Below are 141799 nucleotides of genomic sequence, written 5' to 3' on the forward strand. Positions count from 1 at the left end.
GTTCAATGCCACCTCCTCTGTGACACCTCCCCCAGTGCCCCGGGCAGGGAGAGCTGCTCCCTTCCCCGAACCCCACATTCCCCTGAACCCCACCGTCCCTCCCTGCTAGCAGATTACTTAAATGCATCCTGCTTTTCTGCTCCTGGGTCTGCCACCCTCAGTGGACTGCCAGCACTCACTGCCAAGGCCGGTGTGTTCCGATGCGTTCCTCACCGTCATGACCCTCTCCTGCTGCAGCCCCTGTCAGCAAATGCTTGTTGAATCACTGGCCATGAGCAAGGAGGGGCCTGTGAGGAAGGTCAGGGTGACCATGGCTGGCACAGGTCTCAGGGAGCAGAGGGAAGGAAAGCCACTGAGGTCAAGAGAAGAAGTGCCCGGGAAACACAGCTGTGACGGTCCCGGGTCACCTGGCCCGATCTCGACAGCGGGCACACCGCCCTCTGGGAGCAGGAGGGGGAGGCGAGTGAGGAGGGGCCCGCCGCAGCAGACAGAGGTGGCACCACTGTACTGAGTGCCTGCTGGGGCCGGCACTCAGTACAGTGCCGGCTTGTAAAACCTTGCTGAATTTCCACCCCGTCCTGGGGGAGCTGGGTGTCAGCACCCCATCTCCAGCTGGGAGGAGAGTAGCACGCCCAAGCACGCAGAGTGTACACCACAGGGGTACCACCTGCTCCAGGTGCAGGCCTGAGACTCCCAGCAACCTCAGGAGCTGGTTCCTTTTATCCCCATTTTATAGACAAAGCAACTGAGGCACAGAGAGGTTAGGAAGAGCAGGGCTGGGCCTGAGCCGGGTCTGTGGACCTCAGAGCCCACACTCCCCACTGCCACCCCACTGCCTGGGATGCAGGCTGAGCCTGTCTTACTTTTTGGCACCCACGTGTGGCGGATTAAAGGAGAGAACAGCCGCGAAGCCGGCAGTTACTAAACCAGAGCTATTCCAGGCCTCGGCGCCCCCTCTCCTTGTACTCCCATCTGCACGCCTCGCCAATCTCCCGGCAGCACCCGGCGTGGCACAGGGCTTGGGCCAGCGCAGGTCTGAGGTCAAGGAGCTGCCCCTCGCGCCCCCCAAGTCCCAGAGGGCCAGGACCCGCTCCACAGTTAGATCCTGATGGTCAGCCTTGGGGCAGGGACCCTGACTTCTCCTTCTTTTCTGCCCCATTGCACTGAGCTCAGGACCCCACGCACAGCGGCAACTCAGCGAGCACTTGTGAGGTTCTCAAGTGGACCGACGGTGCTCCTCTCCCTGCTCAGCCGCTCGGGTCTCTGAGCAGAGCTCAGCTGACTGACAGGGTGCCGTCCAGCAGAGCTGCTGACAGAACCTGTTACAACTGGACTCAGCCTCAGCAGGCTGTGACTGGGCCGGGGGCCAGGCCTGCCAGGCCTGAATGTCCTAGGTGGGCCATCTCAGGAGGCCCCGTGAGCGCAGGGACAGTGGGCTGGGGAGGAGGACAGGCTGTCCCAGCCCCGCCCAGACCCGGCGTTTTGGGGTGTGAGACTCAGAGTCTGGAGCCAGCCCCTGAGCTGAAGGGGCTTCTCGGGCCTGCAGCGCAGCCCCTCATCCTCAAGCCACTTCCGCCTCTGTGCGCTTGTCCCCACCGCCCCTTGGCCTGAAGCATCTCCTCCCTGGGGAAAATCCCTCTCCCTTCCAGAGTTGGTTTTCGGGGCTCACCCACCGGAGGCCCCCCGTGACTCTCCGGGCTGGGCACGGAGCCCCTCCTTCCACCCCACCACGTCCTGTCCTCTCTTTTATCACACCACTTTTCACATCCAGTTGAAACAACTGGGTTCAAGTGTTCTTCTGCGATAGACTGTGAGCTCACTGAGGGCAGGGTCTGTGGCTTCTCCATCTTTGTGTCCCCATTCCCGGGGCCTGGCACTCAGTGCTGCTGAATAAACATCTTTGAACTGAACTACATTATGTGAGACCGAAAACGTCTTTATAGTGGCTCAGGTTGGCCACCAACGGTGTCTCAGTCAGTATCCACGGGGCCCCATCCAACTGCACTCAGTCCGCACCCGTGACGGAACGGCGGGGGGGCAGGGCCTGGGCACGCGGGGTTGTGCCTGGGCACAGGGTTTCCGGCAGCCTTGCGGTCCAGCCAGAAGCTTCTCCGGGTTCCTGGGACCCAGCACAGCCTGAGGACACTGAGCCTGCCTTCCCCCCAACCTCAAGAGACTGTAGATCAAGGTCAGTTTTTGGTTATTTTAATAGTAAAAACCAAGACATTCATATAAATAAGACCGCTGTGTAAAATAGGATTCACCCTTCTACTAAAACCCTTCTCCCCACACTCAAAAAGAATATAGAAAACCCAGCAGAGATAAGAAGTACAAATCAGCATGCGGTCCCTGATGAGAAGTAAGTGGCAGGCCAGGTTTCCCTGCTGAAACAGGCCTCACGGCGAGGGCACCCCTGGCTCAGGCGTCTCACCGGAGGTCAGTGACACTTCGAGAAACGGCGCAGTCGCAGTTCCTGCACCCTCAGCCACTGGTTACCAACTGCACGGGTGAGGCAAGGTAACAGGTTCACGCGGCCTGGCGGCTGGGGAGCGGGGAGGGGACGGAGGGGGACAGGCTGCTCGGTCCTCACGTCAAAGCCCGGGGCTGTGAAGCTGTCGGCCCAACGAGATGCAGTGGCTTGTTCAGCCCGGGGTCAGGCCGGGAAAGGGGCTTCTGGGGCGGGGTGGGGGTCACCACTTCTCCGGAGGACAAGGAGAGAAGCGCCAGCGACCCCCGAGGAGAGACTCCCTCTCGAGGCCATCTGCATATGGCCTGTACAGCCGAGGACAGCGGACGCCTGCCTGCAGTGCTGTGGGTGGGAGCGAGGGGGCTCCCGGGCTCTGAGGGGTGAGCAGCCACTCGGAGAGGCGGGGCTGGCGTGTCCCAGTGCGAGAAGTTCCATCTCCCCCGCTCCTTCTACCCTGTCACATCTCCCCACCCCTCCCCTGCCACCCCCTCACACCCTGGGACTCAGCGTGAGATGGCTGCGAGCCTGGGGACAGAGATGTCAACAAATTCACACACCGGGCGCGGCTCAGGAAACGGTACACAGGACAAGAGAAAAGACCCCGGCTTTCCTTTGGAAAGTCAGGACCTGCCTGGGGCTGCTCCCCATCCCAGAGGAACAGCAGGAAAAGGCCTGCGGGGGACGGGGGCAGGGGCGGGGGACAGTGTCAGGAGCACTTCCAGACACACACAGCCAGGGTCCCCCCGAAGTACAGGTAGAGTAGGTTCTTCACCTCATGCGTGATCTCAAAGCCGAAGCCTTCGCCGATCACCACGTGCCAGGAGGAGCCGAACTTCTTGTCCATGGTCTCTTTGATCATCTTGGCGGCGCTCTGGAACCAAGAGGGTGCTCGTCAGAGAGGGAGAGAGTGGGCATGAGTCAACACCTCTCCGGAAAGCAGAAGTCTTGGCAAGGGAGAGGCCTGTTGCCTGATATTGCTGCTCTGCTTACGGAACCTTCGGACAGGGTTTCCGCACGGGCCCCCTCCTGCCAGGGGCTGTCGTTACACAGGGACGGAAACCCAGACACTATCTCATCAGTCAGAAGACACTGGCGAGGTGGCAGAGCGGGCATCGGGCCTGACACAGGGCCCCAGGCTGGAGCTCGGGCTCTGCCCTTAGTGCCCGCGTCCAGTGCCAGGGCCACAGGGCTGTTCTCAGCACAGAATGAACAAGCCCCCGGAGAGCACACTGCAGACTGCACGGATTACCATCGTCACCACGAGGTGTCAGGCTTGCCCTCAGGGAGCAGAAAGGCTTTTCCCCGATGGGTGTGGTGGGCTCTGGGACAGAAGCTGGCCCGGCTCCCTCCTTCCCGCACTCGCTCTTTCGAGAAGAGGTCTGGGCGTGGGGCGAGGCCCAGCCTCTGCGGGGTGAGCCCCCGTGCTCAGGCACTTGCTGTGCACTGGCAGCGCCCTCACCGTGCCGGGCAGCTCACCCACACCATCTCAGCACGTGTCTCCTCACGACCGCCCAGCGCGGAGGCAGCGTCCTTACCCCTGGCCATAGACTAGGCCACTGGGTGATAAGAAATGGCCTGTGCAAGGTTCAAGAGCTAGGAGGGGCTGGAGATGCGATGTGCACTTGGGCCTCCCCGGCCCGAAGCCTGGGTCCTCACTAGCCAGGGTCTGCCTCACCCAAGCTGCCATGACACTGACTTCTTTCTCGCTCACCACCAGACTGATGAATGACATCCCTGTGTCGATGCCGATTTGTCGTTATCGCCGGCACCTAGAACGGTGCCTGGCACAGGGATGTGTTTAACATCTTTTTTGCATGGATGAATGGATACATGAACGAATGCGTGGGCGGGCCTCTGTTCTCCACTGGGATGGAGCCAAGGGGAAAGGTACCCTATTCAGCAGCCCACCTGAGACTGGGAACATGGGCAGGGGCGTCACGGAAAGCCCTCTGGCTCTTCTCCCTCTAGGGCTGGGCGTGAGCATCGATCAGTGCCGGAGACAGCACCGGTGTCTCCCCTCACCGGCCTTCCCCACGGTCCGAATGCTTCCAAGGAAGGCTCTAGCCTGGTCCCAGCAGGACTCTCTGGAGCTGGCTGTGGGGACTGGGGCCACAGGGGTCACCAGAGACACGAGGGGCCGCCTGCACGGATGGCAATACCTCGTTGTTGTTGGAGAATTTCTCACAGGCCGTGACACACAGCTCCATGGTCTCCACTCGCATCTCCTCTGGCATGTCCGAGTGCTGGAGACAAGGCAGGGGACAAACAGAGAGAGCCTCAGCCTGTGACCTGCCTTCTGGGCTGGCCTCTGTCCCAAGCGTAAGGCGCGGACACCGGGGAGCTGCCCCGGCACAGCCCCGGGCAGAGCCCAGAGAGATGACCTATCTCCTGACGGAATCAAGCTAAGCCTTGCGAGCTCTTACGCCCCGGGCCCCTGTGCGACCAACGTGTTACAGCGACAGACACGGGATGAAGGCTGGCCCAGGCAGGAGCCTGCCGGCCACGGGAACGGTGTACCAGTAGCCTCAGAGCACAGCTGACTCGCCCAGAAGCCTGAAGAGGTGGTGTGGCCCCTCTGAGGGCTCCTGCTTTTCTTCCTGCCCCTCTGGGTGCTCCTTCTCGGGCCACTTTGCTGGATGTCTCGCCTCCTCTGGGCTTCGTCTCCACCCTCGCCTCTTCTCCAGCTATCTGCTCTCTAGGGACCCCACCCTGCTCCATGGATTTATACACCTTCTATGCGGGGAGGGTTCCCACACGTTCGTCCTTAGCTTTAACTTCTTTTTTGGGCTCCGGATTCCCATGTCCAACTGCCTACTTGACAACCTCAGATGTCTGAAAGGTAACTCTTGATTTTTCCCACAAACCTATTCCTCCGTCTTCCCTCTCTTGGTAATCGACACAGTTTTCTCTCCCACGCTCAGGACAAAATAAACCCTAGCAGTCACCCTTGGCCTGCTTTCCCTCGTACCCAGCATCCAATGCGCCAGTGAATTCTACTGCTCTACCTTCAAGATCTGTCCAGAACCCTACCATGTCTTGCCACCTCTACTCTGTGACCTGGACTCGGCCACCCTCATCTCTCTGGGCCTCTGCAATAGCATCCTGACTGGTCTCCCCACTTCCACCCTGGTTCCCCCAAATCCATTCTCCTTCCAACAGCTAGAGTGACCTTTTAGAAATACTGAACGTAAAACCGATCACCGTACTCCCACTCCTCTGCTTAAAGCTCTTTACTGTTCCCCTTTGAACTCAGGAGAGAATCCACATTTCTCACCGTGGCCCCCAGGTCTCTGAGGCCTGGCCCTGCTGTCACGCTGACACTCACGTCCTGCCACCCCCTCAGCACCCTGTTCCAGCCACGCTGGCCTTCTTTCTGTTCCTCCCAAATGCTGAGCTTACTCAGGCTTTCTGTGCCTGCTGCTTCCCCTGCTTGGGGAGTGTTCTCCCCCAGACTTTCACAAGGCTTGCTCCCTAACTTTATTCAGGTCTCTGCTCAGAGAAACCTCTCTAGAAGCCATCCTCTATTCTCCAGCCCCTTATACCTGCTTTATTCTTCTTCATAGCACTCATTACCTGAAATTATGTTCTTTAAACCTTTCTTTCATGTGGGCCAGGCCTTTGCCTTGTTCACTCCTATATCCACAGTGCCTAGAACAGTGCCCGATATATAGTAGGTGGCCTAAATAAATAATTGTCGAATGAATGAATGAATGAAAGAATGAATCACTGTTGACCCCTCGGTCTCTAGGTCTGGCCAGCAGAGCCCTTCTTAACTTCCTCCCACTGCTATTCTGCAGGGGACAAGCTCCCCCTGCCTCTCTCTAAGGTTCTGTGGGGCCTGCCTCCCTCCTCCGGGGCTTACCCTGACCAGAGGGAAGGTCTGCAGTCGTTTATAATCAGCCTCATCTTTCTTCCCTTCTGTTTCTCCCATGATCCTTCCTCTGTGACCAGGAGGAGAGAGTGGGGCTTTCAGGAGGTGCTGGGACTGGTAATTAAGACACACCCAGGAGATTCAGGAAGCAGGCCCAGCCAGCTTGGTGGGAGCAGAAAATGCCTTTCCCCAAGGGGTGCTGTAGAAAACAGGAAAAACCAGGAGAAACGAGTTGGCTTGAAAACCATACATCGCAAATTAGAAATGTCTCAGTAACAATCTGACACCTCCCCATCTCAACTCCTCTGCATCCTTTTCCAAATGGCCAGCAAGTCTGCAGACGGGAGGATGAGTCAACACGAGATGCTGGGACCCAGTTAAGAACACGTTGGTACGATGCTGCAAGCCCACACTGTCATCATCAAGACAAATACTGACTGCGGGCCAGGCCGAGGGTGGAGCCTTGAGCTCGCAATTAACGAACGTAGCTTCTCTGCATGCCCACTATGTACGCAGTCCTTGCTCCCCAGCAGACGTGGTTAGGAAGTGAGATGTCAGGTCACGTTCAACAGTCCTGGGTTTATGGGCAAACAAGTGCCTCCTTCCGCAGGTCCCTGCTCTGTGGGAGGAATGGGACCAGCAATGCTCTGTGCCCTCCCTGGCACGCCTGGCAGCCCAGCTCTTCTCATCCACTCCCTCAGGCCACCTGTCTGGCTGGCCCAGGAGTTGGGAGGCTTAGGCATCAGTACTGGTCCTACCGCTCACTAGCTGCATGGCCTTGGACCTCAGATGCCTCATCAGTAACACGAAGGTAGTCCAATCTATCTCAAGGGGCTGTTATGAGAATCAAATGAGACAGTGTACGCCAGGCACATGGTAGGCATTCAGTGAATTGTCCTTCCCTCCCTCTGGCTCCTGGGGCAATCACACAAGGATATGACTGAAAAGTTATAAAGCCTAATACACATGTATAGATTTTTTTTTCTTTCCAAATCTAGTTATGGAAAAACAGATGGGGCTTTTTCTAAAGAGACGGGCCTGGATCCTAAAGGACTGGAAGCAGTGCCGGAAATTCTGGTATTTCTCTTTATCCTGTAATTCAAAGAACTTTTAACCTCAGAAGTACTACTAATACAAATAAATACAAACTGCCATGTCGTTAAGCCCTTTGTAACCATCCTTCTTGGACAAATACAGCCAAATAATGTTATTCCAGCACGTCTCACGTTTCCAAATAAATATGCTTTCAGTGCACGGCCACCGAACCCTGAAGACGCCTAGCGTAGTGACTAACGGGCAGGTAACGACGAGTGACGTCTCTTGGCTTTCCTGTGGGCCAGACACTGTTCTAAGCGTTCCACGTGTATTTACTCAGCCTCATGCCACCAACGACCCCACGATATTAGGGCCTGCACGAATGCAGGGTCACTCAGCTACTGAGCGGCAAAGCTGGGGTTTGATCTGGGCACGGTCACCCCAACCCCTCCTCACAAGGCCTCCACACGGCAACGACACGTAGCGGGCGCCCACACGCCTGACCTCTAGGGCGTGACCACTAGCACGGCTCCTATGAGCCCAGCAGTGAGAGGAACGTTTGATCTTCCCTTTCAGTGTCTACTGGTCCAATGCTAACTTGACCCTTGTTTGGCCAAGCCTTGAGCTTTCCGTGCACTTTTTCTGGGCTGTGCTCTCAATCTTACCCCACCCTCTGATGCTGCAGAAGTCCTCAGCGCCACTCTGTGTGGTCGGCTCCCTTGAGCGAGGCTGGAAGCCTGGCACCGACCCCACGCCCCACAGCATTGGGTATGTTCTGAGTTCCCAGCGGATGGACAACTCCTCTTACCTCATCATCTGGGCATTTGTACCACTCAGATATTAGCAGTTTCTGTTTGTCTCTACATATAAGCCTGCAAATTACCAAGTACAATCTCATTGTCCTCTCTGCTGAAGTTTCTTATTCCACAAAAGCCAGTGAATCATTTCGTCCTTTCTCATTAATGTTAGGGTCCCATTGCACCCTGTCCCCCTAGCTGTCTTCGGTAAAGGCCATTTTACTGCCTCCTCCTCCACATCATCAAGGGGTGACAGAAGGTGCAGGCCACACTGATGAAAAAAGAACAAGGGCTTTAAGCTTCCACCGCCTCCTGAGGTTTTCAAGTGGGAACAACTTACAATGCTGAAGCAGCTGCTTAGGCCCCTTCCACCTGAATATGTCAACTCAATTCAATTCATCCTCTGGGCTAAAAAGCACTAGCGTGGAGGGGAGCTCGGAGGCAATTGTGCCTACGTCTGCCCTCTGGGAGGTCAGGGTCTGTGACCGCTGCTTGGACTCTGCTTCAACACATGGAATCCTGATGAAACAAGACTTCAGAGGTATTACCAAAGGCCATTCTTCAGGAACAAAGTGGAAAAGCCACTGGGACAGTTTTTTTTAGGGGGGACATCACCTTGTAGAGAAGAGAAAGTACAGGATCACGAGGCGGAATATTAAGGCTGGAATACTAGCTCTATAACTGAAATCAATTCAGCCCTCTTCCTTGCTTTGCAGCCTTGGGCAAGTAATTTAACCTCCTGAGTCTTGGTTTCCTCCGTGAAATGGGATAATCCCGCCTTCTCATTCTCAGAGAGCAGTGGAGAGCAGCAAGGAGATGCACGTGCGCGCTGTGAAATCGCAGGGCTCTCTGCACTCAGCATCGCACTGCTCTTACAGAAACCACGGAATCAGCCAGCACTTCGTCAATAGCATTCAACCGCATTGATTCAGGATCACGATTGCAAATACTTTTCCTACCCACTGCACGTACTCCTGCGGATCCAAAAGGAATGAGACTCACAGAATGAAAAGGAACAGTTATAGATGATGTGTTTCCAAATCCAGAGAGGTAGGAGAATTTTTTATGATGCTGTATCGTTATAGTACAGCTACAGTCCTTCAGCCACGATTTTAAAACCCTGCTGATAGAATGCAACCGAAAATAGCAGAACTAGAGGTTTTAATAACCTTATAAATCTTCCATGCAAATGAGTGTGTGCCTGACAGGATCAGGCCAGGAAGAAGTTGCGTCAGGTCTAAAAGAGAGCCCTTTAATAATGTAAGTGTGCCCCTGGCCAGGGCACTTGAATCTGCTGGGTACCAGAGCTCGACCGTCCCGGGGCCTGTCCTGGCGCACAGAGCCAGTGGCAGCCTTCCTCCCACTCTGCCCTTTATTCTCCTCCTTACCCAAGGGCCCCTCTGGAGCTTTACACAGCCTCGCCCGTGTCTGATGCGAGGCTTCTCCTAGGCAACAGGAGGCAGAGGCAGGGCTCTCCATCTCATCCTCTTGTCAAAGCCTGTGCCCCTTGTTCTTCTGTGGCAATGACCTCAGTCACTACTTATTATTTTGCTTTTGAAGTGTTTGGGAAGAATCCTTAAGAGGGTTAGGGGATGTGGGAAGGAGGAAGGAAAAATGAATGAATTCTGGGAAATAAGGCCAAAAGTGTCAGCCAGCACCCCGACCCCCACCCCAAGCCACTCAGCGCCTGGAACACACTTGGCTCGTGGACCACGGCTCGCCACCCCTTACCACCTTCCGGCATCCGAGAGGTGGGAGGACACGCTTGGAGCACGGCATCGTGCTCCACAGGCAGGTCTGACTTCACACCTCGGTCTGTCTCGGATAAGTGTTTACATCTCTAGGCCTTGGTTTTCTCATCTGGAAACTGGGCCTAAGAATAGACTCTGCCTCACAGTAAATGTCAGCTCTTGCTACTGGTGTGGAAGGAAGGGGAAGTGCAATGCCCTTCTTCATATCCCAGCCAACTAAACAGCTAAATGCTAGGCCAAACAAACCAACACTCACCGAGTTCCCCACCCCGGTGCTGTTAGTACTGAAGCAGGAAGGAGTCACAAGGAAATTTGGTAAACACAGTTGGGCCGGGGGCTGTGGTGTGGTGACACTGCGCTTTCACACTTACTGCCTCATTTCATCCCATAACAACCTGTGGGGGCAGCACCCGCTCCCAGTTCTCAGACAAAGACACTGGGGCTCAGAGAGGTTTGGGGGCTGGCCTGTGGGCACACAGCCAGCAACGACAGAGCCAGGATCGGAGCCCACGTCTATTCTTCTGACGCTACCTTCTGTGCTTGCTTTCCTGTCACAAGCAAGTAGGAAACAAGACAGTAACACAAATAATGTCAGTCCTCGGCAGCCACTGGTCCAGCCCCCTGTCCAGGCAGGCCTCCTACTTCCAGCCGTATGGGGGCTACACACACACTCGGCACCTTGGTTATCCTCCTGCCTTTCCCTGACACGTCTGCCCTCTGCCTTCTGGCCAACAAAGGGCAAAGCTCGTAAGGTGAGGAGAAAGGAACCTAAGGACTTGAGGGCATTCGTCTAAGATGTCAGTGGTGAAGTCAGGAAACAACACAGAAGATCTGGATTTCACAGTTTAAAATGCATCTGGGACTTCCCTGGTGCTGCACTGGTTAAGAATCTGCCTGCCAACGCAGGGAACATGGGTTCGATCCCTGGTCCGGGAAGATCCCACATGCCGCGGAGCAACTAAGCCCGCGTGCCACAACTACTGAAGCCCGCGCGCCTAGAGCCCGTGCTCCGCAACAAGAGAAGCCACAGCAATGAGAAGCCCGTGCACCACCAGAAAGAGTAGCCCCCGCTCGCCGCAACTAGAGAAAGCCTGCGCAGCAACAAAGACCTAACGCAGCCAAAAATAAATAAATAAATAAATGAATAAATTTATTTAAAAAAATGCATCATCTACTATAAAAGAAAGTTTTAAGAGTAAGAAAGAGATGATCGCAGGAGAAAGAACAGTCCTTCTCAAGAAAAGAGTTACCTTTCATGCACACAAAGGCTTTTTTTTCTCACATCACCCTTATTTTTTCTCATTTCACTGAGGTCCAGTGAAAACTTCTGATGTGTCTTAAACCAGGGGGAGGGAAGGAAAGAAAGAGGGAGCGAGGGAGAGAGAAAGATGGGGAGGTAGAGAGCAAGACATTTTCTTTGTGTATAAGATGATGCAATAAACGACACTGACTCATGTGGTACACCCTCATGGACACACCCAAATCCAAACATTTTTGTCAGGATACAAAGTACAACAAAAAGCCATAACTATCACAGACATCAGCTCCACAGGAGAACAGATGCTTACTACAGACAGCAGATTACACAGTCTCCCACCCCCCACTTTCCCACCTACCCCCTCCTTTCCCACTCAAGAGAACAGATTTGAACGTAAGGGACTAAGAACGACGTTATCACAGAAATGAATTGGAGTTAGCCCTGATTTACTTTTTGAAAAAAATCAGTCACAATCGCTAACTACTGGTGACAATCTCACAAGCAGTCACGACTCAGCAGTGCATCGTGAGTCCAGACAACCACCTGGGGCTGAAGGACTTGCTCTGTCCTCCTGAGCACCAAGTCCAATGTCTGACACATGGCAGAAGCCCAACAAATATCTAAACTGTAACTAAATTATATTTCATTTGCCCCCTGGGAAGGGAGAGGACCTATCAAATCCATTCAATAACATTTATTAAGCACTGACCTTGAGCAAGACGACAGGATGGGTGTTCATTTACTCCCCCTAAGAACTCTGTCAGACGGGCACTATTATCCCTGCTTCTCTGATGAACACTCAGGCTGAGAAAAGCAAAGTGACTTTCCACCCGGCTAATAAACGGAGGAGCTAGGATTCAATCAGCTATATATGACTTCAGGATTAAGCTTTTTCAACGACTCTGCTATAAAGAAGAGACAGTCTCTGCTTTCAAGGAGCATACAATCCAATATGACAGAGCAACACACATACACAAGGAATTAACTATGGTTCATGGCAGAAAGCAGTAAGTGTCACAAGCCGGGTGCAGAGATAGAGGAAATAGGAGAATTCTGGAGTGGGCAGAGGACAGCGAGAAAAGCTTGGTGGTAGGGGCAGCATTTGAGTCAGACCTTAAAAGGTGAGTGGGAATCCTGATGGGGGGGGCAAGGTGAGCAAGACCTTCCAGGCAGAGAGATGAACAAACACAGTGACGTCAAAGCAGAAAGCTCAAAGCATTTTCTGGGAAAGTCCAACAGTCCAATTTGGCCTGAGGACAGAACTTGGCAAGGGAGAGAAGAGAAAGTAGGCTGGGAAAAAAGACTGGGGTCAGGTTGTGGACATATAGCAGGGCCCTAAGACCCAGGCTTAAGAAGTATGGATATTTTTAGTGGAGAAAGAGAAGCCCTTTGGAAGTGTCTTGGGGGCTGGTGACATGGTTGTGTTTTGGGGCAATTATTCTGGTGGGCTGGGTTAACAGGAGAGACTGGAGGTAGGAACACCAGTTAGGAAGCTACAGCAATGGCCCGGGTGACGGGCATTAAAAACTTGAACCAGGATGGTGGCTTTAGGCATAGAGTGTGAGACCCTTGAGAGTGTGAGAATCAAAGGCAGAATCAAAGACTTGACACTGCCTAAGTGGGATGGGCATGGCAGAGTGACGGAGGATGCCCCAGGAGGATGGTGATGCCACTGAGACAGACAGGGGAAGTCGGGTAGAACTGATGGATAGATAAAGATGCGGGCTGGTCTGATTTTTGAACTCCTGAGTTTAAGCTGTTGGAGAGATACACAAATGGAGGTGTCTCATCAGGAGCAGGGAATCATGGAATCATGAATTATCAGGGGCAGGCCATCAAGCCCAAGTGCCACATCAATATATCAATCTCTATTCCAACCCCCACTCCCAAAGTCTCCCTAACCATGGAAGCCCAGGAGAAAGATCAGAGCTAGAGATGTGGATTTGTAGGAGAAACGGAGAAATGACAGCTGACCATAAGGGAGCTGGTGACACTTCTCAGACGGGGAAAATGTGCGGAAATAAGAGACAAAGGAAGGAAGTTCATATTATCCTCAGAATCCCCAAAGGAGATGTGCTGCAGTATCCTAATTCTGTATATACTCAGACTGGACTCCAGAGAGATTAGGTAACTTGCTAGGGTCCTGTAATTGGGGATCCAAATTAGGTTTGCCAAGTCCTTTTCACTACACCCGAAACTTCCCAAAAGGACCACATCGTCAGGGAAGCCTACAGTTGGGTCAAAGAATCACATCCTAGAACGTCAGCGTCAAAGAGACCTTAGAGATCATTCAACCTAACTTCCCGTTTACAAATAGGGACACTGAGGCCCAAAAGGGAAATGACCAGCCTCGAGTCCCAGCACGTCGTCAACTGCCCAAGTCAAGCGCTCTGGGTGGAGGCGATGGCGACCACCCGCCCACCCGCGGGAGGACGGGGTTACCCTGCGAAGGATGTGGGATCAAGGCGCAAGGAGGAGTTGGGTTAGGGAGGACGTGGGATCGTGAAGCTGGAGGGGACCTCGGGAGGGTAGGGAGGAGCGGCCTGCAGAGTCGCGACGGCGAAACTGTCTCGACAGAACTCGCAGGTCCCCGAAGCGGTGGTGGAGGGAAATGGGGGTTGGGAGGACCTGGAACTGGGGACCAACAGGCAGGAGGCTGAGGTGGGGCCTCCGCGGTGGGCGAGGCCCCGCCCGCCCCGCAATGCCTCCCGGCCCCCCTTCGCGCCGGCCCTCCCCGCCCGGCTGCCCACCGCTCCCCCGGGCCTCACCTGCTCCCGCGGGGGCCGGAGCCAGGGCCTCAGCGAGCACACCCCCGCCAGGGTTGTCAAGGAGGGAAACAAGAGTGTGTTAGCAACAGCAAGGAAGTCTTGCCCCCCTCACCGGACGTTGACAGAAATTTTACTTCTTATTGGTGAATAAAAACGTCAATCAATGTTGAAGGGCCCACAACGTAGAGATTTGTACGGAAAGGGGCGTGGCTTAGAGGTTGGGGAGGTGGGGCTTCACTTATAGTTGTCTTAAGTGGGCCTGAGGAGCCGGGCACCTTAAGAAGTTCTCGTTTTAGAGAAACTTTGAAAAGCAGTATTGCCTGGGGAGTTTCTTTTAGTCATTCGAAATAACAAATGCAATTTGTCGGTGTCGTGACCCTAAGATGCTACTTTATTGGGATCTCAAAAGCCTAATATTAAGTAGCATTATGTAGGGCTTTTACAATGAGTATCGCACCTGGTTCTCACCACAATGGGATGTGGTTACGAATACTATTCGAATAGTATTCGTAACCACATCCAACTGAACTAAGGTTCAGAGAGGTTAAGTAGCTTGGAAAAGGAAAAAATCAAGGTTAAGTTCCTGGAGAAGGAACCCAGGGGCTCTCGCACAGCAGCACACCCTCATATAGTTGACTAGTCCTAGCCCGTGGGAGACATTGTACCATCTGACCTAAAGATACCATTGTCCAGAGCCTGCCTTTTCTTTCCCTTAGGAGAAATTAATCTGAACATATGAGTACAACTAGGGAGAAGGGAAAGGGGGGAGGGGAGAAGAACCTGCAGATTCAATTATTTGATTGGTGGATCAAAGGGTCAGTGGGGTGCTCCATATTTTAACCATTTACCCTATCATGATGGGTACTTTGGGTGGAACCCCACTTCACATCCATTGGCATTTACTGGGAACTCAGCCCTGGCCAGGTGCTGATGATTCAGAGGGGAGTAAGATGAGGACCTTGGTCCCAGAGAAGGCACAGTCCGGTGTGGGGAAAGTCATGTCAACAAATAGAGAGTAATTCATTCTACCTGTGCTCCGGTAGAGGTGTGGGCAAGGTGCTGGTTCTCTCCAAGGAGGGAGGAACTAACTCTCAGAAGAGGTGGTGCTTGAGTTGGCTGAGTCTAAGATGACCAGCGGCTAGGAGGGTACACACAGTTCACTGGGGAACTGCTGGTGGCTCCATGAGGCCTGGGTAGATGATGAACGTGGTGCAAGTGGGAAGGGGGATGGTGAAGACAGTGGAGGTGAAGATGCAGAGGGAAGTAGGGTTTTGAATGCCAGGTTCAGAGATGTGAGGTGAGAGTGGGGGAAAGTAGCTGCTGGAGGGTTTTAAGTAGGGCAGAAACATGGGCAGATTTGGGTTATGGAAAGATCACTTGGATGGAGAAGATGGTAGACTGGATTTGGAATGGGTAGGTGAAGGCAGGCACAGCAGGTTTAGTTTTGAGTCTTGGAAGCTTGAGGTGCGCCAGGCCTTTGCCAATTCCCAACTTGCCTCCCTGGTGTGTTCTGAGGGTCCACGGGACATCTGACTCAGCCTCCAGATTTCCTCAATCCTCTTTGCCGAGTTTCTCCAAGAGATGGAAGGTGGCCTTTGAGGGGGATGAAGCTCTTGCTTCCGCCTCTGATCCAAACTTCTCCCAAAAGGGGTCCACATTTGCTGTCTTCTCTTTCTCACCTCCCATTCATTCTTCAGCCCACTGCAATCTGGCTTCCACTCCCACGACACCACCAAAATTCCCTCTTCCATGGTTACCAGTGACCTCCTGAAGAGCAGAATCCAATAGACCCTTTTAGTCTTTATCTTAGTGGACCCATCCCCCTGCTGGCATAAATCTGTCGACTACAACCATCTACGTGAAATTCTCCACCCCAAAGATAGTGCCTGCAGAACTCTTTACAATGCAGATTCCAAGACCCCACAGCATCAGAATAGTGAAGGGCAGTAATCTGTATTTTTCACAAGCACCCCTGGTGCACACTCACAACTGAGAATCACTGCTCTATCCTAACACCTGGGGCACCTCATTCTCCTGGGTCTCCTAAAAACTCTCTTCCTTTCTGGCTCCTTCTTCCTTTGATCTCTGTGCCCACCTTGACCCTCCTCTTATCAATGGTCTCAAATTCCTTCCTACCCTAGGTCACCTCCTCATCAGCAGGAGTTTCCCTTAGTCATGCTGCCTAGAGTATTTACAGGAATTGAGGGTTGGGTGTGAATTTTGGAAAACCTCTCTGGTGATTCCAAACACTCTTCCAGGGAGTTATGCCACCCCACACACATCTTGTTGAGAATTGCTACCTTAAGGACTGCCCTTTGGGGATCTCATCCACTCCCACGGTTCCATTGTCAATGTCCTTGTAGATTCTGATGGCTCCTGTGTTTCTCTCTCCAGATTAGGCCTCTCACTGGAGCTACAGGCCTAAATATCCAAATGCCCACTGGCCATCTTCACCAGAATGTCCCACAAACCCTTCAAACTCAGTGTCCCAAAGTGAATCCATCTTCCTCCAACTTGCTCTCTTGCATCCCCGTCTCAGTAAATGGCACCACTACCACCTGCAGTTGCCTCCATCAGAAATCAGGGAATCTTGTCCTTCCCTCTTCCCCCTACCATCACCCACCTCAAATCAATCACAAGCCTGCTGATTCTAACTGCTATGTCCTGATTACAGCCCCTTCTGGCCATCTTCATGGCACTCCTCATGTGCACAGCGCCATGATCCCACCTGTATTATTGCAATACCTTCCTAATAGGACTACCTGACCACAGTCTTGCCCTTCTCTAATTCACCCTCTAATCCACAGTCAATGTGATACTTCTAAAACCCAAATTTCACCACTGCATTCCTCTCTTTAACAACTGCTTCCCTCCCTCCACAGTTCCCCAGCAACTACCAAGTGACATCCAGATGCCACGACCTGGCATTCAAGCCCATGGCGTGGCCCGTGGGCATCTCCATCTCCTTCTTGCCTCTCCTTCCCCTGTGCTTTACGCTCCAGCCACTCCAGCTCTCACGGCTCTCCACACACTCCACACTGTTCCTCACCTCCCTGCATTTGCTCACACATCCTCTCTGCCCACATTCTTCCTCTGCCCGTCCCTCCTTTTTGGCTATAGGAGCCCATACTCTTTTGGTCTTAGCTTGCACACGTTGGGATTCCACCACTTGCAACCAGAAAAGTCCTTTGTACTCCCATCTCATCTGGTGCATGTTCCTGCCATTGCTCTTCTCCACTGTTTTGCACTTGAGTTTAATTCTCCGTCTTCCCCTGTGAGCTCCTTGAGAGCAAGGACTTTGTCTTATTCATGTCTGCATCTCTGTGTTTCACACAGGATCCAGCAGAGAGTAGGTGCTTTGTAAATGTTTCATGAATAACTATATGAATAAATGAATGGGGTGGGCTTCCCTGGTGGCGCAGTGGTTGAGAATCTGCCTGCCAATGCAGGGCACACGGGTTCGAGCCCTGGTCCAGGAAGATCCCACATGCCGCGGAGCAGCTGGGCCCGTGAGCCACAACTACTGAGCCTGCGCGACTGGAGCCTGTGCTCCGCAACAAGAGAGGCCGCGATAGTGAGAGGCCCGCGCACTGCGATGAAGAGTGGCCCCCGCTTGCCACAACTAGAGAAAGCCCTCGCACAGAAACGAAGACCCAACACAGCCAAAAATAAATTAAAAAAAAAAAAATGAATGGGGTGGATAGGATCCTACCGTACTTCTTCAGACTCAGCTCTTGTCGATCCCCAAGATTCAGCCTACATTCTAGCTACACCTCTTCATGCACTGCTCCTGCTGTTTAGAACGGTTAATGGTGGACACCCTGGAATCAGTTAGCAACTGCATCAGCTGCAAATAACAGATATTGGAAGGATAGTGACCTAAAATGACATAAATTTATTATCTTACAGTTCTGGAGTCAGAAGTCTGAAATGGGTCTCAGCAGGCTAAAATCAAGGTATCCCCAGGCCTGCGTTCCTTCCTGAGGCTCTAAGGAAGGCTATTTCTTTCCCTTTTTCCGTTTCTAAAAACTTCCTGCCGTCCTCTGACACTGACTCTTCAGCCTCTTTCATATCTAAGGACCCTTGTGATTACCTTGGGCCCAATCAGATAATCCTAGTTAATCTCTTTATCTCATGGTCATCTGATTAGCAACATTAATTCCATCTGCAACCTTATTTCCCTTTGCCATGTGACAACATATTCACAAGTCCTGGGGATCAGGAAGTAGACATCTTTGGTAGGGGGAGGAGGGCATTATTTTACTTACTATAGTCAGTATGGGTAAAATTTTCACATGTAATTGAAAAGAATGTCTATTCTGTAGTTGCTCTGTTAGGTCAAGTTTGTTTATCATTTTGTTCAGATGTTCTATACTCATGCTGAATTGTTTTTCTTCTGCTAGCCCTATACGTTATTGAGATAGGTGTGTTCAAATATCCCACTACAATTACAGACTTGTCAACTTTTCCTTTGTTTCTATCAATTTTTACTTTATATAATTACGCTGTGTTAATACACACATACAAATTTATAATTGTTATATCTTCCTAAGAGACTGACTCTTTATCATCATGAAGTGTGCCTTTTATCTCTAGCAGTGATTCTTGTCTTAAAGTCTACTTTGAACTAAGTATAGCTACACCAACCTTCTTTGAATTAGTGTTGGCATGGTATATATTTTTCTACCCTTTTAATTTCAACCTTTCTATAGACTTATTTTAAAGTCCAGTTCGACAATATTAATATTTTCATTGGAATATTTATCTTTTAATATTTAATGTAATTACCCACTGACATTAAATTTAGGTTTAAATCAATCACCTCACTATTTTCTACTTATCCCTCCCTTTCTGGGTTCCTTTTTTTCCCCTTTTTTGGCCTTCTTTGGATTTTTATTATTCTATTTCTTTCTCCTGTAGTAACTGGTTAGTTACATATTCTTTTACAGTCTTTTTAGTGACTACCCTAGGAAAATTCAATATCGATCCTAGACTTGTTAAACTCTAATGTAAAATTAATACTTTTACTACTTCCAGGACCCTGCAAGGACATTAGAATACTTTAATTGCCTTTACCTCTTCCCACTTTTTAATTCTGTTGCTACCATGAATGTCAAAACTCACAGACATAATTTTTTTCCAATCAGTATTAAGTTAGATTTAGCCACATAGTCACCCTTTCCTTTGTTCTTCATTGGAATTTCCATACTTCCTTTCAGGACCTTTTCCCCTTCTCCCTAAAGAATTTCCTTTAGTCTGTCCTTTAAGAGAAGCTCTGTTGGTAACAAAAAACTTTGGTAATAACTATTCTGTTTTTCCTTTGTCTGAAAACATCTTTATGTCATCCTCATTTTTGAAGGGTCTTCAATAAATATAGAATTCTAGGGTGGCAGTTATTTCCTTTCAGCACTTTGAAGATGTCATTTTATTGTCTTCCTTTTTCCATTCCTTCTATTGAGAAGTTACCGGTTGTTCTGGTCATCCATCCTTGGAAGGTAATGCATCTTTTCTGTCTGAGACCATTTAAGAATTTTTCTTTGTCTTTGATTTGCAGCTGTTTCACTATCAAAGTCCTAGTTATGGTTTTCTTTGCATTGCTCATTCTTGAAGTTCCCTGAGACTCTTGAATCTCTGGCTTAATGTCTTTCAATGGTTTTTGGAAAATTCTCAGACATTGTCTATTCAAATATTATTTCTGCCCTATTTGCTCTCTCCATTTCTGGGGCTCCTTACATGTTAGATTTTTTCATTATGTCCCATATTAATCTTTTTTAAAAAATATCTTTATTGGAGTATAATTGCTTTACAATGTTGTGTTAGTTTCTGATGTAAAACAAAGTGACTCAGCTATATGTATACATATATCCCCTCCCTCTTGAGCCTCCCTCCCACCCTCCCACCCGTCTAGGTTGTCACAAAGCATCGAGCTGAGCTCCCTGTGCTATGCGGCTGCTTCCCACTAGCCATCCATTTTACATTTGGTAGTGTATATATGTCAATGCTACTCTCACTTCGTCTCAGCTTCCCCTTCCCCCCCATGTCCTCAAGTCCATTCTCTACGTCTGCATCTTTATTCCTGCCCTGCCACTAGGTTCATCAGTACCTTTTTTTTAGATTCCATATATATGCATTAGCATAAGGTATTTGTTTTTCTCTTTCTGACTTACTTCACTCTGTATGACAGACTCTAAGTCCATCCACCTCATTACAAATAACTCAATTTCGTTCCTTTTTATGGCTGTGTAATATTCCATTGTATCTATGTGCCACATCTTCTTTATCCATTCATCTATTGATGGACACTTAGGTTGCTTCCATGTCCTGGCTATTGTAAATAGTGCTGCAGTGAACATTGTGGTACATGTCTCTTTTCGAATTATGGTTTTCTCAGGGTATATGCCCAGTAGTGGGATTGCTGGGTCATATGATAGTTCTAGTTTTAGTTTTTTAAGGACCCTCCATACAGTTCTCCATAGTGGCTGTAACAATTTACATTCCCACCAACAGTGCAGGAGGGTTCCCTTTTCTCCACACCCTCTCCAGCATTTATTTTTTCTAGATTTTTTGATGATGGCCATTCTGATGGTGAGAGGTGATACCTCATTGAGGTTTTGGTTTGCATTTCTCTAATGATTAGTGATGTTGAGCATCTTTTCATGTGTTTGTTGGCAATCTGTATGTCTTCTTTGGAAAAATGTCTATTTAGGTCTTCCGCCCATTTTTGAATTCGGTTTTTTGGTTTTTGATACTGAGTTGCATGAGCTGCTTGTATATTTTGGAGATTAATCCTTTGTCAGTTGCTTCGTTTGCAAATACTTTCTCCCATTCTGAGGGTTGTCTTTTTGTCTTGTTTATGGTTTCCTTTGCTGTGCAAAAGCTTTTAAGTTTCACTAGGTCCCATTTGTTTATTTTTGTTTTTATTTCCATTATGCCAGGAGGTGGGTCAAAAAGGATCTTGCTGTGTGTGATTTATGTCATAGAATGTTCTGCCTATGTTTTCCTCTAAGAATTTTATAGTGTCTAGCCTTACATTTACTTTTTAAAAAAAGATTTAATTTTATTTATTTTTGGCTGCGTTGAGTCTTCGTTGCTGCACGCGGGCTTTCTGTATTTGCGGAGGGCAGGGGCTACTCTTCGTTGCGGTGAGCGGGCTTCTCCTTGCGGTGGCTTCTCTTTGTTGCGGAGCACGGGCTGTAGGCACATGGGCTCAGTAGTTGTGGCGCACGGGCTCAGTTGCTCCACGGCATGTAGGATCTTCCCAGACCAGGGATCGAACCCGTGTCCCCTGCACTGGCAGGCATATTCTTTTCTTTTTTTTTTTTTTTTTTAATTTTATTTATTTATTTATTTATTTGGCTCTGTTGGGTTTTCGTTGCTGTGCACGGGCTTTCTCTAGTTGTGGTGAGCGGGGGCTACTCTTCCTTGCGGTGCGCAGGCTTCTCATTGCGGTGGCTTCTCTTGTTGCGGAGCCTGGGCTCTAGGCGTGCGGGCCTCAGTAGTTGTGGCACGCAGGCTCAGTAGTTGTGGCTCGCGGGCTCTAGAGCGCAGGCTCAGTAGTTGTGGTGCATGGGCTTAGTTGCTCCGTGGCATGTGGGATCTTCCCGGACCGGGGCTTGAACCCATGTCCCCTGCACTGGCAGGCAGATTCTTAACCACTGAGCCACCAGGGAAGCCCTGGCAGGCATATTCTTATCCACTGCGCCACCAGGGAAGTCCCTGGCCTTACATTTACGTCTTTAATCCATTCTGAGCTTATTTTTGTGTATGGTGTTAGGAAGTGTTCTAATTTCATTCTTTTACATATAGCTGTCCAGTTTCCCCAGCACCACTTATTGAAGAGGCTGTCTTTTCTCCACTGTATATTCTTGCCGCCTTTGTCAAAGATGAGGTGACCATATGTGCGTGGGTTTATCCATATTAATCTTATGCTTTTTTTCCTGTACTTTCGTTCTTTCCCCTCAGTCTTTATTAAGGATCATTTCTTTTGAGGTCTCTCATAGAGTTCACAATTCCTTCTTCATCTGTGTCTGGGCTGCTGTTAGACTTATTGAGTTTATAAGTTCAGTTAATGTATTTTTCAGTTCTAGAATTTTCATTTAATTATTTTTTTAGTTTACAGTTCTCTGTTGAAATTCTATTTGTCATCTACATTCTTAGTTATATTAATCATAATTATTTTCAAGCCTGGGTCTTATAACTCCACTCTATGAATCTCCTATAGAGATCTTTTTAAAATTAGACTTTTAATTTTGAGATAATTATAAATTCACATTAAGTTGCAAGAAATAATGGAGAGATTTTATGTGCCCTTTATCCAGTTACCCCCAATGGTGATATCCTGCAAAACTATAATGCAATATCACAACTAAGAAACTGACATTGATATGATATTATTCCAATTTCCCCAGTTTTACTTGTACCTGTGTGTATATGCATGCATGTGTGCCTGTGCGTGTGCATATGTTTATTTACTTCCATGCAATTTTATACGTGTAGGTCTATTGGCCCTTAAAATTTTTTTTTCTCTTGATTTTCAGTCATTCAGTTTTGTCTCCAGATATGTCTGATAATTTCTTATTGAATGCCAAACCTTGTGTAACAAAAATATGTGAGTTTGGATGATGTTATCTTCTCCAGAGAGACTTTACTTGCTGGAAAGGAAGAAACACCCCTTGGAGATCTCTGCCCATGAATTTAAAATGAGAGTCAACACACTTAGGAGCCCTGAGCTTTTCCACATCAGCGGTCAGCTGTGCAGGTGCTGGCACGAAGCAGGTAGACAGCGGGATTTAACCAAGGTTGGACAGTGCCAGCTGAGTGGGACAGAGGGAGAGAGGGTGATTGTAAGTAAATCAGCGCAAGAGAGGATAAACAAGGCATATATGCCTGCAGCTTAATTTTGCTCAGTGGTAAGTAATTGAAAGCAATATATTAAAACAAATCTGGATTCATTCTGGAGTAGAATGTGGAAAGAACAGGAGTTTTACAGGTTACTAGGTAGACTTGAAATATGGTTTCCCTATTTGAAGTGCTGCTTCCAGCTATACCCCCTGCTCCTTATGGGGTGAATTCCTCTTGTTGGAAGTTTGGGAAACTTTGGAAAAGTCTGAGAAAGCTGTTCTGCTGGTGTGACCCCCCACCCTGTTACCCCTGACTGGTCCCCTGGCATTTCACAGGGACCATCTAAGGTCCAACTAAGAGCAGTGACAATATTGCTGGAGCAGGAGGGTGGAGGCTGTGCCCCTAAGATGGTGGGCACAGGGAGGGCTGAGGACCAGATCAAGACCTCTCAGGGTTGGGGTGGGTGCTGGAGGGGTGGGTGGGGGTAGCAGACCCTGTCACCGAGTCAGTCTAGAGGCCACACGAGTCAGAGGAGTCCATGTAGACTGTGGGGAGGGGACGGGTTGAAATACAACAGGGCCGTCCCTCTCCCCTACCCCATCTCCCCAGGACCCCAAGGGAGGCAACACTCTGGGGGTCCAGGCAAGTAACTCAGGCAGATTGGGTCTCAGGGAACAAGTCAGGGACCTGGTTCCCATAACTGGGGCACGAGGTGGGGATGAGGTGTTAGGAATGAGGCCAAAGCCCGGTTATCAGAACTAGGACACTTTCCATGCGGGACCTGTGTTCTTTACCTCCTTCCTGCATAAATCCTGAGAAAAGGGGTGTGTCTACACCTGGGACCTGGCAGATCTTGGTTGGGGGGGCACAGGGGGGTTTGGGTGAGGCTTTGGGGCACCAAGGTGGCACCTGCTCTGGCTTTGCCTACTGTCCCGCCCCAAGTACTAGCCACCTCATTCCCTTCCGGCACCCCCAGGGTAGCCCCACCCTTGCAAGAAGAGCCTCAGAGTAAACATCATGTTTATTTTGAACATTCAAATTCACAGAAACAAAAAAGTAACAAAAACCATGACATATCATACACACACACACACACACGCACACGCACGCACGCATGTTGCATCTCATGTCACTTTATGTACAAAATCAGGCAGGAGAAGGAGAGGGGGAGGCGGGTCTCCAGTAGGATGCACTAATTTCACAGTGTCTGACAGCTCGACATGCTCTCTCACTGCTCAGCCTGGGCCCATGCGAGCCCCTTCCCCACCCAGCAGGGTCGGGGGTGGTGCCAGGAGGAGGGGTTTAGAGTGGCAGGCAGCTGGGACAAAGAGGGTGAAGAGAATGAGTCCATCTCTGGGAGAGGTGTTCCTTCCCCAGTTTGCTCAGAGCAAGGGTGCTGGGAAATGTAGAAAAGGAGGGACCCATTTCAGGGGGGCGGGGGGACGGGGACTGGGGCCACCGCGTCATGGAGAGAGCACTGAATGCAGAGTCAGAAAGCCGGGTTCAGGTCTCCCAGTGTCCCGGCTGGGCGCCCCCAAACGCTGCTCACCCTCCCTGGGCCCTGGCATCCTCATCTGTAAAACGAGGGCTTTGGAGCCCTTTCTGCCCAAATCTGGGGTCCTAGGTCACGTACAATGGTGGCAAGGTGATCTGCCCCTTTGGGATGTTGATTAGGGGCACCATGTGCCACAAGGTGGGAAAACTGGCAGATAAGAGCTGTGAAGCACCTGGCGCAGGGCGGGACCCAAAACAGAGGGTTGAGAAATATCAACTTTCTCCCCTTCACAGCCTGGGACTCTCAGGAGACGCCCAGCTTCCTCTCCCCTTTCAGCTCTCCTGGAAACTCCAGCTGGTGAGAGAAGGGCACCCTGCACAGGGACATGTTCCCTGAAGGGGCTGAGAACCCTCCCACGGCCTCACGCAAGGGGACCCTGGCCCTGGGGTCAGCCCACCCTGCATCTCTGTTCCTCTCGGTGGGGTGAATGGGGTCAGGAGCAATGGATGACCGAATCCCACTCCACAGACAGTGGTAGTGCCTTGTCCCCTCAGGCTGAGGGGTGGGTCCTGGATGTCACCTGCCTTGGTTTGAAGTCTGGACTCCGTCACTTGCTGGCTGATTGACATGGGCAGGTTACTTAACCTCATTGGGTCTCAGTTTCTCTACTTGTATAATGGGGCTAAGAACAGTCCTAGCTTAGAACTGTTGTGAGAATAAATGAGTTGATCCCTGTGAGGTGCTCAGCATGAAGCCTGACACTTAAAAAGGGCATAACAGACATGGCTCCAGCCTCGTTTTCAGCCAGGAGTAGCTTGAGGCTGCACCTGAGCACCATGTCTCTTCCCCGTCTTTTTGGCTGTGCCTGGGAGCAGCTGAAGGTCAAAACTGGAGTCCAAACAGCAGGCGTTCGGCAAAGGTAAGAAGGATGGTCAGTAGATGAAGGGGGGGTGGGGGGGGGGACTTCGGGGCGTTCATCTTTCTGGAATGGAAATGGGGATCCAGGCCACTCATCAATGGCCCAGACTCAGAGCCTACAAGTGTCTCCAGTTTGTTCCTGTTCCCTCTGGAGGGATGACCAGGGTGACTCAGCACAGGTCAGATGTCTCATGATCACCATGAGAAAGCATAAAGGACTTGGGCTGATGCCTCTGGGTGGGCTCAAGTGATCAAAGAAGTTCTTTCACCTCCTTCTCAAGACCCTTTCTTTCCCCCAAGGCCTCCACAAAAGCTGTTCCCTTAAAAACAATAACAGAAACCCAATAAAACCCAGTGTCCCGGAAATCTAAGTTCCGAATTCCGCCGTCACCCCAGCAACAGCGTATGTCATTATGAGACGCTTGACCCCGCACTGGGGCTGATGTCACTGGCTGTTACCGGGGCAACCCAGATCTCGGCAGGTTCTGGCTGAAGTGCACCATCACTCCTTCTAGGCGGAGTTGGGCTGGAGGGGCTGAAAGGTCTTTCTGTGCTCTTGAAATGGAAACGAGGATCTGGGGGCTGGAAGCAACAAGTTTTGGAAAAGCCTCCATGGCCCTGGGACCCACAGTCTGCAGCTCTTGCCTAGTGTCTCAGGCTAAGTGGACATGGGGAGCGGAGACAGGGACCCAAAAGGGGGGCAAAAAGCCACCAGTGCCCATCTGACTCAGGTAGCCAACAGCTGCCCAGACACCTGGTAGGTGACTGGCAAGGGGAGGGACACCTGTGTTCTCAGGTCTCCATTCCTGCCAGAGTGCCCGGGGATCACACCTCTCCTCCCCTACCTTCTGGGGGTGGGGGGGTGGGAATGCCAAGATGTTTGTATGTTTCACAAAGGAAGGTGGGCCAGTGGGCATGTTGGAAAGCGTTCTGACCTCTCAAATATCCATTCTCTCAGGTATAGGCTGGACTCAAAGACTCTCATGGGCGGGCAGTAGGGTGTGGGGGAAAGAGCACTGGGTTCTAGTCCTGGCTCTGCTCCATTGTGCTGTGTGATCCTGTGCAAGTCACTTGCCCTCTCTGAGCTCTTCTCCATCTGTACAAGCAAGAGGTCAGACTGGGTGGCTTTTCTCAGCTCTGATATTCTTCTACTCTCTTGGGGGAGCTGGTGGGGACTCAAGGGTAGGAACCAGGAAGCCACCGGCCCTTTGAGACACTCAGATAGGCAAGGGTGCCAGGCTGGGGGAATCCAGAAGAGCTGATCTTTACAATCTGTGTATGAGGTTGGTCTGCTTTGACCCTTGCCCTTGCCCCTGACTCTTTGGAGCCAGCTTCTGACCCTGACCCAGCCTAGCCAGATCCCATCTGCTGCCCAGTCCCAGGACCTGCCCCTGCTGTGCCCCTCAGTCCTTAGGCAGGTTCTCAGGCTTGTCCCACACTATCCACCTGAAATCACAGACCATCTCACTTTTGAGCTGGAGAGCTCTCAGAAATGACCGAAGCAAGGGCCTCAGTTCATAAATGAGGAAGGTCAGCCCGGAGAGGGCAGGGACTTACAGAAGACTACACGGCAGGTTAGCAGCAGGGCTGACCAGGAACCAAGCGCTCCTCCTCCTCATCCAGTGCTCTGCACACCACTCCATGCTTCTCCCTACCCTCTCGGCTTCTTCTTTCCATCCCCCAAAGGCTGCAGGGCCATGCAGAGCGGGTAGGTATTGTGGGTCCCCTGGGGCATGGGCCTCTGTTCCATGCTGTCCCCAGCCCAGGCTGAAGTGGCCCAGGCCCTGTCCTGGCTGCAGAAGGGGAGAGGTGACCATGCCAGTGGGCACAGCTGTGGATGGGCGCAAGGGGTGACTATGGCCCTTTGGCCTCCCGGAGTCTTGGTCCCTAACCCTCCAGGCTGGAGCTGGGAAGGGAATGTCCTGGAAATTGAGGTGGGGCTGGGCCAGGCATGGAACCAACATTCAAACCACTGCACACGAAGAAACAAGGAAAGAGGAGGAAGAGAGGGGTGCAGGTGGGGGTGGGGTGGGGGGAGAGGCTCCATCAAGATCCCACTGCCCTTGACCGGCAGCTGGTAGAAAGATAAAGGAGGGCTGAATCTGAGCCTCCCAGGGTTCTGTCATTCCCTCTCAGCTGGGGCACAGCTCTACAGCCTGTTATGGCCCCGAAGAGGAAGGGAACAGGCCTGTTGCATGGGGAACAAGAGGGCAGATAACCAGCCCTGCCGCTGAGAGTGGGCCCGTCCCCCGTACACGGCCTCATGGGAGGAGCTGTGAGATCAGTGGAATCAGTTGTGGTTGACGGACGGGGCGGGGTGGGAGGTGAGAGATGGCTCCACTCTAATGCCAGTGGCGGAGAAGAGCCGTGGGCCCTGCTACACACCCACTGCCGGGCCCTGCACTCACCCCAGGCTTGACCTGTTGACTTGAGCTGCTTGTCCTCATCCAAGTGGGATGAGGGGACAGCCATCAAGGGCAGGGCGTTCTGGAGGTGTGGGTATAGGTGGCGGAAACGGGAGGCGTGGCCAGGAGTGGGGCAAGAAAGGAGGCCAGTATGTGGGTGGGCTGAGGAGGCAATGTGACCTCTCCCCGGAAGGCCCCCGAATTGGCAGGCAAGGGAGGGGCCCTGGACGAGGTGGCCCCTCATGCCTTGGCCCGTCCCTTGCAGACATCGAAGGCGGCCTTCGTTGCACCACCAAAGGCCTCCACCAGCTTGTCTTCCCAGGGGATGATGTTGCCCAGCAGCGGCCCCGTACAGTTGGCAATGCCCAGGACCTGGGCAGGTGTCAGGGTGTGGTCCCAGAGGTTAAACTGGGCAATGTCACCCACGAAGGCCTGGGTGGCATCAAACCGGCCACCTAGGGTATCCTGGACCAAAAGAGCAGAGAGAAAGAAGAGAGACATGGAGTGAGGGAGCAGAAGAGACAGGCAGGCACTCAGAGTCAACCCCCTGTCCCTGCTGAAGTCCTACCCCCTCCAGGTTCTAGCCCCGCCCCTAGGTTCTAGCCCCTTGCGCAAGTCTCTGCTCTCTCTGGGTCTCACTCAGTCTGCCCATCTACAGAATGGCTGGGTCAGACTGAGTGCTCACTGCTGTGCTTTCAGGGACCCTCCGCCTACCCCTCCTCCTCAGGGGCCCTGAGTGGGTGGGATATCTAGCTGCATCCCACCCTGAGCCTTACCTGCTCTTGGCCCAGGATAAGGATCCCATGAGGCTTGATGGGGTGCCAGGCGGCCAGGTTCTCACCGGAGCCCCGCAGCTCTCCATCCTGGTAGGCAGACCACAGGCCGTCCCTTGTGGTCCAGGAGAGGCAGATGTGGTGCCAGCCATTGTCCTTCAGGCTCAGGGGCAGCTGGGCCACCTGAAAAGAGGTCCCCCAGCCCCAGGTCAGAGGTGCCACAAGGCCCAAGGCTGGAGAAGTGGGATGGGGAATGGGGAGACCGGTGTCCCTCCTTCTAGGGACTGACCCAAGGCTTGACCCTCCCCTTCCTCCCAGCTCAGTGTCTTTCCGACCACTCTTTCCTCTTTCCCCACAATATATCAATATAATCAGGCAGCTTCACTCAGATCACAAGGGATTATTCAGTGTTGGTTTTCAGTTGTTTCTAGGTAGTTTATTCACTCTCTAAGAGGCCTGCAAGGTCATGCAGGGCGGGAGCTGAATCTCACAAGCCTACCTTCCCCTGAATACCACACACAGTGCCTGGCACACAGCTGGGCTCAAGAAGTACTGGCAGTGGTAGAACAAACCTTAGACTCAGAGGCCGGGCACTGCCAACCAACCCCCTGTGGGACCCTGGGGAGGCTGCTCTTTCCTCCCTGGGCTTTAGTCTCCTCATCGTAAAGTCAGGGGTTTGGGCAAAGGATTCAGCAAATATGCAGCCACCTCTGCCTCCTCCTCCACCCAAGGCAGACATGGCTAATCAATCATGAGCCTAGACTCACCCTAGGAACCTTCCTCATCAAAGTGCTCTCGGAAGCCACTGATGATTGATTAGAGTTGGCCTGTGATATGAAAGGTACTTGCTGCCTCTGGATTTGGGGCTCCCAAAGGGCTCTTTCATCTCCTAAGTTCTCTGAGATCACAATTTATTGCAGCATTCTCTGAGGCCTACTTGGTGCCAGGCCTTGTTCTGGACACTGAGGGTGTGGATCTGGTCCTGGTCATAAAATAAGCTGAGTCTGCACAGGAGGGAAGGACTTCAGGGACAATATTACAAGACAGAGTAACATGGGGGCCATTTGGGAGGTACAGAGGCTGTGAAGGCCCAGAGGGAGAGAGGGGTGTGGGAACAGAAGATGCGAAATCTAAACACATCTGGAAGTACAATGGACTCTGACAACTCCGCTGCAAGGCAAACCAAGTGGCGGGGGGCACAGCAGAGGCAAAGGCTTAGAGGTTGGAATAAAATGAGAACTGTGAGTAGCTTGTGAGGTTGGTGCTCAAAAGGCCCCAGAAGTTCAGGGAATTGGGCCCTGTCCAGGGTGCTGAATTCCTTTTACTAGAACTGAGTGCTAACCATGGGCAGAGCCAAAAATGGCAGCCAGGGGGTGTATGAAGGGAACCAGGAGGTAGGATCTAGATGTCATCCAGCTACCCTGGTGGTCTTAGGACCTACTGGGCTACAAGGGAAATTCACTGTCCCCTGGGCCCATCTCCTTCCTCCTCCTCCAGGACACCCATGAAAGGCACCTCCTGCTAAGCAGGGTTCTCCTGGGTGTCAGCCACTCCTAGCAGCTCTCTGTGGCTGTGGCCTGGTCACAAGTGGGTGCAATATATGTTGCCTGCATTTTCAGGGAGTCTCAAAAGACCACCATGCCTGCAAGACCCAAATCAATGTGGCAGGTCGGGGAAGATATTTGGGGGGAATGGGGTGATAAGATGCTCCCCTTCCTTCCCCCTTGATCACCATGCTCCTGCCGCATCACTCCCCCCGGTCCCCCTACCTAGTCCTGCCCTGAAGCCAGGCTGGGGGAGGGGTGAGGGGGTGGGAGTCCTGGGCATGGGGGCAGATGGGTGACCCAAGGGCAGAACAGTGGAGGGGTTAAGAGGTGGTTTCTGGAGCTCAAGACCCCAATTCACATCATAACCCCTCCACCAGCTATGTGGCCAGGGTGCATTATTTGCCCTCACTGAGACTCAGCTTTCCCATCTGCAAAATGGGGATAATAGGGTGTCCACCTCCTGGTGCAGTTGGGTCAAGGGTGATAATATGGGTAAAGTATTTACTAGCACAGGGCCTGGAATAATAAACATAGCTCACATTTATTGAAGTTTGTTAAATGCTAGGCTCTGCTCACAGGCCTTTACATGTATTTAAGCCATTTATTTCTCACCACAGCCCTATGAGGTAGACAGTGTTATCATTCTTGCTTTACAGATGAGGAAAGTGAGGCATGGAGAGGGTAAGTGACTAGTCTAAGGTCACACAGTGGGTAAGTGGCAGAACTAGGACTCACATCCAGCTTGCAGCCCAGAGCCTGACCATGGCACTGTCCTACTCACCACGTAGGGGAGGAGCACGGGGCTGGTTGCAGGGGGGAGGGGGGCAAGGAATCCACTAGCACTCCCTCCCGCCCTTCCTCCCTCCCTCCCCAGAGAGGTCCTTGGACATCACTTGCTTCTCTCTTTGTCCAGAAGAATGAGCAGGGCCCTGGGGGCAGACACTTCCAGCCCTGCTCCTATAGCTGCCTCGCTGGGGACGTCTCTTAATCTCTGTCAGCCTCACATGCTCCTCTGTAAATGGCACACCACCGCGGACAGCCTCTCCTGGACATGAGCTCCTCTTCCCAGCCCCAGGTCTGGCTTGTCTTGAATTCCCAAAACCAAGCCTGGCACACACCGGGCATTTCATGTGTGCTGATTCTGCTGAGCAGGAGAACTGAAAGGGCTCCCCCTGCCCCGCCCCCCATCCCTCCCACTCGGCCCCCCCGCTCACCTTGTCATTGATCAGCAGCTCCATGGGGTCATGGCCCGCCTCCAGCAGCACAATCTCGTTGGCCTGCCCAGGCACCGAGTAGGAGAAGGGGGTGCCCTGGCCAGTGCCGCCCGACCTGGACCGCAGCCACATGCAGACGCTGAATGCGTAGAGCTCGGGCAGTGCCTTGCGCACGCGGGCGTACATGTAGTTGTTGCGGATGGGGATGCTGATCTTGAAGGCATCTGGGGGACTGTAGGCTGAGGACCCTGAGCGGGGTGAGCAAGGTGGACACGGCGGGGGTCAGTGGACACTGATGGGGGGTGGGCAGGGCATACTCCATGAGGGTTACTAGTCCCCTGGTAGCCCCAACTCGTCTATAAGCCTCTTAAGGGTGCTCCTCACAAAGGTTAAAAGATAAAAGGTCCCTGAGAGCTCATGAGTCCTAAATCCCCATCTTTCAGATGAGGAAAATGAGGCCTGGGGAGAGGAAGTGAACTTCCAAGGTGACAGAGCAAGCCAGTGACAGCTGTGGAATGAGGAGCCAGGTCTCCTGACGCTCACACCTGTATACTGTCCAATATGTCATGTTTTTCTGACCCCCCGGTGGTGCCAGCCCCAGGTGTTAAACAAATGACAAAATTCTGATGTTGAAGGTGCTATTGTGGGGGTGGTTAAATGCATGGACTTTGGAGTCAGACCTGGTTTAAGGTCTAGATCCACTACTTACTGGCTGTTGTGACCTTGGGCAAGTCACTTGACCTCTCTGAGCCTTATTTTCCTCAGCTGTGAAATGGGGATAATAACAGTACCACCCCTGTATGGTCTGTGAAGATTAAACCAGCTGATGTATCAAGTACTTAGCCCACTCCCAGAATACAATAAGTGCCAGAAAATGCTAACTGTTAACAATAATGATAACGCTATCTCCCAATTATTCTTTCTTGTGTTTCACAGCCTCTTCCCCACCATCCCATCTAGCTTTAGCCTCTGGAGAGCACGAAAATGCTTTCCGAGTGAATCTGCCACCCTGAGGACCCGTCTGAGGACCAAGGCCTCGCCTGCCATGCCCTCTGTGGGGCTCAGGACCCACCGTGCTCCAGTTCCGCGACACGGTCCTGCAGGGCGTCCAGCTCCTTCTCCACTTCCTGCCGCTGCTGCTGGCTGCTGTGACTGAGGGCCACGCGCTCCTTCTCCAGCGCCAGCACCTTGGCCAGCAGCTGCCCCTCCAGCTCGTCCATCTTGGAGTGCAGGGCGGTGGGCACCACGGGCGCAGGGGCCGGGGCCGCTGAGAAGTTCACCCGGGCTGGAAGCTCCTGCTGCTCACGGGGCACAGAAAGGGACACACAAGGTCACTTGGAGGGAGGAAGGAAAGAGACAATGGGCCCAGAGATGCCCACCACCCTTGCTGAGTGACCCCAGGTGGGCCTCAGCTTCCCCAATGTAATGTAAAATGGGATGGCAATACCAGCTTCAGGCAACAAATGTGTACTGGGTGTCTAGCAGGCTGTTTCCAGTGCTGATGCGTGATGGGGAGCTGAAAGCAGGCTGGCTCCTGCCCTCAGGACAGCTCAGCATACGCTGGGGTGGGGAGCTGGCAGTAGAGAGCTGTAATAGTCCCCTGGGTGGTCTACCGTGCAGTTGGGGTTAAGAGCCACTACTGAGTCCTTCATCACGGGCAGGCTATATCCTGATGGGTCCTTGAAGGGGTGGACTGTCTTAGTCTTCACTTAGTCACATGTCAAGCTTCTCTAAGGTGGTGCAAGGCTCTGTGTGAACACTGGGCAGACCCGGGGGGCACAAATCAGGGGCTTCTGGAACACCGCTCCAGTGCTGCGGCCATTCCAGGCTAGCATGTGGTTAAGATCACAGACTCTGGAGGCATACAGCCCAGGGTTCAAATCCAGCTCGAGAACCAACCTGCTGTGTGGCCTGGGGCAAATGCCTCCATCTCTCTGAACCCCTGGTTCCTCTCATGCAACACGGGACAACGGTACCTATTTAGAAGGGTTGTGGGGATGATAACACGTGGTAAATGCCCATGAACAGAGACTATTTACTGCACTTACTGTCTAGGGCAGCGTGTTCCAGGGTGGTCTCTGACACCCCCATCCTGCCCAGGATGAGGACAAAGTGTTTAGAGTCCCCCTTTTTCCTGTCTTAAGACCCCAGCGGGAAGGAGAACTGGGGCAGAAGCCAAGGCACCTCTCCTTCCCCCTCCCCTACTGGAGGAAGCCCCTTCTGGGGTGGAGGAAGGCAGGTGAGGCCACAAGTCTTGACTCTGGGAGGGGGCAGCCTCTGGCAGACACATCACAGGAACGTGGGTAGGAAATTAATAATTCAGTGAGCTTCTAGGAGCCAAATTAGACCATCCCTGTCTCCTATCTCCCTTTTCCCCTCCTCCACGCTCCCTATTGACAGCCCAATGCTTCCTCACTGCCCAGGGGCCCTGGTGGTTCCCACTCCACCTGCCCTGGGCCCTGACCACAGGCTTAGCCCCAGACCTGAGCTCACTGAATTCTCATGATTCCTTCACCGAGCAAATATTCAGTGAGCACCTACTATGGGCTGGGCACTGCACCAGGTGCTGAAGAGACGGCCGAGGGCCAAACAGAAAACCAACAGCACAGCCTAGCATTCCCTGAGTGCCACGTGCCTGCAGGGATGGCCCCACAGCTCAGGGCAAGTACAGAAGACCCCTCCCAGCTTCACTGGCCCAATCCTGGCCTTGTTGGTCATTTGCTGTGTGACATTGGGCAGGTCCCTTAGCCTCTCTGAGCTCCATGCGATGAGGGGATAAATGTGCCCCCTGCTTCAAAGTGCTGGGGGTGGGGAGGGCAGTGCAGGCAGAGTGGCACTGCCACACTCAGCGCCTGAGAGAAGGGAGTGGCCACCACAGACAGTGCCGTGACCTTGCACTGAGGAGCTGGAGGGACTGACACTTGGTTCCTCCGCTCCACCCCAAGAGCCGGGGCAGGTGGGCTAACCTCTCTGGTGTCATTTGTCCTCCTCTATAAAGCGGGGACTTGGAGTGCTCGGCTCGCAGGGCTGTAATCAGGGGAGCCCAAGCCTGGCCCGGCGTGGGCCACTTTATCCTCCACAGTGTCCCATGGGAGAGGACACAGCCACCCACCCATGCAGACGCCTGCTTTGGCCCGCCAGGTGGGGAGGCCAGGTGAGGGGGGCGGGGCACGGATGGATGAGCTGCTCGGTACACCCGGCCCCACCCATGTGACACTAATCTTCACTTTCCACTATCCGGGGGGCTCCTTGTATGAATCCTGACTCTGGTGCTGACTAAACACAAAGCCTCAGTCTCCCCTTCTGTAAAACAGGGACAACGGGCCCCACTCTGTCCATCCACAGGACAGATGTAAGGATGGAACAGTGGAAGTAACAGGTCCTCGTGGACTGTAGAAGCAGAATGCACACTGTGAGGCTTGTATACATCAGCTCATGGGGAGCTCGCTACCTCCACAATCTTCCCTTGACCACAGACAGCTTATGGAGCGAGAGGGCCAGCCACCCACTGCATCTGAGGCGACTGGACTTTCGGGAAACCTTGGGCTGAGGCAATTAGCTCATGGATTGCCTTCCACGTCAGCACTGGGAGGGCCGGGACTGGGTCTCCTCGGCCCCAGCACCATTCCAGCCTCACTTTCCCTCCTTCCGCTGGGCCTAGCTGGGCATGAGGGGCACACCTCTGAAGAAGAGTGTACCAGGCCCACCCTCAGCACTTTCCATGTATTTACTCGTGAATCCTCACAGCCACTTGTTTTGGTTGGTACTCTTAGTGTCCCCATTTCACAGATGGGTCAACCGAGGCAGAAGTCCTTTTGAATTTTCTACAGGGATGGGGCTGGGCAAAGCTGACCTCTCTGGAGCCAAAGCCTTCTCTCTCTAGCAAAGCGTCCTCCTCCCTTGGAGCGAGAAGGACCTGCCAGGAAGGAACAGGACGTCAAGTGCTATTTACACAGATGCCGTTGCGAGGAGACACCGCGCAGGCCGAGGGAGGTGGGCACACAAGCTGTTCTTTTGTCAGAGCCGCCAGCTCTGCACGAAGGCTAGGGAGGAGGTGGGCTCACCGGATCCTGTGTGGCCCCCTCCCCACCCCAACGTCTGAATCAGAAGAACATGACTCCCCCCACTTTCCCATCTGCTGCGGGTGCGGGCTGTGCCGCGTGGGCTCTCGGCCTGATGCCAAGTGGGCCCCCAGCCCAAGACGATAGGGAGACGATGATGCCATCACCCCACGAGGGTCCTGATGGGGGCTCGGAACCCACCCCTGTCGTGCTGGGAGTCTGGGGTGGGGTTTGGTGTAAGTATATGGGGCCTGGAGCCAGAGCCCAGCGTTCGGGTCCAGCTCAGGTAACGTGCTGGGCTCATTAGCACTCAGTAACAAGAGGCCAACAGAGGCAGCTGTACTCCTTGCCACGCACTGCTTGCCAGGCCCTGCACTCCAGAAGCACTGTGCAAACATTCCACAACCCCTCTCCACAACCTGGGGGAGTAAGGAGGCCCACTTTACAGATGAGAGAGCAGAGGCTCAGAGAGGTGACGTCATCTGCCTGAGGTCACAAAGCTGCGAAGTCGCAGACCCTGGACCCCAGTCCAGCCCCTTCTGATTCCAGAACCTGTTCCCATTCTTCACGCCTACCCTGACAGTTTGGTGGTCTGCCAAATGGGCACGGTGTCGGCCGCCCTGCCTCAAGGGCCAGCGGAAGAGGTTTTAGTGCCATGAGAAGGCTGGAAGGATCTGGCAGGTGGTGTCAGACCGTGCTGTGGGGCACCTTCACAGAGGGGCCTGGATGCGAGGGACCTGCCTATGCAGGGTGGCTCTGAGGCTGGGGGCCGTGGGGAAGATCCTACCACCTTGTCCCCAGTGGGGACAGCTCCTTTCCTCGGGGGAGCAGAGGGAAGGTGCTGGATTTCGGGGTCAAGGTCCCACCCTCTGCAGAGCTCACCCCCGCCCAGACAGCACAAGGCCCAGCCCCAGGGGCAGCAGGGCAGGGTGGCAAGAGAGCAGGCTCGGCGGCAGCGGTGTGGGTCAGGCCTCCTATCTCCCACGTCTGCTCAGCCCCCAGGTCCTGTGTGAGTCTGCCCGGGCTCACACCCAGGCTCCACCAGCCCAGTGACCTTGTTAGGTAAAGCTTGCATGCCTCGGTTTCCCCATCAGCAAAAAAAGGTACAAAAATAATATTATCTCATAGCACTGTAGTGAGAATTAAATAAGTTAATAGATACAATGCCCTTAGAGTCGGCACATGAAGTGCTACGTGTCAGTTATTATTATGGTTATTACTACTTAAACATGTATGTTTAATACTACTGAAACATCTCTTAAAGGAGCCTCCCCTCCACCTCCACCCATAAATTTTTTTTTAAATCATTATATTGAGAAAAAAAGCAAGTTACAGAAGAACAGTTAGATGCCATTCACACAAAGTTGCAAAAATTCAAAACTAGATCATGTATATATAAAAGCAAGAAGGAATGCACGGAGAGATAAATACAAATTCGGGCCAGTGGTGACCCTCTGCCACCCGAGGGGGACCCTGAGGGGCATCAGCTGGTTGCAACTCTTCTGGGTCTTGAGCCTGGGTGGGGACCTGGACGGCAGTCTTTATACCTTTGTGTATCTCTGAGGTACTTCACAATAAATTTCTTTTAACAAACGGGGGAAAAATCCAAAAGCAGAGTCTCTGAGGGTGACTCTAACCCTGAATCTTAACCAGAGCCTCACTCGGCTCCTGCGTCCCCCACCCCAGCCCAGGCCACCATCACGAGGCTCCGACTCTGGCCCTCCTCCACACAGCAGCCAGAGACAGGCACCTAATTGCAAATCCAAGCAGGTTGCTTGAAATCCTTCAAGAGCTCCCTTCTCCCACCAATAAACACCCTGCCCCTCTAATCTCAGCCCTTACTATGCACCCCCAGAGGCTACATTTCATTCCGACTGAAAGTCCCCAGCTCCCTCTCACCCTAGGGCCTCCGCACATGCTGTTCCTTCTGCCAAGAACACTCTTCCCACCCCCATCCCACCTCCTCTGGCCAACGCCTCCTCACCCTCCAGATGGCAGCTTCCCTGACGCCTCAGCTAAGATGCGCCAAAGGGAAAGGGAAAGAGGGTGTCTCTGGAGGAACTGCGAGTCCTCACTCACTCATTAATTCACTCATTCATTCATTTATTCATCCATCTGTCAACATGTGCTGTGGCAACACGATGCCATGGGTACCAGCATGACTCTCAGGTCAGACAGGCCCGTGTCATTCCCAGGCTCCCCCACTTACTGGATCTGTGGCCCTGGGCAAGCTGCTCAACTCCTTTGACCCTCGGTTTCCTCAACTGTAAAATGGGGATAATAATAGTATCTACATCTTAGGATATACATAATGACAAAATGAAAAAATATGTAAAGTCTGGCATATAAAAATGGCTGATAAAGAGTCATAACCATTATTATTACCTGTTATTATTGAGAGACAGGAGAGCATAGTGAGTAGTAACTGTGTGGATGTGGGCCCTGGAGCCAGACTGCCAAGGATCGAAATCCCAGCTGAGTGGGTTCAAGGTTCTTAACCTCTCCGAGCCTCAGTTCTTAAGCAAGGTTCTTAACCTCTCTGGCCAAGGTTCTTACCTCTCTGAGCCTCGGTTTTCTCATCTGTGAAATGGGGAGAGTAACGGTCCCACGGTTCTCATGGGACTAAGTTGTAAGGCCCTTAGAACAGGCTGGCACAGAGGGCGTGCTCAGCCCTGATGCCTCTTTCTAGTGCCAGGTGCTGTGGCTCCCTAGGCAAATAAGGCCCGCGCCTGCCACAGCAGTGCTCTCAGCTGGGCGGGAGGCTGTCTGGGAGCTGTGACAGGCACAGCACCCGCAAGAAGCTCTCTGTGGGGCAGCGGGGGCATGGTGAGTCGGAGAAGGCCTCTCAGAGGGGCTGTCCTGCTCCCGCCTTCCTCCCCAGGAGCTGGCCCAGGGGGCTGCTCCGTCTCCATCTAACCCTGGCAGGGAAGGGGCAGGAGAGCAGGTGGCAGAGGCCGGACTGATCTTTGTCCTGGTCCCCACTGCCAATTTGCAGCTGGAATGGAAAGAAGACAAATGGACCTCTGTGCACCAAGGGTGCCAGGTCAGGGCAGTCGGCGTGTGGGAGGGGAGGAGGCCGGGAGAAGGGGAGATGGCTCCCAGAGGGTGTGCCCATACACCCTTCTGGGCTCTGAGGCCCCAGAGCAAGTGACAAGGCACCCCAACCCCAGGCCCCTTCTCCTCTCCCTTCAAGTACTCCCCGTCAAGCTCCCACAAAATTCTCTCTTAGGCCCTGCCTGCCCACACACCTTCTGGGCCCTGGCCAAGAATCTGCAGCAGAGACTGAGGACCCCACCCTCAGCCCATTTTCACAGAAAATCCTGGCTGTCATCTTGGCTCAGTTCTGCCGTGCTGTGTGGCCTTGGGCAAGTCACTCAGCCTCTCTGAGCCTCAGCTTCCCCTGGAGTCAAACGAGGGGTGTGGGGGGGCACCTAAGAGCTTCCGTTTCGGGTTGGCTGCCTCGATCTCTGTCCCGAGTTCAGCGGGGATCACGTGCCCGACTGTCCTGGGGAAATCCAACGGCATTGTCACTTGGGGGGTTGGGGGAGCACCAGCCCCTGATCTCGGTCCACCTCCCACAGGCAAGGACTTCACAAAATGGCCAACACATATGAGAAAAGGTGCTCAACATCATGAGTCATCAGAGAAATACAAATTAAAACCACAACGAGTTCACTACACACCCACCAGAACAGGGTGTGTCTTTAAAATGACCATAGCAAGGTTGACAAGCTTCACAGCAGGTGGGTGTGCAAACACTCACTGCCACTTTGGAAAAGCGTTTGGCAGAAACTCCTAATGCTAAATATATGCCTCTCCTGGGACCCAAGCATCCCACTCCTGGGGATACATCCAGAAGAAATGAGGACTTTTAGCCAACCAGAGACATCACGAGTACATTCGCGGCAGCTTTATCTGTAATAACCCCAAACCAGAAACAACCCAAATGTCCATCCACAGAAGAATAGGTAAATAAATTAAGGTATCTCCACACATTGAAACACTACACAGCACTGAAAAATAACAAACCACAGACACACACACCACGGCTGAAGGTCAATGTTGAAAGAGAACACCAGACACAAAGGGGTGCAGCTTCTCTGAGTCGATCTGAGTGACGTTCAAACACAGAGAAAACTGACCTACAGTGACAGAAACTGGAACAGTGGTACCTCTGGGGAAGTATGGACTTTGGGGTCACAAAGGAGCCTTCTGGGGTGCCAGAAATGTCCTCTTATCTGGGTGGTGCTTTCATGGATGCAGCCATACATAAATTTTCACTGAGCTGTACGCTTAAGATTTGTGTCTTTTTAAAGTAAGATATGTGAGCTCTTATGTATATTGAATGTAAGATATACCTTAAAAAAAAAAAAAAGCCCCACAGGTAAGTCCCTGTCTTCCGCCCAAGCGGCTCTTGCCAGGCTTGGAATGGCAGGAAGGGTCTCCTTTCCCAGGCGAAGGCCTGCCAGGGATGAGAGGCCTCCAGGGCACAGGATGACAGAGAAAGAGGGGTTCTCTGGGTGTCCTGCCCACGCTTCCATCTGACAGATGGGGAAACAGGATCAGAGAGAAGAAGGAATTTTCTGAGGTCACGGTGAGCAGGTGGCAGAGCTGGGGTTTTTTAAAACCAAGGTTTCTTGCTAGAATGCAGGTTCCACACTGGCAGGGGTAGGGGTTAAGGGCTTCTCAGTATGGGTGCCCCAGCTATAGATGGGCGTTGGCCAGCCACAGGGAGAGGGGCCATCGGGGTCTGCAGGTGGCCTAGAGGGCACTAGGTTCCACGTCCTCCAACAAAAGGCCGATGGGCAGAAGCTCTCTCACTGCACTCTGCTGGCCCCCTTTATTTTTTTTTAAAATTTATTTATTTTTGGCTGTGTTGGGTCTTCGTTGCTGCGCGTGGGCTTTTTCTAGTTACAGTGAGCGGGGGCTACTCTTTGTTGCAGTCCGCGGGCTTCTCACTGCAGTGGCTTCTCTCGTTGCAGAGCACGGGCTCTAGGTGCGTGGGCTTCAGTAGTTGCGGCCCACGGGCTCAGTAGTTGCGACTCACGGGCTCTAGAGCACAGGCTCAGTAGTTGTGGCGCACGGGCTTAGTTGCTCCGCGGCATGTGGGATCTTCCCGCACCAGGGCTCGAACCCGTGTCCCCTGCATTGGCAGGCGGATTCTCAACCACTGCGCCACCAGGGAAGCCCTCTGCTGGCCCCTTTTGTGGCCAAAGAGGCAGGGTCAAGGGAACCAGCCCCCACAGAGCAGAAGCTTCCAGGATGGGCAGGAATGTAAGAGGAAAGTAAAAGCAACCAATAGACTTTTAAAAAGGCACCAAAATATTCTATAATCCACTTTGTTTATCTGCAGACTCCCCTGAGGAACTGGCGGTCTGAGAGTGTGTGGCTGGGGAGTCGGGGGCCACATAAACACGGAACCTCCATACTCCCCACCGCAATTCCTAATCAGGAAGCATCTGCCCAAGAATTCAGAATTTAGAGCCCAAAGGGCCCAGACCAAACCCAGCCCCTCCTAACCATTTTACAGATAAAGAAAATGAGGCCCAGAGAGAGAAAGTGATTAGCCTAAAGTCACAAGCAAGAAGAACTCAACTTTATGCCACCCAGCCTTCCTATTTCAGTGAATATTTAGAGCTGCAAGGTGTTTAGGGAGCATCTGCCCACTGTATCATTTTATGAAGGGGAAACAGAAGCCGGGGACGGGGAGGGCAGGAGGTGATTTGTCTGGCTCTGGTTCCTCCAGACTCTATGTGCCTCCATTTCTTTACCCATAAGATGGGAATGCATACAGCCTGCTTCATAGGTCTGAAGACTGAATAAGCTAACACGTACATAGTAAGTGCCTAATAAATGTTACTTGTTGTTATTATTTATTGTTTTCAGCCTCCTGATTATCTTGCCAGCCAGCACGACGAGCCTTTGAGAACTGGCCTTCATCACTCTCGTTCTATATGCTCTGAGGCAGAACATATAGACATGGTCCAGGGCACTATCCAACAAGAGGCACTTCTCTCACCTGTCTTTCTCACTCTCCTGAAGATAGGTGAGGTCTGACCCCTCCAGATGGATCTAGAGTTAATGATGAAGAACAAGGGCTCTGGAGCCAAACACTGACAGGGTCAGATCCAGGTTCTAACGCTGTGTGAACTTGGGCCAGTTTCTTAACCTCTCTGAACCTTGGTTTCTTCATCTGTAAAAGGGGGATAGAATAGTACCTTCCTCATGGAGATTTTATCAGGATTAAATAAGATAACGAACAGCACCTGACACATGGTAAGTGCTCAGGAAGCATGAGCTATAATTGTTATTAAGTCCAGGAGCCTCTGCGACCATCATCAGGGTGTTCCTTTTCATGGCTTCCACCCCAAGATGAGGGGAGGCAACTAGCTTGCCAGGCAGGATTAAGAATGTGATTTATGTCAAAAAATTGCTGCTTAAATCTATCTTGAAATTTCATTTTACACATAAATTAGTGCAAAAACAGAACACTGTAACATGCATACATGGCTGGTTGCCACATAAGTGGTCCTTTTGAAAAGTGGTTTTTGGCCACAGCCATAAAAGTCAATAGCATCTGACCCAGTAATACCACTCCTGGGAATTCAGCCTAAAGAAATACTTCAACAGACTTAAAAAGAAAAAAACAAACAACTATCTGCATGAAATCGATCCTGCAATGAGCATCTAGAAGCAAAAATAATCAGAAACAACCTACATCTCCAGCAACAGGAGACAGTCAAAGGATTGATGGATGGTGGAGCCTGAGATGGATCCCAGGATATTATGGCCATCATTAAAATGGTAATTACCAGCAACCCAGCAACTCAGGAACAATGTCTACACTTGGATAAACGACCAAAAGGGGGGCTGCAAAAACGAATAAAATGGTGGAATTAAATATAATTCCCCCTGAAATCTTTTGACATTTTTTCAATTAACAACAAAAATAACAACAAAGATAAAAACATAGAAGACAAACAATTTCTCCTAAGCCCTCAAATGTGACTCCAACTTGAGGCCTGTGGAGAGAGGGTGGGCGAGGGGGACCTTTCCTCTCCTTTGGTAGTCAGCCCAGTGGGGTGGGGAAGGGAGTGATGCAGAGAGGTGGGCAGCGGTGTGCTGAGATGTGCAGGGGTGGGGGTAGGAAGGAGACAGAGGGTGATCAGGGAAGGCCTCTAGGAGGAGGTGTACTCAGAGCAGACTTAAATGATGAGTATGGATATGTTGGGGGTAATCTAGGCAGAAGAAGAAGAAACTGGGAGATGGGCCAGATACAAAATGGCAGCCTGGGGGCAGGCTGAGTTTGCACCACAGGGGAGCCCCACGGGGTGGGCTTAAGGAAGATCCCTGGGGCTGCCTGGAGGAGGATGGATGGAGGGGTGTGCCTGGGCAGGTGGGAGACCAGCAAGGAGGCTGCTGCAAGGAGCCGCGGAGAGATGAGGCCGACTGAAAGGGGGAGGGGAGGGGAGGAGCCAAGTATGGCTTCTCAGAGCGCACCTGAGTTCAGGCTGGGACATGATGAAGGTAGGGGGCTGGTGGGACATCCAGAGGGAGGTGCTCAGGAAGCAGTTGGATCTATTGGTCTGAAGCTTGGAGAGAAACCTGGGCTGGAGACGAAGTTGGTTTGGGGCATCACAGTGGAATGGTGTTGGAAAGCCTCAGGGTGTGGCTGAGTTCACCCAGGGAAAGTGAGAGGAAGGCCAGGAGGGGCGCACGTGTTGCAGGAGGAGGACCCAAGAGGGGACAGAGAAGCAGAGAGGGTGGAGGGGCAGGTGAGAGGTACCTAGAAGCCAACCGCATGGAGATTTGTAGGAGGGGATGATCAACGGGGTCAGATGTTGGAGAGGGGTCCAGAAAGATAAGGACTGAAACATTCCCGTTCAATTTATCAACTGTGGTGACGTCACCACGAGCACTTTCAGTGTACCAAAGTGGGAGAGAGACTAGTGGTGAGAAAGTACACCCTGAAAACCTGGGGGCATCCTTCTGAGGCTTTTGGATGAGAAGGGAAGGGAAAAACTAGGTGCAAGGGGTCCAGCTGAGACCAGTAGTCTGACCCCGAGTCTGTTGGGCTCCAGACCCTGACCCCTGCCAAACACCCCAAAGAGACTGGCTATGGTGGCTGCCAGGCTCAGAAGGACAGGCAGCCCCTCCACATCCACTGCACTCAGAAAGCAGAAGGAGTGTGTATAGGGAAGCAGGACCCCCCCCACCTAGGAGGCTGACCTGGTGCCAAATCCCAGCCACCAGGATATCCCCAACCTCAGCGGGCTAACCGGAGGGGAGCCCACCCTGCCAAATGCACAGGTGCAGGTCCAGGGCAAGCCCAGCCCTGCCAGCCCCAGACGTGGGAGGAACCACGGGTGCCATCTGGGTGTGGGGGCAGGGACTAGGGCAGGCAAGGGGAAGTTTATTGAAGACCAGATCTTTTTTTTTTTACATTAATAAAATCTATTTCTAAAAGGAGGATTTGTTCCCATTTTAAATCTTGGCTATTTAAAAAATTAGTAATATTAGAGCTTAATGTTAAAAATAGCAATCACTCAAGTTGATTGAGCATACCTCTGCCGGACACTGTTCTGGGCCCTTCAAAAAGATTAACTCACTTCATCCTCCTAACACTCCAGTGAGGTAGGTGCTAATACTGTCCCCATTTTACAGGTGAGGAAACTGAGACTTCCCTTCACAGTTGACTTTCCGTATTTCCCTGATTATTTTCCTGCTCTCAGCTCTCATCCTAGGAATCCCCAGAGCTGGAGTGGGAAAAGGGATGCTGCCGGCAGGTAAGACTCTGGGCTTTCCTCCTGTCTCTGTCACTCACCTTAGGAGGTCTCTGAGCCCCAGGTTTGGGGTTGGCTGTGATGGCTGCCTGGCTGTGCTCTGACATCCTGCAGGGTGGGTGCTGACACCAACACGGACTTTCTGGAGGGCCACTGGGCCATGGGCATGGCCAACCTTCCATACCAGCAGCATCTCCTGTGCTGCTTGGCCAGGGATGTAACTGAGAAAGCCATGGAGAGGGAGGAGTCCCTGTCTTTCCTTCCTTCCAGCCATTCTCTTCCCTTTGACAGCTGCACTCAGTTTCGAAGGAGGTAATAAAGGGGGCAGCTGGTGCTATGGCCTCTTTCTCCCCCCTCTTCCACGGATCTAGTTTTGTTGCTAACCCCCTTCCCTGCAGTCTGGAAGTCGTGGATGGCTGCGGGTGGTCAGTGTCTCCCAGACGTCTGTCCTGCCTAGTGTGTCCAGCTTCCACTCCAGGTGGCCCCAAATAAGTTCTCACAGGGACGTAGGGGTCTGGCAGCTTCAAAGGAGAAATGGCTGGTCCAGGATCACAGGACAGCCAAGAGCGGATTCCCCCTGTTGGACCCCTTGTGTCTGACCCTGAGCCTGGGCCAGGAACATCTGAAAAAGGTGAGTGGAGGGGGAGAGACCCAGGTGGGACCCTATTCTCCACTCAGCCCCCACCCCACAGCTGCTGGCTTCCAGGCATCTTGTCTGGGCTACCACCATCTGAGCTCCTGCTATCAAGTCCGTGGTCCGAGCCCAGGTGGGGGGCTTAGGGGTGGAGGCGGTTGGGGGCTTAGGGGTGGAGGAGGTGAGGGGCACCCACGTTTGGCTTATGAGACACTGTTCCCTGCTCTTCCGCAGGAGAGGAGGACCCCGAGTCCCTTGGACAGCGCTCCTATCTTCTGACCATAGGGACTGAGTGTGTGGCTGGTGCTGCTTTGGGGGTGTCTCAAAGAAGGAAATAAAACGGACATTTAACGAGGTCCTAGTACGTGCCTAGCATTTTCACGTACCTACATTTTCATCAATCCACACTACAGGCGGACACCCTTATACCCATTTTACAGACTCGGAAACTGAGGCTTACAGAGGAAAAAGGATCGGGAGCGAGCCTTTCCCGTGCGCCTCCTGTGCCTTAGTCACAGTGTCAGTCTCCAGCCTGTGTGCGCTACCGGACTCCTCCCTTCTCCCCTTGGGAGGCAGGACCAACCATCCCCTTTGCACAGACGGAAACCCGAGGCTCCGAGACTCGCGGGGGCTCCCCAGGGTCCCTCAGCCAGCGGTGGCGGCGGGACCCCGGGACGCCCTCGACTCCCTCGAGCGGCTCCTCCCACCCCCCCCCCCCCGGCCAGGTCCCGACGGCGCGCGGGGCGGCGCTCACCTCGATGCGGTCGATGCGGTCCCGGAGGGCGCGCACGGCGTCTTCCAGCTCGAGGATGAGCGCGGGCGAGTCCCAGGGCCCGTCTGCCATGGCGTCGCGGCGGGGCCCGGCGTCCTGGAGGCCGCGCGGCAGGCCGCTCTCGCAGCGGCCCAGCTTGCCGGTGAGCTCGCGGATGGTGTCCTGGTCGGCGCGGATGCGCGCTTCCTGCTGCAGCGCCGTCTGGCGTAGCTGCGCGGCCGTGCTCTGCAGCAGCAGCAGCTCCTCGCGCTCGCTCGGCGCCGCGTCCCCCTGCTCGGCCCCCGACGGGCAGGCAGCCGCCAGCGGCGTGCACAGGAAGCGGCTGAAGAGGGGCACGGGCGGCAGCGGGTGCGCGCTGGCCGCCGGAGCCCCGGGCAGCGCTGGGGGCCCGGCCGAGCCGCCCGCGCCGTGCAGCGCGCTCAGGCTGCGCTGCGGGCCCGGGGACGCGGCGGCGCCCGAGGCGGCCGAGGCGTTGTCGGCGCCACCGGGCAGCGCCCGCGCCGGGCTGGCCGCCAGGGGCACGCTGGCGATGATGCAGATGACGGCACCGAGGAACGCCAGCATGCCCGCGGCCAGCAGCACGGCCAGGAACTTCAGCGTGAGGCGGGCGGCGGGGGCACCCGAGGCCCCCGGCAGGCGCGGCGGCGGGGTCGGGGCGCGGGGCCCGGGCGCGTGTGGCCGAGCGGGGCCGGAGCGGGAGCGGGAGCGGAAGGAGCCGGAGCCAAAGCTGTTGCCGCGGCCGCTGCTGCCGCCGCTCTGAGCCCGGGAAGCGCGAGGAGGAGAAGGCGACGGGCGGCGGGGAGGGGGGAGCTGGCGCGGCGGCCCCGCCCCTCCGGCTCCTCCGGGTCGGCCCAGCCCCGCACCAGTTCCGTGCCGGGCGCCGAGTGGGGGCGCTGCCCGGGATGCGGCGAGAGCCTTATCCGCTGCCGTCACCGCGCAGAGGGCGGCGACCCGCTGGCCGGGCGGCGGGACTCCCGGGCGACCCCCACCCCACCCCACCTGTGCTCTGGCCCCCTCCCGGAACCCATGACGCCGCCTGCTACCTTGCGGGGAGCTTTTCTCCGCGTCGGGCTCTGTGCTGAGGGAGCCAGGAGCTTGCTTACAATTAAGCCTCGCCGTGGACACACTCACAGTACAAATGAGGAAACTGAGGCCCACAGGGGTCAGGTCGCTGTCCAAGATCACGCGGCTAGTATGCGCCGGAGCAGCATTTGAGCTCAGGCGCATCTGACTGGACCCAGACTATGGAATGGAGCTGGGGTGGGCGTGGGGAGAACAAGGAAAGAGGCCCGTGCTGGGGGCAGGGGACTGGAGATTTTGATCCAACCTCTAGTTATACTATGGCCACCTGCCTGTCATTTCCCACCGCCAACTCCCTGAAGGACCAGAGGTCACTCCCCTTCAAAAACAAAAAATCTTCCTGTGATTTCAGAGGGCAGCAGAAGTTCCCTCCTCTGAATCTTTGGGAGCACAGAACATCGAGGGTCCCAGAGAAGACCTCTCTCCCCACTGCAGACTACATTAGCATGGCAAGACCCTGGTGGGCATGTGGATCAGGCAGTGGCAGGAACAAGCAGGCGTGGGAGAGGGCTCTGGTGTGGGGGTGATGCAGGAGCCTTTTACTTTCTCCTGTCAAAAAAGTCTATATATATTTTGCTGCAAATTAAAAATTAAAAATGTTTAAAAAAATTCTACCATCCTTCACAATCCAGCTCCATCTCCAATTTTCCACAAGGCATCTCCTGACCAGCATGGGTTCCCAGAGCTGGAAGGGTGTTCGGAAGGCTGGGACAGAGGAGAGGGGCTATGGCTCGTGGGAGCACTGGCCACGGCCACACCCAGGCCTGTCAACCTTCCAAGCCTGCCAACCTTCCAAGCCTGCATTCTTGACTTGAAGGGAAGGCTCACCCTGGGGCTCTGGACCACCATGGCTGCCGTGTGGTCTCTGCAGAGTGGTGGGGAGAGACCAGAACATTTCTCAGGAGGCAACAGCCCTGGGAGACCCTGTTTGGCTATGGGGATCCTGCCCAGTGGTCCCTGGGCACATGTTCCACACACCCCACCCCACCCCCAGCCTCAGGATAATGCCTGCCCTGCTTACCTGATCTCTGGGAATCAAAGGTTACCTGAGTTGTAAAGTAGGAGCAAATCAAATGCCAGCTCTGTACACGATGAGCCCCCAGAGCCGTATGTGCGTGCATGTGAGTTAATACTCATTGGAGCAGTGACCTGGAAACCTGCCAAGCAGCACAGCTCGGAGGAAGCGCCTCCCCGATGGAGAGGTGGGCCAGGATCTCTGAAGGTGAAGGCAGGCAGTAGGGGGGCTGTGAAGTCCTTCAGGTGCGGGAGGCATCGGGACTCCTGGTGCATCTATGTGTGTTCTGTGAAGACAGAAGCACACACATTACATCCTGGAAGGACAGAGGAGGCCAGGAGAGGGGACTGCTGCCAAGAGCAGCAAAGCCTCTGTGGCTTGGGTACCAAATGGTGCCACCTTTATGTGAGCTTCCCCATGAGAGATGGACAGCAGTTGGATAAGTGGGTCCAGAGACTGGAGCTGAATTTTGTTTAAACTGATTTGTTTATCCCCTCGAATGACTTTTTTTTTTTTGGCTGCGTTGGGTCTTAGTTGCGGCATGTGGGATCTTTAGTTGCGGCATGTGGGATCTTTAGTTGTGGCATACATGCAGGATCTAGTTCCCCAACCAGGGATCGAACCCAGGCCCCCTGCATTGGGAGCACGGAGTCTTACCCACTGGACCACCAGGGAAGTCCCTAGAATGACTTTTTAAATCTATGATATGAACACGTCACGCTCCTGCTTACAAACCTATTAGTGGCTCCCCATACCCATCCCTTTGTGGAATAAAGTCCAAATTCCTTAAGAGGCAGTATTACCTAGTGGTCAAGGGCATGGATTCTGGAGCCAGAAGGCCTAGTTCAAACCCTGCCTCTAGCTGTTACTGGTTGTGTGACCTAGTTTCCAAAGAGGGTAAAGTCTCAGGTCTTTGATAGTTCCTGATACCCTCTCTGTGCCTCAGTTTCTGCAATCTGTAAAATGGGGGAATAAGAGTACATGGAAAGCCTTAATAAACGTTGGGCCTTATTATGTTAGCTTCTCTTGGTTTATGAGACTGTTGGTAATCTGGACATGGCTCACCCTTCCAGCCTCATCTCATCTCCTACCCTCGCTGGCTGGAGCAGTACCCAACTGTGCATAATTCCCCCCAAACACCAGAATGTCTCCTATCTCTGCCTCTGTTCACACTGTCCCCTGCCTGGAAGGTCACCCCCTCCTTCTTCCGTAATTCATCTCTATCCCCAGCATCCAGCATGGGGCCACGCCCAGGGCAGCTGCTTGGTGAATGTTTGTAGAACTGTTTCCTCCACAGGCAACCCTGGCTTCTGCTGGAGGTGGAGGGGGGAGATTAGGACAGGGAGGACTTGAAACCCATCTCTCTGGGGCTCTGACCCCCAGAGACCCCCCCTGATCCTAACACAGAATTCCTCAAGAGGTGGTCAGAACAGGATTCTCAGGGGAACTTCCATAAGACTGCAGTAGTCCTCACATTTTCCCTCTAAAGCTCACATCTCTGAGGTTTTTATTTCTTTACTGTCATTCCATCCTTAGGGAAAGGGAATTCTGCCCTAAATGAACAAAGAGAGTCATTCATTCAAAATATATGTTTGGAGACCAACTTTGGACCAGGCATAGCGCCAGGCACTGGGGAGAGCTGGAAACAAGACAAGCTCACAGTTTTATATTATAGTGGGGAGGCAAGCAGTAAATAAATGAATAATTAAATAAACAAGTTAATTTATAATAGTAATGAGAACGATAGGGAAGTTTTAAAAGTGACATGATAGAAAGTTATAGGAAGTGTGTGTGGGGTGGGGGGTTAGGAGATGGGCATTACTTATAAGGTTGTCAGAAAAGGCGTGCATTTGAGCTGAGACCTGAATGACCTGAGAAACCAGCCATGTAGAAACTTGGGGAAGGACTGAGTGTTCTAGGGAGAGGGAACAGCTAGTGCAAAGGCCCTGAGGCAGAAATGAGTTTGATATATTCCAGGAACAGAAAGAAGGCCAATGGAGCTGGAGCAGAGTGAACTCCCAGGGAGAAAGGAAGCTGGAGAGGAAGGCAGGGTGAGGTCATGTGGGCCTTTACAGGCCAGGGGAAGGGAATGGGTTTGATTCTAAGCCCAACTGGAGGGCTTTAAACAGGGAAGTAACACCATGTGGTTTGTGTTCGTAAAAGGTCAATGGTAGTTGTGTGGGGGCTGGGTCATAAAGGGATGGGAGAGGAAACACGGAGACCAAGTAGGGACCATGCAACCATCCAGATGAGAGGAATGAGGGGTTTGGAGGTCATGATGATGGAGAGAATTGGGTGGATTGTGGATTGATTTCAGAGGAAGAGTTTGTTAGTTGGGTCCTTTGGGAAGCACACTGAGATGGCGTTAGACATGCAAGTGGTTGACTGGGGGCTAAAGCCTGGGAAAAATAAAGAGGAGAAAGACGATTGGGAAGGTTGAACCTCAGACCTCCATGCAGATCTGACAAAGCCTTGGTCAACTTAACTGGGTGCTCCAGGGCCAACAATGCCCATCAGGGAAGTTTTGCACTGGGCAGAAATGCCCAATCCCTAGTACCATTTTCATGCCCAGTCATTAATTGGGCACTGCCCCAGAAGAGGGTGGCTTCAGCTCAAAAGCTGGGGTGATGTCCACACAAAAACCTGCATGTGGTTGTTTACAGAAGCTTTGTTCATAATCGCCAAGACTTGGAAGCAACCAGGATGCCCTTTGATATGTCCAGACAATGGAATATTACCCAGCAATGAAAAGACATGAACTATCAAGCCATGAAAAAACAAGGAGGTACCCTAAATGCATATTACTAAGTGAAAGAAGCCAGTCTGAAAAGGCTACATACTGTATGATTCCAACGATATGACATTCTGGAAAAGGGAAAACAATGGAGACGGTGAAAAGATCAGTGGTTGCCAGGGATTATGGGGGAGGGAAGGATGAATAGGCAGAGCACAGAGGATTTTTAGGGCAGTGAAACTCTCCATGATGCCATGATGGTGGATACATGTCAATATACATTTATCCAAACCCATAGAAAGTACAACACCAAGAGGGAACCCTAATGTAAACTACGGACATGGGGTGATAATGATGTGGCAGTGTAGGTTCATTGATTGTAACAAACGTACCACTCTGGTGCGGGATGTTGCCAATGGGGGAGGCTGTGTATATATAAGGGCAGGGGTTGTATGGGAAACCTCTATACCTTTTGCTCAATATGCTGTGAACCGAAAACTGCTCTAACAAACCAACCAACCAACCAACCAACCAACCAACCAACCAAAGCTGTGATGCATCCTGAAGGTGCCCTCCAAGGCTGCCACAGCCCACCCCTTGCCCCGTGAAGATCTGCTTCTCCACACACGACCAGGGAGCAGCCCCTCTGAGGTCCCCTGGGCCTCTCTTCCTGAGGGGACATTTAGAAGTGGGGGGTGGTAGGATGAACCACAGCCCCCATCACAGTTGGTCTCGGGACCCCAAAAGGAATTCACTGTCTCCCTCCTCCACCACCGAGTCTAAATTCCCCCTGCCTTCTGTTATTAGCTCTGCTGAGTAAAGGGGGGAAGAATATTCTTTCCTTCCCTAGCCTAGTAAAGTCCATGCACAACATATCTGCAAGCAGGGGAGGGAGGAAGTAGAATCGTATGGGGGCAATTTCAGACTATAATAAAGTCATTGCTAAAAGAATGGGGGACTGGGTGCTAGTTAGGTAACTAGTTTCTGCCACAGGCACAAGGCAGAGCCAGACTTTGATCTCAGGGCTTAGGGTGACCGACTCACCCAGTTTCAGCACTGCAGGTCCTGTGTCCCAGGAAATCTCTCAGTCCTGGGCAGATCCGGCCAGTTAGTCATCCTAACTATCCCCAAATCGCACTCCCTCAGTGCTAGTACATAATGGACACTGGGCAACACGTGAGTCTCTCTCTTCCTGCCTTCCTCAGCCCCCGGGCTTCCCTCTACTACAGGATCTCCCCCTTTACCTGTCTCCTGAAAGAGTGTGAGCTCCTCAAAGGCGGGGACCAGCTGTCATCCTCATCTCTGGGTCTCCGGGTCTGGCCCTTGTGGATACTCAAACTCCCAGTGAATGAAGGCAACGCCTCTTGGGCTGTGCTCCTGGGCCAAAGAACTTCCTTTCCCCAGGGGGTGGGGAGGTGGGGGCTGAGGACAAAGAGAGCTCCCTGTGCCCATCCTGGACATCCCCATCCCAAGGGTCCAGTCTCCACCCAGGGATGGGCTGTCCCTGGACTAGAGCCACCTCAGTTTCCTCATCTAAAAAGTGGGGCCATGGTACCTACCTCATAGGATTGTAATGAGAATTAGAAGACCACATGAGATGTCATATGTGAAACCTCCCAGGGACTCAGGGGCTGGGACCAGTTCTTACCATGCTGCTTTGTATTCCCAGGGCACTCAGTATGCCTGGCACTCAGTAGATGCCCAGTACATGCCACCCCCTTCCTTATTTATTCCTAGCATGTATTAGGTGCTCAGTAAATGTTAATTTCCTTTTTTACTTCTTTACCTTGATTCCCCAGGTACGTACAGTGCCTCCCTCCATAGTTGCTCTGTCCTTTCTTCGTTCCCCTCCCATCCGCTTTCTGAGCAGATTTGGGGAATCATTCAGACTAAGGCTCATGTATGTGTTCAATCAACACATCCCAGACTGGGGCCTTCCACGGGGAAGCAGGGCTCCGGTAGGGCCCAGAAATGTTTGTGTTTTAGCAGCAGATGCTGGGATTAGGAGCCCAACCAGAGAGGAGGGGCAGAAGCCTCGGAAGAGAGAGCTTTCCTCTCTGGGGAAGCCCAGAGAGTTCCATCCAGGGTTTTTACTTCCCTGGAAGCAGCGAAAGGAGCCAACCCACCTCTCAGGCTCGGGCAGGAAGCGAGGACATCTGTTCCCAGCTCAGGAGGGGCTGAGAAACAAGGAGGAAACGGGTGTCCTCCCTATGGGGGACCTGGGAGTTGGCTGGAGCGTGTGTGCCTGAGTCCAGGCCCAGCTAAGAAGGACCAGAAGGAGTGGCTGCCTAGTAAGGCTGCATCCTCTCTCTGAGGCTGTAAGGGCTGGGGCCGGGGCTCTCACTGTCTCACCAGCATCCCAAATGCTCCCAGTTCCTCCTCGCCGTACTTTTTACCCTGCCAGATCCTCACCTGTGGCAACCCTGGAGCTCCGTATTCTTTTTTTTTTTTTTTTTTAATTTTATTTACTTATTCATTTATTTATTCATGGCTGTTTTGGGTCTTCGTTTCTGCACGAGGGCTTTCTCCAGTTGCAGCGAGCGGGGGCCACTCTTCATCGCGGTGCGCGGGCCTCTCACTATCGCGGCCTCTCTTGTTGCGGAGCACAGGCTCCAGACGCACGGGCTCAGCAATTGTGGCTCACGGGGCTAGTCGCTCCGCGGCATGTGGGATCCTCCCAGACCAGGGCTCGAACCCGTGTCCCCTGCATTGGCAGGCAGATTCTCAACCGCTGCGTCACCAGGGAAGCCCTGGAGCTCCGTATTCTAATCATCCCTATTTCACACATAAGAAAGTTGAAATCAGAAGGGTTCAGCAATTTGACCAAGGTCCCCTGGTCACTGGGTGTACACCTGGGATTTGAACCCAGAAGTTTTCAGACCCCTTGTGGCATGTTCTCACTCTAAGAGTCAATCAGCCCCTGCCCAGTGAGGAAGCAGTACGTCCTGGGAGCTTCCTTCCACCCTTGGCTTAGTGCCGCCCCCTTTCCTGGCATTTCCCTGACCCCAGGAGCCCGCCTAAACCCATCAGCCACTGCAGCACCCCTCCTGCCCTCACCAGTGGTCCCAGTGCCAGTTTCCGTTGCACTGATCTGTAACTTGCGTTCCCCACAAGTTCAAGAACTTCTTGAGGTCTGGTACCGAGGCTGCTTCATATCTGGGTCACTGGCACCCAGCCTGTGTTCAGGATGTATTTGCTTCATGCACGATGGAACCTCAGGGCCAGTGGCCATTACTTTAGCTCCTCTAGAAAAGGCAGTTTTTTGATGACTCCCAGGATTTTGCAGACACTGCACTTGGAGGCAGGAAAGCTGAGTTTTAGGGAACCTTCCTTTCTTAGTCTGTAAAATGGGTATGGGCAGTCCCGTGCTGCCTACAGACATGACGGAAGATGAAAGGCTTCCTGATGAAGGAGGAACAGGGGCAGATGGACACTGCAGGGTCAGGCAGAGGTGTGCGATGGGGCTAGAGGCTAAGGGGGCGGGTACCTGGGACCTCACCTGGATGGCTGTTCACGTGTGTCCAGTGAGGAACCAAGGGTGCCTGGCAGCTACTCCTCAAATACCATCTGTTTCCTGATCTAGCACTGGGTACCCAAGGTGGTCCCTAGGGGAAGGTGGGGGCAGGTTGGGGAGACCCTCCTAGAGGCTAGAAGAAGGCAGAAGGCATGAGACCAGGGTAGAGTGGGCAGTCCTGCTGGCTGGACCCCTCCCTACTCCTGCCTGCCAAGCCTGCCAGCTCTCTTCTCGGTCCACCGTGGGGTGGGTCCAGGCTTGGGTCTCTCTCCTCACTGAAGTTTGTCTGCCACCAGCATTAGCTGTAGCCACAAGTAAATTGTACCCACACACAATTTATTTTTCAGATACAGAAACTGAGAAGCAGGGAAGGAAAGGGTCTTTCCCGAGATTACACAGCAAGAAGGAAGCATTTGAGGGGCTTCCCTGGTGACACAGTGGTTGAGAGTCTGCCTGGCAATGCAGGGGACACGGGTTCGAGCTCTGGTCTGGGAAGATCCCACATGCCGCGGAGCAACTAGGCCCGTGAGCCACAATTACTGAGCCTGCGCGTCTGGAGCCTGTGCTCCGCAACAAGAGAGGCCGCGATAATGAGAGGCCCGCGCACCGCGATGAAGAGTGGCCCCCACTTGCCGCAACTAGAGAAAGCCCTCGCACAGGAACGAAGACCCAACACAGCCATAAATAAATAAATAAATATAAAAAAAAAAAAGAAGGAAGCATTTGAGAATAATGATGATCACTAATGCTGAAATGCTTCTTACTATGTTCCTAAGGGCTTTATATGTAATCATTTAAAGACTCACAAAACCATAGTGTAATAGGCATGCTGCTATCACGATCCACATGTTGCAGATAGTGATGCTGAAGCACAGAGAGGTTAAGCAACCTGTTTCAGGTCACTCAGCTGCCAAGTCAAGGAGCTGGGATCCAAACAGAGACATCCAAGCTCATGACCACTAGGATAGACTGTCTCTCTGGATGAAAGCACAGTGCAGGGAAGGCTGTTCTGGCAGGCCTCAGCCCGGTAGACTAGGACGGGGTTCAAGGGTCGGTAGGAACAGGAGAAGAAAGTAAAAGGGCCTGTTAGGAGGCTGAGGCAGTGAAGGGAGACACAGGATGAGCAGTGCTTGGCGGGCAGCAGGCAGAAAGAATATTACCCTTTCTCAGTGGCTGCCTTGTTAACCTGTTCTGTTGACCCAAACTTCCCTACCTCTGAATGAGATCCTAGGCATATCTCAGAGCTTGTTCAGTCACTTTTGGGCTTTATCTTATTTTTTAGGTATTAAAATAGTCGGGTCTAATAGCAAAGCTCTAAGCTCTAGTCAAAGCTTCTCCTCTCCCCCAGCTCAAGTCTGCCTTAAATTCAAAGACCTATATAGCAGGAGGGAGGCACGGTGGGCTTTTCCTCTAAGACCCCAGTTTGGTCTGCTCTCCCCTTGCCCTTTCCCCCACTAGTTGCCTCTGGTTTCTCCAGGGCTGGAGCTTGGGGCAGGGAGGAGAGAGAGGTAACAAGGTAAGTCTGGCTTGGCTGGTTCAGGTGTCCTCAGGAGAGCCTATGTTTTCAGGTGGGTTAGGTGAGTGCCTGGGAGCTGGCTCTTTCTCCTTAGGGGCATTTTTGTGGGTTCCTCAGAGAGCCTGCATCACTAAGGATGTCCCACCTGCAGTTCCTACCTGGGCAAAGCATCCCCTGGCTGGCACTCACAACACCCCTTCAGCACCTGTCACTGGGGGTCCACCCAACATGAAGTCTTCTGATAGGATCACGTGCACCTTCCTTATTATTCCTCCCCACCCCAACCCTCTTGGGGCCGGATCCTAACTCAAAATGACCTCAAACCAGCCACCTTCTCCAAGGTTCCCCCTGGGACCCCAGGAAACATTCTTGCATCCTGGCCCCCAAATGCTGGGAGTGCAGACTGTCCCCAGAGCAGCTCAGTCCCTGCCTGCCTTGTGGAAACAGGGGACTCAAGCCAGCCTCTCGCCTTTGTCCCTAGTCGCCTCACCTCCCAAACCCCGGTGGACACATGCCGTGCTCCCGTGCTCTCTGACGCTCCCTCACTTGGCTTGAGGCTGGGGAGTGATGCCAACTGTCTCTAAAGACAGTTCCCTCTCCAACCCCACCTCCCACATGGCTCCTTAGCCCCACGGCCTGGGAGGGCTGAGGGACCAGGAGCATTTTCGTCCAGCTCCTTTGCAAGTCTACCCGTTGGAAGGGGGGTACTTGGTATCCATTGTCCCTAGCTTTGGGGTCTGGACTGGGGAGGGCAGCAGGGCTGAGGAGGAAGGGAGGGATCGGAGTGGCTTTTCCATTCAGAGGTCAGTGAGTCACGATGCTGGGGACTAGCTGGGAAGGGATGAGTCAAAGACAAGGTGCCGGGTTCAGGCCCCCGTCAGGGAGGGTGGTGAGTCAGGCAGCTGCGGGGAGTGCCAATTTGCAGTCCGGAGCTTGGTTTTGAATGTGGAGTTTGAGGGCATCACATGGAGGTGAAGCAGAGTGGTTGAAAGCACGGACTTTGAAGTCGGGGCTTTTGGATTTCAGTCCCAGCTCCACAAGTTAGCACCACCTGGAGCAAGTGACTCAACCTGCCTCTCCAGTTTCCTTGGCTGTACCATGGGAGGGTTAAGGCCGGAATGAAACTCGAGTGGGCAGCTCAGAGCCTGGCCCGTGGAGCCCTCAGCCGAGTTCCCTGCAATCCCACGAGGAAGGGAGCTATTACTCTCCTCCCCCATTTTACAGATGGGGAAATGGAGGCACAGAAGAGATGAGCAATATGCCCAGCGTCCCACTCAGGCAGGCAGTCCAGCTCCAGTGACTGAGCCCTCACCTACTAGGCTACACAGGGAGGATGCCGGCATGGTGGGTAAGTATGACGGCATGGGTTCAAACCCCACCTCTACCACGTAGGAATTTTTGAGCAAGTTACTTTGCATTTCTGAGCTCAGTTCCCTCATCTATATGTTGTGGGTACTGTGCTGTCTGGATTGTGAGGATTTAATGAGTCAGTCCTTGCGAAGTCCACTCTGTATGCATTAGTTATCCTTAGAGTCATTCTGAGTTGGAAAAGACAATTCGAGGAAGCCCTCTCCCCCGTTTTACAGAAGAGGTTACAGAGGCCCAGAGAGGGTGATTGACCAGTCTGAGATCACACAGCTGGCAGAGCTCAGACTTGTCCACTGTTTTTTTACCATCGTCGAGCTGTCACACGGGAGGAGGGCATCAAGAACTGGTGAACAGAAGGCTAGAACTCCGGGACGGGAAGTCAGAGGAGTGGTCGACTCCGGCTACGTAGATCGGGAAGATGGCCCTTCTTACCCATGCGGTGCTTGAACAAAACCCTTTCTCACCCGTCACGTTCAGTCCTCCCAAGTAACCGTGCCAAGCAGGGAGTCCTGGCCTCTTTTACTGCTAAGGAACACCGAGGCCTTGAGAGGGGAGTGTCCTGGCCACCTGAACCTGGACAAGGGTCTCTTCACAGTGCCTGAGTTGTGAAAGGCAGGCAGGCGATGAGCAAGGGAGGGGGCCAGAGATGGGGAGGGCAGCAAGCCTCCATCAGGACGCTACTGCCTGGAAACCGAGCTGTGAGTGCCTGCAAGGATTGCCTAGGGAGCCAGTGAGATGACAATCGCTTTAATGAGTCCCTGTGGGGGACAGAGTCCACGTGTGCCTCTTCCAAAGTGTGTCCTATTTCCTGGCTCGCAGGTGGGAGTATCGGAGCCTTAACAGAGAACCCCTAGGGACCTCCAAGTCCACCCCAAAAGAGCACGTTGCTCGTCGGCAGGGGGCCTCGGCATTATGACACAGCACTGAGAACCCCTGCCAACTGCTCTGTCCCATTTCCATCAGCCCACCTTGGCTCTGCATAAATGTTTCCCAGACCCTCTGGCTCATAAAGGCTGATTGCGGACGGCTGTCATTTAAATGCAGCCTCATGTCTTTGTCACACACTGAGCTCATTTTTGGAAAAGACAGAGAAGAATTTGGTCTTTTGCTGTAATGATCACATCCCGTCTAGAGACGAGGGAGGGACCTGCTCCCACCCAGTTTCAACTCACACTGGCTGTGCTCCTCCTGTGTGACTGCCTTTTACATCCATCCTGGAATCTCATTGTTCTAAAGAGATTTCAGACGTTTGGGGAAGGAGCAAGATGTAGGTGAATGAGAGATCTGGGTTACTATCCAAGTACACGAGGTTTTGTCTTTTAGTTATGTTTTTGCTATTGATTTTTAACTTCTACATCATCTGTGATACCAACTTCTTGAAATTTATTGGGACTTGCTTTATGTCCTACTACATGATATTCATGATCATTTTTGGAACTCTTCGATGTGTGTTTGAAAATAACACGTCAGATGCAGGATTCTATATATTGCTGTTTGTTGTTCTGCTGTTTGTGGCTTGCTTCTTTGTACGTTTTGTAATTTGGGATTGAGAGCTCATGTTAACAACGGTTTTATCTGTGAGTATCCCACGTGGCCTTTACTATGGGAATGTCCCTCCAGAGAGGGACATGCTCTGTGGGTGTAACTCACCCCACATTTGCTTTTTATATTAATTTCCAGACTTAGGAGTTCTGGGACTGTGTGGGCAATGCAAATCCAAACCTCAAATTTTGTGTGAGGGAAGGTCTAGAGTTATAATTTCTCAAGAGAGACTTCATTTTTATTTTTCCCACAGAGCCAAAAATGAGCCAACTTCTTTGACAACTTCTTCTGCTTTTTGCAAAAGGATGGGTTTTTTTGTTCTTGTTTTTTCCCCATTTGCTCTTTCACTGAGGATACGGGTCCAGCTTTACTGAGGTGTTTCAGTTCCAAATCTCTCTTGGAAGGGGCCCAAGGTCTTGTCTCCCATCCCTACATACAGGTAAAATCCAAGCTTCTTGGTTACCAAGATTGGCAAAGGCCAACACCTCCCCGCCCCTGTCCCTGTGCCACCCACCCTGCGGGGCAGCCTAAGGGTCGGCATCTGCTTGTCACCCTGATTTTGGCTTCCTCTTTGTTTGTTTTTGGTCCCTGGGGATTTCTTTACTCTCTTGGAAGCTCAGTTGGGTATTTAAAAGAATGTTCTATTTTCTTTAGTATCTCTAAGTACTGTGTTGAGCAGCTAGCTCTTCAGAAGCTTCTATCCATCACGCCCGAGACCTGGGGTCCACTCTTCTGCTTCTGAGTGACCCTGGGAAGCCCCCCTGCCCCTCCTCCTCACCTGTCTGATGGGGTTCATCATCCCCCAGCCACCTGCCTCACAACCTCACCCAGATGAAAGGCATGAAATTGGGAGGGTAGGGGTGGCAGGCAGGGGCTGGATATCCCAGTGGCCTCGGCAGCTAAGCACCTAAGTCCTCATCCTGGTCCTTCCAGGATGTCTGGTGACCAGTCATCTCAGAGCTGAGGTGCACCTGGGGGCAAAGACTCTTCAGCAAAGGGACAGATTTCTCCAGCAGCACCTGGGAGGGCAGGAGTCTCAAATCTCTGGATGAAAATTCCTCCTGGCCCCTCTGTCGGATTCGCACCCAAGGTGTCCCAAACTGCACTCAGCTTCACCCGGGCTGACTCCTCTGCCGGTCCCCCAGCCTGTGATGCCAACACCCATTCATATGCCTACACCAGATACCCAGAAGGTTTTCAGAGGGTCCCTCTCACAGCACTCAAAGCCAATCACCAAATCCTCAATATTCTAAATCGCTCTGGACACTTCCTGTTAACCCCACTGCCTCGGCCACGTCCAGGCCTCATCATAGCTCACGAGGTGATTTCAAGTCCCGGCCTTTGCCCCTCCTCTGACTCTCAGAGGCTCAGATGTCTGGAGGCCAGGACACCCGCTCACCCGCTGCTCCCTTCCAGGCCCCACCCTGTGGGTGAGCTATCCTTGTGTGGCCTCTCCCAGCCAGAGGCCTTTGTGAAGTGTGAACCCTCAGAAGCCAGCAGCCTGAACAAAGAGGGTGCAGATGGGCACACACGCTTGGGATCTGGTTGAGGGGGGCTCGGCATTTAGATGCTGCCACTCTGACCCACCCCCTTCACTTCAGGTACAGCTTAACTAGGACAGAAAAACCATTACACTTTCAGCTTCTATGAAACGACTGAATAATTTTGCAAAATTGTCACTCTCATACCATCTCAACCCCTACTCTCTACACCTTGCCCCAAATCCTGAACTTCACCCCATGGCTGACCCGCACTCCTGGTGAGGCCCAGGAATAGGGCGAGGGGAGTGGGTGGGGGGACTGGTCAGGCACTGCCTGGCAGACAAGCCCCCTGACACCAGCACCGCATGTACAGCGCCCTGACTGACCTCAGCCGAGTTGCGTGGTCTTGCCCGGTCCCCGTCACGGACCCTCCCATCCACCTTAAGAAGCTGCCATGGTCACACTCATTCATCTGCAACTAATAGGCAGACATAGCTGCTAAGAGATGGCAGCAGCACTTGTGATAAGGGACGGTCGTGACACTAATCCCTGAACGCACCCGCCTCCCAAGGGCAGCCCCCGTGTTCTCAGTCCCAGAGAGATGGGCAGGGGCAGGGGGCAAAGACATGTGCTGGAGGGAAGTCCCCCTCCACTGTGCCACTGGGGGCAAAGGAATGTCTTCAACCCCCTGGCCCTCCTCCGTGACACTGGCTCACCGCTCGAGGCCGCACTGGTCACCGGGGAGCGTGGGAGGGGTGGGGGGGGATGGGAGAGCGCTCGCCAGTGTTGCTGCTGTTGTTGAACCAAGTACCGCATGAGGACTTCTGGAGAACAGAGCACTGAGCCAGGCAAGACGACAAGGTGGAAGCAAGGCAGCGGTGCACGTGGAGCAGGTGCCACGGAGGAGGTCAGCCTGACTCCACACTGGGCTCCACCCCCTCACCCATCTCCCCATCTCCCCGCCCAGCTTCTGTATGGAGACCAGACTCGGACAGAGACAGGCTCTTCTTTGACCAGGGCCAGCTGGATGAGTCACACTGGCGCCCCACGTCTACCGCTCGGCCGCTCCCAAGCCTCACTGACCCCGTTAGTAAGGAAGGAGAACCGAGCTTGGTGACAGTTAGAAAAAGATGAATCAAGGGTCCATGTGCCAGGCACCGAGCTGCGACTCTTGCGTAGCGAGACGGGGGATGGGGAGGGGGCTCAGGCAGGGAGCTCTCCCTGGATAGAGTGGTGGGGAGGACTTTAGACACGATCCGAGGGCAGTGGGCTTCCTGAAGGCTCTCGGCAGGGCTGCCAGGCCCCTGCGGCATCCGCATCATGTGGAAGAGCAGGGGTGGGGGGAGGTGCAGGGAGAGTGCGACAAATCAGGGAGGTTTTGCCAAAGGAGCCGGGGTCAGGACAGGTGAGATGGGGGTGCAGGGTGGGGAGACCTTTGAGAGGCGAGCCTTGGGGGTTTCATAACAAGGGGGTGAGGGTGGTGGGGAAGGGGAGGGTTGGAAGGCGACACCTGTTCCAGGCCTGGCAAACGCGTGGCCGTGGAGGGATGGAGGTGCCGCTCACGGACATGGGCGGAGTGGCAGACCCTTGAGGAAGGCACGGAAATTTGCGGGGTCTGCTGCTTTTGGATCCCTGTGGGCGTCCAACGGGCTCCCCAAGGCTGCTCGTCTCATCAGAGAAGGCACATGAGCGCCCAGAAAACAGATGTTTCTCTGAGCTGTAGCAGCTTGTTAGCAAGGGCTGCTACTGGGCAAGGGTAGCCCATGCCCCCAACCCTGGCCTGCTCCCTCCCAGGCCCTGTGGTGACCGGCTGGCTAGGGATCCAGTCCCCGGGGCCCCCTCTCTGCGGGTGCTGTGACTCCAACTGGGGGGCGGACAGTGGCGGGAGCCCCACCCCTCCCACGTGCCCGCTGACCAGGTAGTCTCCGGGTTCCAAGAAGTGGCACGCACTGCAGCTTACCTGTGTAGGGGGACTCTCCTCAAGCTCATCTCCCTTACGAGGTGGACGTGGGGTGGGAGGCGGCGATCTTGGAATCGGGCCGGAGCGCTGGCCTGCCACCGCTGAGGGCCAGGGCCCCCCCTCTCCTCGCTGCACCCGCACCAGGAGAGGCATGGCCTGAGCTTTCTAAAGACCACAGTCCCAGCCGGAAGAAATGAGACAGACCTGGGGCTAGACCTTAGCTTCGGAATGTGACAATTTATTTGAGGGGGGGGGGGGCAAAAGAGGCTTTTCATGCCCCCTTCCTGGCATTGATACGATATTGAAGAGCAGCAGAACAAAACATACAAGACAGAGTAATCAGCACAGACGCCCCTCCCCCGGCCCAGAAACAACCGAACCCGGAACAACAGAACCAAAAGCCACACCCAACACAAGGCGTCTTCTCCACCTGCAACCTCTGGGAGAGGGGCCTGTGGCCTGGGGACCCAGCCCCACGCTGAGGCGGCGTCCCCATCTCCGGTCTCCTGTTCACCCTACTAGTTTCCTGTCTTGAACCACTGGAGGCAAAGTTTAGCCAGCTGGGAGCTGGATGGTTGAACCACAGACGAAGGCAACAACACTTCATTTTTAAAATGAGAGAGAGAAAAAAGAGACAGTGCCCCTCCCCAAATATAGAGCTATATATGTATATTTTATATATATAGAATTCATTCGTGCACAATTCATTAAATGAGCTTTTCAAAAATTAAAAAAAATTATAAGATACATTTCTTTAGGCCTTTGTGTTTTTAAATTAAAACCAACAACAAGAAGTCTCCATCTCTACTCCGCCCTACAGCAGGGGGAAGACCCAGAACCCTTGGTTCCTTCTACTGTGGCCTCTTGCAAGGGGGTCCCTCGTTAGACCACCAGCCCCGCTCTGCCTAGCCAGAGCACTGAATACAGTAGGCGCTCAGTCACTGTTGGAGTGGGGTGCTGACTCCTTCAAGGCGGGATGGGGGGGGACCCCGCAGGCCTGGGAAGCGGGTGCCTCAGTCTCCACCCAGCCTGTCCCCCCATTTTGGCGTCTTGGTGACTATCAGCAAGACAGGGTCAGGCCGGGGACACCCCCTCTCTTAGAGTTTTAGCCCTTAATTCTGGGCTTTCTGAATCTGAGAGGAGATGCAGACAGAGAAAAAACGAAAACCTTTAAACACTTTTCTTTCTTTTTTCAAAAGTGATTCCTTAAACCATACAAGCCCTCAAGAGGCTGCCTTGGGCTAGTGCATGGGAGCCTGGAAGTGGAACTGACCAGGCGGGTTCCACTGTCCAGCGTGGGCCAAGTGCAAAAAAAACCCAAAAAAAACCAAAAAAAACCAAACCAACAACAACCAACAAAACCCCCAAAGGCAGAAAAGGCGGTGCGTCCACTTGGGTCCACCCGGAGGCTAGAAAGGCTGGTGGCAGCCCAGCTCCCCGAGCTAACGGTTTCCTCCTCTGGGCTGACTCCTCACCCGGGACCGCCTGGCTCGCGGGTACCCCCTGGCTTTGCAGTGGCTCCAAGGCCCAGGTCCCCACCTTTTAAAGAGGCTTCCCCCAAAAGGCCAGAGCAGCTGGGCTCTTCGCTCCAGTGAAGTAGCTTGCCTCTTAGAGCCTCAGTTTCCTGGTCTTGTAAGTGGGGTGACCCCTCCCACTCTGCCTGCCTCACACTGAGGTTGGGGACTTGATCATCACCTCTTTCCAGGGCAGAGGAAGGCTGAAGCCCACTTTGACCCTGACCGCTTTGCAGGGTGAGGATGAAACGGGACTGTGGGAGGCTGGAGGCCCCAGTGCCAGCAACCTCGACCACCACCTAATCTTCAGCAGCTGCCTGGACACCAGCAGTGCTTTATGAAAAAGCTGTGCCGCCCAATACACCCATTTCACAGAAGGGCAAACTGAGGATCCGGGAGGGGAATGAGACAGGAATGAGTCCCAACTTCCCACCTCAAACCAGAGACACCAGACCTCATCTGTTTCCTATGACATGGGGGTGGGGGGAGGGTGGCATCAGGGGGAGATGACCCCAGCCACTACTGAACATGGGAGAAGATCCGGCTTCGAGGGGTATTTCACATATAAAAATAAAGCAAACCAGACTGCAACTTCTGCTTGGTAATAGGCAAACGGAAAAGCAGCAATGGGGGAGGAAGGGCCCATGGGAGGCTGATCCGTGCAAGCGTGTGCTGGGGGGCTGTGGGACCCCGCTCAGAGCCACCCTGGGAGAGAGGTAAGGAGGGCTCCGCTTGCTCTTGACCAGGTGCCCACTTAGGCCCTCAGGGGAGCTGCCCGCCTGGGAGCAGTGTGCATGCGTGCCTCTGCACGGGCTGGGGCAGGGCTGCACAGCTGGGGGTCAAGGGCGGCACCCTCCCTGTGAAAAGAGAAGGGGCAGGCACTCCCTCTCCCTACGGCTACCCCCAACCCCCTCTGATCACCAACTAATACTCTCCCAGAGTCCATAGCTCCTGTCTTCCTGAAGCTTGCATCCCCTACCTGGCCAGGGAAGCTCGGGGGTGTCTTGGTTATGGGGGCGATGGGGAGGGAGATTCCCCCACGGGGTGGCGGTGGAGGGACCATACGGCCCAACAGGCTGGCAAAGGAATGGAGGAAGGCAAGGAACCCAACTGTACCTACTCACCAGCCTTCCTGGAGAAAGTCACCAACGATGGGTCCCGGTGATGGTGGGACCCCTGTTGACTCCTACCTCCCCAAATCTCAGCTCTATATGCCTGGCCCCTGCAGCTTCTGGCAAGTTCCCTTGGGATCAGGGGTCATCCCTCCCCTCAAGCGGGGACAGGTGTGGAGTCTGGGTCCAGTGCAGGAGGGAGGGCTTACCTTGCCTCGGGCCAAGGAAGGAGGGCAGTTGCCGTGCCTGGGAGCCTCCCAGCTGGGCCTGGGCCTCTATCCACGTTCCTAACATTGCCGCCTCACCTGTGCAATCACTGCGTTACTAGTTTTTCTTTAAATATCTCTTTCTCCCCACCCCCCCCAACCCCATAGGAATCCCACAATATTTTTTTCTATTTCTTTTTTTTCCCCTCTTTTTTTTTTTTTTTCTGTTTTTTGCAAAACTAATTCTTTCACTTTCCTGTCATAAAATCACCTCTGAAAACACAACTTCTTTACAAAAAAAGTCACGAATGACACGGACTCTCAGGAAAACACATTTCTATGGTCTCTGGAAACACCTGTAACTGGCACCCAGGTGGACACTCACCTGGGGTGGGGGTCGGGGGGGAAATCCCCTCTAAGGACAGAGGAGAAATACCAGCCCTTATTTGGGGGGAAGCCAATTGGCACTTGGACGGCCACAGAGCCAACACAAAGGGCAGGGTGGGGAGGGGTCCAGGAGCACCAGTCCCCCAAACCCTGTGACAGCCCCCGTTCTACATCCTGGGGCGGGGAGGGTCAGGGGCCCTGCCACAATCCCTGGCGGGGAGAGTCGGAAGAAACAGTCCTCCCGTGCTTACGACCAAGGCGTTTGTTTCCGAACTGGAATTCCCTTTCTGCCATCATGGCTCTCAGCCCACACACCAGGAAGCCACCTTGAGCCACGTGCAAGGACACGCCACTCATGGCAAACTGAGTCCGGGCAGCGCCTCAGGGCTGGCCAGCAGGGCTGTCTCCCCTGCCCACCAGACCCCTGGTCCCGCACATGCCCGCTCTCCTGAAGGACACAGGCCCCCTCTTCCGTCCCCCACCCCAGCTTCGGCCATCCTGCTCTCCCAGTACCCGGCCTAAAATTGGGGTTTTGGTCTCTGCCACTGGCATGGACACCTCAGCTCCCTGGCAGCAGAGGAAAGAGAAGCTGCCCAGGGCACCAGAGGCCTCCCGCTGCTTCAAGCAGCCTGGTCTGTGAGAAAGCCTGGGCGGTCAGAAGCAAGAGAGAGGGGGCCGGAGAAGCCGGAGACCCTCGGAACGGTGTCCAGGCTTCCTACTCCCCCCGAACACCCGGGAGGAAGAGGAAGCTTGGGACGGGGGTCTCCCCTCTGCCTCGGTCCCCACCATGCCACGTCTGACCGCCCCAAAGGAGAAGGGCGTGGGATGCGTGCCCCCCGCACACGCGGGCTGGGAGGATCGGCCTCCACAGCAAACTCCTCAGACCTGGGCCAGGTCCCAGGCCCGGCTGATGGCAAGGGAGGGTTCCAGGCCTTCGATCTGACGACCTTACTGTGAGGAACCCTAAAGGGCGCAGCCTCGAGAGCCGGGCCCAGGGGCCAACGCACACACGGATCCACGCAGACCCACCCAGGACGGCAGGCGCATGCGCAATCGGAAGTCCGCGCAGCAGGCTCTTGTAGCACCTTTGGTCGAGAACTGAGGGGCCTTTAGATGCTGGGAGGCCGTGGCAGGTGAGGCCCATGCCAGTCCCTCCCGCCTCTGAGAACGGGACGAGGAAAGAGATGGGTGGGTGAGGCCCACGGGGACCTGCCTGGGTCTCGTCCGAAAGTGGGCCCTGCTCCTGCCGCCCTCGTGGGGGGTGGGGCGAGGAGGGGCCAAGGCCGCCTTCACCTCAACCTCTGTCCGGGCTTTCCCATCCCTGCCCCTCCTTCCCGGGCATCTGGAAGAAGGAAAGGGACGGTGCCCAGCTGGGATGGGGTCCCCTAAGGGGCCCCAGCAGCTGCCGGGTTAGCACCGAGAAATCAGATGCTGTGCGCGAGAGCTGGAAGCAAGCTGGGGAGAGATGGGATGTGGAGGGGGCAGCTGAACCCCAAGTTCCGGGGCTCCCCAGGAGCCACCCAGCAGGCCCCACTGTGCGTGGTCAGGGAGGGGGCCAAGAGACAAGAGGGAGGACTTCCCAGTGTCCTGGCCCCACCCTAGCCCCACCCCGTTCCAGGACCGCCCCTCCCACTGGGCTTCAGGGGGCTCCAACTGCCCAGCCCCATCCCGGGGTCAACACCGAGCCATTTGAAACAAGCAAAGCACAGGCAGGGTTGTCTGAGTGCGGGGGCGGGGGCGGGAGCAAGAGTATGACTTTGGGCAGGAGGGCCCCCCAAACCCCCCTCCTTGGTGGAGCCCCTCACTTGCTCTGCCCACTGCTGCCACCCCCCGCTGCGGCGCCTGCTACCCCAGCAGCCACCTTCTCGAAATCCTCAGGGTTGCAGAATTCCTTGATAGTGACCGTCAGGAGATTGCTGGTGACATCGGTGACGACCACGTTGGAGCAGGGTGACATCTCAGGGCGCCAGTCTCCAGCCTCGGGCTCTGAGGCGGCGCCGGCAGGCTGAGGGGCCGCGGGAAGGGCCTGGCTGGCAGCCGCAGTGACATCGGGAGGCGCCCGCTTGCTGGTGGCCGCCGCCTCGGGAGGGATGGACAGGTCAAGCACCTCGGGCTCCCGCCGGTCGGGGGCAGATGGACTCGTGGTCTCGGGGAGCAGCTTGGGGGGCGCGTCATCCGGGTCGGAGGAGGACTGCGGGGTTGGCGAAGGGCAGCCGGAGGAGCTGGAGCTGCGGGCGTCGTACGGGGCACTGGGGGCTGCCAGGAGCAGCCCCTGGCCAGGGGAGGCGGCGATGTCGGCCTTGGTGGCTGGCGGGGGCGGCAGAGGGCCGGGCGGGGGCTTGTTGTACATCGCGAAAGCGCCGAACTTCATGTGGCGGATCTGCGTGCGCAGGATGCTCTCGCTGAACTTCTTGCTCTTGCCGATGACGCGGTTCCGTGAAGGGACTTTGGGGCGGGCAAGGGCCCCGGCCCCCTGCCCGGCGCCGCCTCCGCCCGTGCCCTTGTCGATCACCTTCAGGTTCAGGATGATGCGGTTCCGCTTGGGCTCCCGCGGCTTGACCTTGCGGTTGATGATGCGCACGGTCTCGGAGAAGGGTGAGATGGGCGGGCGAAGGCCGGGGCTGCCCCCCTGGGGGTCTGGGCGGGGCAGGGGGCGGCGGGACATGCGGTGGCAGCGGCGGATGTCCTTCTTGAGCCGGTGCACGGCAGCGCTGGAATGCAGCTTGGGCGAGGAGGCGCTGGCGGTCGGCTTGACCGAGAAATGCACATCACTGATGCGGAGGGCCTCCGCCTGGGCCCGCGCCTGCGGGACAGAGGGAGGCAGTGGCTGAGGGCTCGGCCGCCCGCTGACCTCCTCTGGACACCCCTGCACCAGCCACCCACAAGTGTGGTCTCAAGAAACCATCCTGAGAGCACTTAAGAAATCAGTGGTGCTCTTGACCTTGCCTTAGCCATAAAAGGAAAACAGGTTCAGACGGGTGATAACAAAGTGTGGAAGGTTGGAGGGCAAGTCAGACCCTCATCCAGGCCCAGCTCCAAGACTAACTTTCCAAGTTTGGCCGTGGGTCCGAGGGACAGACGGGTCGGTGGCTGCCCTTGCTGACACAGAGGAGTGTCAACAGCCAGGACACTGCACGGAAAGAAGCCCCTAATCAACCCCGCCCTGGGAGGATCCCAGCCCAGCGTTCCCCCATGGACTAATTTTTGGTGACAGAAAGGCGAGGGCGACCCCTCCCACCTTCACCCCATACCCCAGCCCTACGGACCTATTAGCAGATGCCCTGAGCTCCTTCTCTCCCTCTGAACAGGAGGCACCTCCAGCTCAGCCTTGCCTCCTCAGCTCATCACCAGCTCTGGGACAGACCCTTGGCTCCTCCTCCTCACTCCCAGCACCCCACTCCCCGCCCCCGGCACTTCCCCTCCTGGGTCTGATTTGTCTGATTGCCCAGGGTCTGGCTCAGGGCCTGTGGGTCTGAGCAAATTGGTGCCAACAGACTCCAAAGCCAGCACCTAAAGCCTGGTTGGCATCCACCCCAGGTAGACATGGGTTTGGTGGGGATGGACTAAGAGGTGGGATCAGCCACTTCATATTCTCTGTGCCAAGATGGCCTGGGGACCGGATGGCTGAGCAGAAGTCTGTGGGGAGCAAGGGATACTGTCCCAGGCTCCTGGGCCCAGCTGCACACACTCCCAGGGGTGAAACTATAAAGCCCGGCCAGGGCTCTGCAGCAGCTCACCTTCTGTCTCATGGAAGATGCGAGGGGGTGTGTGTGTGGGGTGTGGGTGTGCGTGGCAGGGCCCTAAGAGACTCCAGGTCTAGGGCAAGAGACTCACAAGGTTATGTAAGCCATCCTCCATGGCCAGTCCTTCCGTCACTAAGAAAGTACTGATGAGTCACGTGCCAGATGCTTAGGGCTACAACTATGACCACACACAGCTTCTACCCCTAGGGGGCTGTGCTCCACGGAGAAGACAAGTAACAGGCAATTAGGGTGCAGGGTGATTCAATACAACAGAGGAAGTACAGGGTCCAGAGGAGCACAGATTAGGTCCCAGTTGTGGAGGATGAAGCCTAAGTAGGAAAAAACCCTGGTCCTTCCTGAGCTGACTGTGCCCCAGGTGGCCTGCTGAAGGGGCCCTGCTAAGACAAATGGTGGAGGCAGAGAGCGCCCAGCGATGAGAGGATGGAGTGGCCAAGGGACTGAAAGCAATGGCTGGACAGAGTGTAGAGATGGATGACCAGTCTGGGTTCTATACAGATACCCTGGTTCCTGGGGGGAAGAGGGACCATTAGGTGGTGACTGCCTCCAGCCAGGTGAGCTAGGGGTGGCAGAGAGGAAGGACACATTCCCATGGTCAGTCTGTGAGCTCCCCAAGGGTGGGATCTGCGGTTGAGGCTCTCTCCACCTCCCATCCCCACAGTGCTGGATGCTTGACCAGTACCTGGGAGGCAGCCTGTACACCTCTCAGACAAGACTAGACTGTATTTGACCACAACCCCCAGAAGAGGTGTTTGTGGACTTACATGCTGAATAAGCGAGGATGTCACTTAGAATGTAGGAGAGGCACACTTTACTGCCACATGGTCCTCCCAGCCCTGCTGGGGGTTTCCTGGGGTGGCTTAGTTAACCATCCCTCCAGCCACTAGGTGGCAGCACACGTGGGCCCGACCTGCCCTGTGCCAGGGCTGCCAGCTCCTCCTGCTCCGAGCCAGTGGAGCCAGGGACTGGTTCCCTCACACCCCTTCCCAGACAAAGGCAGGAGAAAGCCAGCCTTCCCTTGGCATGGCAACAAGGGCTTTTTGCAGGTTCATCCCCCATGGAGTTTAGGGGATTCCCCACTCTTTCTGATCCCCAGGGGTTGGTGGTTAGTCTCTCTGCATGCTGTCTGAGCGGGACCTCTGTAAGTATGGTTATGCCGGAGTCCAGCAGTGATGCATGGTCCCTGGGGACTGGCAAGGAGCGCAGGCAAGGCAAACACCAGATCCAGGATGAAACCCCAGCTTAGTGGGCCTCCTCTGACCACAGTATATGTTACCTGGTTAGCACAGTGCCTGGCACACAGCAAGCACTCGAAGAATACTAGACTATCCAAGGGGCGGGGCGGGTGCTTATGAGCAGTAATCTTTTTCTAATGTATGGTTTCCAACCTTTCTATAAAAATATTTCTTACTTTATAATGTCTAAACATTATTATTATTTTTAAAAACGGGCTGGTTCACCCTCCTCCTCTCTTCTCCCCAGGTTGAGAATTCTTTGAAGGTGGGACCTGGGTCTGCCTGTAGATTAAAACTGGTAACCACAGCCCAAGGCATTTATTGCACTCTGTGTGAGAGGCACGGCTCTGAGGGGTTGGCATGTACTATACATACATAATGTGGAAGGTTAAAGACCTGGACTCTACCACTCACTCTCTGTGACCACGGGCAAGTTATTTAATCTCTCTGGCCTCAGTTTTTCTATCTACAAAATGGGGATAATGCAGCCTACCTCAGGGGCTCCTGTTCTCTTCAGAATATTTCCCTGCAGAAAGTGAGTGCTATCTGAGTGTAATTTGTTTACTATACACACTGCCTCTTGGTGACCCACAGAGCAATGGGTTCAGACCAAGCTGATCTCCATCACTCCTTGCAAATATCTATCTCTCTCATGCTACCTGTTTTTAAGGTCCAGATCAAGGTTCTCTCATCTGCCTCTCCATCCCCTGCCCCACCAACTCTACAGCTTTCATAGTTTCCTTTTTGTGTGTGTATGTGTGTGTGTCCATCTTGCTCCCTTAACCTGACGTGTACTCTCTGAGGGACAGGGTTAAGAAAAGGAGACATGATGAAGCCAGGAAGCTGGGTGGTGGGAGCTCAGGTAAATCACTTCCCCTCCCTGGGCCTTGATCTTCTCATCTGCAAAATAGGGATGATATTCCCTACTTCATAGGGTTGTTGAGAGATTTAAAGGAGATAATCCATGTGGGGCTCAGCACTGTGTTAGGCCCATAGCCAGCTCAGGAGATATAGCTATTAAAAAAGAAAAGCATTTTGTGAATCAATGCTCATGGTCATTACTCACTTCCCCGCTAGAGGGCACTCCAGCTGCACTGAGAGGCTGTCACACAGCCCACTGGCCCTCCAGCTGCTCTGCCCCATCCCTCCGAAGAAGCATCAAGAGTTAAGGTTACTCCAGAGATCCCCTAAGATGTGTGTAATTTGGCGACAAGGGTCACAGAAATATGTAATTCTGGAAACCATTATTTCTTTCACTTCTGCCCAGTTCTTTGGGGGGGTGGGGGGCTGGAGAGCCCCCCCAAATTGGGCTTTGAGCCTTTAGGACAAATTGGAGATTCCGAGTTCTGCATTCTGCACAGCCTCTTTTCTGCAGAGTCCTGCCTGCTCTTCCCGTGCCAACTGCCACAAAGTCACAGGCCGTCGGGGTGGGAAGGGGCCCTGAGACAACCTTAGCACTAGTGGGGGGGACTGTGGTTGCCCACGGAGGCCCGCCTGCAGCCTTGCCTGCCACCTTGGGTCATCTCGCCTTCCCTTCCCAGACTCTGTTCTTTCTCACTAAAAAAAATAAAATAAACACCAAAAAAACTCTAAGATGGCTTCCTCTGGAGCTAGGTCGCCCTCCCTTGCCGAGGCTAATGTGCTCTGCTTTTACTCTCCCACTCTCCATCCTCATTAGAGCCTCCAGAGACAGCCAAAAGTGGGCGAAACTAAGAACCAGTGGCCCAGCCTGGGTGATAAAACTCAAAGTGAAGTGATTTAAGGTCAAATTCAAGTTGGATCCCTCTGTCAGGAGAGTAGGCATACAGAACAAATCCTGAGAGAGGGAAGCTGCGGGCAGGGAGGCAGGTGCCCCCCCCCCAAAGCCTCTCCCTGTTCCCCAGGATGAGGGAGACCAAATTCACTCTCCCCCTGGGTTCTAATTCCAGGCAGAGCCCTACCAGCTCAAGGCTGGGGGAGATGAGGGCTCTCACGTGCAGAAGCAACCTCCCTGCCACCCCCTCAGGTGGGCACCCCACCTGCCTCACCCACCCGCTTCCTGCTGGCCTCCCCAGACCCTGGTTTTGTCAGTGAGGATTATCCTTCCCCCTTGTCCCCATTCCCAGGCCCCTCTTACTGAAGCTGGAGCTGGCCAGGGCCTGCTGCCAGGGGCTCTTCGGGGGCTCACAACCACCCCCTGCCCAGCTGGGGCCCCTCTGGAAAGACCCGCCCGCCTGGGCGGCCGCGGATCTGTCCCTCCCCTGCAGGCCCCGTGTTGCGCCCGGGCTGGGGGCCCGAGAGGGGCCTGCTGGGGCTGGGCCAGGTTACCTTCAGGAGGAAAGTTTTGGGTTTGGGTCCCCTCTTCTTGGGCCCATACAGCTCACGCTCCCTCTCCCTGCGGCCGAGAAACGCCAGAGGTTAAAAAGAGCCCCTTCCTGGGCCCCACTCCGCGCTGCCCTCCCCGGCTCTCCCGCTTCCCCGCGCGGCGCCCCAGCCGAGCCTCAGCCCCGCCGCCCCTGCCAGCTTCCCAAACTCACTTCTGCTCGAAGGCTGCAATGAGCCGCGAGTCCAGGATGTTCTCCTCCGGCTCCCAAGTGCTGTACCTGCCGAGTTACGCATGCACAAAATAAAAAAGAAAACCAGGGAGCCAGAGGCACATGCGAGGGAGCAAATGTGCGCACCCTCCAAGGAAAAAAAAAAAAAAAGGCCCCGGTGTGCGCTGCCTCCCTTCCCCCCTCGCCCCTGGATCCCGTGACACTCACTTGATGGCCCACCCCTTCCATTTCACCAGGTACTCGATGCGTCCCTGAAAAACAGAGAAGGAAAAAAGGGGGGAGTGGGGGTGGGGAAGATGCGGGGACGCGAGGAGGCGGCTGCGCGGGGGTGGGCGAGAAAGCCCGGGTTAGCGGGACCGCTTCGCCCCGATGGCCCGCGGATCTGGGGACCGGCTGCGGGGCTAGGCGTCCCGCCCTGGGAGGCGGCTAACCTTTCGGATCCGCCGTTTGATGATGGATTCGGCCGCGAAGACCCGCTCGCCCACTGCAGACAGCTCCATCTTGCTCAGCGGCACCCACAGCCCATAATACTCCCTGCTCCCGCGGCCGGTGCTGCACCGCTCGCGCACGCGCCACAGCGCCCAGGCTCGGCGGGCGGGCGCGCGGCGGGGCGCGCGCTCGCGTTCCAGCTGCGGGCCGTCACGTGACCCTCTGGGCTGGCGCGCCGTTGCCAGGACCTTCTCCTCCCCCGGGGCGGTTGCTAGGGAAAGTGAGCGCACGCGGGGCGGGGGCGCGCGCTGGTTCTTAAAGGGGCCTAGCCTGGTTGGGGGAACCGGGGCCGGAGGCCGGGAGGGAGATGCTTGGCCTGCGCGAAGCCGGGCTGGGGGCGGTGCAATCTTACAAACACTTTCTCATTCCCCTCTGCATCTTCTCGGCCCCCGTGAGCTGACAACTTCTCCCTCTGAACCCTTCCTTGCAAGTCTCTCCTGGCCCCGGGCGGGGAAGGGCGGTGGAGTCTCTGCAGCCCCTGCTCATCCTCCCAGCAGAAGTTTGCAAACAGTTAAATATGATACAGCAGAAATGCATTTGCTGTCGCCTTGCCAGGCCCTGCGGGAATTTCTTTAAAACATTGCCCCCCACCCCACCCCTTATCCATTATTTATGTATTCATGGGAGTGTGGTTTTGTAACAAGTTCAGATGAATTAAAACAAAAACGCCACCGCAGGAAAGGGTGGGGGAGGCAGTGAATGGGGCCGAGGAAGGCCGGGGTGATCCTTTGCATCTGTTTTTCTGCCGGGGTCTTGGGCGGCACCTGCCCTCGCCCGGGAGGTCGGGTGAAGACGCAGCGAGGAAGATGTGGCCGTGGGGCGGTTCGGAAGAGAGAGGCCGCGGGGTGACAACGAACTCCCCACATACCAGATTGGGCCCGAAGCGGGTCGTCCTTGGGTCATTCGGCAGAAGCCGCCCTCGCGGTCACGCCTGTATGTTTTCTAATTCCCAGGCCCGGTGCCGCGTCACCCTCCTGCCCCCTACAGTTCCTCTAATGGTTCCGCCATTGCTTACGGGGAGACCAGAGCCCAGCTTCCTATTTGGGGAGGGGCTGGGAGACCTAGGCTGCCTTGGAAGGGACGCAAAGTAGCCCTGTCACACAAAACGCTCCAATTTTTTTATTTTGTATTATTTAAACTTTATTTATTTTTTAAAATCACACCAACAGTCCTGTACTTTGTAAATTTTTTTAAAAGTAAGAAAAAAAAGCAACCGTCTATAATCTCCGTCAAACCATTAACCTCTTCACGGATCTTCTTCCAGCCTCTGTCCTATGCCTATATAAACACACATATATATGCACATATACACACTCTATATAGATGATATAGATATATTTAAATTCTTCCTTATTAGCAAAATGGGATCGTATCACACTAGCTGGAATCCATTTGTCTGTCTTAATGAGATAAAGTGGACCTCTTCTGGTGTCACTAAGTACAGATTTCCCTATCATTTTAGTGGCTGTGGTGGGGTTGAGACGGAGGTGGAGAGAAACGGGAATGTGGTAAGGCTTAGGGGTGTCTCTTGCGCTCATTATTTATTTATTTATTGGAAAGGAGGATTTTTACATGTCTGTGGTGCAACACCAATTCTTGTGGTTTCAAGTCAACCGCGTCAAAATTTCTGCGTCTCACTCCTGCATGTCTGCTGATTTGTCCAGTTATTACCTTGGGAGAAATCCCCCTCCCCCCTTAAAATCGACGTGCTCTTGAGAGATAGCTGTTTGCTGGCCAGCCCAAAGTGGGCTTCTGTGTAAGGATAGAGCTGCCCTCCTGGGGGTGGTGTGGGTGGATGGACAGGTAAGCTATGTGGATATGAGTGTGTGTGTGTGTGTGTGTGTGTGTGTGTGTGTTCTCAGGCTGAGGGACACAGGCAGCCGGATGAAGCGGGTAAGCATCAATTCATTTGTTAGTTCATTCGGCAGCTTTTGTGAGCCCTTTTTGAGGCTTTGTGTTAAACTGTCAGAAACAAAGGTGCCCCAGGCTTGAGGAGCTCTCAGGTGAGAAAGGTAACTGCTATGCAGTGTGATTAGTGCTGGAATAAAAATGTATTCACTTCGTATGGCTGCTGTAATGGTACCACAAACTCAGTGGCTTGAAACAACACAAATGTATTATCTTACAGTTCTGGAGGTCAGAAGTTCCAAATTGGTGTCATTGGGCTCTAGGGAGAGAATCCATTCCTTGCCTCTTCCAGCTTCTAGCAGCTGCTGGCATTCCTTGGCTCATGGCTGCATCATTCTAGCATTTACTTTTGCCTTCCCTTGACTGACCAACTGCCTCCTTCTAATAAGGACCTTTGTGATTACATTGGGCCCATCCAGATAATCGAGGATAATCTCCCCATCTCGACACCCTTACCTTATCTGCAAAGTCCTTTTCACCAGAGGGTAACATATTACATAGGGTATATAAGGTATCATGTTCATAGGTTCTGGGGATTAGAATGTGGACGTCTTTGGGTGGGTGGAGCATTGTTCAACCTGCCACAAACAGTAGGTATAGGATGCCCTGGGAGTCTAGATGTATTAGTCAAAGTTCTCCAGAAACAGAACCAATAGGATATACATAGAGATATATAAGAGGAGATTTATTATAGGAATTGGCTCACATAGTTATAGAGGCCTAAGAAGTCCACTGTCTGCAAACTGAAGAACCAGGAAAGCTGGTAGCAGAAGGCCTGAGAACCAGGGGGCTGCTGGTATAAGTCCCCAAGTCTAAGGGTGTGAGGAACTCCAATGTGTGAGGGCAGGAGAAGATGAATGTCCGGGCTCAAAAAGAGAGGGAATTTGCCGTTCCTCTGCCTTTTGGTTCTATGCGGGCCCTCAGTGGATACCATGGTGCCTGTCCACATTGCTGAGAGTGGACCTCTTTATTTGGTGTACTGAATCTAATGCAGACCTGTGAGCAATAATGTTTACTAGCTATCTGGGCATCCTGTAGCCCAGGCAAGCTGACACATAAAATGAACCATTGTACTAGATAAGGGAGCAGCCCACTGCCTGGAGGAAGGGAGGCTGGAAAGGCTTCTCAGAGGTGGGGACATTTAATTTGGAACTTGAAAGATGAAGAGGAATTTGCCTGCTAGTGAAGAATGAGAAAGACATCCCAGGTAGGGAGGTCAGTAGAGCAAGAGCTTCCGTGAGAGAAAGTCCCTTCCACCTCTTCCACAGTCTGAGATTTGGTCCAACACCACAAGGTGTTCAATAAATATTTGTTGGATACATGAATGGGCCATTGAAGGGATTTTTCTTTTTCTTTCTTTTTTAGCTTTTATTGGAGTATAGTTGAATTACAATGTTGTGTTACTGTCTGGTGTACAGCAAAGTGAATCAGTTACACATATACGTATACCCACTCTTTTTTAGATCCTTTTCCCATATAGGTCATTACAGAGTACTGAGTAGAGTTCCCTGTGCTATACAGTAGTTCCTTATTAGTTATCTATTTCATATATAATAGTGTGTATATGTTGATCTCCATCTCCCATTTATCCCTCCCCACCTTGAAGGGATTTTTTAAGAGTAAGTTTGACCCTATAACATATGTATGGATTCGGACCCAGCAAACACCACTGAGTGTCCCCTTCCATCCCTGCGTTGGGCTCTAGGAACTGAGGTGCACAGAGGGATGAAGGTGCAAACAGATGTGTTGTGAGCTGTGCAACTTTTAGTTGTTAGCCTCTCTGAGCCTCAGTTTTCTTCATCTGTAAAATGGGGGTAACCATGCCTACCTTGTAAGTTTATTGTGAGGATAATGAGATAACATAAGTATGGCACCTGGAGCTCTGTCCGGCACATAGTAGGTATGTGATAGTGGGAGTGTATGTATATGCTCTAGACCAGCTCGTAGCTAGAGAAATACACATACACACACACACACACACAATGTATATACAAATTTTTCTTCCACTGAAACTCAGTTTATTGGATCAGTTATAGAAATTGAAACTGTATTGGTCAAAAATAACACCAAACACTTTACATGGCGTTCATCGTGTTTCAAAGACTCCTCCAAGTGCTTTACATATGATATTAACTAATTGAATTCTCAGAATAATCGTATGAGGTAGATACTATTATTATTCTACTTCACTGTTGAGGATATTGGGTTTCTACCCAAACATGGAAGATGCTGAGATGAACAAAACTTAAGTTCTACATCCATTAGATGCCCTTCATCTCCTTCTGGTACCAGATGAGATCTGCCACGTGATGTAATTTGACTTACAAAACTATGGACACAAAAAGCTGAAGATGTGCAGTCAGGTGACAATACGAGTCCCAAAGAGTGAAAACATGTATAGTTCCTTCTGAAATATTGTGCTGTGAAATTATGTGCCCCCAAAGAAAGGCTAACTATTTTTAGAAAGAGAGCAGTAGAGACTTTTGGAAATATGCCTGAATACGGTCATAATTGGGCAAGGGATACAGGGAATGCCAATTTTGGCAGAGGGATCTTTTGGAAAGGCAGTTCTGACCAAATCATTCCTCCATTTAAGACTTTTCAACACTGGAAGAAGCTAAAATATCAACAGGGGGAAAAAAAACCCTCTCAGTGCCTCATCGCTGCCTCTAGAAAGCAGCCTGAGCTCTTTCTCATGGCGAAGGGGACCTTCCTGATGGTTTCCACTCCCTGCCCCCCATCCCAGACAACCCCTTCCTTTGGTCTCATCAGACCACCTGCTGTTTCCTGAATGGTCTCTGCTTTTTCCCACTTTTGCATCTTTGGTTCATCTGGGAAGCACCACATATCTTTCAAAACACAGTCCTGGGGTGTCTTTCTGTATGAAGCCATATCTGGTCCCCCAGATAGGACTGGCCAGGCTTCCTTGGCCCTATTTGAGTATTTGCAGAGTTCCAGGAGCACTGAAGAGTTCTGATGGGTCACTTGTCATCTCCTCCTACAAAGCATGATCTCCCTGAGGGCAGGGTCCCCTATACCCCTCACTTCCCTGACACTGGGTAGCCAACCAACTAATATTTACTGAGTGCCACCCATGTACCCAGCACTATTCTAGGTGCTGGAGATCTGGCAGAGAAAAGACAGACACCTGCCCTCAAGAAGCTTAGATTCTTATGAGGGCGTCAGACAGACATCGAACACACAAGACAAGGAGATGATTTTCAGGCCGGATATGTATTATAAAAAGACTAAGATCGCATGGTAGGGAGGAACAGGGTAGGTGGATGGGGTGCTCAGCTAGGGTGGTCAGAGCAGGTCTTTTGCGGGGCCATATCTGAGATGAGCCCTGCATGAGGAAAAGGAGGCAGCTACATAGACCTGGGAGTTTTCCAAGCAGGAGCAGCAGGTGCAAAGGCCCTGAGGCAAGGATGTGCTCGGCATATCTGAGGGACAGAAGGAAGCCTGGGGGGCTGAGGTGGAGACTGAGGTCTTCCAGGAAGGCAGGGCGCCCACGTGCAGAGTATTACAGGCCACGAAGGAGAGCTTGGGCGTTGTTCTGAGTGCAGTAAGGAAGCTCCAGGAGAGAACTCACGGCAAGAGGAGAAGGGTCCTGGCACAGCGAGGTTAACACAGAGGCAAAGCCTTGGGTGGTTGGAGTGGTCCTGAGAGCCAAGCTGTGGCTGCTTCTCAAATCAGCCACGGCCCAGCCTCCTGGATATAAGTCCAGGGCAGAGGCAGAGAGCTGTAGATAAAAAGGGAAAGAGCTGTGGTCAGGAATCTCCAAGCTTGGGCACCCTGTAACAGAGGTGAGCAAGGGGGAGGAAGCTGTTCCCCTCCTCTGCTGGTTCGTTAAGCTTCTCTACAAAGATGCCCCAAAGTAGAACAATTTGTTTCTCTCTTCAACAACCGTCTGGCTGTTGAGGCTGGCGGCCCCCAGCGAGGTCAGCAGGACTGAACTGGGGGGAGGTGGTCAAGGCCATGATTGGAAGAAGCTCACTCCCGAGCAATTACAGATAGAATCCAGGGCCGATTCCATCTCCTGTGGGCCCCCTGGCCTTGCCGAACCCTCCCTCTTCTAGTGAATGCAAAACAGATGAGAAGAAATACAAAGTTCACGGCTGTTCTCTTTCCTCTCCCAGCAGAGTGAAGCCAGCTCTGTGCGAACTTGCCCTCTTCCTGCTCTTCCTGTTTTGCTGAGAAACTCCCCCCGCCCCGAATACTTTTTGGTTGTTTGGGAGGCGATGTTAATTTCTCCAGATCCTTTTTCACTGCGAGGAAAGGTTAGTGCAACCTGACAGGTGGTGCTGGGAAGCTGCATCTGGGAGAAAGAGAAGCAAGAGGCCGGCGTTCCTTTTGGTTTCCTCCAACCAGTTCTGCCAAGCCGCGTGGCCCCCGCCCTGGGGCAGTGGGCCAGCATGAGGGCCAGAGAAGGCTGGCTGCTGCCTTCGGCTGCTGGCCGCCTGCCCTCCTCACCATCCTGGCTTCATCCCCGCTCCTGCTCACAGTGGGGACCAGTGTCACCCCAGAGCTGGCAGACCTGGCCGGAGAAGGAGAACCTCTCACTGTGTCCCATCACCTCTGCCTTTTCCTCTTTGTCTCCTTCCCTGGGGTCTCGAGGGTAAGTGATAGTAAAGACCAAAATCTTACTGTGACACAGCGGTTCTGGGCCTGTTTAAAAGATAAACTTCTAGGGGTTCAATTAGAAAGAACCCCTCCGATGGATTTATTGAGTTCTGTCTGTGACATGCACGCCCCGCAGAGAAAGCTGCTGTGTCCAGCTACGCAGCCCAGATACAGCGGGAGGGGAGTGGGTCTCCAGAGCTTGGGGACACACCTGGGCCTCTCAGCCATTACTGGGAGGGATTTCCCAGGGGTGTGAGTTCTCAGGTGAGCAGGTAGGCCGCAGCCAGAGGACAAAAGAATGTGTCGGCCTGATTATGAAGTTTAGAAATAGTCACTCTGGTAGAGGCCCCCGGCTGGGGCAGGCTGCCCCCGACCTTTGTCACCAGCCAAGTTCATCACCGTTCCTCCAAGGCTGTCAGAGAGTATTCCAGTATTGTGTATGTGACCCCGATTTGTAAGGTGGACTCTTCCACCCGGGCAGTCCTGCCGTCGGGCACAGGCCTTCACCTGGAGGGGGTGCCCATGAGGATTTTGCCGAAGAGAATTTGCATCTTGATCTTCTTGTTCTGAGCCCTGGAGGGAGCAGGAGGCCTGGGGCACCTCGGCCTCAGACTCTGGGTTAGGTCTTCAGGCCACCATGTCTCAAACAGAAATGGGACATCTCTCTGGGGGACACCGTGGGCCACAACCTTAGTTGCAGGAGGGCTGGGGACGCTTCTGTCCTCCAAGTCCTGTGGGACCTGTAACTGGTGATGGCTGTTTATAGCAGGCAGAGTCGTGACCCATGCCCAGTTCCTGAGTGGATTTAAGAGGGCCCGGTGGTCAGCTCAGGGGCCTGCTGGCATTTGTCCTATTCTAGACCCCGCACAAACAGAAATAAGAGGTGATTAGACTGTCTCAGATAACAAACACATTACTGTGAATTTTTTGGATATCCTTAAAAGCTGTTTTTGTGTGCAGAAAAGATGATTCAGGAGTTTGTTTCGGTTTTTAAAAATTAATATTCAATTTATTAAAGTTATGCATAAAAGGAAAAACCCTAGTTCATCCTTAAGCTCTTAATTTCAGCTTACATTACTTATTATTTTAATTATAGGTCTAGCAAAGTTTAACAATCACTTTTAAGAAGGCTTTGATTAATTTTGGTCTCATTTCCAAACTTAAACTCCTTTAAACATTTCATACTGCATTATCCAGCACATATATTTGCTTAACTTCCTAAGTATAATAGGCTGACAAACCTTCTCAAGTAATTAAGCCTAACACATTCTTATAAGCCTAACACATTTAGCTTAAAACTATGGTGACTTTGAAGTTCTATGAACTGTCCCAGTTCTGTGTATGAAAGAGTAAAATCTTAAGTGCTGATCAATTACTCGATTACATATTTTAAATTGGAATCACAAGGCAATCTATTATTCTAATAAGCCAAGTTCTCTTTAACATTGTAAGGATATAAAATAGCAAAACCGCCTTCACATAAAAATATGAACACTTCAGTTTTTGTTCTTTTTACATTTCTGTACCTAATTTAAATCTTCCTGGGGGTAAAAAGTACTTACTCACTAGGGAAACCATTTAGTCATTTGAAGCAATTTTTGAGGATACCTACTCAGCCGTTTGAAGTCACATAATGATCCAAGACTTATAGGCCAGGATTCTCGCCTGTGATCCTCATGGGCCATTCAGAGATCTATATGTAGATGCTTATCTCAAGATCTCCCATGTGGGGTCATCTCAGAGCCCTTGATCCATATCCTTGGGTTTGACTCAAATCATTACCTAATTCTTCCCTCTGTTCATGGAAATCTGTAACTCTGACCTTCGTTTCTACATCATTGATTGGATTTTGTATCATTTTGCCTCTTAAAATATATAAAAATACCTAAAGTCCTTTGCATGTGATGATATTAGTAGCTAACGTTTACTGGAGGCCTACTCTGTGTCAGGAATAGTTCTATGTGCTTTTCACGTATTAATTCATTCAATTCTATCAACTCTTGAGGTAGGTGCTATTAATTTTCCCATTTTACAGATAAAGAAACTGAAGCACAGAGAGATTAGGTCATTTGTCCAGGGTCACATGGGCAGTTAAAAGATGATTCGGGATTCAGAGCCCATGCTTACCTGGGACCTTGCTGTTGTAAAAAAATCCTGGTAGGACCACTTAACTCTCATAACAATTAAAAGAATTCTGCTCTCTCTCAGGACTTTGACTACTGAGTCAGGACTTTGACTACTGAGTCAGGACTCCACACTTAGACACACACGTCACATGGGTCTGATGTCTGCTATTCAGATGTATCCATTCTGAGTTAGCCCTGATAAACTGATCTTTACATTTTGGGAAATGGCCCTTGCTTCTCAGTCTGAAGAGATAGTGCGGAAACGTTTTAGCAAAACATAAACAATGGGAAGTATCAGTAAGCTTTTGCAATCGAACAAAACACCCCAAAACTCAGTGGTTTAAAACAATACTCATTTATTCTTTTTTAAAAACAGCTATATTGAGGTATAATTTACCTATAATAAACGTATATATTTAACGTGTACAATCAGTGAGTTTTGACATATGCATAAACCTGTGAAACCGTCACCACAGTCATGAGACTTTTGAAGGAGCCTTCCCAGCAAGACCAGGCACACAGTCGGTTTCTAAAATCCACCGGTAAATCACTCAAAACAGTATTTTCAAGTTCTTATCATTTTCCAGGCACTCTTCCGGGTGCTAGGGACCATATTTTGTTATTATAGCAACTGGACCTTTTATCATCGTTGGAATAGGTTGATGATAGTGTCAGCCTTCCTCTGGCACAACCAAAGCACCGGCCATCTGGAAAGGCAGGACACTTGGATGCCCTTGGACCTGGGCAAGGGGGGCCCCAGGCTTCAGAGAGCCCCAAAGCAATTATCCCCAAAATATCCTTTATAGCTGTTTTTCTAAATTAGGATCCAAGGCCCAACCTGTTTACATTGTAAATCTTTTAAAATTTAGAACAGTTCCTATTTTGCTAATGTGAATTGAAGGAACTAAGCTATTGTCCTGTAGAATGTTCTACCTTCTGGATTTGTCTGTTTGGTTCCTTGTCATGACGTGAGTTCAGCTGGTCCTTTTGTCTTCTTTTCCCCCCCGTGTCTAACTTACCTCACTCAGTAACTCAGATGGAGCAAGCAGCCCTCCACCCCCCAAAATCTATGAAGATAAGAAGATGAGAATTATGGAATTACAAGTGTCACTTCATGGGAATTTCTAGAACATTTCACCAAGTAACTGGAGACGTGACATTCTTTTCAAGCACACCTGAAATATTTGTGCGAATTGACCGTTTAGCTCTTCAGAAAGCAATGTTTGGTTAATGTCAAAAAGTTGTCTTGAACAAATAACATTTTCTGACCACCATGTAATTCAAGAAGTAGTTAGTAACAAAAAAATATAGAAATAAAAAAACCATCTTTAAATAATTAATGACTAAAAAGAAAGCATAATAAATTTTTGAGTATGCTTAGAAATGAATGATAATGAAAATTCCACACATCAGAACCTATGGGAGGCTTCTATGAGATAAAAAGGCTGAGAATCAACAAGCCAAACATTCAACACAAGAAGTTAGCAAGAGAACAGCTGAATAAACTCAAAGAAAGTAGGAAGAAGGAAATGTAAAAGATAAGAATAGAAATAAATGAAACAAAGAACATTCATAAGGTAGATGTGACTAATGACGCCAAATTCTGGTTCTTTGAAGAGACTAAGAAAACGGGCAAACCTCTGGCCAGTCTAAACAGGAAACAGAGAGGTGGCACCCATAAACTATTGAGAGGAATTGAAAGGAAACATGACTTCAGACAAAGAATAAATTTAAAATATGTTAAGAGACTATTAGGAGCACTTTTTGGCCAGTAATTTTGAAAATTTAAATCAAATCAAATTTTGAAAATTTAAATCGAGTGTGCACAATTTTCTACACTTACAAGTAATAAAATTGGGCTCCAGAAGGAATTTAAAATGTGAACAATGTTGTAACTATTTAAAAAATTGAGGGACTTCCCTGGTGGTCCAGTGATTAAGACTTTGCCTTCCAATGCAGGGGGTGCGGGTTCAGTTGCTGGTTGGGGAGCTAAGATCCCACATGCCTCGTGGCCAAAAAGCCAACACATAAAATAGAAGCAATACTGTAAGAAATTCAATAAAGACTTAAAAAAAAATGGTCCACATCAAAAAAAAGCTTTAAAAAAATAAATAAAAAATTGAATTAGTTACCAAAAATCTTTATATCAAAGAATATCAAAACTGAACTTCTTAAAGAAATCAGGAGTTTCACCAAACATTTAAAGACTTAGTAATTTCAATCTAATACAAACTCTTTCAGAGAACAGAAAAAATACCAATACTCCCTAACTCATTTTTTATGAAGTTGGCTTCATCTTGGTATCCAAACCAAAGACTGTTGGAGAAAGGAAGTATAGGCCAATCTTTTTCATAAACAAAACGTCAGCAAATCGAATCCAACAGTACATATGAAAGATAATGCATCATGACCAAGTTGGATTTGTCCCAGCAATGCATTAGAAAATCAAGCAATGAGATTTGTCACATTAACAGATAACAGGAGAAAAACCATATGATCATCTCAATAAATGCAGAAAACATGTTTGATAAAATTCAACCTCCATTTATGATCTTAAAAAATTCCAAGCAAACTAGGAATAGAAATTCTCTTAACTTAATAAAAGATATTTTAAAAAAAAAACATTAATTGAACATGTTAGTAAGTGATAAAATGTTAAGATCAGGAACAAGGCAAAGATGCCTACTTTCACCATTTTTATTCAACATTAAAGTACGGTAGAGCCAGGAAAAATGAATAAAGAACATAAAATTGGAACAGGAGAAACAAAGCTGCCGTTATTTACAGATGATCTGATCACTCTCTCTCTATAGGAGTTGCTGAGAATTGTGCCTGGCACACGGTAGGCACTCAAAAAATATTAGGTGAATGAATGAATGCATGATTGGATGGAGAAAAGTGTGTAAAAATGATTCACTCTGACAGTGATTTGTCGATTTCTGTTTGTAGTTTTGTTAACTTTTTCTTTATATATTTTGAAGCTACATTGGCAATGAAGGTTAGAATTTTTCGATCTTCCTCATGAAACTTGTATCCCTTGCGTCAAAGATAAAGTGACTCACTGTGTCATTAGTTATTTTATTTATTTTTGCCCTGAAATCCCTTGTTTTTCCCCTCTGAATATTAAAATATGTACACCTGCTTTCTTTGGGTATTTTCCCAGTATATATTTTTTATCTGTTTACTTTGCAACTTAGATTTTGTTTTTATATCAAATCTGCAAAATTCTTGCCTTTTTAAAATTGCTATAAAATTCACATAACATAAAAGTCACCATTTATTTATTTTTCCTCACTTGCATTATTTTTTTCTTCCTGTTTTATTGAGATATAATTGACAGTACAGCACTGTATGAGTAAAAAGTTATCTTGGAAAAGTGTCTATTCAGGTCCTCTGCCCATTTTTTAATTGAGTTGTTTAACCACTTAAAGTGAACAATTCAGTGGCATTTAGTACATTCATAATGTTGTGCAACTCCCACCTCTATCTAGTTTCAAAACATTTTCATCACCTCAAAGGAAGACCCCATACCCATTAAGCAGTTTCTCCCCATTCTCCTCTCTCTCCAGCCCCTGGCAACCACAAATCCGCTTTCTGTTTCCATGGATTTACCTGTTCTGAATATTTAATATAAATGTAATCACACAACATGTGACTTTTTTGTGTTTGGCTTTTTTCTCTTAGGATGATGTTTTCAGGTTCATCCATGTTGTAGCATGTATCAATACTTCACTCCTTTTTATGGCTAAATAATATTCCATTGTATGTATATACTACAATTTGTTTATCCATTCATCCATTGATGGATATTTGGGTTATTTCCATCTTTTGGCTATTGTGAATAGTGCTGCTATGAACATGAGTGCACAGGTATTTGTTTGAATACCTATTTTCTATTCTTTTGGGTATATACCTTGGAGTAGAATTGCTGGGTCATATGGTAATTTGTTTAACTTTTTGAGGAACTGCAAAACTGTTTTCCACAGTGGCTGAACCATTTTACATACCCACCAACAATGTACAAGAATTTCAGTTTCTCTGTATCCTCACCAACACTTGTTATTGTCTGTCTTTGATTATAGACATCTCAGTGGGTGTGAAATGGTATCTTGTGATTTGATTAGCACTTCCCTAATGACTAATGATGTTGAGCATCTATTCCTGTGCTTATTGACCATTTGTATATCTTCTTTGGGGAAATGTCCTTTCAAGTCCTTTGCTTGTTTTAAAAATTGTGTTGCTTGTCTTTCTTTTGTTGAGTTGTAAGAACTCTACATATTCTTGATACTGTACAAAGCAGAGTATAGAATGGTGGTTTCAGAGCTGAGAGACAATAGCTTCAGATATATGATTTGCAAATATTTTCTCCCATTCTGTGGGTTGTCTTTTCACTTTCTTGATAGTGTCCTTTGAATTACAAAAGTTTTAAATTAAGATGAAGCCCAATTTGTCTATTTTTCATTGGTTTGAAACATTAGTGAAAATTAACCACGCTATGCTACAAAGCAAGTCTCAACAAATATCAAAGATTAAAATTATACAGATCACTTTCTGTGATTATAGTGTGTAAGTTAAAAATCAACAAAGAGATAATAGATTATTAATGTATTTGGAAATTAAGGTGCTCACATTTATATAATCCATTAGTCAAAGATGAATTATAATGTTAAAGTGAAAGATAATACTGAAAATATCACATGTTAAAACTTGTGTCATTCAGTTAAAATAGTATTTAGAAGGAATTTAAAGCTTTTTTTTTTTTAAAGTACAGGTTGGTTCTTTTTTTTTTTTTTAATTTTTGGTTGTGTTGGGTCTTCGTTGTTGTGTGCGGGCTTTCTCTAGTTGTGGTGAGCAGGGGCTACTCTTTGTCGCGGTGCGCGGGCTTATCATTGCAGTGGTTCTCTTGTTGCGTAGCACGGGCTCTAGGCGTGCGGGTTCAGTAGTTGCAGCATGCACGCTCAGGAGTTGTGGCTCACGGGCTCTAGAGTGCAGGCTCAGTAGTTGTGGCGCACAGGCTTAGTTGCTCCATGGTATATGGGATCATCCTGGACCAGGGCTTGAACCTGTGTCCCCTGCATTGGCAGGCAGATTCTTAACCACTGCACCACCAGGGAAGTCCCGGAAATTTAAAGCCTTAATTTCATGCAATGGAAGATAAGAAAGACGAAAAATTTATCATTTACTCATCCATCTCAAGAAGTTTAAAAAAAAATGCAGCAAAACAAAGCCCCCAAAAAGGGAAGGAAAAAATATTAAAGTATAGAAACTGATGAAAGAGAAAACATATAGTACAGCAGATCAACAAAGAGAACAGTAAGTCTTTAAAAATACTAATGAACTTGGTAACCTTCTGCTGAAATTGATCAAGAGAAAGAGGGAAGGTACAAATAATATAACAATATCCAGAATGAAAAAAGGAGGACATAATTCCACACGTTGCAGATATCCATAAGATAATAGTGGGATATTATGAACAAACTTATACCAATATATTTGAAATTTTATACTGGATAAATGCCTAGAAAAATATACCTTACTAATATTGACTCAAGAAGATGTAGAAAACATGAAGAGTCCTATAACCATTAAATACACGGAATGAATAGTGTATCAGTCAGGGTCTACTCAGGAAATAAAAAACACACCGGTTATTTGAGCAGAGAGAATTTAATGGAAAGAATTGTTAACTAGGTACAAAGACATTAACTAGGTAACGGAAAGGGTAAAAAGATAAATCTAAGATTTGCAGCTAGCAACTTCAGGATGCAGGTATCTCTCCTAGGGTTGGGGAAACAAAGGGATGAAGTCAGAATTACTAAAACTTAGTGACTTGGGGGGGGTCTCATAAAGGCGAAACTCAGATTTCTAATGAGCAGGGACCGTCAGGCTGGTGCAGGGGTTTTTCAGCTTGGAGGAGACGCCCCACGGGCTTGGAAACAAGACTTGTGAGGAGGGAGCACAGTCTGGCTAGTGCTGGTGTCTCTGGGGTGTGCATGTGGTGTGAGATCAGGCTGGTTCTACAAGTGTTGGAAAACTTCAAACTGGATTCAGCTGCTGTTGCAGGACGAACTGCTAGGCGACTCTCAGTAGGAAGCAGATGGAAAGTAGGCAGCCCTATCTTCCTCCCCAGGACTCCTATTATCCCTCTAGCGTTCCCCTACTGGCAAAGTCTAATATGGCACCAGCTGGCCAAGTTGAAATGAGGTTTGGTGTCCCAGCTCCAGCATCACGACACAGAATATAGAAGGGGGTTTAGAGCTGAGAGGCAATAGCTTCAGAAGGGGCAAGTCCACCTTGTGGGCTTCTCAGCATTCATAGTCACCATTATACATGCATTTGACTTTCACAGAAGAAAACAACTCTATTTCTTTTTTTTTAAATATAAATTTATTTATTTATTTTTGGCTGCATTGTGTCTTCATTGCTTTGCACAGTCTTCCTCTAGTTGTGGCGAGCGGGGGCTACTCTTTGTTGCGGTGTGTGGGCTTCTCATTGCGATGGCTTGTCTTTGTTGCGGAGCGCGGGCTCTAGGTGCGTGGGCTTCAGTAGTTGTGGTGCACGGGCTTAGTTGCTCCACGGCATGTGGGATCATCCCGGGCCAGGGTTCGAACCTGTGTCCCCTGCATTGGCAGGCGGACTCCCAACCATTGCACCACCAGGGAAGTCCCAACTCTAACTTTCCATTTAACATGATGCCACAATCCTTCATGCAGATAAAGACATTCTCAGTCTCTCCCCCAAATGAGAAGATGCAAAGTCCCAACAGGCATGTATCCATATCTGGGCAATGTTAATAACTCCTCAAATCCAGTCACAATCCCATCTGAATTATCTGTTACCTAAATACGAAATCGGAAAGTTAACCTCCAAAAAAACTTACATAAAATAATAATAGGAGAGGGGAGGGAGAAGAAAAAAATACACACACACACATCCCATATAGCAAGCATGGAAGAACATATTCACAGTTGATAACAGTCTTTGTTTCTGTAACAAGTCATGAGGCTGTAGTTGACATTTATAATTTCTTCTTCTACTGCTCATTCTGCATATCTTTTGCTTTCAGCTGGCTGGGGTTCTTTAGCTGATGAGGTGACCTAAATCTTCATTCCTGAAGCCTCTGAATTCTTAGTGCTCCTGACTTTTTGACTGCTGTAGTTTTCCATTAATTTTTATGATTGGACATGAAGTACTAAGGGGCACCCCAGAACATCCTCTAGGTTTCAGATATCGCTCTCCCTGCCTCCACAGTGTAGTAGCAAACCAGTTTCTCCTTGTAGTCAAGATCAATCACCCCAGGCAGTAATCCCTTTCTCGGTTTAGTGGCAGGGAGACCCAAAACGGCTGGTAGCAGCTGCAACTCTTGGGAACCGCAACCTCCAAACCCACAGAGCTCAGAGTTGTGGGGTAGGGAAGCAAAAGTTCTGCAGGCAGCTTATTAGGTGTAATAGTGAGAGGACCCACTCCTATTTCTATCCCTTAATTCTTAGACTCATATATTCTGGCGATGAGAGAGAAAGCACCATATATCGGTTTCTAACCCAAAGAATAAACTGCATCCTGTAAGTTAGAACTCCATCCTTTCAAGTTGTTCTTTCTGTTTGGTAGCCTGGAAGATTTTCTCTTTATCTTCTAAGAGCATGCATTTTTACCAGGATGTGCCCTCATGTGTGACTTTCTCATCAATCCAGATAGAATTCAGTGAGCCTTTAAATCAGTTGGTAGGTGTATTTTCCCCCAGCTCAGGAAAAATTTCTTCTAGTATTTAATTATGACTTCTTCGCCATCTGTTTGCATTCGTCTCCATCTGGAACAGCTATTATTTGTCCATTAGATCTACTGGTTTTGTTCTGCTTTCCCTCATAAATTACATTTGGGGGTGGGGTGGGGGTGATCTTCTCCGTGTTTCTGAGATATTTCCTGTATGTCACCTTCAGCGTTGCTAACCGGGTATCAGTAAGCTTCAATTTACCTGTTGAAATTTTTTTAGTTGAAAACCATGTTTTATGCTCCAAGAAATCTTGTGTGTGTGTAATTTAAAAAATGAGATCCACTTGGATTCTATTTCATTAGGTATATTAGTTCCCTATTGTTACGGTAACTTATTACCAAAAATTCGGTGTATTAAAACAACATGAATTTGTTATCTGACCAGCTCTGGAGGTCAGAAGTCCAAAGTCAGTTTCACTGGGCCAAAATCAAGGTGTGAGCAAGGCTGGTTCCTTCTGGAGGCTCTGAGGGGAGAATCTGCTTCTCTGCCTTTTCCAACTTCCCAAGGCCGCCTGCATTCCTTGGCTCACAGCCACTTCCTCCATCTTCAAAGCACATCATTCTGACCTCTGGTGCTGTTGCCACATCTCCTTTTTCTGACTCTGACCTCTTGCCTCCCTCTTATAAGGACTCTTGTGATTTTATTGGGCCCACCTGGATAATCCAGGCTACTCTCCTATCTTAAAATCCTTAGCTTAATAACATCTGCAAAGTCCCTTTTGCTATATAAGGTAACATGTTCATAGGTTCTGAGATTAGGACATGGACATCTTTTGGGGGTGCATTATTCAGCCTACCACACTAGGCCTGTGTTCTAATTGTCCAACTTGATCTTCCTTCCTCTGGTCGCAGGGGTGCCTCAGTTACCTTCCTTGGGAAGCCTGTTGGAATAGTCTCAAAGCTAGGTGTTTGGCAAGTGGTGAAAGGCAGAGAAGTTGTACACCATGAGTGCCAGTTCAAGGGTAGCATCTGTCAGTAATCTCACCTCCCGGAAATCCCAGAGGAAACTTCTCTGCAGTGTCTCCCAGTCTTGAGTCCGTGCAGACGTCCAGGTGTTTGACTCTTCTCCATATATTTACTTCTTTAAAGCCATTGTCATATTGTTCTGTGATTACTTAATCTGTAGTGACTTCATGTGTTGATTTTGTTGGCTTCCTTTCTTAGCATTAGATTTCTTTATATGTTTTGGGAATTTTGGTTTGCAGACTTATTTTGAGAGGAAACTTTTGTTTCTGTTTCTCTTTTTTCCCCTCTCTCCCTCTAGATAGTCCTCCCTGTGAGCATCTTTCAATTGCTGGGTCTTTGAGGCCCCAACCTTGATCCCATTTCACAGCAGTAGCTCAGGTGGTTACTGTTCTGGTATTACTCTGGGCAATGACTGATCCAATGACAGAGCAGTGGGAAGTTAGCACAGCCCCTGGTCACAAGGTTTCTATCTCCCTACCTGTACCCCCCCACCAGCTTCCAGATCTTCTTTTCACAAGCAGGGGACAATCCACCCAAGATCCAAGAATTCAAACAGTGAGGCTGGCCCCTCCCCTCCATTTTGTGAGCAGTCCTTGGGGGCACATCAGCTCATTTCTTGGTTGCATTTCCCTCTGTGCATACCCTAAGCATCATCGGTTTTTTCTTTTCCATCTATTTTCAGTCTTTCAGATTATTTTCTTCTCTAGGACCTCTCTTTCATTCTCTTCTTAATTATGGGTTTATTCCCTTTTTATTCTTTACTGTCATCTTGGAGGGGTCTCCAGGGGGGAATCGGCTGAATGTGTGTGATCACCCCATCGACTTCAACTAGCAGTTGGTAAAATAATTAAAAACCCTGTTCTTCAGTCTGCACAGATTTTGGATGAATGGTTGATTTAGAGACTTTCTAAAGAAAGGATAAATGTTGTCACTAGCATATATAACAGAGGAGAGGAAGATCCAAAGGTGATTCCATATGGCTATAGCCTCAGGGACCAGAGTTTAAGAATCCAGGATGGTGAAGCAGATTTTGGAGGCAAAGACAGGGAGGTGAGACCTGAGGCTGGAGACAGAAGGAAAGGAGGACAGGGAGAGAGTCAACAGAGTGGCCCGGACTTTGTGTTTGTCAAGGCCTTCAGTGAGGGGGTAGGAGGAGGGGGAAGGAATGTCAGTCAAGGAGTTTTGCTATGAGGGGCATTGCTCTAAAAGCGGACTCTCGGGGAGGGAAATCTCACCTTCCAGGTGCAACAGACAGGCCAGCAGAAAAGGCTCAGCCCTCCTTTGTGTTTGGCTCTGGGTGCCCTTTGCTGGGGCACTCCTCCATGAACTCCTGTACCTGAAAGTCATTGACTAACTTGAATAGGGGGCTTAAAGCAGAAAAGCAATGTGACTTGGCTTAGGAATTGCTCTTAGGGAAATCCACAGATGTCCCATCCTTTTATATCTGCTTACCCCAGAAGCTGACAATTGGAGCTCCCCTTTCTCATACACGGGTCCAAATGGAAAGTGTTCCTGGATATTTTTGGTTTTCAGAGCCGTCTTTCAGCCCTGAGAGGAGGGTTGTCATAAGTCACAGCACAAGTGCTGGTGTCCATCCAGTTACTCCAGCAGCTGGAGCCACACCTATGAGAGGCAGGGAGGCTCTGCCGTCAGAATGGCTCTTGTATACAGTGAGGCCCTGGGCTAACAGGACTCACCTGTCTGGACCAGGAGGCGCCCATCTGGCGCTGTTCGTGGTCCTGAACCACAGCTGCTGGTCTTTATTGCGCTGTTATTCCACTTCCACTGGGGCAGTGTTGACTCCTGTTCAACCCCTCCCAGGGACTGGGAATCAAGTGAGCAAGGATGTAAGAGATAGAGAGAAGGGAAAAAAACAGACTGAGCCCTTTGGAGAATACTGCTGCTGAGACATTTCCAGAGAGAAGAGACTGGGACTATTGTGACTGTCATTCACAAAGTTTTACGGTTACCAAGACATCTGGGAAGTTGAGAAGCACATGACCCCACCATTTCCCACTGATGGTAAATGTATAGATGAGGATAGAGACATGGGACTGTGAATTCCTGGAGTTCAGGTTTCATGCTGGATTCCCTTATTGCCTTGCCAGTGTATGTGGCAGGTGTTCAATAGGTGTTGGTGGAATTGATAAGATGGGTGTAAGAGAAAGGGTGTGAACTAGATACTCAGAATAAGTTTTGCTTTCATCCCTGCCCTGAAGGAGGGCAAAGGGGCTAACATTTGAGATTCAGCTGTTTCAGCCATTTGATATTAGGTTCTTTAGTTTAATCCTCATGAGAGATTTATCACGAATTTCCCAGTCAAGAATCAGACTCATAGAGGCAAGCCTCCTGAATGAGATCCCATTGCTCCCACGTGGGTGAGTCTAGGGCTCAAACCCAAGTCTTGCTGACTCCAAAGGCCATGTGTTTCCCATCATCACTGGCTACTTTCTTCTTTTGCGAGAGACATAAATTCCACAAGGGAAAAAGGGGCTTGCAATCTGTACAAGCATCTTGTTTAATGTCTGGAGATCATGTTAAAAGGTTAGAGAGCTGGTTTTGTGATGGCAACTATTGCCGATCAGGGTTTGGGGTCAGGAGCTTCGGTCTAGGGTTGGGGGTGGAGGGAGAGTATGGGCTCAACCCTCAGCAGGGCCTAGGGTTTTTCCCTCTCTCAATGCCTCATGCATGTTCCAGCTTTGGACAGCAAAAGTAATGAGTAACTTCCAGTGACAGAAGAAGTCATTAGGAGAGCCAATAAAGACGCAACAGATCTGGCAGGGGAACAAGATATGGCTCAGGCGATGTGGTATGAGGCTTGGTCTAAGCTACAGCCAGGTGGTTTTCTCCAGCTCCTGGATGAGTCACCTTGGCAGTCACCCAGACTTCAATCAGATCCAAAGGTGCAGGCAACTCTGGATCCGCGTCAGGCCAGCTCTCTCCTCATGTCACCAGAGAATGGAGTTTCTAGCCTACAGGGAGCTTATCTTGATTACACTTGGTCCACCTGAGTGCTGCTCTCCACTAGTGCTGCTAATACACTAAGCATGGACGATGCTGCCCTATGAACTGTCTTCAAAAAGTGCCCTTAGCGGAGGATGTGAGGTTGTCTTCCAAAGGATCTACAGACAAGCTTTGAAGTACTTATGGAGCCAGTGTCCCCTTTGCTGCGATCTTCCCTCCTCCCCCACATTGGTGGGAACCACAGGCTTCCATGGCCAATAGGACCAGGTGTGGACACCTGATGCAAGCAGAGCCAATCAGATTCTCCCTTCTGGAGACTTAGACTTAAGAGGCAGTGGTTCTCCTAGGTGAGCTTTGGCTGCTGGACCTGGAAGGTCAGAGAGCCCTGGGGCTGTGTGGGCCATTTTGGAACAGGCACGACAGTCCTTGTGCAGAAAGAGACACCAGACTGATGAGGGATGGAATGAAGGAACTGCAGAAGGAGAAGCAGAAACAGAAAAGGACGAGGCGGACAGAGGCGCTGCCTTGGGGAGGACAGCCTGCAGGGAACACTGACATTGTGGGGCTGGTGGCAGGTCAGCACAGAGTTCGGAATAACAGCATAGTGGAAAGTCAGGCCTGCCGCTTCCAGCTCTCTCCCTGCCACTTGCTGACTCCATTCCCAATGAGGGGAACGGATGAAGGAGAGTTTTATTAGGGGGTATGAATTTGTAATAATTGTTTAAGCATTTGCTACTTAGGAGAACATGGATTTGCAAGAGATATTCGTTAGGTATTAGATCCTTGAAGCATCCTCTTGAAGCACAGTTCCTCAAAGGTTTCACACCACACATCACCAATTTGTAGTATTAAAAAAAAAAAAAAAAAAAGCAGAGTTTCATCAATGATTTTAAATTACAAGATAAAACAGTATTTTAAACGTTAAGAATAATTTCATATCGGTAAGATCGCCTTCCTGCCCTTCCCGCTGTGCTTTGCCGGCTTTTTGTCTTTAGGCCAGGGGTGGAGCAATCAGTGGGTTCCACCCCCCCAGCCACACTGTGATTGGTTTAGAAGTGGACATGTGACCTGAGCCCGTCCAATCACTGTGAGCCTCAGGACTTCTTCTGGGAATTCGGGGATACAGCTACTCTGTTCGTCTGGAGTGTGTGGGCTGAACGTGTGGGGGGACTGGTTCTGTTGTAACCATTTTCTACCACAAGGGAAGCTAGCCTGAAAAGAAGCCAATACAAGGAGGAGGACGGAGCCAAGGCACCTGCGGTGAAATGGAGCCAGAGCCCTGACATCACAAACGATCTAATTAGTTCCACTTACTGTTTAATCCACTTGGAATTGGGTTTCTGTCGTCCCTGACTAAAAGCATACTGACCTGTATACTGTTTTTTTTTTCTCACAGTATGCAGAATAGATGTGCATTTAACTTCATTGGGATTAGATGATATCTGTTTTTGTTTTGTTTTGTTTTTTACTTCCTTTAACCCTGAATCAAGGTCCAGCTGCATTTTGTTGACCATAAATGCTTTTCTGTGAATAAAGCAGCGTGTAAAAGAGCAACCTCTTTTATTCACAGAGCAGAGTCCTTGCTTATGGCAGCCATGGCTGCTTCAACTCTGGCACCGATCCCAAAGTGCCATTTCTAGCACATGACTCACAAAGTAAATAATCTATAACTGAGAAGCCTCTTATCATACTTTGCAACGACAAACAAAATGACAAGCCAGGCAGCATTTTTTCCTTCATGTTTGAACCCCATATATGCCAAGGGCTGGCTTCATACCCCACACGTGAGCAGTTTTGGCTTGCTGAAAAGCAAAGTATCCACTGGCATGTGTACGCACTAATTGCTCTTCTACTTTGTGTATTCTTAATGTTGTGCAATGTCTAACAATGTAATCTGATAAAGGAATTTTGTCAATAGTCCCTTTGGCTCTCTCTCCAAGAATAGTCTTTATCATTGTTTTTGCAGCTGGTTTACAGCCTTCTTGGTAATTTTGTGACTGACTTTTGTGTGCATTTTATGTGCATTTTTAAAGGAGGGCAGCAGCTTAGAGCGATCCCTCGGTAGCTTTGGTCTCCTCTGCACTTTTAGCAACAAGGATAATTAATCTTATGTTAGAAAGCATTATTTCGTGTTTGTTCTGGAAAAACTGGATTGGTTGCTTTGGGGGAAGATAATGGAGCCTTTTTTATGGCTTCAGACTACTATTTACCAAAGTTTTAATTTTAATGGTAAGGTTGAGGACTAGGAGCAATGGACTGCTGGTCCAATAAATGAAATTTTCAAATATTTTTCATTGAACTTATACTCACAATTTTCATTTATGGCTACATGTGTAAAAATCATTGCCCCAGAATTTGTTTGTCTTAGAATACGCAGTTTAATATTTCATAGATACACTGGAGAACTATTTATTCATTATGTTTACTGTGTTCTTCTGATGATTTATGCTGCCATTTCATCATTACTTTACATTTTGAAGAACCTCTTTCAAGGCATTGATCCATTTTTGGGAACTGGAGATAAAATGCAACATAACAGTAACCATAGAAATTCAAAGATAGCAAATATAAACAACTTGCAAGTGAGAAGCCCTCTGCCAGTCTGACTCTCGTTCCTTTCTAGGCAATATATCCCTTCTAACTGGTAGCTTTTAAGATTTTATTTTTGTTCCTGATGTTCTGAAGCTTCACAATGGCATCTTTTTGGTGTGTGTGAGAGAGTGAGCGAGATGGGGTGGGGGTGGAAGCAGATGGGTGAGAGCAGGCAAGCCTTTGAACAAATATATCAGGATTGAGAGACCATTAATACTTTGTCTGAAGTCTCTTTCCCTCAGTTCTCACCTTTCTATAGAAACATTTTGCTTTTTCATTGGCCAGGAGGTGGCTGGTAGGTAAGGTGTGTAAGGAACATGCCAGGCAGGTGCATGCTCTGTGCCTATGCTGTGCTGAGCTGGGACACTGATGCCAACTTCTGCCAGGCTGTGGCCTCTGTCCTTTTAAGGGGAGCTATGACAGAAAAATAATCTAGAAATAGTGTTGACAAATGTAGCTTCTTTGGAATTATCATACCTCTTTCCCTTTTCTGGGCTTATTTATTGGCTCAGACTTCCACAAAGAAGTTAGCTAAACTATTAGAGAAATGAAAATCAAAACTACAAAGAGGTACCACCTCACACCGGTCAGAATGGCCATCATTGAAAAGTCTACAAATAACAAATGCTGGAGGGTGTGTGGAGAAAAGGGAGCCCTCCTGCAGTGTTGGTGGGAATGTAAATTGGTGCAGCCACTCTGGAAAACAGTATGAAGATTCCTCAAAAAGCTAAAAATAGAGTTGCCATATGATCCAGCAATCCCACTCCAGGGCATATATCCAGACAAAACTATAAGTCAAAAAGATACTTGCACCCCTATGTTCATAGCAGCACTGTTCACAATAGCCAAGACATGGAAACAACCTAAATGTCCATCGACAGACGAATGGATAAAGATGTGGTACATATATACAATGGAATACTACTCAGCCATAAAAAAGAATGAAATAATGCCATTTGCAGCTACGTGGATGGACCTAGAGATTATCATACTAAGTGAGGTAAGTCAGAAAGAGAAAGACAAATACCATATGATGTCACTTACATGTGGAATCTAAAGTATGGCACAAATGAACTTATCTACAAAACAGAAACAGACTCACAGACATAGGGAACAGACTTGTGGTTGCCAAGGGGGAAGGGGGCTGGGGGAGGGATGGATTGGGAGTTTGGGATTAGCAGAAGCAAACTGCTATATATAGAATGGATAAAACACAAGGTCCTACTGTATAGCACAGGGAACTATATTCAATATCCTGTGGTAAACCATAACAGAAAAGAATATGAAAAAGAATGTATAACTGAATCACTTTGCTGTACAGCAGAAATTAACACAACATTGTAAATCAACTATACTTCAATAAAATAAATTGTTTTTAAAAGTTGGCTAAGCACAGTGATACGATAATGTGATGGCCATCAGGGCTACTTTAGAACATTCCCATTATTCTTCTTCCAGCCCTTGGTGAAGTTTCACTTTCCGACACCTTTGAGGTTAGGTGTGAGCATGTAATTTGCTTTGGCCAGTGAGATGTTAGCAAAAGTGACACATCATTTCCTGGCAGAAGCTTTAAGATCGGGAGAGTAATGTGCAGTGTCCCTGCCAGGTTCCTAAGTGATCAGGTGGAGGCGCGGTGGCATCTGCCTGCATCCAGGAGGTAGGCAAGGATGGTGGGATAGAGTGTTCCCTACCCCCTACCATGCACGGTGAACATAAGCAAGAAAAAGCCTTCATTGATTTTTTTTAAATCTTTTTTTTAAATTGGAGTAAAATGGCTTTACAATGTTGTGTTAGTTTCTGCTGTTCAATGAAGTGAATCAGCTATATGTATGCCTATATCCCCTCCCTCTTGGACCTCCCCCCCCCCCAATCTAGGTCATCACAGAGCACCGAGCTGAGCTCCCTTTGCTATACAGCAGGTTCCCACTAGCTATCTGTTTTACACATGATAGAGTATTTATGTCAAACCTAATCTCCCAGTTCGTCCCACCCTCCCCTTCCCCCGTGTCCACATGTCCGTTCTCTACGTCTACGTCTCTATTCCTGCTCTACAAATAGGTTCATCTGTACCATTTTTCTAGATTCCACATGTATACGTTAATATATGATATTTGTTTTTCTCTTTCTGACTTACTTCACTCTGTATGACAGACTCTAGGTCCATCCACATCTCCACAAATGACCCAATTTCATTCCTTTTTGTGGCTGAGTAATATTCCATTGTATATATGTGCCACATCTTCTTTATCCATTCATCTATCATTGGACATTTAAGTTGTTTCCATGTCCTGGCTATTGTAAATAGTGCTGCAATGAATACTGGGGTACATGTGTCCTTTTGAATTATGGTTTTCTCAGGGTATATGCCCAGTAGTGGGATTGCTGGGTCATATGATAGTTCTAGTTTTAGTTTTTTAAGGAACCTCCATACTGTTCTCCACAGTGGCTGTATCAACTTACATTCCCACCAACAGAGCAAAAGGGTTCCCTTTTCTCTACACCCTCTGCAGCATTTATTGTTTCTAGATTTTTTGATGATGGCCATTCTGCCTGGTGTGAGGTGATACCTCATTGTAGTTTTGATTTGCATTTCTCTAATAATTAGTGATGTTGAGCATCTTTTCATGTGTCTCTTGGCCATCTGTATAAGACTTCACTGATTTAAGCCACTGAGATTTCAAGGATTGATTGTTCCTGCAGCATAACTAGCCTCTTCTGACCCAAACAGGTGGGTGCGCATATAAATAAAGAACGTGGATCCCGTTGCCAGGTTCGCTTTCTGAGAGCTTCCCCTGATTGGTGCCCCACAGAACCCCATGAGCGGGTCTACCCTCACCCCTAACCCCTGACTCCCCAAGGCCTTCTTTTTTACAGAGACGCACACTCCTATATTTTCAAGCTTTCATTATTCTAGTCGCCATTCTTTTTTTGTTTGCCAATCACACACCCAAAATCAGGAATATTCTCAGTACATCACTTTATTGGTATGGATTTTCATCAAGCAGAAATAATCTCGACAGCATTTTTTTTTTACAAAAACTGAAGCTAATGTTGGGCCTGAAGTCGCCCATGGTAATTACAAGAATCTGTGCAATATTCAGAGATTTCCGGTGCGCGGCGCTGCTGCGCAGTCGGCCGAGTCCCTGGCGTCGCCGCGCCCAGCGTGAGCCTCGCTCTGCCCTGATAGCGGTGGGGATGTCGCGGGGCGCGGGGAGGAAGGCGGTGCGGGGGTCCGGCTGCGGCCCGGGCTCGTTGGAGAAAGGCGGACGCGCACCCCAGGGACCCGCCTCCCAGGGACCCGCCTGGCCGGCCTCCGCGCGCCGTCCGCGCCCCCGACTCCCCATCGCCCCGCCTCGAGCGGCGGCCGGAGCAGCAGCGAGCGGGAGACCTGGCACCGCTTCCAGGCCCGAGACCGCGCAGCTGGAGGGAGGATGGAGCTGCAGCGAGAGGCTGGCTGGGCTGTCGGAAGGCAGGTTTACGAAGAGGCTGGCGTCAGAGGAAAATTAGGGAGACGCCTGGGCAGATTTGAGCGGCACCAAGACTCCAAGTTGTTAACCTTTTAAGAATAGGATTGCCGCTAAAAATTGAGTGCTGTTATACTACCGGAAAATCGGGGCCACGGTTTAGAAAACGAAATCTTATGCCATAAACGCAGCGCAGCACATATGTTTATGTTCTTACCGTCACTGAAATATGAGAAGATTGGGAGAGATTCTGTGAATATGGCAAAGGGGAGAATGATTCCACGTGGAAGATGCAATCACAGTTCCCATAAATCTGGAGAGCGAGAGCTGAGTTGTTTTCGAGCGATGCAGACGCCACGCCCCTTTCCTGCAGACCGTTTGTTTGCGACTCTGCACAGACCTCAGGGTTACACCGAGTGTAAGAGGGGAGTAAGCATCCGACACCGAGCACAGTGTCAGCCGAGAGAAGCGGCTTTATTATCCTTAGCAAACATCTGAATGACACTTGCAAACGAATTTGCCATGCCGGGATTTCAAACAATTTGCACGTTTCCCAGATGCTTTGAAATCCTCTTTAAAAAATAAAAAGTGTAAAATATTTTAATAGGCCAAAGCCATGTGGATTAAAAAAATGTTTATGTGTCTTAACTGTGCCTCACCACCACCTTGTGTTTTTTGAGTGTCATTTTCTTCACAGCATTCAATTTTGGGGGGTCCATTTGACATCAGCCTGTGGTTTGTTTTCTAATGGTGGCTTCTCCAAGTCAGATCCACTTCCTTGTGGGTACATTTCCCCCTGTTTTCTCTTTCATAGCACTTGCATATTCACCACTCCTTCTATGGGGGGGGAACTGGTGAAAATGCTCATTCTTGGGCCTCAAGAAATTTCCATCAATTCCAAAACTTGTTTCGTAGGGTCACCATCTTAATTCATAGATTTCAGATTTGGACTGGTGTTGTATTGTGCAGTATTTATTTTGGCAAATGATCTCACTTGCTATTTTCAAGAATTTGTCAACTCATTTGCCTCTGTTTTCACAACTAGTATTTTGTCACTAGCTATCTCCTATGACTATTTCCTTTAATAACTCAAGAGCAATTTAACACAAAGTGCAACTCTACAGAGCTGGGGACTTTTAGGGGGTTGTTGTTAACAAAAGGCAGTTTTCATCAGAAGCTGTATTTACTACTTGCTGTCAGTGTTTGACTAATTCTGAAATTCCTGCACTTCCCCCAACCAGGCTGGAAATGAGGTAGGAGGAAAATCCTTTGAATAAGGTGTGGGATGGGAGAGTGAGAAAGATCATCCTGTAGGTAGATTAAACTTTCTGCAAATATTTCAACTGATAATTTATAAAAAGGTAAAAAATAAATATGGCTAAAATATTTTTGTCCAAGTTGTTAACCTTCTAAAAATATAGTTGCTACTAAAAATTGAGCACTGTTACACTTAAGGAAAATTGGTACCACTGGTTTGGAAACGAGGTCTTAAGCCATAAATGTAGCTGAACCAAAGATGAACTTTAGTTCACAAATTAATGCTGTTAAAGGAAGGAGTCAAGGGACTTCCCTGGTGGGTAAGTGGGTAAGACTCCACACTCCCAATGCAGGGGACCCAGGTTCGATCCCTGGTTGGGGAACTAGATCCCACGTGCATGCCACAACTAAGGAGTCCACCTGCTGCAACTAAGACCCAGCACACCCAAAGAAAGAAAGGTAGATAGAAAGAAAGAAATCTTTAAAAAAAATAAAAATAAAAGAAGAAAGAAGAAGTCAAGTAGAAAATAGCTCTTAACCACAGACATAGTTTCATTCTAAATCATCTAGTGCGTGTGATCAGATATGGTCATCCAAAAGTCTGCAATTTTTCTTTGTACAGGAAGTGATTTATTCTGGATTTTTTTTTTTTTTTTTTAAAGCAAACATTGAAAATCCCACTGGGGCTTCCCTGGTGACGCAGTGGTTGAGAATCTGCCTGCCAATGCAGGGGACACGGGTTCGAGTCCTGGTCTGGGAAGATCCCACATGCTGCGGAGCAACTAGGCCCGTGAGCCACAATTACTGAGCCTGCGCGTCTGGAGCCTGTGCTCCGCAACAAGAGAGGCCGCGATAGTGAGAGGCCCGCGCACCGCGATGAAGAGTGGCCCCCACTTGCCGCAACTAGAGAAAGCCCTCGCACAGGAACGAAGACCCAACACAGCCAAAAATAAATAAATAAATAATTAAAAAAAAAAAAAACTAAAAAAAAAAAAATCCCACAGACTGACCTTTTCTATCAATCTTTAATGGACCAAGATTTTTTTCTCTCAGTAATCCCTCAAATTTCTTTAAGATATATACCCACACAGCAGAGACACTAGATTGTTTTTGTGTAAGACTGCTTCCACCTGAAACGCTGTCATAAGCACTTGGGGTTTACCTTCTACGTGATATTCTTAGAGGTAGTAATGCATGACCCTATTTTATATACTCTTGAACTCTTAATTTGACACATAAAATATGCATAGTATTGATGTTAACCATCTCTCAAAAATTACAATTTGTTATAAAATAGTCTTTGGTCTTTTGGGCTAAGTAGTGTCATTTGGGTCAGGATTTTTTCAATTCCATTGAACAAACAACTGTGGTTAACCTAAATAGACATTTCTCCAAAGAAGACATACAGATGGCCAATAGGCATGTGAAAAGATGCTCAACATCGCTAATTATTAGAGAAATGAAAATCAAAACTACAATGAGGTACCACCTCGCATCAGCCAAAATGACCATCATTAACAAGTCTACAAATAACAAATGGTGGAGAGAGTGTCGAGAAAAGGGAACCCTCCTACACAATTGGTGGGAATGTAAATTGGTGCAGCCACTGTGGAAAACAGTATGGAGGTTCCTCAAAAAACTAAAAATAGAGTTGCCATATGGTCCAGCAACCCCACTCCTGGGCATATTATCCAGACAAAACTATAATTCAAAAACATACACGCACCCCTATGTTCATAGCAGCACTATCTACAATAACAAAGACATGGAAACAACCTAAATGTCCATCAACAGACGAATGGATAAACAAGATGTGGTACATATATACAATGGAATACTATTCAGCCATGAAAAAGAATGAAATAATGCCATTTGCAGCAACATGGATGGACCTAGAGATTACCATGCTAAGTGAAGTTGGAAAGAGAAAGACAAATACCATATGCTATCACTTATATGTGGAATCTAAAAATATGACACAAATGAACTTATCTATGAAACAGAAACAGACTCCCAGACATAGAGAACAGACTTGTGGTTGTCAAGGGGGGAGGGGGGTGGGGGAGGGAAGGATTGGGAGTTTGGGAGTCACAGATGCAACCTGTTATGAATAGAATGGATAAACAGCAAGGTCCTACTGTATAGCACAGGGAACTATATTCAATATCCTATAATAAACCATATGGAAAAGAATATGAAAGAGAATATATAACATATATATAACTGAATCACTTTGCTGTACACCAGAAACCAACACAACATTGTAAATCAAAAAAAAAAAATTGTCTTTATGCTACTTGCAAAATTCTGGAGTCTTCTGTTCATATAAGCAACAGAAGACTTTAAAGTTGTCACACTTTGAATTTGTGGTTCTTGTTCACTATGCTTCTGGAGCCCCATTTAGCAAAGTTAGACCCCAAACAGATTTGTTTTTCCTAAGAGAATCAGCCAAAAATTTCAGGCTAGAAAAGTCAAAACTACTATAGACAAACTATCTCAATCCTTCAAAATTTGCAGTGTTGGGACTGTCATTTGTGTCTTTTGTGTGGCGGCTGAGTGAAATTGGGCAGCGAATTTTGCAATCCTAAGTGCCTTCCAAATAAAAAAACAGAAAATAATTTGTTATTGTAAATTAAGACTTGCAGACACGAAGTAGAAACTGTTCTACATGTTTTGTAAACAGGTGACATTTTTGCCACTGGAGGGGAAGGGGGAATGGAGAGTTAGTTTTTAATGAGTACACAGTTTCAGTTTAGGAAGATGAAAACATTCTAGACATGGTCGGTGGTGATGGTCGCACAACTATGTGAACGTATTTAATGCCACTGAATTGTCCACTTAAAAATGGTAAATTTTATGGGAGTTCCCTGGTGGTCTAGTGGTTAGGACTTGGTGCTTTCACTGCTGTGTCCTGGGTTCAATCCCTGGTCGGGGAACTGAGATCCCTACAAGACAAAAAAAAAAAGATAAATTTTATGTTGTGCATATTTCACCACAATTTCAAAAAAAAGGCCTTCTGTGTCCTGGCTTCACTGCCAGCTCAGCCCCTTAGCCCTCAGGTCACCAACCAGCGGCATCAGCGAGCTGTACGTCTGACCACACCCCTCCTACCCCTGCCTCTACTTGCTTCTGCATCGTTGCTGTGCTCGGCTCCTTGTCTGCAGTACCTTCCTCTTCCTCTTCACCTGGTCCATTCCCGGCCCTCCCCGCCCTGCCCCATCTTTCTGAATTAGGAAAAGGACAGTCGGGAATCACAGCCTTATGAAAATCAGCTTTGGGAATCCATTCGTGATCTAGGTTGCCTCCCAGCCCCGCCCTTTTTATCTGCAGTTAAGTATTCAGTAAGTCAGAATGTGCCTGGGCAGGTTCTGGGGCCCCTGGAATTCTTGGCATTCACCTTGGACCTGTGTGGCCCCAGTGGTTCTGATGCAAACTTCCCCCTGGTTCCGAAGCCTCACGCCCTGCCTGCCCACTCCCCTCCACAGCACTTCCAGCGGAGAGGGGGCGAGGCTCCAGACTGTCCAGGCGTCAGGGTCCTGGGAAGTCCTGAAGGATGTTATGAACTGAATGTTTGGGTTTTCCTAAAATTCTCATGTTGAACACCGCCCCCTACCCCCCTACCCCACCAGCCATGTGACGGTATTAGGAGGTGGAGCCTTTGGGAGGTAATTAAGATTAGCTGAGGTCATGAGGGTTAGTGCCCTTATAAGAGTCCCCACAGAGCTTGATTCCTCTCTGCCCTGGGGCATGTGAGGCTACGAGAAGTCAGCCGTCTGCCACCCGGAAGAGGGTCTCACCAGAACCCAGCCATGCTGGCACCCTGATCTCAGACTCCCAGCCTCCAGCATGGTGAGAAATAAATTTATATTATTTATAAGCCATCCAGTCTATGGTACTTTGTTACAGCAGCCCAAACAGATTAAAACAACAGAAAACCATGCCATCTTGGGATACGGAATTTAAAGAATATAGAGTCATGAAGCGTGAAATTTGGCGCTAAGCCAGGCCCATCTCTTCTGGATTCTGGCAAAATTAGACTCTGTTGACCCCTGGTTTTGAAGGGACCAGCGTCCAGCAAGGCTGGGCTGTCATCACCCATCAGTCACTGCAGCCAGAAGCACAGGTTGGTAACACTCAGTCCTTAGGCTTTGAGGTATTAAAAGAAGAAGCAAAACTCGTCTTGATTGAGAAGATCCGAGGAGGGAGAAAAAAGGAGAGCGCTCTCTCTAGGTGAACGTGACTTCAGTTCTTCAACTTCTGGCTCCTGCAGCCCGTGTGTGGGCCGCTTACCTGGAGGAGCTGCGTTCTGTGTTCTGTCTCTTCTTGGCCCGTGGGAGGCGCCACCTGGTCCCGGGGCAGCACTTTGCAGAGGGTTGGCCCCTACCCTCCCTGACGGGCTCTTTGTAGACTGAAAGGGTGGCTCCCGTGGTGGGGCCTTATTAGACTGTGCCTGGGGCAAGGTCCACCCTTGAGAGGGCCTGTGGAGAAATGATGGCTTCGAGACTTTTCTTTCTTAATAACTTCTGTGACTATATAAACAACAGTCGCTCATTGTAGGCAATTTGAAAAGCAGAGATAATTTGCGACAGAAAACGACTCATATTACCACCTAGAGATAGTGAACATTTTAATTTTACTTTTTATTGTTTAAGCTTCTTATTTTAGTTCAAACTTACAGAAGGTTGCATATAAAGAGCATCCAGGGGGATGGAGTCACGATGGCGTACTAGGAGGACGCAGAATTCGCGTCTCCGCACAACTAGGGCACCTACCAGGCACCGGTGGGGGACCACGGACACCGAAGGGGACGGGAGGAACCCCCAGCGACCGGGTGGGACGTGGGGCCTGGGGGCAGTGAAGGGGGAGGAGAAGTGGAGGCGGGATGGGACTGGCGCTCCTGAGGGGCGGCTGGGGGAGGGGAAGGGATCCCACGCCCGAAGGGGTCAATTGGGGGACCATTGGGCGGGCAGAGGATCAAAAGGGAGCGTGGCCAGGTTTCCCCTGCTTACTTGGACCCCCCAAGAGCTTGTTGAGATCCCGGGCCTGATCCTCTGCCCACCGAGGAGGCCCCCTCCAGCCGCACGGGTCCTGAGGGAGTGGGAGGGAGGGAAAGGGGAGCAAAAGTAAAGGCCGGACCTCTGGGACCGGCACCCCTGAGGGGTGGCTGGGGGAGGGGAGGAGTTCCTACACCCAGAGGGACCCACCCACGGTTAGGGGTCCAGTGGCGAGGGGGGAGACCCTCGGGTAGACGGCAGGGGAGGGGCACGAAGGAACAGAAGGGAATAGGGCCAGTGCTTTCCCTGTCCACTTAGGCACCGGCAAGCCGCTTGGGCTCCCGGGCCAAATCCTCTGCCCTCGGAGCCTCCCTCCTGCCGTGCAGAGCCCAAGCCCCACCCCTACACCTCCACCCAGGGTCCTACCTCTGCACTCGGAGACCCCCTCCAAGGAGCTGGGCCTAAACCCCACCCACACACCCTCACTCAGGGCCTTACCTCCAAACTCCGGAACTCCACACCCCAGAGGCCCTTCTTTCCCGGTGCTACCGCTCCCCTTCTGCACAGGTCCTAAGCAAAGGCCCCGCCCCACGCTCGAACGTCGCCCCGCCTAGGCCCCGCCCCACGCTCAAACGTCACCCGGCCACCCACCTAGGTCCCGCCCCACCCTAAACCCCACCCTTGCCTAAGTTCCACCCCCGCCTAAACTCCGCCCCCATAGCCAAGACTTTCTTCTTTTCTTTTCTTTTCTTTTTTCCTCTTTTAGATTGGGGTTCTGTTTTACCTTGTTGATTCATCGTTGTTGATTCTTTTATATTTTTATTTTTCCTAATAAATCTTTTATTTTTCAAAATGGATTAAAGACCTAAATGTAAGGCCAGACACTAGTAAACTCTTAGAGGAAAACATAGGCAGAACACTCTTTGACATAAATCACAGCAAGATCCTTTTTGACCCACCTCCTAGAGAAATGGAAATAAAAACAAAAATAAACAAATGGGACCTAATGAAACTTAAAAGCTTTTGCACAGCAAGGGAAACCATAAAAAAGATTAAAAGACAACCCTCAGAATGGGAGAAAATATTTGCAAACGAAGCAACTGACAAAGGATTAATCTCCAAAATATACAAGCAGCTCATGCAGCTCAATATCAAAAAAACAAACAACCCAATCCAAAAATGGGCAGAAGACCTAAACAAACATTTCTCCAAAGAAGATATACAGATTGCCAAGAAATGCATGAAAGGATGCTCAACATCACCAATCATTAGAGAAATGCAAATCAAAACTACAATGAGGTATCACCTCACACCAGTCAGAAAGGCCATCATCAAAAAATCCACAAACAATAAATGCTGGAGAGGGTGTGTAGAAAAGGAAACCCTCTTGCACTGTTGGTGGGAATGTAAATTGGTACAGCCATTATGGAGAACAGTATGGAGGTTCCTTAAAAGACTAAAAATAGAACTACCATATGACCCAGCAATCCCACTACTGGGCATATACCCTGAGAAAACCATAATTCAAAAAGAGTCATGGGGCTTCCCTGGTGGCGCAGTGGTTGAGAATCTGCCTGCCGATGCGGGGGGCACGGGTTCGAGCCCTGGTCTGGGAAGATCCCACATGCCGCGGAGCAACTGGGCCCGTGAGCCACAACTACTGAGCCTGCGCGTCTGGAGCCCATGCTCTGCAACAAGAGAGGCCACGATAGTGAGAGGCCCGCGCACCGCGATGAAGAGTGGCCCCCGCTTGCCACAACTAGAGAAAGCCCTCGCACAGAAACGAAGACCCAAAACAGCCAAAAATAGATAAATAAATAAATAAATAATTCCTATTAAAAAAAAAAAAAAAAGAGTCATGTACCACAATGTTCATTGCAGCTCTATTTACAATAGCCAGGACATGGAAGCAACCTAAGTGTCCATCGACAGATGAATGGATAAAGAAGATGTGGCACATATATACAATGGAATATTACTCAGCCATAAAAAGAAACGAAATTGAGTTATTTGTAATGAGCTGGATGGACCTAGAGTCTGTCATACAGGGTGAAGTAAGTCAGAAAGAGAAAAACAAATACCATATGCTAACACACATGTCTGGAATCTAAAAAAAAATGGTTCTGATGAACCTAGGGGCAGGACAGGAATAAAGACAAAGACACAGAGAATGGACTTGAGGACACGGGGAGGGAAGGGTAAGCTGGGATGAAGTAAGAGAGTAGCACTGACATATATACACTGCCAAATGTAAAATAGATAGCTAGTGTGAAGCAGCTGCATGGCACAGGGAGATCAGCTCGGTGCTTTGCTACCACCTAGAAGGGTGGGATAGGGAGGGTGGGAGGGAGACGCAAGAGGGAGGGGATATGGGGATATATGTATTCATATAGCTGATTCACTTTGTTATACAGCAGAAACTAGCACAACACTGTAAAGCAATTATACTCCAATAAAGATGTTAAAAAAAAAAGAGCATCCACATACCCTTTACCCAAATTCACCTGTTGTAAGCATTTCCCCCATTTGCTTTAATAATTGAGTTCTCTCTCCCTACCAGTCATCTATCTATCATCTATCTTCCATCTATCTATCTATCTCTATTGTTTACCTGTCTATCCATCATCTATCTTCCATCTGTTTGTCTACTTATCTACTTGTTTATCTATCTATCATCTATCTATCTGTCTTCCATCTTCCATCTGCCTGTCTACTTACCTACCTATTTATCATCTATCTATCTATCATCTACCTATCTATCAGCTATCCACCTCTCCATCATTTATTTCTCATTTAATTATGAAATTGACATTTTGCTGTATTCAGATGGGCCTTCCACTCCTTTGTACAGAATTCATCACTGTGATTATATGAAAGAAGGGGCCTGGCCATAGTGTCACTGCTGTAACCAAGGCCTTAGAATGGCAGCCGACACAGGCCCAGATGTCTGCAGAAATGCCAGCTCCGTCTCTACAGCGGGGTGCACATCACTGTGTTATTGCCTTTGCCCTGTAACCTTGTAAAGTAAGTGCATTAGGCTGTGAAAGTAAAGATGGGGCGAGAGGAAATGCAGGAGCCGTAACTAAAATGCAGTTTAGACAGATCTGGGGATCATGAAGCAGGAGGAAAGGCGCAGCTCTGGTCTCCCCAGAGGCTCGGAAGGAGGGTTTTCATTGTTGAAGGAAACGATGTTTTAAAACCTGTATCAAATGCTAAAACCAAATGGCTGACAGTGGTGTCTAAAAGACAAGCTATACTGAGAAATTTTGAGAAATATTGGAGTGCTCTAGGAATGGAATCCTGCAGATGTGGACGAGTACAGTTCCTTTCATGCGTTCTTCCTTTTCAGTTTCTGCCATGACTTTTTTTTTTTTTTTAATCAGTCATCAATTTTATACACATCACTGTATACATGTCAATCCCAATCGCCCAATTCAGCACACCACCATCCCCACCCCACCGCAGTTTTCCCCCCTTGGTGTCCATACATTAGTTTTCTACATCTGTGTCTCAACTTCTGCCCTGCAACCCAGTTCATCTGTACCATTTTTCTAGGTTCCACATATATGCGTTAATATACGATGTTTGTTTTTCTCTTTCTGACTTATTTCACTCTGTATGATAGTCTCTAGATCCATCCACGTCTCAACAAATGACTCAGTTTCATTCCTTTTTATGGCTGAGTAATATTCCATTGTATATATGTACCACCTCTTCTTTATCCATTCGTCTGTTGATGGGCATTTAGGTTGCTTCCATGACCTGGCTATTGTAAATAGTGCTGCAATGAACATTGGGGTGCATGTGTCTTTTTGAATTACGGTTTTCTCTGGGTATACGCCCAGTAGTGGGATTGCTGGGTCATATGGTAATTCTATTTTTAGTTTTTTAAGGAACCTCTATATTGTTCTCCATAGGGGCTGTATCAATTTACATTCCCACCAACAGTGCAAGAGGGTTCCCGTTTCTCCACACCTCTGCCATGACTTCTTGAGTACGATTTTCATTTCAGATTCTTTTCACTTTGCTCATTTTCTGTATTATCAGATACTGATTGAATGAGTCATTTTATTTTTTTATTTTTTATTTTTTTGAATGAGTCATTTTAATGACAGAGTTATATTTTAAACATTGCTCGCATAGGCTGTAGTTATAATAGAAATAATCAGTAAGCAGGACTTAAGAGTGAATGAGATGCTCTTACAGTTGACAGCGTCGTCATAGGAACCAGTGTAACCTTGCCTGGCTACCTGGCTTTTTGGTCATAAGATCTGAAATAAGGACATTCTCTCTGAACATGTTGTGAACTTTTAAATCCATTTCGACGTAGTTTCAGTTCCACCTCAGTCGACGTTCTGAAAGGTTAGCAGGTCCAAGGGTTTCTGAAAGCCCTGAAATCTGCTTACGAAGTTAGAAGGTAAGGACATGTCTGTCCAGTAGCCACAGAGATACTGGAGGCCCCATAGCCCTTACAAAGGTGGGAATGACAGGATTTGGCACTACAGGCAGAAAAGAATCCAGGGTGACACAAAGCCCAGGCCAGGAGCCTGGAGGGGGTTGGGCTGGAGAAGCCGATTTGGGGGCCTCATCAGAGCGGTCACAGCCAGCCCCAGGGACAGGGCCCATTCCTGGGGGGAAGGAGCCCAGAGGGAGGGCAGGTGGCCAGGGCTGTTCTGGAGAAGATCCAGGGAGGGCCCAGGAGGAGAAGAGGAGCTCTCGGGGGAAGGAACCAACTTCACCACCTGGGAAACCCGGGAAGCAGAGAAAAGATGACATTGCCCGGAGAGGATGGGGAGGGGGACCTGGGCCTCACCGTGGACTCCTCATCCTTGGCCACATCCTTCTACATAACATCCAAGCTACAACACATCCAATACATAACCCCTACTTTCCCTTCTTTGCAACTTCCTGCTCCCTGCCTCTTCTTGCATGGAGGACCAGCCACAGGGAGGGGCGGAGAGTAGGGAGTTTGGACATGCTAACATGGAAACGCTCTCCAGAGCTCAGAATTTAATCTGGGTTTTACTGAAAACCCTTTGCTGGGACAACTAACAAATCCTGACTTGTCATCATTTGGGGGTCCAGTTTTCAGGGGCTCATCTCCCACTGCCTTGTCTCCTTTCATTGTGTTGTGTTGTTTCGTTTTTTTTTTCATAACCCGGGGACAGGAGAGAGGTTTGTTCTATCACACCGGGTGAAGCAATGCTTTACTGTCCTGTTTCCTGTGTGGGGCGCTGACAGTTGTCTCTGGACCAGAATTCTTTCTCCCAGCCATGTATTTATAGGCGGTATTTGATGCCCAGGTGGACTTTGGCCCTGGCAGCCTGAACCTGGCTCTCCCTACCTTTGTCAGCCTGGAAACCTCTTCTTCCACAGCGACTTTATTAGCATTTAATGATTCACAAAGTGCTTGCTTAACACAACAAGTCAAGTAGTACAGAGATATCTCACGGGAAAGCTTCGAGCCTCTCTCTCATCGCCAATCCTCCTCCTCTCTAATCTCCCTCTTCTGTGGAGGAAGAAAAAATGTGTATTTCATTTCCCCATCACTTTATTTATTCAGTTTTTGTGTGTGTTCATTCTTTTGACTAATATTAATTGAGTACCTTCTGGGGAGGTAGGCTTGGTCCAAGGTGCTGGGTACAAAGTTGAGTAAGGTGCAGGGGGCTCCAGACCACAAGGCGATGATGTCATGACGGCGGGAGACACAAAGGAAATAAGAAAATATGGGAACGGATAAGATAATTCCAGATCGAGGCAATTGCGGAAGAGATAAACAGGATGCTGTAATAGAGATGACCAGATGGTGGGGAGCTGTTTAAATGGGGTGCACAGAGCTGGTGCCTTCTGCACCGGGACAGAAAGGATGAGAAAAAGTTAGCCCTGAGAGGACCTTGGGGGAAGAGCTTTCCAGGCAGAGATAACTCAAGTGCAAAGGCCCTGAGGCAGGAAGGAAGCAGAAAAGAGAGGTATGTCTAGGGAGCAAAGTTTGGGGGCAGGGAGGTGGTGGCAGCTGGTCATAGGCAGGAGTTTCGATCATATGCTAAGTACAAGATTCTGTGGGACCTCCCCAGTGGTCCAGTGGTTAAGAATCCACGCTGCCACTGCAGGGAGCATGGGTTCGATCCCTGGTTGATGAACTAAGATCCCGCATGCTGTGCGGCCAAAAAAAAAAAAAAAAAAAAGACTGTGTGTGTGTGTGTGTGTGTGTGTGTGTGTGTGTGTGTGTGTTGAGGGGGTAAGGAGTTGAATCAAGTTGCCCTGCCTCCTGTTTAAAGCCTCCATCCAGCACCTCTGAGGACACTGAATAGAGGGAAGAAGAATGGAAGCTGGAAGTTTCATCCATCAGCCCAGTGAGCGGTGACAGCGGAGGCCGTGGGGATGGAGATTAACGGTGAGTTTGACGGCAACGTCGATCAGCAGGACTTGGTTATGGATTAGATGTTACGGAAAAGAGGAATCAAGATCTGCCGTTGGGTTTGGGCTCAAGCTCACCACTCGCTGGGTAAGTAGTGATATCCTTTAGAGCGCTGGGGAAATCTGAGGAAAATGAGCTTTGGGGGAAAATACCCCACAAAAAGTTCTGTTGGGAAGGTTAAGTGTGCAGTGCCCGTCAGATGTCCGAGGGCAGATGTCTGGTAGGAAGCTGGTACCTGAGTGTCGAGCTCGGGAGAGCAGCAGGACGGGAGACGTGGGCCGTGTGCCCGGGGAGCAGGCTGGGTCTCCTGGGGAGGTGGTGGGATGCACAGGGGCAAGACCCAGGTCACCCAGGAGAAGAGAGAAGCTGGGAGGTGAGCAGAAAGAGGAGGGAGACCATGCGACAGGGCTGTCACCACAGTGGGAGAGCAGTGTCTCAGGACGGAGGTTACGTTCAGCTATGTCGCTTGCTGCTGGGTGGAGGGGCAAGAGGAGCACTGAAAAATATCCCTTTCTTCTTTTTCTTTTGGGGGGTCGTGCCGTGCGGCGTGTGGTCTCTTAGTTCCCTGACCAGGGATCGAAACTGAGCCCCTGGCAGTGGAAGCGCGGAGTCTTAACCACTGGACCGCCAGGGAAGTCCCGAACTATCCCTTTCTTCTGGCAACACGGGGATCATCGGTGACCTTGTCGAGAGCAGGTCCCCTGGAGTGGTGGGGAGAGGGAATGTCATGGGAGGAAAACAGACAGGTGGGTAGGAAGCAAAACATGCAGAATAGAACATGCATAAAACTTTCGGATAGAAGTATATTTATTTACATCTATTTTTCTCCATGAAGGAGTGAAGAGAATGGAGGAAGATGTGACTCAAAGGAGAGTGTTTGTTTTTAAAGGTGGGAGGTACCTGAGCGTGTGGTTTGCTGATGGGAATGATCCAGTAGTGCTGGGCATGATGCGGAAAACCGCAGAAGAGAAACCCACTGGAAGAGAGAGGGCGTGAGCCCCAGAGCACAGATGGAAGGTTGGACTTTGAACGGGCGGACCATGGAGTCAGGAACCTTGTCTCTTTTGCTTAAAGTTCATCCAGCCCCTAGGATAGCATGCGGCACCTAGTAGGTGCTCAATAAAATTTGTGTTGGGTGAATGAATGTGAGTACCAAGGGAGGCAGGTTTCTAGATGGGGAGGTGAGGGGAGGGGGCCTTTCTGCTTCTGTTGGTTCGGTGAAGGCTGGGGTGGGGATGGCTGGGGGCTGAGAGAGTTGAATAGGAGCAGCGGTGTAGGAGAATCTCGCTTCACGATGGAGACGCCATGAGGATTTATTTCTCGTTCAGCTGACAACATGAAATGAATGATGCCCACCTTGCCCCCACCGCATTGCCACTCCACCTTTGTCATCATTTAGGTTCCCAGATATACTTGTATGTATTTCTTTGCAGTGTCTTCCTCATGTCTATTTCGGGTCCTGGCTGACACCACACTCTTTTGATGACAGTGGCTTTATCGCTTTTCTAGTTTTTAGTATATTACAAGGACCGCCTCACTTCCTCATTTCTCCCTCACTTCTTCACTTTCAACCACATTTAGTCTGTCATTTGGACATAAACAGCCTTTTTTTTCCTCATTAAAAAGAAAACCAAAAACCCTGAGAACAATCATGGAGATTTTGTTTGTATTTGTTTTGCATTTCTATCAATTTATTTGGGATATTATATTTATGTCTTTTAGTAAAACTTTTTCCTTATTAAAAATACAGGCTTTGTAACTTTTTTTAGAAATTGGGGTATAACTTACAGTTAAGTGCAGAATCTTAGGTTTCTAGGCAGTGTAACCACCATCCAGACTGAGGTGGGGCTACTTCTAGAATCCCAGGTGGGGAGTCCCTCGTGTCCCCTCCCTGCTGTCCCCCGTCCAGAGAGAACACATATTAGGACTTCTATGATCATAGATTGACTTTGCCTGATTTTGAACTTCATATAGATGGAATCAGAATGAACTCCTTCATGTGTGACATCTTTCATTCTGTATTATATTTGTGGAGCTCATCCGATGCTCACTGAAGCCTAGTGCTTGTGAGAAGTGAGGAAACTGCCGCCTACCGCCTGTCCATCCTCAGGCAGCCGTCTTCCCAGGAGGACAATCGTCACTAGCTCCACACCGCCACTCCCCCACGGTCAGCCACGCCTCCCCCCTGCCCTTCAGTTTGGCCAATTCTAATACGAATAGGTTTTGATTTCCCTGTTCTGACAAGGGCCCGACTTGGATGCCACCAGGACTGACCATGGGCCAGTGAGGTCTGGGAGGGTGCGGTCATCTGGGCAGCAGGGACCAGCAAGGCAGGCGGTGAGGGGACAGACGAAAGGACAGGTGTCCGTACCCTGGAGGACAAGCTCCATGGCGGCCCATCGCTGAGTCTCCTGCAGCAGCCAGCACGGGCCGTGGCCTGGCGCAGGCTCCCTGGGGCCCGCTGGGCTGAGGGACCTGCGGGGCGCTCTCTGGGGAGGGGAGAAGCTGCTCGGACAGGCAGGCAGCAGCCTTCATCCTTGGGGAAGGGAAGGGAGGGGGAGAAACCTGGGCCGAGCGCTCCTTAGGAGCCCCCCGTGCAAGGCCAGCAGACTGGACGGAGCATTTTCAGTCCATTACACAGAGGAGAAGAGAAAGGCTCCCGGAGGGGCCAGGCTGGACCAGGACCACACAGGGACACATGGCTGTGGGACGTACTTCGGCCTCAGAAAGCGTGGCCGCCCAGGCTCTCCCTGTCCCCCTCCAGGCCCGAGGAATGTGGGGACTGTGTCTTCCAGCCCCAAGTGTGACCCTGGCCCTAGCTGGCCCTGTTTGTCCCTGAGGGGCTGCCCCCTGTCCCACTGACTCCCCGTCCTGCTCCTCTTAGAGCCCCTGCCCTGGCCCAGCGCTCCTCCCAGGGGAGCTGGCTACCCGCCCGCCCCGCCCCGAGGCCCAGCCTGGCCGCCTGCACTGGGGACCAGGCTGCTGACCCACATCCTCAGGGAGGAAACTCAGCACGGTGTCCCCCTCCTTCTCGGGCGGGTGCTCCTCCTCATGGAGGGTGCCCTCCGCCCCGCCCCCACCCTGGGCTGGGGCCCCTCTGTCCCCTCTGTCCTCTAGACCTGGTCCCCTGGAGAGCAGACATTGTCCCCCAGGGGGTGGCTCAGCCCCCATTTCTGTGGCAGGTGGTTTCTGGGTGAGGTGGCCTCGGCCTCCACCTCGCTTGTCCTCCTCCCCCTCTGAGGCCTTCCTGCCTGCCTGCCCCTCCCTCTGGGCATCCCCAGCCCTGGCGCCCCACCCTCTCCTCTCTCCAGGTCTTTCTCTCTGGGTCTGGTCCTGCTCCAGCCGTACCCCTCATCTGAAGCCCCACCCAGACTCCTGGGCAGACGCTCCTTCCCGAGGTTCCTCCTGCCTCCTCTGTGTCTGAGCAGCTGCGTTAGTCTTTCTATGGGGATGCCTCAGAGTCAGGAGGACTTGACCCTGGGTCTGGCCCCCTTCATGCTCAGGGACCTTGGACGGGACTTCGCCTCTGGGCCTTGGGATCCTCCCCTGAAACACGGAGGCAAGGACAGTGAAACACGGAGGCAAGGACAGTGACCGACCGTGGTAGCTGTTGTGACGGTTAAATGACCATGTGAGTGTCTTAAGACATCGTCTGAAATAGCTATTACTCAACAAATTGTGATGTTATTATTTTTAAGAAAAGGAGAGGAACTCCCTCCTTCAGCGTATCACTCAATCCACAAATAATCCACCCGGCCTCCTACGTTCTGGCTTACACCACGTGCAACTGGCCACCAGGGGACGTGGTGCGCAGGCAGCCTCCGCAGAGCGGTCAGACTGAGACCCAGGACAGGGCCAGTTCCTGGGGAAGGAGCCTGGGAAGGGACGGGTGTCCAGGGCTGTGCCCAGAAAGAGGGGCGGGGAAGAGGAGCAGCCCCCAGGAGGCTTACGGCCCTGGAGCAGGAGGCTCGGGGAGCAGACACGGACCGCAGTGCTGGGACCACAGAGGACTCGGGCCTGGCTCAGTTGTGCCTGTCCCAGGGCCTTCTGCACTGCTTCCTGCCTGGGACTGATGGCTTATTTGCTTGGTTACAGCTGATGGTCCCACCTCAGGATGTCCTGTGGGACCTCAGGTACCACATATATGACAAAGATCAGGCCTGGCACACAACTGTGCCTGAGCAGACAGAGCTAACCATAGTCCTGACCCACAAGGAACACAAACACACACACACACACAGAGCGACTTGACAAAAAGGAAACCAATTCGAGTTCCCCAGACACACCCAAACTATCTCAGCTCTGACGAAGATCAGAGGATGTCGACACTTCCCAAGGGTGGTTTGTGGGAAGAAACTCATCATCAAATCTGCTCCTTTGGTTTTGGTTTCTGGGCTCCAACAGCAGCCCCTCCTCCCCGTCTCCCCACTCCATTCCTTGAAGTGACCCCAAAATCCACAAAGTATACGCCCTCTGGGCAAAGAGTGCAACCTCAGTGGACAGGTTGAAGGGCCCCCACCCCGGGCTGTCAGAGGGCAGGTTCCTGGCAGACCTGCCTCCATCACCCCAGGGCCCCCATTCCCAGGGGCCCATCTCCCCAGGCCCTGGTCTCAGAGTTTCGCCTATGACACAGGGACCTTGAGGTGCTGGGGACATGACACAGCCTGGGGACACTGCGGAGAGCCAGGCTGGGCACAGGCAGCCTGTCTTCCATCCTGCTCTAGGGAGCAAGGGGCACCCTCAGGAGGGCAGAGCTGGGACCTTGCACAGAGCAGCCTGGCCAGGACTCTAGAAACTTCAGGATCATTCACTCCAGTCCCTGAGGCACTCAGGCTGAGCAGCCCGGCCCCCTTCCCCAGGGTCCTTTGGCCCTGTCGGTCTCTCTGACCCCAGTCTGGGCTCCCCCGGGGGAATCCAGCCCTGTTCCCAGTTTTCCTGATGGGGGAACGGGGGAACGGGGCATATCCCAGCACAGTCTGCACGTGCTCAGAGGGCTACTCTCCCCACACGCACCCTCCCTCACTGGGGGGACCTAGGTCCTGTTTTCCCTTCTGGGACCTTCCCACACTTTGGTGGAGAACTCCAGCAGGGTGTAGGAATTTCCCCACATTTTTACTCTACTTGACAGAGGCAGACATGGGGGAGGGGCTGTCATTCCCCAGAAAGGACAGGACCTCTTTTCTTCTTTCTTCTTACCTGCTGGACTGAGGTGAGCTGCACGCTTTCATCTTATCATCATATCAGTGGTGTTGGGCGCTACTTTTGGATCCGAGTTCATCACTAGGTTCTATTGATGCCTTTACCAAACCATGTCTTCCCTGGCCTCAGGGAGACTGGTCCTTGGGCCCCTGCTGCCCCGAGGGCCTCGGGCTTTGGGGAGAGCATGTGGGAAGACGCTGGGGCAGGAGGAGAAGAGAGGGTGAGGCCCACCCAGGTCTGAGTTAGCAACTCCTCATCCTCTCGTCCCTTCTCGCTGTGACTCAGGTGACTCAAGACTTAAAACGTTTGGGAGAAGGTCAAACATTGTCACATGTGATGTCCCTCTAACCTTCACAGACCATGGATTCTCTTAGCCGCCTGTGTGCTGGTCCATCGCTGCCACACGGACCCCCCAGATGTGGAGACAAGCTGCTAGGCTGGCTTGTCTGCATTGAAGAGGGACAGCCGGGAATCAGCAGGGAGCAGAAGGTCCAGGGGTGACTGGCCAGGCTGGGGTATGGGGAGTGGGGAAGGAGGAGGTGTTGGAGAACATTCCAGAAGAGGACACCTCAGAGCTACTGGATGAGGAGCTAGACTGGCGGGGAAACCTCCCCTGGAGATGTGGGCGCATCTCCCTGCAGTGCAGCCCCTGCCTTGGTCTCCCCACAAAATGCTCCAGCACAGCCTTGAGGGGCAAGCGATGCAGGGCCGAGCCCAGTGAGATCTGGTGCTCCAGCTGCTGGAACCAGCTGGGAAGGGGCGGGGCAGGCTCAAGGGCTCAGTACTCCAAGGGTGCCCCAGGGCACAGGGGCTTAGCAGCAGGAGCCCCAGACTCCTCAGGTTACCCTCGGCCCCCAGCACCGGGCTTCCTGCTCCAGAGACCCTCCCTCAGAAATCTACGGGGACACAGGGGAACCAGAAGAACTTAGTGGGTTGAGTGACGAGGAGACTCTGTAGGGGTGCGGGAGGAGAGCTTGGTCTGGATCAGGACCACATCCCCCCTCCCTGGAAGGCAAGAGCTGGGGGATGGTTCTGGGGAGATTCTCAGGGACCCCAGCCGGGTCTCTGTAACCCCGGTCCTCGTAGAGACCCCGTCTCCTGCTCAGGAGGAATGGAGGCTGCTGGGTGTGCAGACTGTGACCCGGGAAGTGTGGGCGCTGCTCAGGACACCCCACACCCGTTGGGCAGTTCTCACCCAGAATCCACCTGCCACAAAGATGGGAGCTGAGCCACCACCCGGAGGACAGTGTCTGCTCTCCAGGGGACCAGGTCTAGAGGACAGAGGGGACAGAGGGGCCCCAGCCCAGGGTGGGGGCGGGGCGGAGGGCACCCTCCATGAGGAGGAGCACCCGCCCGAGAAGGAGGGGGACACCGTGCTGAGTTTCCTCCCTGAGGATGTGGGTCAGCAGCCTGGTCCCCAGTGCAGGCGGCCAGGCTGGGCCTCGGGGCGGGGCGGGCGGGTAGCCAGCTCCCCTGGGAGGAGCGCTGGGCCAGGGCAGGGGCTCTAAGAGGAGCAGGACGGGGAGTCAGTGGGACAGGGGGCAGCCCCTCAGGGACAAACAGGGCCAGCTAGGGCCAGGGTCACACTTGGGGCTGGAAGACACAGTCCCCACATTCCTCGGGCCTGGAGGGGGACAGGGAGAGCCTGGGCGGCCACGCTTTCTGAGGCCGAAGTACGTCCCACAGCCATGTGTCCCTGTGTGGTCCTGGTCCAGCCTGGCCCCTCCGGGAGCCTTTCTCTTCTCCTCTGTGTAATGGACTGAAAATGCTCCGTCCAGTCTGCTGGCCTTGCACGGGGGGCTCCTAAGGAGCGCTCGGCCCAGGTTTCTCCCCCTCCCTTCCCTTCCCCAAGGATGAAGGCTGCTGCCTGCCTGTCCGAGCAGCTTCTCCCCTCCCCAGAGAGCGCCCCGCAGGTCCCTCAGCCCAGCGGGCCCCAGGGAGCCTGCGCCAGGCCACGGCCCGTGCTGGCTGCTGCAGGAGACTCAGCGATGGGCCGCCATGGAGCTTGTCCTCCAGGGTACGGACACCTGTCCTTTCGTCTGTCCCCTCACCGCCTGCCTTGCTGGTCCCTGCTGCCCAGATGACCGCACCCTCCCAGACCTCACTGGCCCATGGTCAGTCCTGGTGGCATCCAAGTCGGGCCCTTGTCAGAACAGGGAAAAGGAAACTTAAACTTCTCCTTGAGGGTATGGCGTTTGGGCAGAGAAGTTCATAGGTGTCATGAGTGGCCAGAGTTCAGGAAGGGGTGAGGCCCAACTCTGCTGACACAGTGGTTTCCAGGCGCTCTGATTGTATATAAGGCTCCTGGTGCTTGAAGAGCTTCAGGGAGGAGACCACAGGCTGTGACCGAGAACAGAAACTGAAGACTCAGAGACAGGGACGGTGAAGAAACTGACTCATGGAGGCCAGCACAGCGCCCAGGACCGGGTACCACGCTACAGGGGAGCGGGGCAGCGGGAGCTAGGACAGGGGCGGGATGGTGGGGAGAGGCCGTGACCCAGTCCGACTTCGAGCAGAGGGCCAGGTCTTCATTGAGGCTCTGAGCATCTTGCATTGCTCCTGGGGGGAGCCCCTGAATTCCCTGGGAGCCCCCAGCAGGGGTCAGAGGGGGAGGACTCATGGCTCCAGCAGAGATGTGGGGTGCAGAAGGAAGGGGTGTGTGGGGAGGGGAGGAGCGCCGGGCAGTCCCAGAAGGAGCCCCGTGTCTTCGGGCTTCTCCCGCCTTTGACCGTAGATGCCTGTTGGATGAAAACACCTTCACTGAGAACTTCATGAATCAGATAAGGGCTCGTAAGACCTACCTGTGCTACAAGGTGGAGATCCTGGATGGTGACGCTTGGGTCCCTCTGGACGAGAACAAGGGCTTCGTGCACAACAAGGTGACTGACCCAGCCTGCCCGCAGCAGGCAGGGCCTCCCTATCGAGGGACACACAGGGTAGAAGGTTGTCAGTTGCACACAGGCTGTCCCACAAGCTCTCTCACCTCTGGTCCTGCTGTTGCTACCGCTGCTCTGCTTGGAATCAGGTGAGGACTCTTGCTGTGTGAATGGCAGCTTTGAGCTACATGTCAGAAGCCAGTCACAGCAATCCAGGGCCTGGCACCTCCAGCTCCATGTCACCCCAGGCTCTAGGACTCTGCTACTCCTCTCCTGCTGTGCCTCTGGGGAGGGGTTGGGACAGAGGGAAAGGCATCTGGACAAGGGCCCAGGTTCTTCCCCGGATTCTGCCCGGGGGAAGGCTCTAGCTAGAGAGCCCAACTTCTTCCTCAGTCACTATGGACTTGGGCGGGCCCGGCAGGACCCCTGCCCACTGCTTGAGAGATCTTGCCAAGGGCACTGATCCCTGCAACCCCACTGCCAGCTGTCCTTAGCCCAAGGACGCCCCTCAGCCTTGGGCTCAGCACAGGGTGAGGCCCAGAGTAGAAGCCTGTAGAAGTTTTGGTGCACATGTGGGGTGGGGTAGAGGAGGAGCTGGAGAGCAGGGTGAATCGCTCCAGGGAGGAAACACCCACTTCCATGGCAGGAGGCCAGCGTGGGAGCTCCCCTGGCCTCCTCTCTGCAGGGCTGGACTAGGTGAGGCTCCTGACGGCCCTACCTCGGGCACAAAAATAAGAGGTGCTCCAGAAAACTCAGAAATCAAGATGAGTAATATTTTAAGGCAATAGTTTAAAAATCAAAATTAACACAATTCTATGATGAACGAAACATCAACATTTGCACGAAGACTGATCAATTTCAGTGCTGTGCAGAGCCACAGGGAGCCGAGGGCCAATAACAAGTCACCACTGCTCACCGAGCTCTTTGTAAAACACTGATACTGCGTCTCTCATGGAGTTTTGCGTTACTTTGGATCATGTAAATGCTGCATTGAAATATCATTCACTTGGTGCTGAGGCTTGCCCCCGCTCTAGTTTAGCGCTGGAGGCCAGTGCCTCACCCACCTGCCTACTCTGGCCTCGTCCTCCCCCCAACCCCGTCCACTTTTCTTCCTCTTCTATGTAGGGTGCTAACCAACCGGGGCAGCCCTGCCATGCGGAGCTCTACTTCCTGGACCGGATCCGTTCTTGGAATCTGGACCGGGGGCTGCACTACAGGCTCACCTGTTTCATCTCCTGGACCCCCTGTCATACCTGTGCCCAGAACCTGGCTACATTCCTGGGGGAGAACAGCCACGTGAGCCTGCGCATCTTCGCCTCCCGCATCTACAGCCTCCCCGGTTACGGGGCTGGGCTGCGCACACTGCAGGCGGCTGGGGCCCAAATCGCCATCATGACCTCTAAGGGTCAGCATGGGTCTCCTGGGGGCGGGGCGGTGGCAGGGAGAGGCCTGCGGGAAGTTGCTAGAAAGCGGTGGGAAGGGTGGGAATCCCCGGTGGAGAGGCCTTTGTGTGCTGCCTGAGAGGTGACGCTAGACTCTGGAAGGAGTCTATGGGAAGAGAGAGTTCAGGGGAGCAGAGCTGGTTCGGGGAGGGGAAGAAGGGGGGTGGGTGGATATGCAAGAAGGACTGGGGGACTTCCAGAAAGAAGGAGAATTGGGCTGGCTCAAATTCCAGTTGCAAGAAAGAGTTGGAGGGGTAAGCTATTGAGTCCCCAGGAGGAAAGAGAGACGAGGAAGTGAAATTATGACGGGGAAAGTCTGTCCCGAAGAGTCAGTTCAGCCCTGTGGCCCCAACCCTTCCCCAGACTGGAACTCACCTTTCTCTCCCCTGTTCCATCTCAGAGTTTGAGCACTGCTGGGAAACCTTTGTGGACCACCAGGGAAGACCCTTTCAGCCCTGGGATGACCTGGAAGTAGTGAGTCAACATCTATGTGAGAAGCTGCAGGCGATTCTCCAGGTGAGGATTCCTCCCTGCTGCTTCCCTGGACCTCCTCCGTCCTCTCCTCTCCTCTCCTCTCCCTGTGCCTTTTTCCTCCTCTCAGAGCCTCCTTTGCGTGACCTGCTCCCTCCTGGGGCGCCAGCTCCATCCTTTCCTTCCCTTCTCATGTGGTCCCTCTACTTTCTCACTTGCTGTGTCCCTCCTTCCTTCCCCATCTTTGTAACACTCCCCAGACCTCCTCTCGGTTTTTGTTTCATCTTCCACTGTCTCACTCCCTGCTCCCGTCCTAGACGCAGCAAAACTGAAGGATGGACGTCAGCCTCTCTAAAGAAGTCAGGAGACCTCTGCTGAACAGCAGAAAAAACCAGTTTCTTTCGAGAAATGTAAACATGCCATTTGCTACCCTCTCCAGATTGATCCAAAGAAACCAGTGAAAGGCAAATGGCTCATAAGAAATAGTTTTAAAAAAAAACAATCTGGGTAGATTTACTTTTCATTCAAACCTATATTATGTTCCAAATCTACATCAGTAAGATTCTATTCAATATTATCAGAATAGTTTTCGATTTTTAGAGAAATGGATATTTTAATTGATTTTAAATCCAGAGCAATAAAATGAAATATTAAGAATCTTCCACGAAATTTTTTTCCTCAGTAAATGTATCATGAACTACAAGCAGTTTATTAAAAGTTACAAACATGCAGATGCCTTTCTCTTTTGTAGTGGATCTGATTCATGGTGGAGTGGAGGTATAGTGGTCACACTAATTCCTGCTGGAGTGAGTAAAAATCAGCTAAATCTTGTAGGAGGGGAATCTAGGATTCAAAAATCTACAGTATACACTAATGATGAAAAATCTGAAAGTGAAATTAAGAAAACACTCCCATTTACCACTGCAACAAAAAGAATAAATATCTAGGAATAAACCTACCTAAGTAGACAAAAGACCTGTGTGCAGAAAATTTTAAGACACTGATGAAATAAAGATGATACAAATAGATGGAGAGATATACCATGTTCTTGGATTGGAAGAAACAACATTGTGAAAATGACTATACTACCCAAAGCAATCTACAGATCCAGTGCAATCCCTATCAAACTACCACTGGCATTTTTCACAGAACTAGAACAAAAAATCTCACAATTTGTATGGAAACACAAAAGACCCTGAATAGCCAAAGCAATCTTGAGAAAGAAAAACGGAGCTGGAGGAATCAGGCTCCCTGACTTCAGACTATACTGCAAAGCTACAGTAATCAAGACAGTATGGTACTGGCACAAAAACAGACACATAGATCAATGGAACAGGATAGAAAGCCCAGAGATAAACCCACGCACATATGGTCACCTTATCTTTGATAAAGGAGACAAGAATATACAGTGGAGAAAAGACAGCCTCTTCAATAAGTGGTGGTGGGAAAACTGGACAGCTACATGTAAAAGAATGAATTTAGAACACTCCCTAACACCATACACAAAAATAAACTCAAAATGGATTAAAGACCTAAATGTAAGGCCAGACACTATTAAACTCTTAGAGGAAAACATAGGCAGAACACTCCACGGCATAAATCACAGCAAGATCCTTTTTGACCCACCTCCTAGAGAAATGGAAATAAAAACAAAAATAAACAAATGGGACCTAATGAAACTTCAAAGCTTTTGCACAGCAAAGGAAACCATAAACAAGACGAAAAGACAACCCTCAGAATGGGAGAAAATATTTGCAAAGGAAGCAACTGACAAAGGATTAATCTCCAAAATTTACAAGCAGCTCATGCAGCTCAATATCAAAAAAACAAACAATGCAATCCAAAAATGGGCAGAAGTCCTAAATAGACATTTCTCCAAAGAAGATATACAGATTGCCAACAAATACATGAAAGAATGCTCAACATCATTAATCATTAGAGAAATGCAAATCAAAACTACAGTGAGATATCATCTCACACCGGTCAGAAAGGCCATCATCAAAAATTCCACAAACAATAAATGCTGGAGAGGGTGTGGAGAAAAGGGAACCCTCTTGCACTGTTGGTGGGAATGTAAATTGATACAGCCACTATGGAGAACAGTATGGAGGGTCCTTAAAAAACTAAAAATAGAATTACCATATGACCCAGCAATCCCACTACTGGGCATATACCCTGAGAAAACCATAATTCAAAAAGAGTCATGTAGGGGCTTCCCTGGTGGCGCAGTGGTTGAGAGTCTGCCTGCTGATGCAGGGGACACGGGTTCGAGCCCTGGTCTGGGAAGATCCCACATGCCGCGGAGCGACTGAGCCCGTGAGCCACAACTACTGAGCTTGCGCGTCTGGAGCCTGTGCTCTGCAACAGGAGAGGCCACGATAGTGAGAGGCCTGCGCACCGTGATGAAGAGTGGCCCCCACTTGCCGCAACTAGAGAAAGCCCTAGCACAGAAACGAAGACCCAACATAGCAATCAATCAATCAATCAATTAATCAATAAAATAAATCTTTAAAAAAAAAAAAAAAAAGAGTCATGTACCACAACGTTCATTGCAGCTCTATTTACAATAGCCAGGACATGGAAGCAACCTAAGTGTCCATCAACAGATGAATGGATAAAGAAGATGTGGCACATATATACAATGGAATATTACTCAGCCATATAAAAGAAACGAAATTGAGTTATTTGTAGTGAGGTGGATGGACCTAGAGTCTGTCATAGAGAGTGAAGTAAGTCAGAAGGAGAAAAACAAATACCATATGCTAACACATATATATGGAATCTAAGAAAAAAAAATGGTCATGAAGAACCTACGGGCAAGATGGGAATAAAGACACAGACCTACTAGAGAATGGACTTGAGGATATGGGGAGGGGGGAAGGGTAAGCTGGGACAAAGTGAGAGAGTGGCATGGACATATATACACTACCAAATGTAAAATAGATAGCTAGTGGGAAGCAGCCGCGTAGCACAGGGAGATCAGCTCGGTGCTTTGTGACCACCTAGAAGGGTGGGATGGGGGGGTGGGAGGGAGGGAGATGCAAGAGGGAAGAGATATGAGGATATATGTATATGTATAACTGATTCATTTTGTTATAAAGCAGAAACTAACACACCATTGTAAAGCAATTAGACTCCAATAAAGATGTTAAAAAAAAAATCTACAGTCATTGACAACCTATCACCCTGCCAACAATACTGTTTTGAAATGACAGACCATGCGATAAGAGAAGAGAAAGAATGAGTCTAAATACTGGAAGGGAAATTTCAAATCAGCAGTCAGGTGAACACCAGGAATTACTTCAGCCCCACACCACTCCTAATTCTACTGCCCTGTAGGAGAAGCCAGAGGGAGGTGCTTTCCTGCACAGATGATGAACTGGCCCCTGCACAGTACATAGACCCAAGCAGGACCCATCTCAGGCACTAGATTTCTCTCCTGCCACTGATTCTGTCGGGCCTGAATTGAGCTGAGTCAGCCCCTGGCGGCTGGTTGTCCTGCACAGGCGTCCAGACAGCGAAATCTCCCCAGGTCTCTCTTCACAGACTTCTGCTCACATGTCAGGGGCCCAAACTGTGTCACAACCTCACATAATGACTGTGAGGGGCTGGGAGTGGAATCATTTGGTTTGAGACCTGAAGGGATAGAAAATAAGGGAGAGACGATGATGATGGCCAAGGAGGGAGGAAGGGACTAAGTCAGGGAGGGCTGGCACCCCAGAGGGAAGGACTGATAGAACAGTGTGACCCGGAAGGGGGAGGAGGATGGGGAGGAGGAGGGGAGGGGAAGGGGGAGGGGATGGGAGAGGAGGAGGGAGGAAAGGAGAGGAGAAGAGCAAAGCAGGGCCAAGGGCCAAGGGTGGAAGGACAAGGGGCCTAAGGACAGGATGCTGGGATGGAGGACGGTGGGCAGAGACAGAGCTACCTGGAGGGGCTAGAAGTCAGGCTTGTTTCACAGAAGAAGCCATGTGGGGAGGGTAGGATGGTCCAGGCCTGGCTCAGCTGCTCAGCGATGCTGTCAAGAAACAGCCTGCTGTTCCTGCTCCCCAATCTCAGCTCTCGGCACTTGTCTCCTCAGGGCCTCAGATGGCTGCCCACCTCCAGACATCACATCTCATTCCAGAGGGGAAGAAAGAGGATGGGACAAACCCCAGAACTTCAGAGCCTGTACATCCTTTTAATGGATACTAGCAGTGTCCTACCGTGAGAAGGGGCTGATGGGAAAACTCACAGATCGCACTTTCTGTTGGTGTTTCACTTGACCCAGTTTGGGCTGCAGAGGGGAAAAGATCGGCTCTTGGGCTCCTCACCTGGAACATATGGAGAATAATAGTGACTGACTGAGGGCTGTTGTGCAGTTAAACGTCAAGCACTTAGGACGATTTGACATAGTTATTCTTCAACAGATGATGATGCTACTATAAAAAAGAGGAGAAATCACTCATTTAATAAATCACTCAATCCACGAATAATCCAGTCTTCCGGCACATTCTGGCTCACACCGCGTGCAGCCAGGTGCCCAGAGAGACGTGGCGGACAGCACTGGGGGCCTCAGCAGCAGAGCGGTTTTGGCCGAGACCCAGGCCAGGCCAGCTCCTGCTCCTGAGCCTCTCAGTGTCGCCGATGGGGCCTCACCTCCTCCTCCGGGGGTCTCCTCCTCTGACCCCTGGGGGCTCCTCCCGCACTCCTGATTCGATGTCTGGGCCTGGCCTCTTTTGATGGGTCCCAGCTGTGTTCTCAGCTGATGCCCTCATTTCTGTGTCTCCTGCCCCCTCCTGCTGCAGGTGTGCCAGAGAGTCTGCGAGTCCCCAGAGACGAAGGAGTCACGCCCACAGGAGGGAGGATGGACAGAGAGGGGACCCCTTTCACTTGTCTTTATTTTATGTTTAATAGTAATTAATTAATTAATTAATTAATTTGGCTGCATTGGGCCTTAGTTGCGGCACTTGGGATCTTTTAGTTGTGGCATGCAGGCTCTTAGTTGCAGCATGCTGGATCTAGTTCCCTGACCAGGGATTGAACCTGGGCCCCCTGCCATGGGAGCATGGAGTCTTAGTCACTGGACCACCAGGGAAGTCCCTCACTTGGCTTTAAATTAACAGCTACCTTTTGGTTGCAAACTCACCATGTCTCCTGGCCTTGACCAAGCCCTTTTCATACATAGGCTTATCCCAACTTCACCAAATCTCAGAACAAGGAATTACTACTTAGCACTATATTGCTATGAGGCAAAATCCTTTTTTCCTCTTCCCAAGGTCTCACAGGTAGGACGTGGTAGAGCCCAGATTCACACCTGGGTCCGTGCCAATCCCTAGCCAACACTGAGACACTTTCCTAAAGATTGTGAGTTATAGTAGGATGCACACAGAGGGGCAGGAGAAGGCCACAAGCAAAGCCGGGGTTTCCAGCCCAGGAGTCTGGAGTTGGCCCAGTCAGACCAGAGAGCACATGTGGGAGACTTCAGGGCAGAGGGGAGGGACTGAGACAGGACCAGGATCCTGGGGAGATGTCTGGAGAGGGCAAAGGAGGGTCAGGGCTGAGGGTGGGAGGGACCCGAGTGAGGGGACAGGAGCATTTGTCACCTAGGGAGCTGGAGGGGAGGTATCTTCATCATCCTGGAACCCTGTGAAGGTGCCAGGCTCTGTGTCAAGGTGTCAGAGGGTACATACACAAGCACTGTATCAGAGGACTGCCAGTGACAGAGACTGCATCCCCGGTTAACTTTGAATTTCAGATAAACAACAAATAATTTGGAACTTACTTAACCAAAAATATATTCACATTTAACTGGGGTCCTATATTTTCGTTTGCTCGATCTGACTGCTCTTTTTGTGCAGGAGACATTTACAGGAACTCTCATTCTTGTCCCAGCCCTGCTCGGGCTGAGCAGTGGTCCTGCATCCTCCCTGGGGGTCCTTTGGCCCCAATCTTCCCTCCGATGAGTTCCCCTGGGGCACCCCGCTGTGTCCCCAGGATGGTTTCTGGCGTGCTCCAAACAGAATTCGGGTTAACAAGGGCATGCTTCCTGTCTGGTTGTGAAATATCAAAAGAGGGAAGTCCTTTGAACGTGACACTAAGAGACTTCGAGGTGCACAAGTGTCATTGCACAAGCAACATTGCAACACTATGAAAGGAAGGATAACTCTGCTTGCTCGTGGAGAGACAAATATCTGCATACCTTTAGATTTAAACTGCAGAAAGTGGTGGGTGTTTAACACAGCAGAATATTCTCTCTGAAATGTAAAATGAAAAGCTGAAGTTTCAGGGGAGGTGGACAGGCAGGGAGAAACACAGGGGAGGCTGAGCCCTCCTGTTACAAATATGGGAGCCATGGGAGACGTTCATGGTTGGCAGGATGAAAAATAGAATTTAAGCTGAAGGGTGGGGTCTGGGGGGGGACGAGTTGAGGGTCTGAGAACAGTGATATCACTTCCAAGGCAGAGAAGAGTGAAAGGAAGATGGAGTGGTGTACATTCTCCCCGATCAGAAAAGACGTCAAAAGATGATGGATCAAGACCCAGAAGTATAAGCACATCATGTAACCCTAAGGAAAGGACTGTGGAAGTTAGAGAGGTCGTTAAAAGCCGTGGTGTTTGGCAGGTCTGGAGTTGGCAAGAATGACGGCACAACTTTGCTTTTGGTTTTGGGTTTCTTTGTCATTTTGATTTTGTAATGGTGTGTGTCCTTACATGAATACCTTCTAATTCCATTCACAGTAGGGACAAAACCCGTAGAAAATGCTTTGTAATAAATTTAATAAGGAATGAATAAAACTAAATTAATATATAAATTTAATAGAAATCCATAGAAAAACATGATTGCTTTTGCCTTTTTTGTTTGTTTGTTTTTTGAACTTGAAAAACTACTACTTAGGTTCAAATAGTAAAAGAAGAAGTTAGGTAGCATGTGATGGATGGTGATGCAGTCAAATATCTCATGGGTTTCGTGGGCCCGAAAGCACAGCAGGAGCCCAACTGGGAGGGGGCCTTGAGCTTGGACATCGCCCAAGACAGGGAGATGTCCCTCCCCATGCTCTGGGTGAAACAAGGACTCAGAAAGCCCCAAGGAACCGTGGTTGAAATAATCTAGCACCTGGCTTTTTTCTGGACTGCAAGAGGCTCAGGTTAAGAACTAGTGTGTCTATAGAGCTCTTCTTGTGTTGTAGGTGCAAAGGAAGGTGATGTGAAGTACAAACTGGATGTGAATTTCACATCAACCTCATTAACGCCAAGCATTTGCTTGGATACTGATGGGAAATGTGTACTGAACCCAATGGCCAATCAGGAACTGCCAGTTCTTGGAGGGTATTTAGCTCTCATTCATTTGTAGCAGAAATGTTTTTTTTCTGTATTATTAGATGTCCAGTCCAGCATGTTCTCCTTACGCTGTCGGGACAGGCAGCTGTTTGACTGGCACTAGGCAGGCTGAATGTCATTTGAAGAATATACTTTTGCGATCCCTTTCAAATTACCCATGACATTTTTCACAGAACTAGAATAAATAATCCTAAAATTTACATGGAATCCCAAAAGACCCAGAATTGCCAAAGCAATCCTGAGGAAAAAGAGCAAAGCTGGCGGCATAACCCTCCCAGACTTCAGACAATACTACAAAGCTACAGTAATCCAAACAGCATGGTATTGGCACAAAAACAGGCATATGGATCAATAGAACAGAATAAAGAGCCCAGAAATAAACCCACACACCTATGGTCAATTAATCTTCAACAAAGGAGGCAAGAATATACAATGGAGAAAAACAGTCTCTTCAGCAAGTCGTGTTGGGAAAGCTGGACAGTCACATGTAAATCAGCGAAGTTAGAACACTCCCTCACACCATACACAAAAATAAACTGAAAATGGCTTAAAGACTTAAATATAAGACATGCTACCATAGAAATCTAGAAGAGAACATAGGCAAAACATTCTCTGATGTAAATCATACCAATGTTTTCTTAGGTTAGTCTCCCAAGACAATAGAAATTTTTGCTTTTGCAAAAATAAACAAATGGGACCTAATCAAATTTATAAGCTTTTGTACAGCAAAAGAGGCCATAAACAAAACAAAAAGACAACCTACTGACTGCAAGAAAATATTTGCGAATGATGCGACCAACAAGGGTTTAATTTCCAAAATATACAAACAGCTCACACAACTCAATAACAAAAAAACAAATAACCCAATCAAAAAATGGGCAGAAGACTTAAATAGACATTTCTCCAAAGAAGACATACCGATGGCCAAGAGGCACATGAAAAGATTCTCAACATTGCTAACTATCAGAGAAATGCACATCAAAATTACAAAAAGGGCTGAGAGGAACCAAGATGGCAGAGTAGAAGGACACCAGAATCACAACTAGCTGCTGGACAATCATCGACAGGAAGACACTGGAACTCACCAAAAAAGATACCCCACATCCAAAGACAAAGGAGAAGCCACAATGAGACGGTAGGAGGGGCGCAATCACAGTAAAATCAAATCCCATAACTGCTGGGTGGGTGACTCACAGACTGGAGAACACTTATACCACAGAAGTCCACCCACTGGAGTGAAGGTTCTGAGCCCCACATCAGGCTTCCCAACCTGGGGGTCAGGCAACGGGAGGAGGAATTCCTAGAGAATCAGACTTTGAAGGCTAGTGGGATTTGATTGCAGGACTTCGACAGGACTGGGGGAAACAGAGACTCCACTCTTGGAGGGCACACACAAAGTAGTGTGCTCATCAGGACCCAGGGGAAGGAGCAGAGACCCCATGGGAGACTGAACCAGACCTACCTGCTAGTGTTGGAGGGTCTCCTGCAGAGGCTGGGTGTGCCTGTGGCTCACTGTGGAGACAAGGACACTGGCAGCAGAAGTTCTGGGATGTACTCCTTGGCATGAGCTGTCCCAGAGTCCACCATTAGCCCCACCAAAGAGCCCAGGTAGGCTCCAGTGTTGGGTTGCCTCGGGCCAAACAACCAACAGGGAGGGAACCCAGCCCCACCCATCAGCAGTCAAGTGGATTAAAGTTTTACTGAGCTCTACCCACCAGAGCAACAGTCAGCTCTACCCACCACCAGTCCCTCCAATCAGGAAACTTGCACAAGCCTCTTAGATAGCCTCATCCACCAGAGGGCAGAGAGCAGAAGCAAGAAGAACTACAATCCTGCAGCCTGTGGAACAAAAACCATATTCACAGATAGATAGACAAGATGAAAAGGTAGAGGGCTATGTACCAGATGAAGGAACAAGATAAAACCCCAGAAAAACAACTAAATGAAGTGGAGATAGGCAACCTTCCAGAAAAAGAATTCAGAATAATGATAGCGAAGATGATCCAGGACCTCGGAAAAAGAATGGAGGCAAAGATCGAGAAGATGCAAGAAATATTCAACAAAGACCTAGAGGAATCAAAGAACAAACAAACAGAGATGAACAATACAATAACTGAAATGAAAACTACACTAGAAGGAATCAATAGCAGAATAACTGAGGAAGAAGAACGGATAAGTGACCTGGAAGACAGAATGGTGGAATTCACTGCTGCGGAAGAGAATAAAGAAAAAAGAATGAAAAGAAATGAAGACAGCCTAATAGACCTCTAGGACAACATTAAATGCAGCAACATTCACATTATAGGGGTCCCAGAAAGAGAAGAGAGAGAGAAAGGACCAGAGAAAATATTTGAAGAGATTATAGTCGAAAACTTCCCTAACATGGGAGAGGAAATAGCCACCCAAGTCCAGGAAGCACAGCAAGTCCCATACAGCATAAACCCAAGGAGAAACACGCCGAGACACATAGTTATCAAAGTGGCAAAAATTAAAGACAAAGAAAAATTATTGAAAGCAGCAACGGAAAAACGACAAATATCATACAAGGGAACTCCCATAAGGTTAACAGCTGATTCCTCAGCAGAAACTCTACAAGCCAGAAGGGAGTGGCATGATATACTTAAAGTGATGAAAGGGAAGAACCTACAACCAAGACTACTCTACCTGGCAAGGATCTCATTCAGATTCGATGGAGAAATCAAAAGATTTACAGACAAGCAAAAGCTATGAGAATTCAGCACCACCAAACCAGCTCTACAACAAATGCTAAAGGAACTTCTCTAGGTGGGAAACATAAGAGAAGAAAAGGACCTACAAAAACAAACACAAAACAATTAAGAAAATGGTCATAGGAACATACATATTTACATAATTACCTCAAACGTGAATGGATTAAATGCTCCAACCAAAAGACACAGGCTTGCTGAATGGATATAAAAACAAGACCCATCTATATGCTGTCTACAAGAAACCCACTTCAGACCTAGGGACACATGCAGACTGAAAGTGAGGGGATGGAAAAAGTTATTCCATGCAAATGGAAATCAAAAGAAAGCTGGAGTAGCAATACTCATATCAGATAAAATAGACTTTAAAATAAAGAATGTTACAAGAGACAAAGAAGGACACTACATAATGATCAAGGGATCAATACAAGAAGAAGATATAACAATTATAAATATATATGCACCCAACATAGGAGCACCTCAATACATAAGGCAACTGTTAACAGCTATAAAAGAGGAAATTGACAGTAACACAATCATAGTGGGGGACTTTAACACCTCACTTACACCAATGGACAGATCATCCAAAATGAAAATAAATAAGGAAACAGAAGCTTTAAATGACACAATAGACTAGATAGATTTAATTGATATTTATAGGACATTCCATCCAAAAACAGCAGATTACACTTTCTTCTCAAGTGCGCACGGAACATTCTCCAGGATAGATCACATCTTGGGTCACAAATCAAGTCTCAGTAAATTTAAGAAAAGTGAAATCATATCAAGCATCTTTTCTGACCACAACACTATGAGATTAGAAATGAATTACAGGGAGAAAAACGTAAAAAAACACAAACATATGGAGGCTAAACAATACGTTACTAAATAAACAAGAGATCACTGAAGATATCAAAGAGGAAATCAAAAAATACCTAGAGACAAATGACAATGAAAACACGACGATCCACAACCTATGGGATGCAGCAAAAGCAGTTCTAAGAGGGAAGTTTATAGCTATACAAGCCTACTTCAAGAAACAAGAAAAATCTCAAATAAACAATCTAACCTTACACCTAAAGAAATTAGAGAAAGAAGAACAAACAAAACCCAAAGTTAGCAGAAGGAAAGAAATCATAAAGATCAGAGCAGAGATAAATGAAATAGAAACAAAGAAAGCAAGAGCAAAGATCAATAAAACTAAAAGCTGGTTCTTTGAGAAGATAAACAAAATTGATAAACCATTAGCCAGACTCATCAAGAAAAAGAGGGAGAGGACTCAAATCAATAAAATTAGAAATGAAAAAGGAGAAGTTACAACAGACACTGCAGAAATACAAAGCATCCTAAGAGACTACTACAAGCAACTCTATGCCAATAAAATGGACCACTTGGAAGAAATGGACGAATTCTTAGAGAGGTATAACCTTCCAAGACTGAACCAGGAAGAAATAGAAAACATGAACAGACCAATCAAAGTAATGAAATTGAAACTGTGATTAAAAATCTTCCAACAAACAAAAGTCCAGGACCAGATGGCTTCACAGGTGAATTCTATCAAACATTTAGAGAAGACCTAACACCCATCCTTCTCAAACTCTTCCAAAAAACTGCAGAGGAAGGAACACTCCCAAACTCATTCTATGAGGCCACCATCACCCTGATACCAAAACCAGACAAAGACACTACAAAAAAAGAAAATTACAGACCAATATCACTGATGAATATAGATGCAAAAATCCTCAACAAAATACTAGCAAACAGAATCCAACAACACATTAAAAGGATCATACACCATGATCAAGTGGGATTTATCCCAGGGATGCAAGGATTCTTCAATATACACAAATCAATCAATGTGATACACCATATTAACAAATTGAAGAAGAAATAGATCAATAGATGCAGAAAAAGCTTTTGACAAAATTCAACACCCATTTATGATAAAAACTCTCCAGAAAGTGGGCATAGAGGGAACCTACCTCAACATAATAAAGGCCATATACGACAAACCCACAGCAAACATCATTCTCAATGGTGAAAAACTGAAAGCATTTCCTCTAAGATCAGGAACGAGACAAGGATGTCCACTCTCACCACTATTATTCAACATAGTTTTGGAAGTCCTAGCCACGGCAATCAGAGAAGAAAAAGAAATAAAAGGAATACAAATTGGAAAAGAAGAAGTAAAACTGTCACTGTTTGCAGATGACATGATACTATACATAGAGAATCCTAAAGATGCCACGAGAAAACTACTAGAGCTAATCAATGAATCTGGTAAAGTTGCAGTTTACAAAATTAATGCACAGAAATCTCTTGCATTCCTATATACACTAATGATGAAAAATCTGAAAGAGAAATTAAGGAAACACTCCCATTTACCATTGCAACAAAAAGAAAAAAATACCTAGGAATAAACCTACCTAGGAAGACAAAAGACCTGTATGCAGAAAACTATAAGACACTGACGAAAGAAATTAAAGATGATACCACCAGATGGAGAGATACACCATGTTCTTGGATTGGAAGAATCAATACTGTGAAAATGACTATACTACCCAAAGCAATCTACAGATTCAATGCAATCCCTATCAAATTACCAATGGCATTTTTTACGGAACTAGAACAAATCATCTTAAAATTTGTATGGAGACACAAAAGACCCCGAATAGCCAAAGCAGTCTTGAGGGGAAAAAACAGAGCTGGAGGAATCAGACTCCCTGACTTCAGACTATACTACAAAGCTACAGTAATCAAGACAGTATGGTACTGGCACAAAAACAGAAACACAGATCAATGGAACAAGATAGAAAGCCCAGAGATAAACCCATGTACCTATGGTCAACTAATCTATGACAAAGGAGGCAAGGATATACAATGGAGAAAAGACAGTCTCTTTAATAAGTGGTGCTGGGATAACTGGACAGCTACATGTAAAAGAATGAAATTAGAACACTCCTTGACACCATACACAAAAATAAACTCAAAATGGTTTCGAGACCTAAATGTAAGACCAGACACTATAAAATTCTTAGAGGAAAACTTAGGAAGAACACTCTTTGACATAAATCACAGCAAGATCTTTTTTGATCCACCTCCTAGAGTAATGGAAATAAAAACAAAAATAAACAAATGGGACCTAATGAAACTTCAAAGCTTTTGCACAGCAAAGGAAACCATAAACAAGACGAAAAGACAACCCTCAGAATGGGAGAAAATATTTGCTAACGAATCAATGGACAAAGGATTAATCTCCAAAATACATAAACAGCTCATGCAGCTCAATATTGAAGAAACAAACAACCCAATCCAAAAATGGGCAGAAGACCTAAATAGACATTTCTCCAAAGAAGATATACAGATTGCCAACAAATACATGAAAGAATGCTCAACATCATTAATCATTAGAGAAATGCAAATCAAAACTACAGTGAGATATCATCTCACACCAGTCAGAAAGGCCATCATCAAAAAATCCACAAACAATAAATGCTGGAGAGGGTGTGGAGAAAAGGGAACCCTCTTGCACTGTTGGTGGGAATGCAAATTGATACAGACACTATGGAGAACAGTATGGAGGTTCCTTAAAAAACTAAAAATAGAATTACCATATGATCCAGCAATCCCACTACTGGGCATATACCCAGAGAAAACCATAATTCAAAAAGACACAGGCACCCCAATGTTCATTGCAGCACTATTTACAATAGCCAGGTCATGGAAGCAACCTAAATGCCCATCAACAGACGAATGGATAAAGAAGAGGTGGTACATATATACAATGGAATATTACTCAGCCATAAAAAGGAACGAAATTGAGTCATTTGTTTAGACGTGGATGGATCCAGAGACTGTCATACAGAGTGAAGTAAGTCAGAAAGAGAAAAACAAATATCGTATATTAACGTATGTATGTGGAACCTAGAAAAATGGTACAGATGAACCGGGTTACAGGGCAGAAGTTGAGACACAGATATAGAGAACAAAGGTATGGACACCAAGGGGGAAAAGCCACGGGGGGGTGGGCATGGTGGTATGCTGAATTGGGCGATTGGGATTGACATGTATACACTGATGTGCATAAAATTGATGACTAATAAGAACCTGCTGTATAAAAAAAATAAATAAAATTCAAAAATTAAAAAAAAAAACTACAAAAAGGTATCACCTCACACTGGTCAGAATGACCATCATTAAAAAGCCTACAAACAATAAATGGTGGAGAGAGTGTGGAGAAAAGGGGACCCTCCTACACTGTTTTTTGTTTTTTTTGTTTTTTTCAGATAATCACTTACTGGTTACGAATGGGCAGAGGCAAATCATCTATCGATGAAGATGAAAAAATGCACAACACACCCAAGGAGCAAAAAGTTTTAAGTTTTGCAATGGGACCATTTGTGAAAAGGAAAAAATAGAGAAGTAAAAGAGAAGGAAGGAAATGAACAATTGCTGTGTACCTACTCAGTGCCAGCCATTTCATTTACTTCTTTTTTTTTTTTTTTTCACACACACACTGTATTTTATTTTTACAAGAGATAAATAGACTGACACCAAGCATTGTACATGGATGACCACAACAAAAGCAACAATGATTGCAATTACCAAACATGAAACACACTCATACTATGTCATAATATTGACATTCAGTCCAGTAATCCTCCACTGTAACAGCTCCTTTACTTTGCAGTGCAAATTGATTTGTATATTCTTTGCCTCTGAGTCCTTGTGGGATTTTTTTTTTTTTTAATTCAGACAGAAAGTCACAAAAATTATACTCATTCTCATCAGTTCACTCAGTCCCATGTAATTAATTTTTTTTTTTCATCTTGATCTTTTGTTAGCACTTTTATGAGTTCATCAGTTTTTCATTAGAGTTCTGAAAATGCTTATTCATTCAGTTCAGCAGTACAGTCAGTTACCAGAAACCTGTACTTGTCAGAGTCTTTTCCATGAATTTCTTGAAGATGAAAGCCTTTTATAGGAACATATTTGCAAAAGCATCAGAGTACACCCAGAACTGTCTGTAAATGACAAAAGACTTAAAAATGACCACTGTTAAAGATTTGATGAAAGTTCATAATAATGCAGTTGACAAGAAAATTAGTTATTTCTGAGATATACATTTTAAAGTAATAACTAGGATTATTACTTATAACATTATACCAGAACATATAAGATTTTTAGAAATTTCATGTAATGTCTGAAACATTTATATTAACATATTTCCATACATATTTCCATACAAATACAAATATAAGATTTTTAGAAATTTCATATAATGTCTGAAACATTTATATTAACATATTTCCATACATATTTCCATACAAATACAAATATAAGATTTTTAGAAATTTCATGTAATGTCTGAAGCATTTATATTAACATATTTCCATACAAATAACCCAATGAAAGTTTAGTATTAGTTGTTTTGTTTGTTTGTTGTTTTATACTGCAGGTTCTTATTAGGCATCAATTTTATACACATCAGTGTATACATGTCAATCCCAATCGCCCAATTCAGCACACCACCATCCCCACCCCACCGCAGTTTTCCCCCCTTGGTGTCCATATGTCCATTCTCTACATCTGTGTCTCAACTTCTGCCCTGCAAACCGGCTCATCTGTACCATATTTCTAGGTTCCACATACATGCATTAATATACGATATTTGTTTTTCTCTTTCTGACTTACTTCACTCTGTATGACAGTCTCTAGATCCATCCACTTCTCAACAAATGGCTCAATTTCGTTCCTTTTTATGGCTGAGTAACATTCCATTGTATATATGTACCACATCTTCTTTATCCATTCGTCTGTTGATGGGCATTTAGGTTGCTTCCATGACCTGGCTATTGTAAATAGTGCTGCAATAAACATTCGGGTGCATGTGTCTTTTTGAATTATGGTTTTCTCTGGGTATATGCCCAGTAGTGGGATTGCTGGGTCATATGGTAATTCTATTTTTAGTTTTTTAAGGAACCTCCATATTGTTCTCCATAGTGGCTGTATCAATTTACATTCCCACCAACAGTGCAAGAGGGTTCCCTTTTCTCCACATCCTCTCCAGCATTTGTTGTTTGTAGATTTTCTGATGATGCCCATTCTAACTGGTGTGAGGTGATACCTCATTGTAGTTTTGATTTGCATTTCTCTAATAATTAGTGATGTTGAGCATCTTTTCATGTGCTTCGTGGCCGTCTGTATGTCTTCTTTGGAGAAATGTCTATTTAGGTCTTCTGCCCATTTTTGGATTGGGGTGTTTGTTTCTTTAATATTGAGCTGCATGAGCTGTTTATATATTTTGGAGATTAATCCTTTGTCCGTTGATTCGTTTGCAAATATTTTCTCCCATTCTGAGGGTTGTCTTTTCGTCTTGTTTATGGTTTCCTTTGCTGTGCAAAAGCTTTGAAGTTTCATTAGGTCCCATTTGTTTATTTTTGTTTTTATTTCCATTACTCTAGGAGGTGGATCAAAAAAGATCTTGCTGTGATTTATGTCAAAGAGTGTTCTTCCTATGTTTTCCTCTAAGAGTTTTATAGTGTCCAGTCTTACATTTAGGTCTCTAATCCATTTTGAGTTTATTTTTGTGTATGGTGTTAGGGAGTATTCTAATTTCATTCTTTTACATGTAGCTGTCCAGTTATCCCAGCACCACTTATTGAAGAGACTGTCTTTTCTCCATTGTATATCTTTGCCTCCTTTGTCATAGATTAGTTGACCATAGGTGCGTGGGTTTATCTCTGGGCTTTCTATCTTGTTCCATTGATCTATGTTTCTGTTTTTGTGCCAGTACCATATTGTCTTGATTACTGTAGCTTTGTAGTATAGTCTGAAGTCAGGGAGTCTGATTCCTCCAGCTCTGTTTTTTCCCCTCAAGACTGCTTTGGCTATTCGGGGTCTTTTGTGTCTCCATACAAATTTTAAGATGATTTGTTCTAGTTCCGTAAAAAATGCCATTGGTAATTTGATAGGGATTGCATTGAATCTGTAGATTGCTTTGGGTAGTATAGTCATTTTCACAATGTTGATTCTTCCAATCCAAGAACATGGTATATCTCTCCATCTGTTGGTATCATCTTTAATTTCTTTCATCAGTGTCTTATAGTTTTCTGCATACAGGTCTTTTGTCTCCCTAGGTAGGTTTATTCCTAGGTATTTTATTCTTTTTGTTGCAATGGTAAATGGGAGTGTTTCCATAATTTCTCTTTCAGATTTTTCATCATTAGTGTATAGGAATGCAAGAGATTTCTGTGCATTAATTTTGTATCCTGCAACTTTACCATATTCATTAATTAGCTCTAGCAGTTTTCTGGTGGCAGTTTTAGGATTCTCTATGTATAGTATCATGTCATCCGCAAACAGTGACAGTTTTACTTCTTCTTTTCCAATTTGTATTCCTTTTATTTCTTTTTCTTCTCTGATTGCCGTGGCTAGGACTTCCAGAACTATGTTGAATAATAGTGGTGAGAGTGGACATCCTTGTCTCGTTCCTGATCTTAGAGGAAATGCTTTCAGTTTTTCACCATTGAGAATGATGTTTGCTGTGGGTTTGTCATATATGGCCTTTATTATGTTGAGGTAGGTTCCCTCTATACCCACTTTCTGGAGAGTTTTTATCATAAATGGGTGTTGAATTTTGTCAAAAGCTTTTTCTGCATCTATTGAGATGATCATATGGTTTTTATTCTTCAATTTGTTAATATGGTGTATCACAGTGATTGATTTGCGTATATTGAAGAATCCTTGCATCCCTGGGATAAATCCCACTTGATCGTGGTGTATGATCCTTTTAATGTGTTGTTGGATTCTGTTTGCTAGTATTTTGTTGAGGATTTTTGCATCTATATTCATCAGTGATATTGGTCTGTAATTTTCTTTTTTTGTAGTGTCTTTGTCTGGTTTTGGTATCAGGGTGATGGTGGCCTCACAGAATGAGTTTGGGAGTGTTCCTTCCTCTGCAATTTTTTGGAAGAGTTTGAGAAGGATGGTGTTAGCTCTTCTCTAAATGTTTGATAGAATTCACCTGTGAAGCCATCTGGTCCTGGACTTTTGTTTGTTGGAAGATTTTTAATCACAGTTTCAATTTCATTACTTGTGATTGGTCTGTTCATATTTTCTGTTTCTTCCTGGTTCAGTCTTGGAAGTTTATACCTTTCTAAAAATTTGTCCATTTCTTCCAGGTTGTCCATTTTATTGGCATAAAGTTGCTTGTAGTATTCTCTTAGGATGCTTTGTATTTCTGCAGTGTCTGTTGTAACTTCTCCTTTTTCATTTCTGATTTTATTGATTTGAGTCCTCTCCCTCTTTTTCTTGATGAGTCTGGCTAATGGCTTATCAATTTTGTTTATCTTCTCAAAGAACCAACTTTTAGTTTTATTGATCTTTGCTATTGTTTTCTTTGTTTCTATTTCATTTATTTCTGCTCTGATCTTTATGATTTCTTTCCTTCTGCTAACTTTGGGTTTTGTGTGTTCTTCTTTCTCTAGTTTCTTTAGGTGTAAGGTTAGATTGTTTACTTGAGATTTTTCTTGTTTCTTTAGGTAGGCTTGTATAGCTATAAACTTCCCTCTTAGAACTGCTTTCGCTGCATCCCATAGGTTTTGGGTCGTCGTGTTTTCATTGTCATTTGTCTCTAGGTATTTTTTGATTTCCTCTTTGATTTCTTCAGTGATCTCTTGGTTATTTAGTAACGTATTGTTTAACCTCCATGTGTTTGTCTTTTTTATGTTTTTTTCCCTGTAATTCATTTCTAATCTCATAGCGTTGTGGTCAGAAAAGATGCTTGATATGATTTCAATTTTCTTAAATTTACTGAGGCTTGCTTTGTGACCCAAGATGTGATCTATCCTGGAGAATGTTCCGTGCGCACTTGAGAAGAACGTGTAATCTGCTGTTTTTGGATGGAATGTCCTATATATATCAATTAAATCTATCTGGTCTATTGTGTCATTTAAAGCTTCTGTTTCCTTATTTATTTTCATTTTGGATGATCTGTCCATTGGTGTAAGTGAGGTGTTAAAGTCCCCCACTATGATTGTGTTACTGTCAATTTCCTCTTTTATAGCTGTTAGCAGTTGCCTTATGTATTGAGGTGCTCCTAGGTTGGGTGCATATATATTTATAATTGTTATATCTTCTTCTTGGATTGATCCCTGGATCATTATGTAGTGTCCTTCCTTGTCTCTTGTAACATTCTTTATTTTAAAGTCTATTTTATCTGATATGAGTATAGCTACTCCAGCTTTCTTTTGATTTCCATTTGCATGGAATAACTTTTTCCATCCCCTCACTTTCAGTCTGTATGTGTCCCTAGGTCTAAAGTGGGTCTCTTGTAGACAGCATATATATGGGTCTTGTTTTTGTATCCATTCAGCCAGTCTATGTCTTTTGGTTGGGGCATTTAATCCATTCACGTTTAAGGTAATTATCGATATGTATGTTCCTATGACCATTTTCTTAATTGTTTTGGGTTTGTTTTTGTAGGTCCTTTTCTTCTCTTGTGTTTCCCACTTAGAGAAGTTCCTTTAGCATTTGTTGTAGAGCTGGTTTGGTGGTGCTGAATTCTCGTAGCTTTTGCTTGTCTGTAAAGCTTTTGATTTCTCCATCAAATCTAAATGAGATCCTTGCCGGGTAGAGTAATCTTGGTTGTAGGTTCTTCCCTTTCATCACTTTAAGTATATCATGCCACTCCCTTCTGGCTTGCAGAGTTTCTGCTGAGAAATCAGCTGTTAACCTTATGGGAGTTCCCTTGTATGTTATTTGTCGTTTTTCCCTTGCTGCTTTCAATAATTTTTCTTTGTCTTTAATTTTTGCCACTTTGATTACTATGTGTCTCAGCGTGTTTCT

At 49.6% G+C, this 141799-nt stretch overlaps 4 protein-coding genes across 6 annotated transcripts; 1 reads left to right on the top strand and 3 right to left on the bottom strand.

The window, feature by feature from the left end:
• Nucleotides 1–2189: 2189 nt before the first annotated feature.
• On the bottom strand, nt 2190–14049 carry DNAL4 (dynein axonemal light chain 4). 3 transcript variants are annotated; one of them, XM_068560404.1, is made up of 5 exons: nt 13948–14049; nt 6330–6537; nt 4627–4710; nt 3240–3338; nt 2190–2499 (listed from the first exon to the last, which is right to left on the bottom strand). In XM_068560404.1, the coding sequence occupies exons 2-5, from the start codon at nt 6396–6398 to the stop codon at nt 2482–2484; spliced, it is 270 nt and encodes an 89-aa protein (XP_068416505.1). In that variant the 5' UTR covers nt 6399–6537; nt 13948–14049; the 3' UTR covers nt 2190–2481. The 3 variants fall into 3 exon arrangements, with proteins under 3 accessions (XP_068416505.1, XP_068416504.1, XP_068416503.1); XM_068560403.1 differs by having other exon boundaries at nt 2190–2612; XM_068560402.1 differs by having other exon boundaries at nt 2190–3338.
• Nucleotides 14050–23791: 9742 nt separating this feature from the next.
• On the bottom strand, nt 23792–46617 carry NPTXR (neuronal pentraxin receptor). Its single transcript, XM_068561981.1, has 5 exons — nt 45373–46617; nt 32213–32438; nt 31141–31388; nt 28383–28562; nt 23792–28071 (listed from the first exon to the last, which is right to left on the bottom strand). The coding sequence occupies exons 1-5, from the start codon at nt 46615–46617 to the stop codon at nt 27847–27849; spliced, it is 2124 nt and encodes a 707-aa protein (XP_068418082.1). The 3' UTR covers nt 23792–27846.
• A 15200-nt stretch (nt 46618–61817) lies between these two features.
• Nucleotides 61818–72930, bottom strand: CBX6 (chromobox 6). The gene is made up of 5 exons (XM_068559915.1): nt 72781–72930; nt 72557–72600; nt 72332–72397; nt 72123–72189; nt 61818–67622 (listed from the first exon to the last, which is right to left on the bottom strand). The coding sequence occupies exons 1-5, from the start codon at nt 72847–72849 to the stop codon at nt 66621–66623; spliced, it is 1248 nt and encodes a 415-aa protein (XP_068416016.1). The 5' UTR covers nt 72850–72930; the 3' UTR covers nt 61818–66620.
• A 46522-nt stretch (nt 72931–119452) lies between these two features.
• LOC137774959 (DNA dC->dU-editing enzyme APOBEC-3G-like) lies at nt 119453–122318 on the top strand. Its single transcript, XM_068560497.1, has 5 exons — nt 119453–119546; nt 119854–119998; nt 121121–121400; nt 121838–121953; nt 122226–122318. The coding sequence occupies exons 1-5, from the start codon at nt 119518–119520 to the stop codon at nt 122238–122240; spliced, it is 585 nt and encodes a 194-aa protein (XP_068416598.1). The 5' UTR covers nt 119453–119517; the 3' UTR covers nt 122241–122318.
• Nucleotides 122319–141799: the final 19481 nt, after the last annotated feature.

The sequence above is a fragment of the Eschrichtius robustus genome, chromosome 13, assembly GCF_028021215.1.
Source record: "Eschrichtius robustus isolate mEscRob2 chromosome 13, mEscRob2.pri, whole genome shotgun sequence".
Lineage (NCBI taxonomy): Eukaryota > Metazoa > Chordata > Mammalia > Artiodactyla > Eschrichtiidae > Eschrichtius > Eschrichtius robustus.

What these genes read in the sequence shown, in the direction of transcription:
- CBX6 (XM_068559915.1), bottom strand. Translation starts at nt 72,849, where the DNA reads ATGGAGCTGTCTGCAGTGGGCGAGCGGGTCTTCGCGGCCGAATCCATC. An exon ending in TCAAACGGCGGATCCGAAAG is followed by an intron (nt 72,601 to 72,780) that starts GTTAGCCGCCTC and finishes TCTGTTTTTCAG; the next exon opens with GGACGCATCGAGTACCTGGT. An exon ending in TGGAAGGGGTGGGCCATCAA is followed by an intron (nt 72,398 to 72,556) that starts GTGAGTGTCACG and finishes GTAACTCGGCAG; the next exon opens with GTACAGCACTTGGGAGCCGG.
- NPTXR (XM_068561981.1), bottom strand. Translation starts at nt 46,617, where the DNA reads ATGCGCCTGAGCTCAAATGCTGCTCCGGCGCATACTAGCCGCGTGATC. An exon ending in ACCGCATCGACCGCATCGAG is followed by an intron (nt 32,439 to 45,372) that starts GTGAGCGCCGCC and finishes CCCCGTGAGCAG; the next exon opens with CAGGAGCTTCCAGCCCGGGT. An exon ending in TGTCGCGGAACTGGAGCACG is followed by an intron (nt 31,389 to 32,212) that starts GTGGGTCCTGAG and finishes CACCCCGCTCAG; the next exon opens with GGTCCTCAGCCTACAGTCCC.
- LOC137774959 (XM_068560497.1), top strand. Translation starts at nt 119,518, where the DNA reads ATGGAGGCCAGCACAGCGCCCAGGACCGG. An exon ending in AGGGCTTCGTGCACAACAAG is followed by an intron (nt 119,999 to 121,120) that starts GTGACTGACCCA and finishes TCTTCTATGTAG; the next exon opens with GGTGCTAACCAACCGGGGCA. An exon ending in CGCCATCATGACCTCTAAGG is followed by an intron (nt 121,401 to 121,837) that starts GTCAGCATGGGT and finishes GTTCCATCTCAG; the next exon opens with AGTTTGAGCACTGCTGGGAA.
- DNAL4 (XM_068560402.1), bottom strand. Translation starts at nt 6,398, where the DNA reads ATGGGAGAAACAGAAGGGAAGAAAGATGAGGCTGATTATAAACGACTG. An exon ending in AGACCTTCCCTCTGGTCAGG is followed by an intron (nt 4,711 to 6,329) that starts GTAAGCCCCGGA and finishes CCTTGTCTCCAG; the next exon opens with CACTCGGACATGCCAGAGGA. An exon ending in AATTCTCCAACAACAACGAG is followed by an intron (nt 3,339 to 4,626) that starts GTATTGCCATCC and finishes TCTTGGTTCCAG; the next exon opens with AGCGCCGCCAAGATGATCAA.